Raw genomic sequence first — 102,303 nt, 5'->3', positions numbered from 1 at the left:
TGTAGTAAAAATAAAAATGGCATCACGTCTCATGCAATGGCCAGTGACGGCTCAGTGTTGCCAAGATGCCAATAAATAAATGGGGAATGTCGCTACAACTCTACAGAAATTTTGCAGCATTTCGGTACACACATGTAAACAGGATACAATATTGGTTATAATGTCCGATACGCCTGGTATTTTCTTGTGGCACAAGCGATTGAATTCCGGTACGTGTAGCTATATTTCACTACTGTTGGCAACATGTAGCTTGCGTTGCCGATGACGAGTACACACTTCACAACAAAAGCATACACCATGTGAAAATACAGCACAAATAAATACAAAATGAAATGGAAATAATACTTACGTCCAATTTTATATTCAATGAATACTCACTGAAAAATTTCATCGTCGTAATAATGGCAAAAATAATAGGGCTGTTGGTATTGGTATGGACACTTAAAAAAAAAGTGACTAATAGTGAAAAAAGTGACCGACTTCAAGGCCTGCAATTTGAAGCACAAAGAACTTCAAGAAATATCAGTTTAAAAACACTTAACAAGAATATAATTACAAAGTGTAAAATTTCATACTGGTGGTCCATATTGTGGTAAATTAATTTTTATTTCTATTTTCAATAAATAAAAATGAATTTTCACATCAATGAGAAAACAATTACAAAAAGTATCCAATTGCAACTGCATGTAGGGTGACGAGTCCTTTTTTTTCCTTCCAATTATACATAAGAGGTTAAAAATCAAACTCAAGAATAGCTATATTCGAGATTCAATGAGCAGTTTTTTTACAATAATTATGAATATCAAGATGTTCACATAACATTTCTGAAATATACTATAAACATCAAACATGAGATTAAACCTCATCTGACCTTAACGTCTCATTTCATTGGCCATTCATTTCCTTCTATTACTTCCTAACCTCCAGTTTCAGTTGACAGTTTATTGATATGTGATGTTACAGTCTTAACTTTGCTCGACTTTTTATCTCAAGTAATTTTTATTACCTTTTTCTTTAATAACTTATCTAAGTGTTTTAAATAAAGTTTTTGTCAGTTTGAACATACAAAAAACTTCAACAGTTTGAAATTTTATAAGTTTGAAGAAGAGCTAAGTCCCTCCTTACTTTTCTAGATATTACATCGGCCTATGGCTGGGACTTAACTTTATCGTGGAACCATTATGCATCTGGTCACTCACCGGTCGTCGTTGCTCCTCAAGGCTGTGTTGATTGGTTTCCCACGGATTGACTCCCTGGCTGACTAATACCCTGGCTGACTAATACCCTGGCTTATGAAGCCCGCACCTGATCAAGTTTTGTTTGATTACCACAATAACGTGAACTTTTCCCATTCGCAGATTTTCAAGACTGCTCATCGCCGATTGGCTATTGATTTTCTCCCTCCCTTTTCTGGCCATCCATCCTTGCTTCTACATCACTATCTCTACTCCCTCTCAGCTCTGCTGACGTGCTAATTCGTACTCTTCAGGTGTTCGGAAGGTTACGACTACTCGCAGCACGTGGCAAACACACTTGTTGTCATACTGGGTGTATTATGCTACTGTTAACAAACATTCGTTGGGCAACTAGGTGCCTTTCCCCACCTTGAATCATACTTCTGCATCCATGTTGACTGTTTACAGCTGTACACACCTTAGAATCGTCAGAACTTATAAATTCACACCACCTTGGAATCGCCATGACTTCGAAAAACACATGCAAATTAGAAAATTCTATATTGTGTTTTTCTAAGTTATGACTGCTACCCTTTTATGGTATAGTGATATTTACTGAAATAAACTTATAGCTTATAAAAGTATTCTCAAACTTCTCTACAAAAAACCATGAATAATGAACTTTTTGTATGCATCACTATAACCTCGTGACAAAACAAACAAGTTGTTGCAAAAATTACACACAGAATTTGCCTGTCTTAGGATAAAATTTGTTCAGGAGGCATAGGACTAATAAATTAGTTACCTTTAGACAGTAAAAATTATTTTCTTGCAATGTGACATTTATCATTAACTATATACTTGTGGATTTCTAAAGGTTAGGTGCAATTCCTTGCTTTTTGAATTTAGCCAAAACAAGATGTATTTTCCCTTTTATGATATTGGATATTTGGAAGACATATACCTACTGAAATAAATTCATATCTCAATAAAAATTCCCTTCACTTTCTCATTAGAAGCAATTGAAAACAGACTTATGCATGTCTCTGTGCTTGTGCATTTTTTTATTTTATTTTGCAGAAATACATTTAATATGACCTTTTGTAGTATAATTTTATTCAGATGTAAGAATAATTAAATTAATAAATATTTTAACCATAAAATCATTTTTTTGCAACCAGCCACTGAAAAAAAAAAACTCTCCACTGGCTGTTCCCTTAAAGTTAAGCATGTCTTTTGCTTCCTTTGGCAACAAGAGGTTATATATGCCCTTCTTAAGTATCAATTTGTGAAGAAGCTTTCCACTACTTAAATTAATATTTAATTAACAAATCAGAAATTGTATAACATATTCATAAGAAGTGACTAAATGACCATAATCAATACACTAATGTGTTTTTTAAAGTTTATTAAGACACTGTAAATTTTGCATATACATTAACTAGCAATTCTGAATGATCTGAGTCATTGCTTTCTTTGATTAAATTGGATAATTAGTAGGCCTGTGCGAATATCAGTTTTTTAGTTCAAATCGAATATGAATATCAAATTATTTGCGAATATGAATATGGAGTTTGAATAGTAATAATGAGAAATAGAATCCCACTACAAATTTTTTTTCATGTCATGTAATAACTAGGGCCCCCTGAAAGTGGTAAATAAAATTTTCAGATTTCGTCATTAAAAATTACCAAAAGCGGTGTTAAAATTCACTTTTAAACACAAAAGCGGTGCTAAAATTCACTTAAAAACACAAAAGCGGTGCTAAAATTCACTTAAAAACACAAAAGCGGTGCTAAAAACTAAAAAAAAAAAAAAAAAAAGCGCGTGTTTCCGTAAATATATCAAAAATTATTTAAGTTAAATAATTTTACTTGAACCTACTCATTACTGAATACCCTAAACAAATAGGTTACATATATTTATATGACAATACTTTTGATTTAGACACTGATTATTAGTTCGTTCCCATAAACTAATCTGGAAAACTATTAATCCCTTTAACAAAATCGAGGACGCACCACAACGCCTAAATGCCAAATTGATCACGACGACGACAGCTAGAAAACTGCTGTGTACCACAACGCCAAAAGATGTCATTACAGGGCTGCCACAAAGGTTGGGTTAGGTTAGACTAGGTTAGGCTAGGCTAGGCTAGGTTAGGATAGGCTAGGTTAGGTTAGGTTAGGCTAGGCTAGGCTAGGCTAGGCTAGGCTAGGCTAGGCTAGGCTAGGCTAGGTTAGGTAAGGTAATGTAGGTAAGGTAAGTAAGGTAAGGTTAGGTTTGAGTGTGGTATTTGGGCATTAAGGCACATTTAAGAAACACACACAAATTCATTCAGTAGTTATTTCGGCTTTGTGGTCAATTTTGACATTCGGCGTTATGTTATTTCCGCGTTGTTGTAAGGACCCAACAAAATCTATAAAAACTGTTGGCCAACTAATCATCATCGTCACACCATTCGAAAATTAATGTTTGTTTACATTTTTCCGCTTTTTGGCGCAATTTAATCTGCTTGATACGACGACGCTGTTCCAACTATATGGCAGCGCCCCCGGCTGACGTGATATGGCCACTCACGTAAGGCTGTTACAAACACCGTTCGCCCAATCAACTGCTTGCTTTTGTATTTATCCGGTGTCGCTGTTCCAAGCTGACGTCAGTGCCCCGAGCGGTGTGCGTACACTTTAAAACTTCGCCTGTTTGTCTTATCTATCCAAACATTATGCCGGAAAGGAAAATAAACGCCGTAGTTTTGCGTATTTTTACAGTATATTTTTGGGTTTAACATTATAACGTGAGCGTGTGTAAGCTTTTGTTTGCTTTAGTGCATTTATGATTGTTTGGCGGCCATGTTGCGGTGTTTGTTTACCATTGACGAGACAAGTCTTTTAACCAGTATTTAAATTTCGCGTAAAAACACTGCGATGTCGCGTTTTAATACAAAATTTCGTGTAAAAACGCTGTGTTATGGCGATTTCGCGTAAAAACTGTATTTCAACGGTGATTTCGTGTTTATCGTCGTTTAATCGCGATCGCGAAAAGAACAGGCCCCTAGTAATAACTTCTGGAAAATTAGACAAATAACACAAAAGAGAAAGGTTGGTTAAGTTAAGTCAGCTACAATAATTACATGGAAAATATCTTTCAAAATATTTACATCATGAAATAATTTTGTTTTTTAAATTATGCAGTTAACCTAACTTAACCTAACCAATCAACCTTTTATTTCAGTTCCCATTCGCCATATTTTCTACAACCTGCTACTCTGCATATTGCTCCAGAAAATTTTAAGAACCGCAAAATACTGTGAAATCATTGCAATCTATTTTACGAAAAATTTTTAATTTTTTTTTGATGCTCTATTTCCAAATTGGTGTTGGAATGATTTCATATTTACATAATTAAACCCTAGTTATGCACGAGTTTTTGTAGTCAACTGCCGCCAGGTAAATTGAATTTTAGTTCAGCAATATTAAAATATAGTTTAAAAAACTAAAGAAACATGTTTTTAAAGATTATCAAACTAAAAAGTAAAAAAATTTTTAAAATTTAATTTATGACAATAGTATATAAGCAATACTAGTATAAATGAGAAAAAAGGTATTGCTTATATACTATTGTCATAAATTAAATTTTAAAATTATTTTTTACTTTTTAGTTTGATAATCTTTAAAAGCATGTTTCTTTAGTTTTTTAAACTATATTTATTTTTAACTTTTTAGTTTGATATTCTTTAAAAGCATGTTTTTTTAGTTTTTTAAACTATATTTATGTATAATTATCGTAGGGAAATGAGAGACACTACCTATTACCATCTGAGATAACTATTTGGAGTTGCAACGTCACAAAGAAATGGTAAAGTCTCTCCGAATCATTTACAGTTAGATGTATGGATATAATCTTAGAATTTACCGGGAAAAAAAAAAACATTTTTTTTTTCGGCGTGGCCGGGAGTAGAACCCACGAAAGCTGACGTCACAGAAGTCGCGCGCCTTAGACCGCTCGGCTAACGAACGTAATGAAATTGGTGGGACATTTTACAGTGATGAGCCACTCACTCTTAGTCAAAAGAGTTACAGACGGACAGACAAACAAACATACAGGTGAAGCTAATATAAAGCATGTAAAAACAATTTTTGCCCTTTTCATTTGGAATCTTAAACCATTATGTTTTTTAATATATTTTTTCATTTTTGAGTAGCAACGTCTACTTTGTTATAGATATATGCAGCAAGTAAGCTGCTACTGTAGCACATGGTTTAAATTGATTGTGACATTCATACACCGATGAAACACTGACAATTACTCCTTTTAACGTCCAGCTCAATGGAGTGTCCGTGTTTTGTGGTGTTGTAGTTCATGGTTGTTGACAGCTGTTAGAATGTTATTCAGAGATTGTAATACCTAATGGCTACAGATTTGGAAATAGTTTAAGCAACTTTTATTCAGAGGTAGTAGTAATACAGGTTTTTAACATTATGTTACTAACAAACACAAAAATTTAACTATTCTGTATTATTTTTAAACATGTACCTACTAATTAAAGTAACCAGACACAATATAAATTACTTTATCACCAAATATTACTTTATTTTCTGCTATTGGACCTTACTTATACTTAGTACTACTTAATAACATTTTACTGAGCTAAAGCTACGAATAAATTTTCACAAAATTATTCCATGAAGTATACTAAAAATAAGGGCCACTTGTACATAGGTGACTGCATACAAAAATATTAATTTGGTAAGGCATCACACTCAATTTCGGTAATAGTTTATTCTATCCATATGACACTAAAAGTTATTTTTAAATACATAGAAACACAAAATATGAGTTGTAACTTGTATCAAAAATTAGAGGGTTGATGTTCCACCCTACTGCACACTTGTTTCTTTCAGAGACTTTCTTTAAATGATTAACAGTAAATTTTTTCAGTTTTGTTTTTATAATTAAAATTGGTTTCAGAAGTTTAAAATTTTTCCTTGTAATTCAACTTTGGGGGTCATTGTTTTTTAAAATTATTATTATTATTATTATTATTTAAAAATAAATGGCTATTGTGCACTCACCAGGTTTTCAACCCATTTATGGAATGAAGTGTTGAGGTATGTAGCGGTAAAGATATGGTGCACAGACCATAACTTGTTATTGAAAATGTGTTTGCATTGACTATTAGTATATCAGGTGGTTTTGTGGTAAGTATGTACCCCAAGAGGTGTGTGGCGAGAACTGGAAATTGGCTGGGCAGCAATATAGATAGGTTTTATGACATATTACTCATTACTCAGATGGGATGACTAGCATCAGTGATGCTGGTAGGACTTTTAGTAGATACTGATGAAATTGAAGGAGGGATTTAATATGATTACTAAGATTTTGATACAAATATGAACTAAACTGACACTTTGGTTACCAAAGTTAATTTAAAAAATGTTAAGTAATATCGAGTAAGAGGCTCAGGCTAGTTTATTGTTACTGGGATTAGTACTGTTTGGAAATATAATTGCTTAATTCTTTAGTTATTACAATTTATAAAATTTGTGTATTTCTTATTTACTAAGAAGGCTTTCCTTTGCATTTTGTTCATATGAGGTTCAAATAATAGTTAAAATTAATAAATTATAGTGGTTAATTATGTAATTCACATTTTATGTACTACAACAATTAGAAATTAATTAGGGATTTAATTTCTGGGCACAATAAAGGGGCATATTTTGGGACGTCTTAGTCATTCTCAACTTCTTATTTGCATGTTTGTGTCAAATGGCCACCCAAAAACTGGTGTGATTACCCAGATGTATGAAGGAGAAAGCTTCTAAAAACCATAGTGAGAAATATTGTATTCACAGTGCAAGAATGTATTTTAGAACTAATCGCACTAGTACTCAACTACCACTTTATTCAAAACAGGGTGGTTGTGTGGCAGGTGGACTGCTCGTAATGTTATAACATGACAGGATCATGTTTGTCCCATCTACACCTGCACTCTGTTACAGCAATCATGTTCCTGTCCCTTTTTGGAGTCAGCGCTAAACAACTGCACGAGGTTAGTCTTGCGAAGTGTTACAAATAATCACAATAAATGCGAGTTAATTCTATTCCCGTGTCAGTGTACATCAGTCAGTATTTGTCATCCTTGTTGGCCAACAACAAGGAAACTACCTAGCTCTGCATGTGCTGGCATTCTGAGTATTTGCCTTACAACTTAATTGTAAGCCTGCTGCTTTCCCCCAACCATGTGGTGAATTTACAACTCTCACCACTTGTACCCTAAAGTGACTCTGTGCATAGCCTATTCCTTTGTCATTCATTCCTTTACTTTGTAGAGTGGTTCCCTATCACTTTACTTTCCACGTTCTGAGATCACCCAAGCAACTTCCATTAAAAATTTATCAAATTTCCCACCGTTACAGCCCCCATCAACCACGCTTTAGGCAGCATGGAAAAATGAAATATTTTTTCACTAAGTATGCATTTTTACAACACAAAACACAGAAGTTAAATATTTAGCATAAATATGCAAGGAAGCCAACATAAGACAGCATCCATCCTAAACATATACATATACCTGAAAGAAAATAGTATTGATTTATTTTTCTATAAACTAAAAGTAATTTAAAAACAAGATTTAAAAATAATCATAAAATTTTAATGGGAAAGACATTGGTTTTAAGCAAATAGTTTGTGTTCTGTTTTTTTAGCAGCACATTGTGAATTTATGTGAACAAAAAATTATTAAAATGGTCTATTTGCAAGGTAAAGTAAAAATTATCAAATGTTCATGACATACTGCATACAGCAAACAAAATAAATTATGTAACCTTTTTTTTGTACTAAATTTCATATATTAAATAATAATTTACAATACAAGAATTTTTCCACTACATTAGGACCAACATGGCTTTCCTTAAATGCTATCAGATTTGACAGTAACATAATATAATTATATACAATTAAACTTAAATCACAGCTCTAAGAGACAAAACTAACCTTAAGAATAGAGATTATTATAAAAATATATATTATATTATAATAAGTCAACCAAACTAAGTATTCTTGAACAAAAAAGTCCAAGTTGTATACCAGACAAAGATATCTCAATGTTTTATAACTGAGGCACCGATTTTTGAGGTACATATTGTTTTTCAATTCAAATGAAAATTTATTTACGATCTTGAAATCATACATATAATTGAGAAATTTATTTTATCTAAGAATATCCTATCACAAATGCTTTTCCCTCATCACTTGAAATAAAATGTTAAATATACATCCCAAGTAAAGTCTTACAAATTGCCTCTGCTTTTACACTTAGCTTATAATAAATATTTTATAGGTTATAACAAAACTAATAGTTTATCAAGGCTTGTCAGGATTTACTCATTTCTCAAACTAAAGTCACAAAACTAATATACGAGCAGCTCTGGCCTGTGCGGAAGAACTAACTTTTTATTAAATGTGACCCCTCAAGACATTTCAGTAGCAAACATGATTGCAAGGATTTCCAGCATGGCTTGTACTCGCCACGCCACACCATGGATCAGGTAGTTAAAGACATGTTGATAGATGTGATTTAATTTATTGTTATATATGCTTGGGCATGTCCCAAACATGCTGGTTACAATTTGTGCCCAGAGAATCTGAAGTCAACGTGATTGCTACCAGGAGAATACTATTTGCATTGCTGCCAAATCTGGTCCCAAATTTTCGTCAAAACAACTGACTCATTTATTGGCAGAACGAATATACATTCTGTAGTAACATCTCACTAACATAACACTGACCTGTCAGTGAGCCATAAATAGATGAAAGTGGGGTCAGCTACACCTCTGCTCAAAACTTGACATTCACTTCTTGGACCTGCTACAGCCTGACAAGTTATCTCACCACTCGCAGACCTTTCTTTGTGTGACAAGTGTCATCTCGAAGAATGAGTCTAATTTCATTCTTGTACAATGCGGAATTCTATTCTGCAAGTCCCTATTTCCATTTAAGGAGAGGGAAATGGCATATGAACTTCCACGCACATGAAGGACTCGCATATAACCACTTGGACCTCAAGGCCTGTTGCAAGTCAGCATAATACTCAATGGTGCTGGTAGTCAAATGCACTTCTGGCATTGAATACAAGAAAACAGTCCTGAATGCAAGGGTGACTTAAGTCCAGATTGTCAGACCGAAAATTTATATTTAAGTACCAACTAAATGTATTTACATGTCACGCTCGTTGATTCAAAGACGTGTTAAACTCGGTGATGGTCCACCTAAGCATTTCCACATTCGACTGACAACATGCAGGTTAAGGCCTAAAGCAGTGACAAATGCAATTTACTGATGTGAAGTAACTGAAAACTGAAGGGGATGCAATTAGTTGCAAAATGTGACCTTGTTTGAGGTAGGCATATAGATTTTACGAAAGTAAGAACTTAAACTATCATAACCATAATTGTAAGAGCTACTAAAATCTGACACAAGATCATCTCCTGTAATGAACATCACAATGCAAATATTCTGTAAATACTCAATTGAAAATTTGTTGTGGTTGGTTTTTTTACCCTCAACGTAATACCGATTGTAACAATGATTTGTGAGTTAGCCCCTGGATGTGACAACACCAGCAGAACAGCGAGGTCCTTCTGGTTGCCTACCCCTCAAACATGTTTTATACACAGCGACTCCAAGGCACGTCTGAGGCACAGAAGTGGAGGGGGAACCACGTGACTAGTCACCTGACTATCACCCCTCCTACCTTCCCTGGAGACGGGGAACTAACTCCATGTTTCTGGAGGGTTCTCCCGCGAAGTTGATACCAGCCAAGGGAGCATATAAGGCCAGGTTGCCTAGAGTCTTCGAAGAGCCGGAGAGGAAGCTCTCACCACCGACTACATCATCCTGCTGTAGTGCTGCCCATCACTACGTCATCAAGCAACGTCACTCTGCCCGACAACACAACAACCTGCACATTGGAAAACCTCAGAAATGAGTAAGCTGGACTTTAACTTTTTTAAGTGAGTTTGAACTTAGCCATTCAGCATTGAGGTGCCAGTAGGAGATAGCACCAGAAAAGGTAACTCGTTCGGTTACTCGTCGACGCCACTCACGGAGTGAGTGGGTACTCGCTGAGCGAGTAAATTCTGAAAAACTGCTCAGCTGATTTACAATTTTTGGGTAAGGGCAAGTTGCCACCAAGGTATAAAAATACTCCAGACGACTTTGTTTTGTTTACTTGTCGAGTGAGTACGAGTGGGCAAGTGGAAGGGCACATGTCGTCGGAGACTATAAAGAGGACTTAGTGTGTGTGACTGGGTCAGTGGCTCAAATATTAAGGCAGAGCAATAATCACCTGACTTTGACTTACCAACACTGGACTTTAGTGTTCAACGAAGTGGGAACGACTTAAGTGTGATGAGTCTGAGTCACTGACAGAGTTACGCAATGGGAACAACATGGAGAAATTGGCTGGATAGTAATTCTCCATTACGAGTGCGACAGATCACGAGTGGCGACGAGTTGGAAGAGCGAGGTATGGCTGCTCTTTCGCCCAGCTGTTGAAGTCGTCTTCGGAGGATAGTGTTCTACACCCGGTCCATGCCAGCGAGTCTGTGTTGAGCGTCGTTGGGAAGTAGTGTGCTACACGGCCAGCACCATGAATAAAAGACGACTCGCTGCAGTGAGGGCCTGGAGTGGACCCTCACTTTCAACTATCTCCAAGGTGAGTGTCGTATGAGTCATCACCCGAATAACTGAAGGGCTTAACTTTAGTGTCACTTTCCTTTCACACCGAACACACTTAATATGACAGCTTGACAAACAGTTTGATAAATTGTTTGAACAAGGCTAGATAAGAGCTGTAACGAGTTAATGTTTTCAAGGTCTATTATTTTAGAATTAAGTGAATAGTAATTGTCTAGTAAATATTGTTATAGTAATAATACATAGTTGTTCAGAGCCATTTTTAACGAGTTGCATTGAGGCTCAAATAAGACCATTTGCAGTCATTTGTATTTTTGTAAACAGTGTTGTAATTTAAATTTTTTTTCTGTTGCATATTGTTTCATGTTTACGATTAGAATAGCTTTGATAATTTGTTCATGTTAGTTAATGATAAAGTCGCCTTTTGTTAATTTTGATTTTTTTTTTTGTTTTTAGTTATGCTTACTGGAATACTCCCAGTAACAGAACGCTGCTGTAAAAGTTTTCAAGCATGTATGCTGCTGTAAAAGTTTTCAAGCATGTATGAGTGTGGGTTTGTTGAATTTTAAAATAATTTCAAAAAACATTGTGTGTGTTCCTCACAACACTGTTTTAGTGTTCACTCTAATCAACCATTCCTCTTGTTACCCCTCTTGGGGGGTAACAAATTTTTTATATACATTCATCCATAAATATCACACAATGTTGGAATAGGTATACACAGCTGCATACATTATGTGAAAACAATTAACAAGTAATGATTATTATGCACCCAGGAATGACCTTTAGAAGTAATCTAAAATTTGTGACTTGAGCAGTAAGTAACAGATTTCAGAAATTTTGTAACTCAAGAATCGGGGTCTAAGTTTTTATAGTGACCGGGATACAGTAAACTCTCATTTATCCGGGCCCGGATTATCCATTTTCCAAGTTATCTGTGCTTAGATTTAGTTTAGTTATTAGTTTTTTTATATTCTGAAGATGTAAAAAAAAATGGCATCACTCCGGCACACTTCTTCACTTGGCCGTTCTATATTTTTAACCACCCTGTTACCATGTTAGAAAGCTGTTTGGACGAACCCTTATCTCCCACCTCTTCATCTGTCTCATTTGTCACACTTTATACCCAAAGGAGATGTCCTGACTGCTTCTTCACATCTCCAGTCTTCAGTCTTGTTTGTTTCACGTGTCATTACCCTACTTTATGCCTACCCATTGGCCCGGCTGCATTCGACTGGAAGAAGGGACACCGGAAAAATACAGTGTTGAGTTAACTTTTACTCTTTGGCTGTTGTAAATGACCATGAACTAGCAAAGCACGTGAAGGCAATATTAACGTGTCTATCACGACAGGTTTTATTGATGCCAACAATATTGTTTTATCGTGCTATTTATTTCCCATGCTTGTAACTATACTATTTCATTACGAACACTGCAGCCACTGCTCTGCAAGATGCACACATATTGCTGCATCCATCTTTGATTTATGAAAACTTTCCTGTGTACAGTCTATGAATAAAACGCCTCTGATAATAATGGGCGTATTTAAGTGCTACTTACATATACCTGCAGCGTGGCACAAGTGAGAAGAAAGAATAACTTGCCAACAAGGGGTATAAAAATTAAATATGAGGAAGGAGGGGGAAAAGAAAAGGGTGACTGCCACCTCCCCAGTAGACGGAGAAAGGAAAGACAGAGCCGTATTATTTACTTTCCAATAAGCTGAGACACAGAACAAACAGACTTCACTTGTGCTCAGAATTCTACTGAAGACAAATATATGGTGCAACCAAAATTCGAGGGCAGCCCCTTGTCATGAAACGGATTGTTCAGTTTTTTTTTTACAGGATTTGAATTAACCGGGCATCTGTTGATCCCAATTAGCACGGATAATCGAGAGTTTACTGTACTTACAGTAAATTTTTAGAAAGCAAAAGCCACTAAAGTTACAAATAATTTTCAAGACAATTTCGACCAAACATAATAATAAAAAATTTGAGTGAAAGCAGTACATACAAATTTAAAATGCACAACATAAACAGAGATACATAGTTGTTGAAACACCAACAGTTTTTAAAACAAGCAGCAGAAACTACGCTTCTTGTTCTTCACCTGAAAAGAAAAACCAAAAAGGTATGTAAATTTTGTGAACACTAGTCTTTCAATATAATGAGTTCCAAGCATGGGCATGGATCTGGGGAGGGGAAAGAGCATGAGTCTTAAAACTAAAAATCCCTCAATTATGGCTTGTGTTGGTTAACCCATGTGAAAACCCTTGTCTACAGATTTGCACTCCTGGTTTCAAGGCTGCAAGTCTAAAATAATATTATCTCATTAGCCCTAATCATTATATAAAAAGTATATGTGGTTAACTTTTATAAAATATGAAGCTGACTCAAGACATCATGTAAACACAGCTATATCTTTTATTTCCATGTGCAAAGACCTACTGAAAGAGACATTACTTTTACTATTATAACAGAATGTTCGAACAGGGATGCAATGCCTGATTTTTTTAATAGAACTAACGCTTTTGACTAGGCTTGTGTGGTCCTCTAATTTTTCGGTTCTGGTTTCAGTTTCTTAAAAAAAAAAAAAAAAAAAAAAAAAAACCTGGCCAGAAACCAACATTCAAAATCTTCAGTTTCGATTCCAGATATTTTTTGTATGTTTCTGTACTTCTTACTTAGCATTAATGAAAAGTTTATCTTGCAGGAAAGACAAACACATTCTTTCAAATGTCACCAACATCTTACGAAGTAATACGCACAAAAAATGTATGTCAAGAGAATAATTTATTTGTCAAAATGAATTTGGGGAGAGATGGAAACAAAATACACCATCAATTTTTAGGCCATAATTTGGTTGGGTTGAATTTTATCTCCAATAAAGCATATTAAGCTATTAATATTTTACCTAGTGATCTCCGCTTTAAACAGAGAACAATTTCAATTAATAACGTAAAAATTATTATGTACAAACACTTCTAGTTCATCTCATATATTGGCCATTCATACGTTAAAGGTCAACTACAATATAAAGAAAGCATGCAAATGAGAAATATTGCATTATAAAACAATGTAGGTTCAAACTGTTGATTATAAAGAGCAAATTACATTTGAATTCTAAGAAAAATATGTAAATAAGTGATAAAAATGCTGAACCAGAAAATGAGAATATATGTTTGCCATTAGGATTTTGATGCCAGCATAATTGGGCCTACCTATTTCAAGGTTTGAGGTTAGCTTCAAAACAAAGTAAAGTTTTAGGCTAGTACAAACAGTGTACTCCTATTTTCTGAGTTTTTGAATTTTTTTAATAACCAAATAATGTCCCAGCAAACCATTATATATTGGTCGGTTCAGTTTTACATCAAAGACCTCTCAGTTCTGGTTTTAATCCTATTTATAGCACTTGGTTTTTTACTTTATTAAAACCAGAACTGAGAACCAAAGTCCATGATATAAAACTGAACCGACCAATGAAAACCAGAACCACAAAGACCTACTATTGACAGTTAATGTACAAAGTTTAGATAGGACATAAATGACAACAGTATCATATTTTCCAGATGTCTGTTTCTTTGACTAATTATGCACTAATATTATACATTAATTCATAATCAAATACTAGGAAAATAAAGCAAAAAGTTCAGCAAGGCTCATATATTGGACCTCTTCTATTTCTCAATAACCTAAATTACTTGCCATCCAATTTACATTCATGTACCACTCTAATCGGAATCAGAAACTCTATAAAGTCAGCATAAGATATTAATGAGCTTGCAACACTACAATGAGAGTTAAATTCATGGTTTGCAGCATACAGATTATTTATCCTAAAAAAAAAATTTCATATAGCTTCTCACATAAAATTGAATTCATTTAGGGGTAAATATTATGTATATGAATGATGAAATTAAAGAACTCAAAACACCAAATTCCTTGGGCTGTATGTTGACAAAATCATTTAAACTGAAAAACTATGTTAACCGTATTCTACAAAAACTCAGGTCTGCTTGCTTTGCCTCAATATTGCAATGTTACTGTGTAAAGAGACAACAATAATAGCTTATTTTGCCTATTAATAATCCATAACGTTATTACATTATGTATTGGGAAAATTAGAAAGATTATCAAAAAGTATTTTAAATACAAAAAAACCTGTTAGAATAATATTAACAAGAAACTTTCTGAATCTTATAGCCCTCCTTTTAAAAGCTTTAAATATTACCTCTAAAATGTAAATACATGTACTCATTACCTAATTTGTTTGAAAAAAATATTTGATTTTTTCAAAAAATTAATTTTTTACAAGCAAAATAGGCAACATATAACCCCATTTACATATGCCACTTGTAAACCTAACTAAGCAACAAAAAGGGACTTCTTACTAGCAAGCAACAAACTACCTCAACCTTTTCAAGAAACAAATAAAGACTTCTTAACTGGTTATTATTTCTGTTCTCTCAATGAATATTTGTGTTACACTCAATTAAAAATATACACAATTTTTTGGTAAATTGTGTGCATTGTATTTTTTTAATTTTATTTAAATTTTTAACATGCCCACCGAGAGTCATAAGACTTTAATGGTGGGCACGACACATAAAGACAAATAAATACACAGTAATCACTGCAAAGGTATGGAATCCCACCACCATCATTACCACAGCTGGCAGAACAACCGCAGATGGCCAACATAAGAGGGCAAGCGTACCACACATTAGCAGTGATAACAACAGATACACACAAACGCTAATACAGTAAATAAAGACAAACACCAAAAACACAAAATAACCTAAAGGATTCAAAATAACACACAAATTGTATATTCATAATTGCTAAAAATAACAGTCATTCATTGACTTCAAAACTTAGCACGATAGAAAAAAATTTGAAGTTTGCACTTGCAGTTGTACACTATTAGAATTCAAATAAAGTTTATTATAATAAGCCTGTAAATAATATCATTATTAGTATGAAGAGTGCACAGAGTTGAACGTAGAGGTGGGTTGCAGAGTATCAACTTGCTACTTTGTAACTGATACATGCCTGTATCAAGTACTGCAAACGAGTACACTATTCAAGTATCAAGTACTTTAGTATCAGTTTAGAATTCGCCTGGAACAACACCACTGCCAATGTGCGCAGAACCTGATCGCAGATGACGGACACTTGGGCGGAGCTTGTGAAAGGGGAGAGAGCGGCACGACGAATAAGGAATAAAGAAGGGAAAGAATGTAGGGGAGCCAGATGAATGAGAGTTGGATGCGCTTTCGAAGGTCAACTCTGAATTCGGGCCTTAGGCTTCTCATCACAGTATGCTCAGTGCGCAGTGCGTGCTCCTTGCAAAGATTGAAGACTTCGATTACGAAAGGCGTGGAAAGAGAACACCGATACCTTTTTTCGACTACGAAGAATGTAGAATGAGAAAACTGATACCTTTTTACAAAGAACGGGGAAAGAGAAAACTGATACCTTTTTACACCAGTTGGTGATGACGGCACGGAGGATGTGTAACCTGTAACGAGAATGCTGATACCTTGTTGCTTCCTGGGACCGCTACTGCTGTAGCTGATACAGAAGTATCAGCTACTTGTAACCAGTACATTACTGTATCAGTAACTGGATGTAACAGATACCGAAAATTGTTGTAACAACCCACCTCTAGTTGAACGTAAGCTTGACTGTAAGCGCAATTAAATTGGGAAATTCTCAAGCCCGTATTGTCAAGAATATATAAGCAACTAAATTTAGAAGTACATTAGATTGCGGGTGCGGGTTGTCCGGTTTGCGGATTAATGTACTGTATTTCACTTTAATCGTAAAAACAAAAATAATTTTTGACTTTTTATTTCTGTGCGTGCACAATGGCAACGGCACATGTGTAACAGTGAATACAATGCAATGAATTAGTAATGCAACGAATTAATAATAAGACGACTCAACAAACAATATTTTGCTTTTCCTCAATAGCTATTCGCTTTCTTCATTGCATAATTATTTCCGACGATGCCCAATGTGTTCAGCAAACATTTATATTCTACATCCTGCATGTCAACAGCAGCTCTGGAGAGAAACGTCAGAAGCTTTCAGGGCTATACCTAGTGCCACTAGGATGCGCTAGTGACAAATGCGCTAGTGGCAAATTATGGCAGACTTGCATTTAGTAAACAACAGTGTCAGAAATTACGTTAACAGGTTAAATAATCTTTCTAATAATATAATACATTAAGTTTATGTTTTTAAAATTCTTATTAGAACTGAAATATATCTCATATTTCAATAACATTATTATTTTGTAACTCAGAAATGTTGGTAGTGCCTACATAGGAAAAAAAATGTTATGCCCAAGCCCTATTATGTAAATAATGCAGTACATGAATGTTTTAATTTATTTTAGGTTGTTTAATCTCTAAATCTTATTCAACATTTATTTAAATGTTCTTTAAATGTATTTAGATACATAATATAACTGTAAATAAATTTTAATGAGAGTAGTGTCTTGATTAAAATTGTAGTCAGCAATCACACTCACTTATTTGAAAAATTAATTACTTTGATTAAAATACTCTGTTATGGAAAAAAAGTATGTGACTAGCGCTGTTTTGATTAGCACTCTGTTTTACTGGAATGAATTAGGTCGTTACTTTGAGGGACAGGTGTTACAGTATTTGTCTATGGTCGGGATAAACAAATTTCAGTTTTTTTTTCCACATTGCTTTAACCATGTTTTTCGGTTATTTGTGGACACCTTTGTCAGTCATTACCCTGAATAATCAGGAGACTAATGTATAACAATTATGAACAAAATGTTCATCACTATAGGCCCTATGGTCTACAAGGGGAGTTAAATTTAGTCGTGGGAAATTCATCAAAATAATTGGATAAATTTATTTTGAATTTTTCAATTTCAGTTAGGTTGATGCCATTCCAGATAATACAATAATATTCTAACTTTGATATTACAAGTGCCAAAGAGAGTGAGCTAATCAAGTCTGAATTAGGTGCATAAGAAGTAATAAATATTATAAAAGCTAAAGTTCTTTGAGCAAGAGTGTATAAATAATCAATGTGTTTGTGAAAATATAATTTAGAATCTAGTATGACTCTAATAATCCAGTCAATTTGTTCTCAAAAGGGCCCCCAGCAGGAAAGTTTTGGGGTAGTTTTGATTTCTTCCATGCTTATGTTTTTTGGGGTGCTGAATCCGAATTTGAGGTTTGCTAACAATATTTCGTGACACAACATTAAAAAAAATAATAAAAAAAGGTAAAAAACCTCAATTTTTGGCAGTTTATTGCTTATGACTCGAAAACTATCAACTTTTTGTAAATAACATTTCTATTCAAAATGAAAGTATCTAAAATTTCCTACAATTTTTCTTTTTGATGTTTTTTTCTCCGACTAACCGTTTGAGCTCAAGCTCTAGTTGAACATTGTTGTATATTGGCTGTCTCCGAGAAAACTCCACTTTTTCCACTCCAAAACTCTAAATTATTATTAACTGCTGTCATTAAGTGAATCCCTCCTAGTTTTGAGTTAAATACAATGAAGCCGGGTTTAAATTGTTATGCCATCTCCAGTACTAAAAAGCACTTTTATAATCCTATTTTATTTAAATTCTGTGCAAGTGTAATTCCATCTTGTACATCTTTTTTATTTTTATTTATTCTCTACCGACCTCAACAAAAGATTTTATAACTGCCCCGTCTAGTAATTGCTCTTATTTTATAATGTTATTTTATTATAATTTATTATATTATTTCTCTCTCGTTTATTTCTTTTACGCTTTACATTCGGATCCATTACTCGTCTTTACTGTGAATATACTTCACACGGTTAGTAATGCAGGAAGGGAGATGGAATGTCTCCACTGCAATACACTCCCTTCCCCTCTTGCCCTACTTTCCCTGTAGCCTCTTGCGATTCAGATACAAGATAGGGCTGTAGTCATCAATCCAATTACACTTTTTCAACGAATGACCATCGTGATACATTCAGATGAAGATCTGCGAGAATATTTGCATTACGAACTTAGCCCCTACCCTCTCTCTCTTTTTGATGAGCATGGGATGAGAAAAGGAACAAAATCGAGCTTGTATAAGGCTTTTGCACCGATTGAACAGGCAGATTTGAATAATACAAAATATGTCATCGATGGATAGTTTTTGTTACACCGGGTCAAATGGCACCATGGCCAGACATATGCAGAAATTTGCAACAGTTATGTATCATATGTCAAGTCAAACTACAACTCAAATACCATTGTCATTTTCGATGGCTACCCTGACGAAGCTTGTGAAAGCACCAAGCGCATAGAACGATTGAGAAGAGCACAAAGAAAACAATCTGCTGCAATATCATTTACAGAATCGATGGTGCCCACTGTCTCACAGGAGTGTTTCCTTGCAAATTGGGGAAACAAGAACCGGTTGATTTCAATGTTGATGGAAAAATTTCATGATGCAAAAATGTATTCACAGCAAGCTGTTGAGGATGCTGACATCCTAATTATCACAACAGCTCTTAAGTTGGCCCCGTCAAATGAATATGTAACAGTGGTGGGGGAAGATATAGACCTTTTGGTGATTTTGATTGGCCTGTGTAGCCCAGACATAAAAAACGTTTTCTTTTTGAAACCAGGAAAAGGAAAGGCGTCGCAAGCGCTCTACAATCCTCATCTTGCCACTCACAAAATCCTATCAGACCATATATTGTTCCTGCACACGATGAGTAGTTGTGACACTACCTCTGCTATTTTTAACCAGGGAAAACTGAAATTTCTCAAAGTCCTGCAAAAGAACAATGACCTGCAAGCAATCATTGATGTTTTCAAAAACCCTCATGCACATCAGGACGAGATTGCCGAAGCAGGAAACGTGTTTCTCATCACTCTATATGGGAGAGGCCATGATACAAGCCTGAAAGATTTGAGATACAGGCAATATGTATCTTCATAGTACAAAAATAAAACCAACATTGCCTCACTACCCCCCACCGAAGCTGCTGCACGATAACATTCACTGAGAGTTTACTTACAGGTGCAGCAATGGTTATCCAGTCAAAACACACTCAACGAGCAACAAAGAGATCCTAACGAGTGGGGGTGGAAAAAATCTAGAGGTGGTATCGTGCCAGTTCCAACCACTTCCAACCCTGCTCCAGACTCGATACTTAAGCACATTTCTTGTAAATGTAAAAAAGGCTGCCAACGCAATTGTGGATGCAGGAAGGCAGGTCTTCATTGCTCTCCGATCTGCACATCGTGCGAAGTGCTGTGTGATAACGTCGAGCCCCCGGAAGACAGCACTGACATAGACGAAGAAGAGACTGAAGAAATAGATCGATAACAGACTGAAGAGAGATGCTTACACAATGTGCAAGGTATGTCTAATCTCACAATCTATTTCGTATTCATTCATGTCTCCTTGAGATAGGGTCACAAGTTGTTTTATCACCACCTATTTCATTTTCCAGATGTACAAACCCCGACACTAATGATAGAAAAACCAGAACCTATGTCATAACCCGCCGCCTTCGAAGAACCTCAGCCAGAAACCTCTAAACGACTACGGCACATATGATTTTTGCTCATATAAAGGTAGATATAATATATAAACATTTGTAATAAAATAAAAAATAAGAAATTATGTTTCAAGATTTTTCGTTGGAATTTCAATATTTGTAACCAAAATTGTACAATTTTGGACTTAATTTAATAATTAAAATTATGTAATTTTTGAAAAATTACCTGTATCTACCTTCACATATACTATCAAAGTAAGATATGTACAGATAACTGAAAGGAATTCACTAAATTACAGCTGTTAATAATTAATTAGAGTCTTGGAGTGGAAGAAGTGAGTTCTTGGGGTCACAGCAAAACTACACCAATTTTAAACTAGCGCTTGAGCCCAAACGATTAGTCGGAGAAAAAAAAAACATAAATAAACAAATTGTAGGAAATTTTAGATACTTTCATTTTGAATAGAAAGGTTATTTACAAAAAGTTGATAGTTTTCCAGTCATAAGCAATAAACTGCCAAAAATTGAGGTTTTTTACCTTTTTTATTATTTTTTAAAATGTTGCGTCACAAAATTTTGTTAGCAAACCTCAAATTCGGATTCAGCACCCCATAAAACATAAGAATTAAAAAAATCAAAACTACCCCAAAACTTTTCCGGTAAAAACACAATTTAACTGGACTATAAAGATCCTTTATGAAAGGGGATTTAGGGACTAAAGAATTATCTAATTTGTACTCATATTCAATTGGGTGGTATTTCCTAGTAAATTATATGACCTTGGTTTTATCTTTATTAAATTTGACCAAATTTTGTAAACACCAATTATTGACTTCAGTAATGTCTTCTTGTAATAATAGACAATCATTTAATGTAGAAAAATTTTATCATCAGCAAAAAGTATACCAACAGAGTGGCTGAGTACCTTGGTAATATAGTAAATAAATATATTATAGGGATGAGATGAAAGTGTACCTCCCTTTGGTACACCATAATAAGCATTCGACAGAGATGATTTATGATTATTGATAGAAACATAAAAGCATGTATTCGTAAGGTAACTTGAAAAACAATTAACATAATAATTGTCACATAGGCCAAAATTGGACAATTTATTAAGAAGTAAGGAATGATTTACTGTATCAACTGTGTGTAACCTGACCTAGCAAATCTTTGTGCAACTTATAGAAACAAAAAAATATATAATGAATGCTTATTGAATTCTAAATTAAAATCTCTCAAGTGTCAGTGAAAAGAGTTTAACTGATCATACTGAAAAATAACTTAAGTTTCCAAACATGTATATGATTTTAATAAAGTTACGCTTAATTGCGGCCTCAAGTGAGAGTCAATTGAACAAATAAACATCTCCAAGAAACTGAATTTGATACAATGGGCCGCTGCCGCCAACACACTAGTTTTTAGATTACTCATCTGCCCTTTCCTCTAATAGTCTTGGGGCAATATGGGACGAACACACAATTTTGGGATTATGTGCTTTGAAACAGCTTGATGGAAATAGTTGCTGCTATTTAATTAATCTTAAGCAACTTGTAATTAGTGATGGCCCGATATTCTATATTCAATATCAGAGATTGGTAATATCGGCACATGTTTTAATATCGGATATCGGTAAATACTTGCGATATTTTGATAACCAATGTTTGCTCTCGCCAATAATACTTCTCACATAACCTTAACCGTAATTCCAAGCTTATTTTCCGCAGGCGTAATTTATCTTTCTTCACGTCACCATATTACCTAGTAATTCCAAGCATATTTTCCACTCAAACAATTTCAAGCCTATTTCTTCTTTCTGATACTGCAATGCATCCCGATGGTACAATTCTTCCATGTGTACACAAATCCCAGTCATTATTGCATATTTATTCGTTTCAGATATTCGCAAAAATGTTTTCGCCTGATGAATTTTAGAAGTTCACTATGTGTACATAAATTGAAAACATAAACGGAAATAATTACGATATTTAATTTAATAAGTGGTGTAGCCATAAGTAAACATGAAGAAGAATAAAGTTGCTGCTTGATATAACAGGTATTTTCTTTCCGTGTCGTTTCATGGTCGCCAACTGCTGTTCTATACAAAGACGTTACGTAAGTTTTACAAAAGCTAAAATATAAAACGTGTTTAAGTAGGGCAAGTTGCAGCAAAGGTATTATGTTGACTATATTGAGTGCATTGCCAACAACATAAATAAAGATGTGTGGTTTTATAAACTCTGCAGAAGGTTTCAAAGTTGTAATGAAATTACTTTTCACGTATTTTTAACGTGTTTTCGCACCAATAAATGGAGTGATACACTTGAACAATGGTCACAAAATTTGCTACTTGAAGACCTTTCTTTCTAGCGTGGCGTTTACTGTGATGAAATTTTACAAAGGATACAAAAGTTTGATGTTTTTCGGACAATATTTTTAGTAGATTACAGTTCAGACACTGGACTAAGTACATGCAGTGACTCGGGATTCATACATTATAAGCAAATACACTAGAGACTAATACCGGCCAGCTACAAGATTTCTCAACATTTCTCCACAAAAATCTGAAATTTGTTTCCTTGTAGTTACAATATGATTTTGCATACTGTAGGTAATACCTACACCAGAATATTGCTTTATCTGGCCTTGCTAAACAATTAAATTTTTTAAGACCTTGAATTTAGAGAGCTTATTTGTAGGCCATTATGATAAATTCATTATTAGCTTTCATTTAATGTGAATTGACAATATTTTACAATTAATAAAAATAATATATTCACATAAGTATGTTTTATTAATATTTAACATTTTTCATTATTGTCTCTAACAATACTCCAGAACCACAATTTTATACAATCAGTGTTAGAAATGAGATAGGCCTATTATCGGAATATCTGGTATCGGGTATTGGATCGGTAAATTTGGAAATTTCGGAATCGGTATCGGTATAGGGTTTTTGGATATCGGGCCATCACTACTTGTAATATTGAAAATTGTGTGCCAAGTTGCCAATGAAAACTAGTTTTTAGTTGACCTACACATTATGCACATCAATATACAGGATGTCCATTAAAGAATGTCCCAGTTTCAATGGTATATTGTAACAGTTTAATTTAGACTATTTACAACAAATCATACATCAAATTGAAAGTAAAGTAACCTAGTTTTTCTTACAAATATTTAATATGTGAACCTTTAGTTATACAGCACATATCCAACCTAAAGTCCTATTCTTCGCACACTTTGGTTAACATGCCCAGAGTAATGTAAACAATAGCCTCTTAAATTCTGTGTTTCAACCCTGGAAAATGATTAGATAGCGGCGGAACGTAGACACAATCTTTTATAAAACTAACGCCTACGAAATCAATTATCCTTGGTACTATCTACTTACATCCAGATATCACACCTAATGTTTACCGAAATTATTTTGAAGCCTTGGAAGATAAACTGCTAGTTTGTTGTGATTATATATTGATTCTTGGTGATTTTAATGTGCCTGGCATTGACTGGTCTAATTCTCATCCTGATAACATTATACACTCACATGTCAAATCTAAAGCCATACTTAACTTCACATCCAGCCTTGGTTTATCACAATTTAATTGTACCCAACCAGCTATAAATCTCTTAGATCTGTGTCTTTCTAATCTTCCTCATTGTTTGGTATCACATTCTGTTGATATCCTTATCAAAGAAGATATATTCCATGCCGCTTTAAATATTAACATCACATTAGAAACTTGTCATAATAATATTAATCCCTCTACTGTGTTCAGAAATTACAAAAAAGGGAATTATCTTGGTCTTTACAACTCTATTAATAACTGTGACTGGTCACACTTTTATAGTTCAACGGATGTTAATGATCTTGTGGATCAACTAACAACTTGTATTTCTGAAAAAATTGATACTTATATACCTCTATCTAGTAAAAAAAAAAATCGAAATATCCTCTTTGGTTTTCCAGCAAATTAATACGTGCTCTTAAATCTAAAAAACATTTCCACAAGCTGTACAAAAGAAACAATAATCTACTCTACTACGCGCAGTTCTCTCAGTTTAGAAAATCTGTGAAATCTCTAATTAAGCGCGACAAAATCCATTGGACTCAATCTACAAACAACAATATCAAGAAAAACCCTAAAAGTTTCTGGAGATATGTTAAATTAATGAAAGATGGTTATTACGAACAACTTTCTCTCAAAGTAAATGGTGATATATCGAATGATCCAAACGTGATAACGAATGTGTTTGCTCAGTATTTCTCTAGTGTATATGTAACCCCAAATACTTCTCCCCCAATAACTACATCGGTCATGTCTTTTGAGACTATAGCTGTGCCTAAAATCTCTGAAAGTCTAATACTTTGGGCAATTAAGGACTTAAAATCTACTAAATCCACAGGTCCTGATGGCATTCCCAATTTTATTCTTAAAGGCTGCGCCCAACTTTTAGTACCTCTACTTTATTACATTTTTAACACCAGTCTGAAAACGAATATATTTCCCAATAATTAGAAAATAGCAAAAATGATTCCTATTCATAAAAATGGTTCAAAATTAGCTGTCTCAAACTACAGGCCAATATCATTACTTAATGGGTACTCCAAAATCTTTGAAAAAATGATAGCAAAATGTTTAAATTTTCAACTTTGTAATATTCTCTCCAATAATCAACATGGTTTCAGGTCTGGCATGTCTACTACCACTAATCTTCATACCTTTCTTAATCCTGTATATAATATAGTTACTAATAGGGGTCAGGCCAATGCCTGTTACTTCGACCATTCCTTACTTCTTATTAAATTATCCCATTTAGGTCTTTGTGGAAACTATATCAATTGGTTCTCAAGTTACCTTTCCAACAGAAGTTTTTTTGTATCGATCAACAATCATAGATCTTCTCAGTATAATGCGTGTTCTGGTGTTCCCCAGGGAGGTACTCTTTCACCTCTTCTCTTTAATATATTTATTAACGACATTACACAAGTACTTTGCTACTCTACTGGCATTCTTTTTGCTGATGACCTAAAAATCTATAAAATTATTTATTCCTTAGAGGATTGTGAATTATTACAAGAAGATATTATTAAAGTTAACAATTGGTGTCTAAGAAACTTGGTCAAACTACACAAAGATAAAACCAAGGTCATATCTTTCACTAGGAAATACCATCCAATTAAATATTCATACAAATTAGCGAATTCTATTATCTCTCAAGCCCACTACACAAAGGATCTCGGTATCATTCTTGATTCAAAATTATATTTCCATAAACATGTAGATTACATATATACCTATGCACAAAGAACTCTAGCGCTTATAAAATTTATTACTTCTTATGCAACTGACTCAGACTCACTTATCTCTCTTTACATGGCACTTACAAGATCAAAATTAGAATATGGTTCTGTTATCTGGAATGGCATCAACTTAACAGATACGGAAAAAAATGAAAGTTTTCAAAATAAAGTTATAGATTTAATTATTATGAGGAACCTCCCACGCCCCACTTAGACACCCCTGGTAGACCGTAGGGCCTATCATGATGCCCTTTTTGTTCATAATTGTTACATTCATAAATTCAGATGACCTTATTTTCTTGAAAATACTGCCTTAAGAATTCCTCAATTCAATTCCCACTTATGCTCTACTCTGTGTACTCTTTATACTCATAATGATATTATTTATAGACTTATAACAAACTACAATAATCTATATTTGAATTCCAACAGTGTTTAATTATAAATTCTGATTTATGTCTGTCATATCTATATTATTTTCCTTCAATTGTTCTCTTAACATTTAATATAATGATTTTATCTATATGTTTTATGTGTTATGTGTTATGGTTCTTTAACCTTTGTTAGTGTTTTGTCTGTTTTGTTATTATCACTGCTAGTGTGTGGTACTCTTGCTCTCGTTTGCTGGCCTTCTGTAGATGTTTTCCTCCTATGGTACCGATGGAGGTGGGAGTCCATACACTGGTAGTGATAACTGTGTTCCTGTTATTGCATGTAGTGCCCACCACTAAAGTCTACGACTGTTGGTGGGCATGTGACAAATTCCAAATAAATAAATAAAATAAATAAAGCCTCAAATGAAAAAATTGCATGGCATTATGTCAGGCAAACATGGAGGGCAGCGAAAAAGTGCTCTGTCGCCTCAATCATTATGACCAATCCCACGTTGAGGGATTTCGATATTCAACCTCTCTTGTACAAAGACATTTCAATGGGGAGGGCTGAATTATTACAGTTTCATCACTCTTAGCAAATTGCAGAACACATAATGCTTTACACTCAGGTGTCACCATTTTGCGAAGGTGGCACTACAAGCGAGAAAACAACAAAGCAGTACTTGCACATGCACTTTTATAAAACTGTTTGAGTTACTCATTAATTGTGACCTTGAACCAAAACTTTAAAAATGCTTACAGTTGATACTATTAATATTTATAACTGGGAAATTATTTTTTGGATAAACTGTATATTATGCTATTCATATATTAACTAAATATGAATTGTAAACTAAACAAAACTGTGCACAAAACAAATGAGATGATTAGATACAGTATCTCTTACAATACACATTTATCCTGGCAAAATATTTTATATATTAATATATTACTTTATCGAATGCTAATTTTTTTTATCAAGTGGATATGATTTCTTGAGAAAATTGAAAACACTACAATATTTAGAACTATTTCTAAATTTAAACATTCAAATTTTAGGCTGTATAAAGTATAATATGATAGTGTGAAAGGGTCATCGAATTGTAATACTGAGCCTCAATACCTCTTTGAGACTATAATGATACATTGCCACACAACTTCACAAGTGGAATGTTAAGTGATGATTGGGGAATATACAATATGGGTGTATTTTCAAGTACCAATTTTTTTTGTGTATTTTACTTTTAAGCTTTCAAATCTGGTTTTTGTTTGAAATACTTTCTCACCAATTTTAATTATGAGTAAAAGAAGTTGCAAAGTCATTTGAGCCCAGGGTAGCCCCCAATTGTTTGTGAGTTAGTCACAAACTTTTGAGGCTCATGCTAATTTTTTGACGTGATAACATCTTATAAATCGATGAACACCGGCTGCACGCACAAAAAAGCATGACTCATTGTCACGTTCCCCCTGAGCCGAGCGTGCAAGAACCGGCCAACCACCGTGCGAGAAAATCTTCTATAATATCAAACAGGTTAAGGCGGGCTTTATAACTAATTGTTCGTGATTATATTTAAACAAATTATTTAAATTAAATTTGCAAAATCTGTAAATAATATTTGAAAATTAAAAAGTATACAATTTTTTCATCAAAATTTTCTTATGTTGTTATCACGTAAAATTATTGTCCGTAAACCGACTTTGCGGACAACTCCCTTTTTTTATTTGTATATTTCTATAAAACAATATATTCTAAAAAATTCTTTTGATGAATCTGAAAATAATAGTTATTGTCACTGTTGCTTAATTTTTTTTCAATATTATAATTTTAAATTGTAAAAAAACTTTGTTTTATCTTTAATAATTTACATTTTACATAGATACTATCTACAATAATTGACACAACGGCAACATTCTTTAACAGCTTCTGCATCACATTCATCACTAAGTATCTCCAATGTTATTCAAACTTATACAGAACACACAGTTTAAGATTCATTCAATAACATTACCTTAGTGAAAAATTGATTGTAATATTCCTCAAAATTACAGAAATGTCTATAACATTTGTGCTGTATGAGAACTGAAGTACATTGGCAAACAAAACATTTTTTTCATTATTTCCAATGTCTTTCTAAAAACCCAGGCTTATGCCCTGCCCACATATTAAATTGTTTTAGTAAAGATTTATTATGTGGTTTCATCATGTTCAGTACATTGGTTAGGTGTGCTGATATTATTTATATAACAGCTTTTTATTCCTTTTAAGAAGTAGACCTACGTCTGTCATAGATTTTAAAATAATTATTTACATTATTTCAAGCTTTTCAAGTTATTCTAACAATTAATTTGTCTACTTTATGGCAAATAAGCCCCTTGGCTTTGTTTTTACCTGTCTGGTTGTGAATTTACATTTTTATGTGCTTTCATGTATTTTTTAAGGACTGTTGGTTTTTGCTTTATTCGAAATGGTGTGTTTACATTATTTTCTTTTGTTTTTTTTCTCCCCATGATTCTTTGTCTGAAGGTACGCTGATGCAATAGTTTGGCCTGTTGCGTAATAATTAAAGAGAGACAGAGAGTTCGTAGCCATGAAAAAGGTTCGAGTGTATCTGGCAGCTGTTGCTATGCACCCGTATTGGCTGGTAATTTGTCGAAGTATTTTTGTGATTGGTTAAAAATGATTTCACCAGAATGTGTGAATTTTTAGTGTCATAATTTTGCCGGAAAATGCCTCGCTACGAGGGGTCAGAAATTGTATCCTGCAATGGTTTTGTGTTGGATGTGCTGTGATTGGCTGAGAAGCAGTGCACCTGCAATTTCCTCCGGGTGGGATGCAGATGCACATAGCCTCAAGTAGTCTTTGTCTGAACGAGGTACCGGTAGGTTACAGTCGGGCAAGGGCTCAAAAAACATATAATCACGTAGTTGAAGAAAACATTTTGCAGCTGTGGTCCGGGTACTACAGCATATAATCAACTTTTTTTCATGTTTGTAACTTTTATCTAGAATTTGTTGACCACAATCGTCGGTACAAATCCAATACAAGGATCGAGTGAACTCTGTCTTTGTCCCGAAGGACAGAGTCCTTCAGCCATACCATGAGTTTATGTTCAGGACATAAGTGTGCAAACTGTTTTTTTTTAAATTAATAATCATCCTTCGGTACCTGTGAACAGTAAACTTGTTGGTTCAGAAATCAGTGAAGAGGTTATGTGCAATGTGTTTGTAAATTCTTCATGTACATGTTTATGTGGTCGCAAGATGGCTGCCACAAAGACTTTGAAATTTCTGTGAATCTTAATAAAAAATATGTTAATATCAGTTTGTGTCCAAGAGACATTATTACAGTAACTGATTGACAACAGTAACAATTTCTTTGGAACTAACTTGATTTTTCAGCGTTCAACTTAGTATGTATGTAAGTGTTTATGAATGTCCACAATGTTGGATATAAATTTGTATGCATACACAAAATTGACACAAGCATTTCTGGTCAATTCGTTTATCACTTTTATTTTCATAGTGAACCTTCTATATTAAAAGAAACAATGGGAGTACTAAACAAAAAAAAAGGGGGCTTATCAAATAAGTAGGAAATTTTAATACTGAATTTAGAAAACAGGATGATTTTCTTATTTAATTCATCCACTTAATGTTATTACCCTACATGATACAAAAAACCTTAATCCAAGAAACACATTCAAATTAATTAACACCTTCCCTTTGAAGTAACGCTCTAATCCATTCCATAAAAATTCAATGCCAATCAAAACAGTGCTTATTGAATATGATGTTTTTCCATTAAGAGTGCATGTTAATCAAAATAATTTGTATTCCATACACTGAAGTGTGTGTATTGACAATTCTAATCAAAATCAAGATACTGTTCCTATTAAAACTAAATTACAGTATTAATAATATTCTAAATACATTAAAATTAAAATAAAAAATATTTAATTACTTTTAAAAATAAGCATTCAAAAAAAAAAAAATAATTATAAATACAAAAATGAAAGGGCTTCATCGTGGACATAACCGGCCTTGCCTGGGCCTAAAATTTACTTAATAAACAAGTGCAAACAACATTTCTGAGATACAAAATACCTTTTCAATGAACAAGAGAGTTTTTAAATGTGTTAACATAATTCCAGATACTGATCTTTACTAAATGCATGTCTAACTACAACACTTGAATCACTAACTACATGATTTGCCACCAGCGCTGTGCTGTAGGCATTTGCTTTGAAGATTCTGGCCTTTCTCACCCGAGCTGCTGCTGACATGTGGGACGGTATAATATAAACATCTTCTGAACACAAATGGGTGTCAGGAATATTTCTGCATAGCATGAATCATTGTACCATTTTCATTGGGCTCAAGTAAATAGAAAGTGAAAGAAGCAAGTAGCTATTAAGGAAAGGGTTAAGATACTGTTTTGTCATACTACCAATGCGTTGCATTGTGGTTAATGTTACACAAGTGCTGTTATCATTTTGCACAGACATTAAAAACCATGTAGATGAAAAACAAGTGCTACTTCAAACCATGCCTTAATTCAATGGCATTTTTACTTCAAAACTGGCATTACTTTGAGGAGCAGGTGTATTTGTAGCTTTAAGTTTGCCATTATATAACTACTTTGACTAAAATCTTGTACTTACAAAGTAGCTCAATTGGCAAACATTATCCCAATCTAACAATCCTGCTTGAGCCAAGAAGACTATGGGTAACATACATATGGATGCTTCTTCTGGGAGACCTCTATGGGTCAAGAGAGTATTACACATTGCGGGATTCATCACCTTTCACATTGTGGGGTTCATCACCTTTGCTCTAGAGCTATCCTTCAATCATTAACTATATGTAGGTTTTAAACTGTTGGTGTTGTCCCACAGCTACCCCCACTTAACCTGCTGGGCAGTACACCAATAACTTAACTATACTCTGAGATGCCTTTGTGATAGTAATTTTAGAGCTTTATGCATAACTACCTGAAGTGCAGCTCGAGTTGCAGTTTCAAACACTTCACGTACACCTTCTTTGCTCTTTGCAGAACATTCAAGATAGGCAAAAGCATTTATCTTCTCAGCCATAGCTCGTCCTTCTTCTGTCTTTACTGGCTCTTGCTTCATTTTGCCTAACTCCTTGATTGTGTTTGTGTCATTGCGCAAATCCTAAGAACACACACACATCACTTGCATATAGGCATTTAACGACAATAATTAAAATCACATTTTAAAACATACTTCCCACATTACTAATTTTTAATTAGGATCCTGTTAATTGTTTTTAAATAGTTTGAAAAAAAATGTTAAAGATATTACAAGGAAAATCATAATACTGAAAGATGCCTAACATAAAATTGACAAACAAAAATTACAACTGTTTTCAGAACACTTAATATTCAGCCAAATTTGCCTTAATAGTCAAGTAACCTTGTCACCAATATTATTTTTTTGTCTAATCAATTATTATGTTTAGAAGTTATAAGAAATTTTAATATATATTTAATTTATAATACTGTTAATTTGTTGTTATACTGTGTACAATAAATTGAAAAATATTGTGCTGTGACGATTTTGGGTAGATAGGTTTATGAAATTTTCAATACATTTTTTTAAATTGAAATTAGAATAATCATTCATAATTCTCATTTTCTTTCACTAGTTCCCTACATAATAAGAAAAAGGAGCAAAACAATATTACCTGATACATATTATTTTCAGAATTTTTGACATGGTTGGAGGGGAAGGGATTTATGGTCATGAAACTTTCACACAAGGCTTCGATAATGTACTAAAAAAATCAGGGCTAGTAATGAGAAAGATGAAAAATGTAGGAGGTGGTTCATCTGTAGGTCCCCTGAAACCTCTTCAGCATCCATTGGAATATGAGAAGAAAATAGGCCTATACGAGTCGAAATTGCCACAGAACAACAGCTAAAAATTTCCGAGTTAAATTTGCTTTATAAATATTGAAAAGCAGTAGTTTGGAAACTATTGGGTCTATAGAGACAGTTCTGGGCTCAAACTGTAGACAATTTAGTCTACTTTAAAAATGTATGGCATAGTTATCATCGAAAACTAGTCCTTCAGGATTAAAATAACTAAAAACTGAAGAAAGGTATAAAATTTGGTCTTTTGTTGGACTTTTATTTTCGACATGTTGAGTTCGGCACTGAAGGTAGAAAACTTGGGTTAATCATTTGACCAAAATCATAAACAACTTTGCAAAAAATTCAGAACTACTGGATATGACTCAAAGGTTTGATGTATGTTGTTACTGGACTATTAAGCCATTATAAGCATTTTTCACTTCTCTATTTAACATACATTCAAAATGTGCGTGACAGTTAATTTCAAAAATGATATTACCAGCTTTTGAAAAACTTTTAAGAGTATGTAGATAATTTGATATTTTTTATCAAAATTATTAGCATCAACATACTCAAATTCAAAAAAACATCAAACACTGAAAAGAAAATCAAGACCAATCTGATAATAAATCTAAATGTTACCAAAACATAGAAAAAAAAGTTAAGTGTACTTATGTGAATGTTATACATCAATCCCTCACTTAGCACGACTAATGTGTTCCTAAAAATGTTCGTGTTATCTGAAATCACGTATTCTGAAGCACTGGTCTCCATAAATAGCAAGGCTAATTTTACTTAATGTGTTCCAAAATATGTAGAGAAATATTCTTCACATAATATAAATGTGTAGAATAACACTCAATGATAAATATGTCATACCATTTATCTTTATAAGCTTACCATCAAAGACTTTGTTAGTTATCATCAATTGGCTGGTTGACTTGCCCGCCCAGGTGTGACCAACTCAATCACATACCGCTCTGCGAACTTTCCAAACCATCCTTTACTGGCAATGAAAAAAATATTACTGTTTAGATAATTACATTTTAATTTTTCAAAAATTTAAGTGTTTATTCGTGTATCACTGCTTGGTTCACATCAATCCTGTCAGGCCCGTGATTTTTTTTCATTGCACCATTCATTTAACAACCTTTTCCATGTGAATCATCTGTTCATTTCTGTTTCGGTATCTAATGACAAATATATTCCCAATAGTACAACCAACAGCATCAGACTTATATAAACGTTTGATAGAGTCCTTATTTTGTACGATTGTGTGCACAGTTGACTTGCTTAAAACTAAAGTGCGACCAACATAAGTGTGGCCTTCATGACATTCTGCACGCCGTAATACTTCTAGTTTAGTCTCAAACGCTTGAACATGATGCATTATGCTTTACTTGGAAGTCATGATTCCACTATAATTCCCACTGCAGGTGCTTGCGCATGTACAGTTACTGGCAGAGGAATGGGCAGATGTTGCTTGTGTTTGTGCGAGTTCACTGCCACTGGCTAGACTGAAGTTAATCATGGCCCGGTCTGTACCTGGGCAACAACGGTACGGCACGGAGGCATATGCGCAGATGTAAAAACATTTGGTTCTTTACACTCCGTAGCTGCAACTTAAATTGCCATAGCTGATGTTTGTACACAGCAGATAGCGTAGTCAGACCTGCGCACGCATCTCTTCCCCCCTTGTTTGGCTAACTGTATGCCACGGCACATCTGTTGTTTACCGAAGTTGAAACAGACTTCATGGCATCTTACCAGACTTTTTTTTTGCCTGCGGAGATTTCGCGCTAACTGAAATTTACAGATGTGCTATTCAAGACTGAGGCAGTAAAATTAACATTGCGCTAAATGAATTTACGCAATCTGAAGACGTGCTAAGTGAGGGATTGGTGTACTTCTTTTTGATTTAAGACAATGAACTATTTTGAAATTTACTGTAACAAAAATTAACTAAATAAATACTCAGTATTCAATATAATTATAAACATGTGTACAAAATTAATTATAATTTTTTTATTAAAATAATAATCAAGATAATTTTAACTAATTATTAAATCAACATATATGCTGAATGTTTATAGTAATTTATTAATTTTAATGATTTATTAAATACTAATGTAATAATGTAATAATAAATTATACATACAGGAACATAACCTCACTTATATAAATATACTTTTTTTTATAAATACAACTTCTATCACTAATATTAACAATAAATAAATGTTTTTAATTATATGGACCAGTACTCAATATCAATCACTAAATTTCTGAACGTAACTCGCATGCAGTTCCGCACCTGCCACTGGAATTCGCTACCGGAGCAGATACGTCAACTATGGAACCATCCAATTTGCAGAGCGAAAGGTTAAACTTTATAATAAAATCTCAGATAAAAATGAAAAAGGACTTCAAAAAAATACTAAACCCTGGCTTGGACCTGATTTATGACAAGGAATTTTATTAAAATACTGCCCACCTTGTTAAAATTCATTAAAAAGTTACTACTATATAGTTTCTGTACACATTAGATCACTATTAAGTATTAAAGTATATTATAAAGTTTTATTTATTATCTATGCAAATTCATGAAAATTCATTTCCTAACAAATGTTAATTTAATGTCAAAACTTAAAATAAATACTGCGCTACAAAGTCTGACAGGAGATTGTAAGAAGAATTTATTTTAACTGTTGTAATACCAGTATCCTTAGGTTTTTCAAAACTTGAAATTACTACTATTTTAGTTTACCAAATATATTCCAGGGTTGTTTCACTATCATTAAGTTTCATTTGGCACACCAATATGTTTGGTACCTATGGCCCCTAATTTTTTTGAAAGTGACTATATATATTGGTTTATGGTCATACACGTGGATCCGCCATCTTTCTGTTAAATTTCGTTGCATGGTGCGCGTACATCGTAAAAATTAACTCTCATAATTTTTCCAAAATGCGTCTAAAGAAGTATAACTTCAAAAAATTATCAATTTTCTTTAACTTTCCAAGCCTTTTCGTGGTAATAAGAAAATTTAACGAAATGTACAAAGTAAATAGCTGCTACCAATTTATATTTAATCTTAGCACAATAATGTGTTGTTTCATAAGCCCATTTTTAATATCAGCGTGAAGTATGAATTTAAAAAAAAAACATAGAACATGCTTGGTTTGTTGTGAAACTCCAGTAAAATTATAAAATTTTTTACTTCTATTGGGGACTAGTAATTGTTTCCCAGAATATACTTTGTAAAAGTTAATTTACTGACTTTGTACTAACCAGTACTTACCTTTTTATTCCCTACTAGAATGATTGGAACGTTAGGACAGAAGTGCTTAACTTCCGGGGTCCATTTCTCAGGAATGTTCTCCAAGGAGTCTGGAGAATCAATGGAGAAACACATCAGGATAACATCAGTGTCTGGATATGATAAGGGACGCAAGCGGTCATAATCTTCCTGTCCAGCTGTATCCCACAGAGCCAATTCCACCTGAAGAATAATTAACATTTTACAGACACCAATATTTTATTTACATTTAGTTTACCACTGATCACATTTTGTAACCTCTAACAAATAGGGATGGAATGCATTGCAAGCATAGGGTGACAGTTGGGGAATAAAAAATATTTGTATAACTAACCATTTAGTGAGTAATGTAAAAACTAATCTTAACCTTAAGGGTGTTAAGTTTTTGTCTAATTTTTTTTTCCTATCTGTTTTACTCATTACGTTTATCCACAAAAAAAAATTAATTTGCATTTTATCTGCAAATACATCATTGTAATTAGATATATTATTTAAAATAAATAAAAAATTATGTCGTCCAAAATTTTTTTTGCTTTGTAGATTCTATCTTCTTTTATTTTTAACTTTACAGAATCTGTGAGTTTGACATATATAAAACAAATAAAACATTCAACTTTCAACAATAACAATATCTTAATACAAATTACTAAAAACATATTTACAGTACATTTACATTGTAAACGTCATAGCATACGCTAGCCAAACTATTTATTTTTTCATCAGCAAAAGTTCAGCATACCACAGTATGGCATTTACCTGGAAAGTAGTTGAGATTTGGAACAAAACAGGCTAAAGGCCAAACAAAGAAAAGGTACCTAATGCCTCCCTTAAAACACTTTGGAGACTGTTGATCTGTAACTTTAAATCAATAAATAAAAATGCAATTTCATCTAAAGGCGTGATTGGATTTATTTTGCGTCATAGGTATTTTTTTTTTTTTTGAGATTTAAAACTTTGACTATTTTAACTAAGGAAAAAGAAAACATGACACACCATTGTGAATTGTTACAAAAGGAAACAAACATCATATTGATAATTGAATAACTGAATGATAGGGTTAACTGAATCATAATAATAATAAACAGTCGACCCGTGCGGAATTCCTCAGTGCGCACCAAATCGTTTTGTGCTGCATTCCATTTTTCTTAAAAAATATGGGTGAAATTACATTTTGAAGAAGAATAGAAAAAGTAAACAGGTGTTGGTACAAAAGAAGACATGTAATTGAACACATCAGTACAAATAGCTGTTACACATTTTTTTTTACAGAAGTATTATATCCAAACATACCAATATACACATTTACAAAACCTCTTTAAATACAATGTTAGAAGTGATGTGATCATCGTTCACTTTTTGGTTGTACGTAACTTCAATACTAACTGATGCTATGAGTAGTAAATGTAAGAGGTTATGTTTGTAGGTTATGTTTGTGATACAAAATATAAACAGTAATTTCAAAAGTACTTACTTATAAGAAAAGTCTGACGTGCCAGAAGTTTTGGTTAAGTGGTTTTTTGATGGAATTTTTTGGTTAAGTTGAAGGATCCTTTAAGATTTCTTTATCATAAGTTTGGTTTATTATGGCGGAAGTGCAATTTAAAAAAGAAATATGTAATCGCTGATGTTTCAAGTGGATATCCGATTCCATATTTATCGAATCTGATTCAATATCTATCGAAAAATCGACGCATCCATTAAAGGACCTTTTCTTAGATGTTTTTAAATCTCAAATTTAAGAGAAGCTGTACATTTTTAGACCGTGGGTCTATTTTTCGTCATTAGCCGGCACAATAAGCTTTAAAATGAGGGGTAAATCATGAAATTTGATAAAGGAATAAGGAAGATCTCGCGGACCGACAGAAAAAGCCTTAGGATACAGAGGCCCAGGAAGACCATTAGGCCGCAATCTCGGCTCCAGTTTTTGGGCCCTGTCTGCGAACAAGCCAAATCCAAACAAATTCGACCTGCTTCACAGCCAGCCATTAAATAGGCACAAATGCCCGCAAAAGAAAGGGAACTATCGGGAAAGAGAATGGGTATCGACAACTTACCAAAACAGGGTGTTGCTCCTTGAAATCAGGAGTTGTCTTGCTGAGGTGCCCTCGAAACTCGGAGCGAAACTAGCACGTGGACACGGAAGCACTCATATTTAAAAAAAATAACAAACTATGAAATTCTCTACAATAGAAACACTGACTGACTGACTGATTACAAAAAAATTAACTTCATACAAGTTTTGGGAAAACATCCCTTGATGAGGCGACTAATCTTAATGTAAGAAGTAAAGGCGAATCTTGCTGAGCGCTGGTCTCTCAAAAAACAACCGGCCGAAAATGATGCAGTCGGTCAGAAGTCGTGCCAAGAAGTCCCTGGTATGGCACCTGTGACACTTAATTAAATCCGGCACTTCGCCTTGAAAGAAGGAGATACTTTGGCTTCAGGGCCGAAAAGTACCGAAGACGTCCGAGGGAGGTGTCGAGAAATACGGGCTTCGAGAGCTCGACACTGCTGTTAGCACCCGATTGCAGCGCAATCTACTGTGGAGTGGCCAAAACAGATACGAAGTCGACTCGCACATCTCGAACAAGACTACTTCAAAAGCAAGTGGGCTTATGGAAGAGACTGGTGGAGCTCCCTGGTGGCTTGGAAGAGAAAGACAGGAGAACGTTTGTTGAGTGGGTCACTAAGGGCAGTGGTATTTAGCAAGAACACGAACACCCAGGGGAAGTAAGTGACAACTACGCCACTAGATGTCAGGGGCGGTATGTTCGAAGACCAGTGGCCAGTCCTTGAAAAAGGCTGTTGTTTGCCGAGGTTAAGCACCGGTCATTGCACTGGAGCGTCTTCGAGGAAAAGTCTAAAAGGGAGGGGGGGTGGGGGTGAGGTGGAAATTTGCAGGGGCAGTAGGAAATGAGCTCTATTGAGCCTGGAAACATGCTGGGGCGTTAGGTAAACTGACTCGGAAGCCTGACTGGAAGTGCTCACCTCAGACAAGCTGTGAGAAACGAGCTGCCCTGGGAAGCTGAAGAAAGGCAGAGTTTCAGGAGCTGGGCATGCACCAATGCAGGAAGAAAAATGAGGCTGGATGCTGACAAAGATTAATTGGGAGGGTACAGTGAGCGGAACAAGTTTAAATTCAACCTATAAAATTACTGTTAAGATGATACTTCAGGATTCAAATTTAAAATTGTGCCGAAAAATCATAATTGGCAGCACATATACAAACTTTGTAAAGTTCATTGATCAGAAAAATTTATTTAACTTGTTTGATAATGCTTCTCTTATTTAATCACTTTTAAACCAAAAATTTTAATTGAGTAGTGCTGTAACTTGTGGCATTGCAAATGGTCACACTTGTAACATTTTTCTTCTTTGTTGAATATATTTTATTTTGGAATTAATGCATTTTATTAACTTTTTATTTTGGTTTATTGATGTCTGTAATGCTTTCAAATTGTTTTATTTACATATTTTGGAAAAAGACCTTAAAGTAACTTTACCCATTTCAGCCAGTAGGATACATTAACAAGTAACTCAGGGTGTCCAGAAAATTTGCAATCAAATTTCCTTGACTTTTCTGACTTTCCATGAACAAAATTTAAAAAAAAAAAATTATTTTTTTTAACTATTTTGCAATTTTCTGAAATAAATAACAAAAATACAGCCTTAATATTTACTTTTTTTCTGACAATCAGTAACCAAAAATAAAATAAAAAAATAATATTTTATGTATTTTGCAATTTTCTGAAAGAATAATGAAAATACAGCCTTCACCATCCCTATAGCTGGTCTAAAACTACACAAATATAAATTCAAATAAAAACTTGCTAATGCTACGTTATAGTGAGTATGACTCTGCACTGACACACCAAGTTGAAAAAAATTCTTTCACAGTTTGGGTGCTGGCAGAATGGGGCATGAAATGTTCCCCTCAAATAACTACCATGGCAGATCACAAAGAACCATTATGTATTTCCATGAATTGTCCAGTATTTCAACTAAATTCTCTGACCATTTGCAGCTTCCCTGACTTTCCAGAATGTGGACATCCTGTAATTGAAAATATTCCACAATTTTTATTGTATTTTATTATTTGTGTATCATCATTCATAATGTGTAAGCATTGATGCAGAGATTGCAGAGAGAAACAGGTGATGCCCTGGTGTGAGAAAGAGACAGGAAAGGGTGTTCCCCACAGAGCACTGGAACTCAGGACAAATGTATGTATCATCATGAAGTAAACATGATGTAGGATTAAAAAGAGACAATGTAGGGAGATTGATTATATGTATATAAACATGTTTTCATGTTTTGTAATTTGTGCCCTAATTGGGCCAATTTTTTAAAGAGTATTGTTACAAGCGCAAGCAGGGCCGCGACGCGCGCCGGGTTCGGTGCTGGCTGGCGGCCCCGCATGGTCACTGACGTCATGTGCCATCCATTGACGTAAGACATGCCATGCATGCCTGCCCGGATTACAAGGGTTGTCGCTACCCCCCTCCTCCTCACCGCTCCCCACGTGGCGCCCTGCCCCGGCGCCGGACAGCCTGTGGGAATTCCGCGGGCCATCACGCGAGCTGCCGATGCCATTCTCGACACTTGGGGCGTCGAGTCGGCGCGGGATGACGCGACTGGCCCCAGCCACGCTCGTCACTTCTAGAAGGGCGCCAGGGTCTATATAAGCCTGGACGCCGGCCTCTGCGACAGTGACTCGGTGAAGAGAAGTGCGGCGGCGGCGGCGACGGAGTGGCTTGGCAAATTGGAGTGAGCTTCTCGGCGAAGGGAGTTTGACAACGGCGACGGAGTATGACGAGAGTTCGTCGACGGAGGTCCACGAGGAGTGCTGCGGCGAGAGTTGCGCGAGGTGTGCTGCCCAGAGAGATGTGCGGTGTGTAAGGACTTAGAGGTACTGAGTGCGAGTAAATGATTAGTAGGCATTTTAAGTAAGATTATGTATTAGTGTTGTAAATATTAGCAGTCAATAAAACTGTGCAAAAAAAAAATAATTGGGCTATCCCTATACGAACCCAGTTCTTCCCACTCAATGATTTAAAATCGTAACAATATTTAAAGCTTGTGTGTGATTGGTCATTTGTTGTCACGTGGGCGAGTCCTCAATGAAGAAGTCAGCCATGCCAGTCATTCGTTTGCTAATGGTGCCTTGAAGACATGTTGAGTGGTGGCTCACAAAAAACCATTATGTAAACTTTTAAAGAGTCAATTTAATGTCTGTGATCTGGGCAGAGCCGATTGAAACCTTTTTTGGTCATGTTTATTTAGAATTTTACTGACCACAGTTATCGTAATCTCCTTATACGGTGCAATAGTACCATCTGCAGGAGTCCCAAGGAAACTTGCTTTCCTTGACCGAACTATGAGTAGCAAATTACCACAGGACTTATTTTTGAAACCAAAAATATTTTAACTTTTAGGCATTATAAGACTGTAAAACTGTACATGAATAATGAACTTGGTTATTTGCTCATGTGAAATTTTCGTGTAATAGTTCAGGTAAAGAAATAACAATGTGCTTTGTGGTTCGATGAGTGTCATAATATACATAGTTCCGCACTGGTTGGGATAACAAATGTTTAACCTTAAAGAATGCTAGTTAAATTATTTATGTTAGTTTTTGTGAAAGCTTGATTATGTCAAAGGAAAATGATAAGATTTATATTCCAGGTAATATTAATAATCTGTTTGTAATAAATAAGTTCTGACAGCTGGGGCCCTAATTAAATTGGATCTGTGTATTCTTGTAATTCTTGAAACTATCAAAAGACTATAACAACAATAAAAAGGGTAAGCTTTTAAAAATCTTTTTATTTATTTCTTCAAATACGATCCATTTTCTACTTCCTACTGTGAGAAGTAAGTTTCCTTTTTTAATGTTTCTCCCTTGTGTACCTCTGAGTATACTGCAGTGTCTTTCGCCCACTTAAAGCAGCTTCCAGGGCTTTTATAACAAAATTACTATAAAGCTTCCTCAACTACACAAGGGCAGTAAAAACAGCCACCAAACTTTTTTTTCCTTCTCATTGCAGCTTGCTGTTTCAAAAAAGGCACCAGAAAAGCTGTTCATAAATATGGTATAAATATACTAATTTCAAATATTTTGAATTTCTGTGTGTTTTAATTGTGATTTTTACCCCATGAAGAATTTTTTCATAAATTCACAATCAAAGCATTTAGGGTCGCATTATATTCACAGCATTATTTTATGGTAAATACTGTAGATCTAGTTTGCAAAAATATATATATATTTATTGATATATATACACAAAGATAATGGCTACAAAGTTGAAGTACTAATATTTTCATATAAAAAAAAATGGCAACTGCCACATAATAATTATTTAATTAATTTTCAGAGCTAAAAAACTACACTCCTAAAGTTTATTTTGCACTTTAAGTCATATAAAAATAAATGCATTTTTTGTTCCTTTGCTGACTAAATTTCATAAGTATGAATACAAGCCTGTAATGATGGACAAAGTACGCATTGTTTCCTTCTCAAATATACACACGAGTTGATTACATTAAAATACATAATTTTTTATGAATACCTAAATACTATGTACGAGGTACTGAAGAAAACACAAAAGTAAATTACAAAGTAAACTCTTAATTATCTATGTTAACTGAGCCCTACCCATGCTCGGATAATTGATATCTGTAAAAAGGACCCCAAATAATATGTTTACCACTTAAAAAAAAACACAAACACTTTATAGACCCTCAGAAGATCATATTTGTAGTATCCATCATAAAAACTTAAAATTTTTATGGTAATGGTTGCACCATATATTTGTCTTCAGTAGAATTCTATGAATACAAGTGAAATCTTTGTGAACTGGGTCTCAGTTTATTGGACCGTAAACAATGTGGTCCTGGCACTCTGTCATCATGTTGTCCTTCTCCCCTCTGCTACCTGCCCTACTTTATTACTATGATAGAGGGAGGGGCGGTAGCTGTCCACTCCTCTCCCCCCTCTGACGACATCTTAATCACTGCTCTATTACAATTTGCAAGACATATGTGATTTGGAGGGGAATTTCATGGGGCCTTATAACCACAGCACACTTTTTTACACCATTTATTTCCCTTCCATCTATTGTTTATTTCTTTTTTTTATCCCTATGCAACAAGTTCCTTGTCCTAAAAAAACTAGCACGCACAATGTGCCAGGCTGGAGGAATATATAAGTTGCACTTTAAAAAACCAAATCTTCAAGGCATGCTTTTCACAGAATTAACACAGAAATGTTTCCATAAATCAAAGGTGAATGCTGGAATACGTGATCGACTTGCAGAATAATGGCTGCAATGTTAGTCATGAAATGTTGCAGATAAAAGCATGGGAAATAAATAGCACGTGAAAATGATATTCTGAGGCACAGTTGCATCATAATAACCTGTTGTGATACACACATTAAGACTGCCTAAACGTAACTTGCTAGTTCACTGGAAATTACAACGGCTGAAGAGGGAACGTTAACTCACCACTGCTCAAGATATGATCACGCACGCTAACAAAACAAGCAAACACAAACTTTGGCTAGTTCATTTTTAGATATTCCCATGACCTTTCCTGCAACAAAATGCCAGTGAAGCATGTACCCCCCTTAGACCAAAAATTTGCGGAAGGCAGGATACAAAGAATAGACAGCGAAATAGTGAGTTAGTTATGTATTATTTGGTTCTTATATGACCATAACACAAATATAAGCAGAACATGCCAAACAATATATAAGTATATTAAATTTAACAATTAACAACAGGGTATATCAGGCTTCGCCCCTCTTGTCTAGAAGTACATAACACAATAAAATAACAAGTATACCTATACCCCCCCGGTGCACCACGGGTGTCGCACATGAACTAGATGCTGTTCTATATTACCACCTTTCACCAAATAAATTAGGTGCTCGGTTCAGTTAATCTACTCATTCAAAAATTTTGGCAAAATAATTACTTGTTGCCTCAAACTTTTCCAGTCCAATTCGAAAGTTCATGATCAGGCAGTAAAGAAAAAATATGTATATACGATAAATGATTATAATAGTTCACAGCCAATTTTCTGCCTCACAAAATACCCTATCGAGCACCTGACTACACACCTTTCGAAATTAACTTGATAAATAGCTACATAAAAATTTATAATGTTATAAAAATTGCAACAAAAAATTACAATAAAATCTCATTAAAAAAAAATTTTACCCAGTGCGCATAACTTGCATAAAGGGTACAAAATATTAACAATTTCCCTCCCAAATAGGTAACCACTCAATTCCAGACTTGACGACGTAGTTACTTGCGGCTGTGTCTAATGAAAAAAAAATTGCTTCAAAAAATTACAGTTAAATTCAAACGTTATCTCGAAGGTGAAAAATACCGGCGTAGCGTAGGCCACAAGGTCTACCCAGCGAAGGTCCACAGAAGGTCCGTCTGACGTAATCTAGACGAAGACTAAATTTCAAAACTTACAGTTTATCTGTTGCCATCTGCTTCCGGAGATATCCAATCAAGAAGCCTCAAAATCAAGCATTTACACTTCCTCGCAGACAAGCCTTAACCGGGCTGAAGGAGGATCAGCAGCACGCACTGCACCATTTGACATCCACGACATTAGTGACTAGGCTCACTCTACAAAATTTTAAAATTCTCAATATACTAAAAATAAAATTTTTCTCCTCATTGGTAATAACTGCGTAGAACACTGCTGCACTCGAACATGGTATAACCGACGGAGCAAAACCTGCCGTAACTTAAGTTCTTATATTCCACCAAGGATTTACCGAACTTCCACACTAAGTTACAGCCATGAATTTAATTCCCGCAGCCACTCCATCGGCAGTAAAAAAGGTAACCCACTCAGGCCATGGCTCGTAGCAGACAGACCCTCCCCAGAGAAAACTCGTCAACAACCCCGCGCGCCACAGGTACCAACCTCAACCCACCAAAAGGAAAACACATGACAAACGCAAACACCGAGTACCGAAAATTGCCGATCAGAGCCTCACACGAGCACGAGCGGCTCTAGATCCTGACAATCTGAAACGTGCCCGCGCTCCTAGATCCACACCGGCCAAAACACCAAATCTGAGGGTACGGCTCGCGCCGCCACACGGCTAACGGTAAGTAACACTGCGCCAGTACACAAAAATAACCGCCACCAAATGTGACGTGACACACACGTCACAGCCACCCCTCCTAAAAACACACCCCCCGGGAAAGAAAAACCAAAGGAAACAAAAGCTTCAAATTTGTCAACTACCTCCAATGCTAACTCACCACACCAATACAAACAAGGATGCACAAACCAAAAACTGAAGAGATCAACAAACTACATCAAGGAGCCAAAAGAAAGATCTCATAAGGACAGAGGATGCTAGTGCCTAAAGCAACAACCAAATCCACACAACCTCCTAGGATGGAATATACTTTTTCACCGCTGACAGATGAGCTTTCTTCACAACTCTGCCATCTTCAAGGTCCACAAGATTTACAGTGACTGGGGTCAAGAAACTTTGACTCTATAAGGTCCTTCATATGCCAAACTAAGCTTGCTCGACACAAAATCTACCTTTTTGCTCAACGTAACCTTGCGACAAACCACCAAATCACCAATATTGATATTGCACTCAATGCGTTCTTTGTTGTAGTGTTTACTCATGGTTTGATGAGCCTTCACCAAGGATTTGTCCACCTCGGACCAGATTTCCTCCAACTCTTTTCCGGTGGCTTCAAAACAGGAGGGAGAAATTCCCCATATACTCAATAAGGGATGAGGTAATTCTCTACCAAATAGAACCATGCTAGGTGACTTTCCCGTAGCTCCATGAGGAACTGAATTCAAGGCAACATTTAATAGCGGCAACTCGGTGTCCCAAAACCTTTGGTTTCGATGATGAAAAATGGTCAAAGCTACTTTGACAGTCTTGTTCACCCGTTCGACTAGATTAGGGCAAGGGTAATACGGGCTTGTGTGTACTTGCTTCACACCCCATTTAAAGCACATATCCGACATAGTTTTAGAAGTAAAGTAGGAAGCATTGTCTGAAATTAAGAGTTCTGGACTACCAAATATTTTCCAGGCTTCACGTTCTAGCTTTCCACTAATGGTACTGGCTTTCATATCCCTAAGAGGGAACAGAATGATGAACCTAGAGAACCCATCAACCAACAATAAGATGCAGTTATTTCCGCTACTGGATCGAGGAAGAGGTCCGAAGATGTCTATAAAGACTCTTTGCCATACCCGCTCTGGGATTTGTACAGAATAAGGGCCCATTCTGGAGTTCTGGGGCTGCTTAGCCAACTGACAGTGGGAACACTTTGCCACATACATTTTAATGTCCTCATGCATGCCAGCCCAATAGAATTCCCTACGAATCTTGGCCTCTGTTTTACTAACCCCCATATGGCCTCCCACCGGGGTGTCATGAAAATAGCGCAGAACCATCGCTCTCGCAGCTTTAGGAACCCAAGCAAATCTTCTACCTTGCTTGTTGACAAAATAAAGAATCTGTTTATATATGACAAAATTCTTACAAGTGCCTCCCTCACATTTCTGATGAAGCAAAACCCCTTCAGGATCATCTCTCTGCCACTCACCCAAATTAGTGAAAAACTCTGGAATAGATTGAAGAACTAAACAGGCCCCTATTGTTACTTTTCCTTGTACCTCAGATTCACCCTGACTATGCAATAATAAGACTTCCTCAGTAGGCTCACTCTCCCGCACCTCAAACTCACTTTGGTCATACATGCGCGACAGGGCATCTGCCACGTTATTATCTGCTCCTTTGACATGGACAATCTTAAAACGGAAACGGGTCAATCGCATAATCCACCTTCCTATTTTTCCTAATTGCCTAGGATGGGAGAAAACCCAAGTCAACGCTTGATTATCAGTAAGGAGGTCGAACTCATCATGTTCAATATAACAGGCAAAACGTTCAACTCCAAAAATACAAGCCAAGGCTTCCTTTTCATACGCGCTGTAGGCTTGTTCGTGGTCATTCAGGGTTCTACTCGCGTAGGCAATCAGACGCCGATTTCCCTCATCTCCCTGCAGAAGCACAGCACCTACCACTAGACTACTGGCATCAACTTGCACAGTGAATCTCTCATTGAAATTGGGCAAAGCTAAAACAGGGGGATGGGAGATGGCCCATTTCAAGTCTGCAAAGGCAACTCGTTGTTCCTCACCCCAGTGAAAAATGCAGTTTTTCTTCTTAAGAGCGTTTAAGGGAGCACAGCGCTCAGCATAATTTGGCACAAATTTTGAGAAGTAACCCATCATTCCCAAAAAACGCATCACCCCCTTTACGTTTTTGGGTTCAGGAAAATTCACTATTGGGGAGATTTTCTCGGGATCCATAATCAACTTCCCTTCACACACCAGAAACCCTAAGAATTTGATTTGGTCACTGGCCCACACAATCTTTCCAGGATTCACTGTGAGACCTGCCCAACGAAGTTTCTCCAAAACTAATTTGATGTGTTCCAAGTGTCCTTCAAAGGACTCAGAATAAATGAGGATATAATCCAGGAAGGATACCACAAATTTGAATTGAAAATCTTCCAACAGGGAACTTAGAATACACGACAAACATTGTCCTCCAAAATTCACCCCGAAAGGCACGCGCTCCCACTGGTAGTGTCCCCAAGGAGTCACGAAACCTGTGTACATCTTGCTGGATTCATCTAGTACACACTGATGAAAGGCGGAATTTAAATCCAGCACAGTAAAGAATTTGGCTTGACTCAGATACTGAAACAGAGTTTCGATATTAGGCATCCGAAATGGGTCTACTTTTACTTTCTGGTTCAGTTGGCAATAATCTAATACAAGTCTAAATTTTCCGGGCTCCTTCTTTTTCACCAAGAAAGCTGGCGAAGCATACGGGGAAAGAGTGTGCTTTATCACTCCTTGCTGTTCCAGCTCCTTTATACAGGGTGGCCACTCTATTATTAAAACCAAATTCCAGACTTTTTCCAGATTTTTCCAGGTTTTCTTAAGATTTTCCAGGTTTAAAAAAATTGACATATATGTGGCAAAAAAATATATTTTGAAATAGTTTTTCAATTGTTTTGATTAATGTTGTTTACCGACATCAAGGACACTATAACAATAATCACTTTAAGAATTTATTAAAACCAAGAATACTCACCAATCAGTGAACAAATTACAAAAACATTTTGAAGTATTTTGAAGTGTTCTTGATATAAAGTGTTATTTTATTTAAATAAAAATCGCTGATACAAAAATTCTCACTTTTCCACACACATGAACCATTTAAAGTTTTTTTATTTCTTCATCAATGAGGGCTGCCTCTTTTAAGGCATCATTCATTATTTTCGCCTTTTTTGCCTCCAGTTCCCTTAGATTTTTTTGAGCTTCTCTTTTCTTGTCCCTTTCACTTTTTTCAGCCTCTACCTTCTTTCTTTTACTCTCCAGATGCTCCTTATAACGCGCACAAGAATTCCTTGCATAGTGGATAAGCGATTTAGTAATTTGCACATGTTGCACACCCTTAGAATTCATGACAGCATCATACACAATTATTTGTGCAATAAGACTATCCTCAGTTTGATTTTCAACCAGACAATCCGAATTTACGGAAAAACCACGTTCCAAAGCAGCATTTCCATGGGAAAGAATAAGCAAATGCTTGATAAATAGTAGTAAACTTGGAAATGATTTGCCAGATTCCACCATAACCTGCACGTAGAACAAATCTAGACGCTGATTCTGGCGATGATAAGACTTCATGGCTTCTCCCACGGAAGCTATCTGGATAAATTCTTGGTATTCTTGCAGAATCTTGTCAGCGGTGGACCCCGGGATCTGTTGCTTTTCAACTAGAAGTTCCAAGCATGCTTTAATTCTTTTCTCAGCAAGGTTTGGTTTACTACGTATCAACTCAGGGTTGATACAGGAGATTTGTCTAGTAAGACTATATGCAAGTGGAGAACGCTGCAGAACCTTTTGAAGGAAGCCAACATAAAATGATCTACAGTCATTTTTAAATTGTAGCACAACCTTCTCAGCAAGCTGACCTCGTACCTTCTTCAGAGCATCTGTAGCTGCAAAACCAATGTCCACCTGATTTGCCAGCAGAAGGTTTTCATTTTTCGACAAGTCAATGTTTGTAATTGATTGAGCACTTTCGATAACCTCTTTTCTAACAACTCTCTTAAGCACAGTGGTTGTGAGTGCCTGAAGTTCTTGATGCAAGAATGGTGCCATTGGGTCATCACTCTGAAATTCTCGTAGAAAGGGTTCTACAAGTGATGCTCCAGCAGTGAAAAAGGCCAGTTTGGCACCCATCATCTCATCCTTTACAGCACTACAAATAATCTTGAAATTTTGGGATTCTTTAAGAGCAGGAAAACTTCGTTTGAAGTGTGAATCTTTAGGTTTCACTTTGTCCTTTATTTGCTTTTCGATGGCTTCAACATAAGTCTTCATATGTGGCAGTAGTTCATAAGCTCTTTCAGCAACTTTCTTATTTTCCACCCATCTCACACAGCAAAATTTAAGGGGGAATACAGTGCAACCTGTGCAAGATGAGAAATCTGCTCTCCGCAGAGGAACATCCTTGAAGTGATAATAAAGCGCTCTTAAGAACCCGACTACACACCATCCTGTCACTTTTATTCCTTCTTTAAACCCACCATGTACAACATGAAGCCCACAGCTGCCAATGTTGATTAGGTCAAAACCTTCACGACCTATTTCTTCACGCAATTCAGTAACTAGATCCTTAGATAGCTTCCAGTTCACAGAGGGCCCATCCATGGACACTTGAATAATTTTTCTCAAATTTTCATGTCCTAAAACATTCTTGAGTCCCTTCAATAGATCTTGGGCTCGAGTAGAGCTTAGGAAAACTGACGTGAAATACCTAGACTGCACCATGTTGAGTTCTTCATCCCAGAAGCGGACATGTATATCCATTTGTTCACGCTGAACAACCTTGTTTAGGCTTTCATCAAAACCAATAACAATTTCAGATGATTTTTTTACCAGCTCCTTCAATTCTTTTTCAAAATATGGAGCTATGCCATGGTTAATTAGATAACCAATCTTCGAACGCTGCAACTCCATTTTTTGAGTGACCGCACAGTCAGGAAACATGAGTTTCATGACTGATACACTTTCAGCTGCTTTACGAAGTGATGTGTGACCAACAATAGTGTGAAGAGCCCACAAAATTTCCGCCCTCGTAATATGTTCCCCCAAAAGGAACCTTTGAAGAACATTTCGATTTGGAGTCTCGCTGGTATCGATAGTTGATACCAAGTTATCTACAGATGACTTGGTATCGATAGTTGATACCAAGTTATCTACAGATGACTTCTGATCAGGATCGACATGATTCGCTTGTTCATGTCGTGCAGCAATACCTGAAACAATGGAACATGCACACTGTTGTCTGCTCCCTACCTTGGGGAAGGAATAAAATCAATAAATATGCAATAAATGTCTGCGCATAAACCTATTTTACAGTATCGCATACTAGAGTTTAATCCCACCTCGTCTACTCTATTTTGCGATACCAGTCTTCTATTTTGCTAATTATTCTCCTCTGTGTTACTTTTACGCAGTTTGTAGCTTTGTACAAACTGTTATATTTCACGATTCCAACAAGTTGCCACGTTCACAAAAATATTTTCCTTAAAAAAACTGTATCGGAAAATAGAGTATAACCCATCCGCTCAACTCTATTTTCTGATACAACTTTTTCTGTATCAAAGAAAATGTAGCAATAGACGTGGTTTCGAGAAATATAACGTGCAAACTTAGTCTAAAAACATTCAAACTGCATATAAGACACACATAGAACAAGAATAATTAGCAAACAAATACTGGTACAGCAGGTACTATCCGACACCGTTTTAATTTTTACGAGCAAAACTATACCTTCAATGTCCTTACACTAAAACATACGGCACTTACATGGCTGACCTAATCGCAAATGTTCTAGAACGCCACAGCATAACAATTATCTGATAATTATTTTTCATTTTATTTTTTATTGGTATTATGTATTATTTATAAGCATTATTTTTATGCAGCTGACTTAACCCAACCAACCTATCACTTTGTTTTCCATACCTTCTAGAACACGATACAAAATACTTTCGTATATTAAAATAACGTTTTTACATTTAGCTAATTTTTTTTATGTAGCTGACCTAACCTAACCAACCTTTCACTTCTTTTTCAGTACCATTCAGAAAATGATACAAAATACTTTCGGGTAATCAAACAACTATTTTTTCCGTAGCAAATTTTTAATTTAATTTTTCTTTGTGTAGCTGACCTAATCTAACCAACCTTTCACTTTCTTTTCAACATCTGAAAAATGTCTTCGGGTGATGCATTTTACATTTAAATATATTTCCTACTTACCTAACCTTGCATAGTCATATTGTCTTTCCCTACAATGTGCCCCGGCTGTTATTCAGCTACCAAACATTTGCCGGCATTTCTATGTTACACTGTTGCCACACCTTTGCTTATTTTTTTTTTCAAAATCAATTATCGCATGTGGCTACCAACACTGCCGCATTTTTATTTACTTTCATACCTACCTTCATCGAATGTGTCATGATAGTTCCCCTACTTCCGGAATCGAATTTTAGAGTTGACCCTATTCTGCTCGCAACCATTTATTCATTATTAAATTATTCATTTTTGATTGGGGGACATGATTTGACTCGCGATATACTCGATTCCGCGATCAATCGGGGCGCGATGTGCCGGGCGTTTACTGTACAACGTGAAACTATAGGCTGTATTTCAAATAAATTGTAAGCAAATGCACACACTCGGCACTCTCATTAAATCTATAGAGTTCAATAGACTCTTCAAGCATTTATTTAACACAAAACAAAAATATTAATAAAACACTAGTAACTGTAACTTACCTTTGCTGCAAGACGGAACAGCTTCATGGTGTTGACCAGGATGAGTGGAAAAAAATGCAGTAACGTACATATTTCTATCTTGGCATGACTTCGCATTTTGGTGAAATTTCGATTTGGCGTGGCTTAAAAAGGCACCTTTGCCCATAGTATCTAACTTAAAACTTTTCGCACAGATCTTGCACTTTGCGCTACCTTTGTCTTTAGGGTCCTCGGTGGCCCACGGAAACTCCACCTCATAGCGACAGGAATATCTCGTTGACATGATCCTAACCTCCCTCCTGCATTCACTGCTACAAGATACTCATGCTTCCAAAAACTACAAACAAAAAATTATTCACGTTCGTGTTCCGCTAAACAATCGACGCACCATCGCCATCTTCTAAACCCTCCTCATACCTCACAAACGAAAAAACTGCGCAATATGCCAATAAGAATATAAGAACGCATATAATTTTGTCATTGGTTCCTACGACCGATCATTGCAACCAACTGCTGAATTCAAACTCATGTACTACCATTGTATTACCCACGCATTCGTGGAGCGTATTACTGTTAGAAACGATGTTTATGGTGGTAGACCTGGGTAAAGTATTTTTTTTTTTTTTCGTTAGTCATTTAGAACAAGTACAGGTACGAAAACACGAACGTCTTCAAATACGTAAAATGAATGTTTTGACTTCCCGTTAAGTCGTAAAACACATAGATATAGTAAATAAACAGCTGAAAAATTAATTAAATTCGAAACTAAAGCCGACGCAGTTTCTTGCAAGTCAGACGCTGCGTGTAAAAGCGGGGCACACAAACGAACTTTTCCCTAATGACTAGTAAAATTCAAGATTATTTCCAGATTTTTCCCGGGTCCTTTCCAATTCCAGACTTTTTCCAGGTTTCCCGGTTTTTCCCGGGTCGGTGGCCACCCTGTTTATAATTCCCCTAAAGGCATGAAGTTTGGGAGGGGAACACTGATATGTACGGCATTTTATGGGTTCTTCATCACTCACTTTTATTTTATAGGGCAATAGTTCACATTTACCCAAACGTTTGGTAACAACATCTCCAAAATCATCAATGAGTTCCTGTAATACCTTTTCCTGTTCCACATTTAATCCTTTCTCTCTTGCCTCAATACCAGAGTATGCTTTCACCCCATGCTTTAATTTCTTAGCTAGAGGAATTAAAACCTTTTTGTCGAAACCAAAAATTAACCTATGCCCTGAGCAATCCACAAGAGCTCGCGATTCCTCAAGAAAGTTTAGCCCCAGCAACATATCACACAGAAGGCCAGGCAGAATCCAGAACTTTCTACTCCATGAAAACTTTCCTATTTTAAAATGTATTAACACATTAACCTTCACCTGAACACAACCACCATCTGCTACCTGTAAGCGGAAACCTTCTTCAACCATGATTTTATTTTTCAACTCTGGCATCTCCTTGACAACCTGGCTCACAAATTTCTGACTAACAAAACAATTGGTTGCCCCCGTATCAATCATGGCTTGTATAGTGATGTCACCAATATTCACATCAACCCAAAGGCTGCTTGTTTTCTTCCCTCCAGACCCATGCTTTATAATCGCAACATGCTGCTCATCCACCACACTAACATTGGCTGCCTCCGAACTGCTCCTTTTATCCCTATTATTTCTGCACTCCCTAGCAAAATGTCCATTCTTCCCACAATTATAACATTTACGCCCTATCGCACTATCACCCCTACATTTAGGAGCTATATGCCCCACTTTGCCACACTTGAAACAGACCACTGTTTTCCCACTATTTCCTGCCGGTTCTGAAACTTCCTTGACACCCAAACCAACTTCGCTTGATTTTCCATGAGACACTTGCACAAAATACTTTTGACAAGCATACATAAGATTGTCAACCTGCATAGCCCAGGAATTTTACTCAATCTTAGTAGTTGGCAAGGTCAAAAAGGCACATTGTTGTCTCATGGCGGGGGCCATGTTTTCCAAGACCAACGAGATAAATTCTTTATCGGAAAATTCCATCCCCAACGCATAAGCCGCCTCTCCAACATCTTGCACAAACTCTACCATCCTTTCCTTGGGCCTTTGAAAACGTTTAACAACATTGTTTATTAAATCCTCCTTTTCACGTGTGGGACAAAGCACCGCCCAGAGCTGCTTCTTCACAGTAACCCAACTATCACCATTTTCTAGACCGGCCAGGAAAACCTCCAATGCCACCCCTGAGACTCGACATAACAACCCTTGAATGAGGTCCATATCTGACCGTAACAGTAGACTTCTTTTAACCCTGTCCACAGCAACGATAAAACTCAACAATTCACAAGGTTCAAAAGATTTCAACATTGGCACATTATGCAGCGTAGACAACGCTAATCGACTTTTGAAATCAGTACTTTCCACAGTGCCCCCCACACTGCATGACCCTCCTGCACATCCCCTTTATTTCCTTTTAAGTACGCAACAAACCGTTTCCTTAAGGTATCAATATCTTCAGTCTCTTCAACTGTGAGACCAGCAGCAATTAAGTTTGTTTTCAAGTCTGGTTTTGATAGTTTCTGAACCCACGCCGTCGGCATTATAAATGGTGATTTGTCACAACGATACAACCACCCAAGATCAACCGCAACTAACACCACTGCTCTCGCTGTAGCAGAGTGGCGCAGCCTGTACCCCCCTTAGACCAAAAATTTGCGGAAGGCAGGATACAAAGAATAGACAGCGAAATAGTGAGTTAGTTATGTATTATTTGGTTCTTTATATGACCATAAAACAAATATAAGCAGAACATGCCAAACAATATATAAGTATATTAAATTTAACAATTAACAACAGGGTATATCAGGCTTCGCCCCTCTTGTCTAGAAGTACATAACACAATAAAATAACAAGTATACCTATACCCCCCCGGTGCACCACGGGTGTCGCACATGAACTAGATGCTGTTCTATATTACCACCTTTCACCAAATAAATTAGGTGCTCGGTTCAGTTAATCTACTCATTCAAAAATTTTGGCAAAATAATTACTTGTTGCCTCAAACTTTTCCAGTCCAATTCGAAAGTTCATGATCAGGCAGTAAAGAAAAAATATGTATATACGATAAATGATTATAATAGTTCACAGCCAATTTTCTGCCTCACAAAATACCCTATCGAGCACCTGACTACACACCTTTCGAAATTAACTTGATAAATAGCTACATAAAAATTTATAATGTTATAAAAATTGCAACAAAAAATTACAATAAAATCTCATTAAAAAAAAATTTTACCCAGTGCGCATAACTTGCATAAAGGGTACAAAATATTAACAATTTCCCTCCCAAATAGGTAACCACTCAATTCCAGACTTGACGACGTAGTTACTTGCGGCTGTGTCTAATGAAAAAAAAATTGCTTCAAAAAATTACAGTTAAATTCAAACGTTATCTCGAAGGTGAAAAATACCGGCGTAGCGTAGGCCACAAGGTCTACCCAGCGAAGGTCCACAGAAGGTCCGTCTGACGTAATCTAGACGAAGACTAAATTTCAAAACTTACAGTTTATCTGTTGCCATCTGCTTCCGGAGATATCCAATCAAGAAGCCTCAAAATCAAGCATTTACACTTCCTCGCAGACAAGCCTTAACCGGGCTGAAGGAGGATCAGCAGCACGCACTGCACCATTTGACATCCACGACATTAGTGACTAGGCTCACTCTACAAAATTTTAAAATTCTCAATATACTAAAAATAAAATTTTTCTCCTCATTGGTAATAACTGCGTAGAACACTGCTGCACTCGAACATGGTATAACCGACGGAGCAAAACCTGCCGTAACTTAAGTTCTTATATTCCACCAAGGATTTACCGAACTTCCACACTAAGTTACAGCCATGAATTTAATTCCCGCAGCCACTCCATCGGCAGTAAAAAAGGTAACCCACTCAGGCCATGGCTCGTAGCAGACAGACCCTCCCCAGAGAAAACTCGTCAACAACCCCGCGCGCCACAGGTACCAACCTCAACCCACCAAAAGGAAAACACATGACAAACGCAAACACCGAGTACCGAAAATTGCCGATCAGAGCCTCACACGAGCACGAGCGGCTCTAGATCCTGACAATCTGAAACGTGCCCGCGCTCCTAGATCCACACCGGCCAAAACACCAAATCTGAGGGTACGGCTCGCGCCGCCACACGGCTAACGGTAAGTAACACTGCGCCAGTACACAAAAATAACCGCCACCAAATGTGACGTGACACACACGTCACAAGCAGTCAACCACATGAACTTGCCAAGCACCCGCCAGACAGACAGGCGGGTGATAGGCAGGCAAGCGAATGATAGGCGTACGTGGCATGAAACAAACAAGACAGTGAAGCAGCAGTTGGACACCCCTCTAAGGTTTAAAGTGTGACAAATGTGACAGCAGATGGGGTAGGGGACTAGAAGTGTCAGACTAACAGCTTTATGGCACAGTGACAGGGTGGTTAAAAATTGAGGCGGAAGAAGTGCGCCACGGAGCAATGCCATCGTTTTTTATGACAATTTCAGAAAATAACAAAATTAATAACTAAACTAAATTTTAGCACCAATAATCCCAAAAAAGGATAATCTGAGCCCAGATAATTGAAAGAGTACCATATTTACAAATTTCTTAATTTTCACAATTATATTTATTGTGTAAAACCAGGTAAAGTAATTATGTGGTCTTTGAACAGATTTTTATTCCAGAGATACAAAAGTTTTCACCTTTAAAGTTTTAAAAATACTAACAAAATAACACATTATTTTACCTTTAATTTCACACAACACTATAAGATAGACAAGGGACTTGATATAAGTAAATATAAAAAGTACTACACTTACCTGTTTGCCATCGACCTCAATGTCTGCCACATAATTTTCAAAAACAGTTGGAACATACACTTCAGGGAACTGATCTTTGCTGAATACTATCAACAGACAGGTTTTTCCACATGCTCCATCTCCGACGATCACCAACTTTTTCCGAATGGCAGCCACAGTTTCCTGAAAATGAATTTTGTTCTCAAAACTAAGCTTGTAATTACACACACACCTGAATAAAATAAGGGATGAAAAAATAAAAACAAAATAAGAAGCAAGAATATTATATTACAAAACAATTCCTTGCAAACTGACCCCACATACATTTTTTTTAAGGCAAGAACTATCAGTGAAAACAGATTTTCATTCAATATTATTCATAAACCCACTGTAACAAAAACAGATGCCTGTGATCCAAATTAAATTATAAAATGACAAATCCATATGCTGACGACAGTCTCGCCAGGTCCTAAATGTTCGCAGTTGCACTGTGCTAAAGACACTGGTACACAAATCCTTGTTCTCTGACCTAAGGTTATGAAGGAGTCAGGGCAGAAGTTGAAGCAATGGATATATGGGTTAGCTTATTACTTCCAGAGCCACAGATCTGGCAGCCCCATATTGGAACCAACCACTTCAATCCCATCCCTCAAATAGTGGCACTATTTAGCAAATGCTGCCTGGTAAATTGATAGACAAGAGCAGAAGCTGAGCATAGACATAGAGGCCTGAACTACAAGGCTATGGTACCTCCCCTATAAGGGCAAGGAGAAGTACCTAGCTGTTTCATTATTCTGGTTTTGATATTACCCATGGAATATTTCATCTCAGCATAAACAATCCTGACACTGCTGATTCTGCTAGTATGTTATTTACAGTACATTGAATAAAAAAAAGAAGTACAAATACATTTTGAAATATAAGGCAAAAACTGTCAAAACTATATCAATAAGCTAGAAAGGATATGTCTTAAGTTAAATTGCACTAAGCAAATTTATTAAATTATGAAATATTGCAATACAACTTCCTTGAAATAACAAACACTAAATCAAAAAGATACAGTTTTTTTTTATATTTTTTTATTTGGACAATACTCATAGATACTGACAGAGTAGAACATTAGCGTAAAACAATGTTAACAAAAATAATTTTTCAGCTTAAATTACCTTGCTACTCGAATGACGGATGGCACACAAAAATTCGTCACACATCGGCTAGCTGCAACAAAGCAACATAAAGTAAAATTAGTTTTTAAAAAACACTGTAAATGTAGCACTAATGGTGCAGGTATTATTACATGAAGTCGGTTGAAAATACTGAAATTATTTAGGTATGATCAAATAAGATCAGGGCAAAAATTATAAGTTATTTAATATATTTCACTATTTAGAAATATTAAAAAAAAACTATAATAGAAAAATTTTTTGCTACATATCTTTAAGACCTATGATAAAAAGGGTTTTGAAAGTATCACCACCATACCATTTTTCTACAAGAATTATTTATTTCATATCTATAGGAAATAAAAAATTGATTAACATTTTGTTATTCTATTTGAGAAAATATAACACTTCCTTGCAACATAAGAATGTGTCTGTCTAGTTGCTATCCACACAGTTGGTGACTTAATTCAATTATTTATTTATTTTAGTTTTATGATTCCTCTGCGATGGACAAACTATAAAAGTCAAGGAAATTGGAAAGGAATGACATCATTTGCCTAGGGTGATTTCAGAAAACCACGGATGAGGATAAACCACTGATTTTCCAAACAAGAGGCAAATGTTAAGATATTCGGCAGCAACATTACCGAGACATCCCAAAACCAAGGTCATATCTCAGATAAAGTCTCCTACCAAGTTATCCATTCCTGAGGGTGGATCATCTAAACTCACTCACTAGTTTTCAAGTAAAGACCCTTAAACCACTCTGCTCTCAGCAATGTTCCTTAAATCCCTATTGCTTTTCTTCTGCAATAAAACAATTACGATTGCTTTTTAGTGAAGCCTTTCAAGGCAGATGGACCTCCAAAAGAGAATAAGCAGCCAAGATTACATCTAAAAAAAAATATTATTGTTTTTCTTGTATCATGAGTGTTTTTAGATGTCTGGCTGTCTGGATAACAGTGGCTGACCATCCAGATGACTAAATGAAAAGAGGTTGACTGTCTGGATGACAGTGTCAGTATCACTCTCTTATTGATAAATAATTAGTCATTTAAAGTAAGTTTTTCTGTTTGTTATTTAATTAGCATATTGCCATTCTGTTTTGGACTTTTATTTAAGCTGTGTGGCTGGCACTAAAATAAATTTAAAAAAAAAACACTTAAAAAATGTTGGCTATTCCCAGCTTCTTTGAGTTTTGCACCTGCTTTCTTTGATATGTCATCACACCAACTCTCACTCATGGGATAGTCTGCAACCTATGCATGGAATGGTGAAATCATGTGGCAGTAGAAGTTAGTCATCAAGACATGACATAGGATGAACACTGTATTATAGTAGGCCAGTTACTGCTTTTGAATTACAAGTGCAGATGTAATAGGGCTGTGCTATGCTTTGAAAATGACACTCCTCCATTACTAGACTGTAACCTCCACAGCATGTACATACCCATTGGTTCCAACATCGAACCACTGTGACATCTGAATTGCACACTGCTTCATGCAAACCCAAAATGTGAACCTTTTCAAACTCAAGTGCTGGCAATACTATCTATAAGGCATCTATAAGATATAGTCTGTTTGATGACTTTTCTTCACTGGATTGCCTGACTTCGCACATACCTGAAATATTGCTATGATCATGGTCTTGGTAGCTTTTATAGATAATGTTTTTAATAACCACACAAAATCTGGGTGAACGCCATTTTTTTAAGTTAGTTTAATTTGACTTGTTTAAATGTCACACATTAGTATTCTCAATTATACAAAAGTCACTACTTTCATAGGAAGGAATACATTCTATCTATCCCTTTCAGGCATTATTGGGCAAATTTAAAATAACTTTATTTCATAGTTATCATAAAATAATGCATGTCTATCCTTTGGTTGGAGCATATGCAAGCTCAAAATATGTATTTGTTGTTATATTCTCACTTATACAAAAGGGTCACTACTTTCATAGGAAGGAATACATTCTATCTATCCCTTTCAGGCATTATTGGGCAAATTTGAAATAATTGTATTCCATAGTTATCATTAAATAATGCATGTCTATCCTTTGGTTGGAGCATATGTAAGCTCAAAATATGTATATGTTATTATATTATTTCATGATTTGTAAATAAAATGTTGAAAATTATTTCAGTGAACTGAATTCTAGTGTTTATACTATTAGTTCCTCATGTAGGCAGAAAACTTGAACCAACTGAAAACAATGATTGGAATGTATGAGATAATGTAATTCTATCAAGTTTTGTGTTATTAACTAGTATTATGCACTTTCCGATTACACAGCACTGCAGTCAGAACAATAGTAAGCAAAATAATATTTCTGCTGTCATTTTATGCATTTAATTAATTTAATTAAATTTGTAAAATGCCCACCAACACCTGTGGGCTTAAGTAATGGGCACAACATTAAAACATAAACAATGACATTCATGACATACATAACTATATGGACATAACAACGTAAAATAACAGAATAACATTAAACATGAATGGTCATTGCAATGTATGGATACCCACCCCGCGTCGGTACAGAAAGCAGTCAAGCAACTACCTGAGGTAAGTAGCCACACAGAAGGAGTGACCCCGGTTACTGGCAAAACAGTTACACATATATAAAATAAAATCTAAACACAACAATAACACAATTATAAAGATGATAATCCTTTGATCACAACAGAAAAGGTTTTTATTATACAATATTAAAAAATAAATAAAATTAATAATAAATAACAGTATAAATATTATGACAAAGTAAAAGATAGATAGATGTGAATTGTTTAAATATTACAAATGAAACACAGAAAATATCTTTCAATAAAAAGATTTCATATCAAATTTGTTATAGTTATTGACAAGTCTGTAAATAAGATCGTTGTTTAGCACAAGGTAGATTTCAGACGGCTATTGAATTGAGAGATTCTCAATCCCGTATTTTCGAACATGTAGTGACATTTTATTTTCGAACAGTAGCAATCATTTACAAATAAAGCATCTAGGTAATTTCTTCGTTCTGAGAGGAAAATCGAAGGAGTTAAAGTAATATTTCTTGAGTTGATTAGATCAATAATTTTATTTTGAATTGAACCAAGTTTGTTGCTTATCAGTCAATAAATATTGTTCAAGACTATGAAGCCATAATATAATTTTTATCTAATCAGAGCAAAGTAAAGAGAGAATGGAATCACAATTATTCGCAAAAAAAAAAGTAATATTTTTAATTATAGCAAGAATTTTACATGTTTGTGAAAAAATAATTTAGAATCTAAGTAAATACCAAATCTTTGATGAAATATGTTGTAGAGATAAAGTTATTTTCTAAAGTGTAATCAAATTTAATATGGAGATGTTTTCTGGAAAAGGATATCATCTTGGTTTTTGTATTATTAAGTTTAACCAGATTATATTTACATCATTTATTAATGGAATTAATGTCATTTTGTAATAACAAGCAGTCATTTAGAGTGGTAATTTTGCTATAAATTTTTAGATCTGCAAATAGTGAGCCTGTTGAGTGATTAAGGGCCATTATTACATCGTTGATGAAAATATTAAAAAGCAGAGGTGACAGCGTACCTCCCTGTAGAACACCATAACTGGCATTAAGCAACAAGGAATTTTGATTAATTGATACAAAAAATTTCTATTTTCGAGATGGCTGGAGAACCAATTAATATAATTTTCACATAGACAGATGCTCGATAATTTAATAAGTAGTAAAGAATGGTTTACAGTAACAAAAGCTTTTGCTAGGTCGAAATAGCAAGCATCGGCCTGACCCCTATTTGTTACTATATTGTAGATAGGGTTGATAAAGGTAATAAAATTAGTAGAGGTAGACATACCAGATCTTAAATCATGCTGATTATTAGATAGTTTAATACTAATTTGAAAATTAAGAATTTGGAATATAATTTTTTCAAACACCTATGAAAAACCATTAAGTAAGGATGTTGGTCGATAATTAGCAACATCGAATTTGCTTCCAGATTTATAAATTGGAATAACCTTGGCAGTTTTCCAGTTGCTGGGATACACTTGCAATTTCAAACTACTGTTAAATGTGTGTTGTGATATTGGCGCTAGCAATTGAGAGCAACCCTTGTGACTAAAATTGGATATACCGTCTGGACCAGTTGATTTGGAAGTTTTAAGGGCCTTTATACCCCAGAGTACCAGGCTTTCAGAAATGAATGTTATAGGGATAGTCCCAAGGCATAGAACAGAGACAGGTACCTGGCACATCTTTCATGATTTTAACGTATATCCAAAAATTTTTAGGGTTCTGCTTGATGTTGTTATTGATTATTTGAGTCTATTGATTTTTATCATGTTTGATTAGAACTCAGTCCAATAGTGATTTTTAATTGAATTGTAGAGATGAGATAATTAACTTGTTTGTAATTACAAAACTCAGTATACGAATTATTCTTGTGCGAGAAACTGTCGATTAAAACAATAATGTTTAAAGCATGATGGTACAGGTCTTCTTTAATGAACACATTGTTCGCAAAAGTTACATAACATGGAAAAATATTAGAGAAGTTGAGATCTAGAAGATTCTTGGATGGTTGGTTATTATTTCACTGTTTTAGCCTTAAGACTAATTGTAAAATTAAGTAAATGCTGAGCCTTAACATGAGGATGAACAATATTATCAGATGAGTTGTTCGCCCAGTCAACACCAGGAAAGTTATTGTCCCCATGTATCAATAAATCATCAGAACAGGTTATAAGTTTATCTTGTAAGACCTTACAGTATTCACAGTAGTATCAGGAGGCAAGTAAATTTCCAAGAATTAAAAATTTTGAAGGTGAGGTTTTAATTCTTATCCACATGACTTCAACTAGAGCAGTTGAATATATGTATGTATAGGTTTAGCTGATATGAATTAATTTTTGTTAATAGCTATTAATGCTCCATCATGTCTTTTCTTGTTAGTTAGTTGTTGATTCATGTCATTTCTAAATATAATATACTGATCCGTAAAATAATGAGATTACACTGTATTTATTTAACCATGTTTCGATAAGACAAATGACATCTAATTGTGAAATAATAAGATTTTCATAAAATTCATTTGATTTATTTAGAAGTCCTCTGGCATTTTGATATGAGATTACTAAGTCTTTAACGCTATACTGCACTGGATTATAGTAATGATGCTCCTCCTGGCATCGGGTTAGAAGATGATGCAGATGCGCTGGCCGTGGGGGTACAAGATGAAATGTTACTGACAATTGCCGTATCCGCAAGGGTGGATTTGTTGTTGGCAATTTGCTCAGGATGAATTTCCCATAGAAGGGGCTAATAAGACAGCCGCTAGGCCAGATAACTATGTTGTTAATATGGCTGAAGTCATCTTCAGGGACAGACATGGAAGGATGCATAGGTAATTTTTTTTGTTCACATTTTTTGTCACTTTCACTTTTGATAGGTTTAGTTCATTGGAAAGATAATCAACAATTTCCTGTTCCAGTACGGAGGGTTCAAAGCGTGTGACGAACAAAGCTTTTGACTTCTGATAGGTAGGTTTAGATATGGTTTTAAGAGAGGATGTGTTACAAATACTAATTTCATTGATTTTTTTTCTTCCAAACTTGGTCATGTTTGGTATCAGCATTGCCGTTAGTGTGGGACTTGTGCACATACTGCAGAATGGTAAAGCCTTCTTGGTTGTCAGGTTGGCTGTTGGTGGTGTTGTTGGGATTCATGACACGCGATTCATGCTGTGTCGGAAGTAGGTCACGAGTCATGTTGCTCTGACTAGACGCACCCGGTGCTTCAGCGTGACTCGATAACTTACTGTTGCCATCACCCGGGGTTTTGAACTCGATACCCGGGGTGAGCCTAGTAGTTGCTGGTGTGTGTGTTGAGGTGTTTGTTCTCCGGGAGGGCGCCAGGCTAGTCTTAAGCGTCTAGCCGTTGTTGTGGTGGGTCGTCGGCCCCAGCGTGCACTACTAAGCTCCTAGGCTATATGGTGGCTGAACACAATGAACACACGCACGTTTTTGAACGGATGGGAAACGCGGGGAACGGCACGTCCGTCCTAGTTGATGACCCGTTGTCGACTGCCGTTGACCGCGGCCGGCCTAGGAGGGGGGGCGGCAGCGTCAGCCTGCATAGGCTAGGCTAGGGGTGCGGTATCACAGCGGGGTAAGGTACTGGCGGGGTGGAGACCGGGCTTCACTGTCACAGGCGGTACGACGTCAAACGCCCCCCCCTGGAGAAGCCCGGTCTTTCCCTGCAAACGGTACCCCGCAGCATGGTTGCACCCCTAGCATTGGCAGCAGGTCCAGGCTGGAGGCACTTGGAGTGGCAGCAGCTGGTAGGGCCCGCGCTCTGCTCACAGGTCATCCCGCTGTGTGAACACGGGGGCTTCTTCAGCATACCGGGCGCCCCGGATTGTTCCCAGGTGATAGTCTGCGAGGTATCTCGGTGGCCGTCTGACCCGTTGGGGCCGTCCGGTCAGGTTGTCATGTTGGCGGAGGTCTGTTTGGGTAGCCGACGTGGTCTCTTCACTTTCTGGAATCCCGGGTGCTGCCAGACCACTCGAGTTCTGGTTGGTTCGGTCCTCCTCTGGTTCCATTGCGAGTGGTGACAGCGCGTGGTCGCTGCTCCTATCAGGTGTGGTGTCTGCGCCTGTGAACAGCCTTGTTCTCATTTTTCGATGCATTTGTCGCTGTGGGGTCATTGGCTCATTGAGGCCATTATCATCCAGGTGACACGGGTGCTGGGATGGCCGGCGGGGCTGTTCGTTAGCCTCGTCGTTCGGCTCGATCACATGGACAGTGAATTGGGCATCCTCCAGGGATGCCAGGTGGCCCCAGGCACCCCGGGTCAGTGACACAGGTGCATCGGGTTCAGTCTCGTACGGTTCGGTCACGACCGGTGGTGTACTTGGTGCCTCGTCTGCATCGAATGTTGTTTCATCCGCCGAGACATCAGTGATAATTACTCGTGGTAATCGTTTGCGTCTGAACCGTCGGCGTGAGACTTGCCCACCGTTCTGGTCCTTGTCCCCCTCACCCTCAGGGGTGGTCGGATCGTCCAGTTCTCTCCTGGGTGCTGGGTGTTCTGGTGGAGTCAGTGTTACAGGCGATTCTGGGAGCCTGTCTCCCGGGAGTTTGGCAAGGCGCAGGTCATCACGATGAATCTTCTTCACCCGCCGTCCACCTAGGCGCACGAGGTATGTGGTCTGGCCCAGGCGTCTCTGTACTGTGTAGGGGCCTCCCCAGCGGGGGGCCAATCCTGCGCAGTAATTACGTGGTGTGGCCGACAGGGGATGGACACGCACAAACACTTGGTCTCCTGCTTGTACGGTGGGTGGCATGTGGTTCGTCGTTGGTGTTATTTCCATCGCGTAGACTTTTTGCCGTTGGCGTGCTTCTTCATGTGTGGCTGTGCGGCGGCGGTCTCGCTCTTCCGGTCCTTCTGTCGGGTGTGGTACTCCATGCGTGGCCCATTCACCGGGCAGGGGTAGATTGTGTCCCTGAACCATCTCGGCGGGTGTTCTACCAGTTGCCGCATTCACCCGACGGCGCGTGCAGAACAGGGCATCTGAAATGTGCCTGTCCCACTGCGCATGGTCTGAGCTGAGGCGTATGCGCATCTGTGCCTTCAGCTCCTGGTTGCGGCGTTCGGTGGGGTTTGCCCGCGGGTGGTATGCAGGTGTGGTGTGGTGCTGTATTTGGTGGTCGTCGCACCAGGTCCTCCACTGTCGGCCCAAGAACTGGCTGCCATTGTCGGAGAGGGCTGACTGCGGGTAGCCCCAGCGCGGCAAGAACTCTTGTGCCAGGATCTTGGTGATGGTGGCGGCTCGCACATTTCGACAGGGATAGGCCTCCGTCCACCGGGTGAACAGGTCAGTTACTACAAGCAAGAACCTGTTCCCCCTCGGTGTTCGTGGATATGGGCCCATCACATCCAGTGCTATTGTCTGGAAGGCTGTGGTGGGTTCCCGTGGCCGCTGCTGCTCCTCCCCATCTCGCCGTCTTGCCTTCCGTGATTGACAGACTTGACATTCGCGCACGTACTCGCGTATATCGCTGGCGACTCCGGGCCAGTGGTAATATTGGCAAACAGCCCGCTTCGTCTGATCGGTGCCGGGATGGCCGGCTAGGTCGTGGTCATGGTAGAACCGTAGTACAGCTTCCCGGGCTTCAGGTGGTACGTACGTCTTCCAGTCCACTTGGTGTCCAGGTGTACGGCACCACACTGTCCCGTCTCGTACACACCAGGTGTCATGTTCTCCCATCGTCGCCTGTTGGCGCCGTCGATTGGCCTCTGGTGACGTCCCTTGGGCTTCCAAAACTCGGCGGTGGACGTCGGCTGCTGTACTCGGTGGTACGTTGTCTTCCTGGGCATCGGCTGTAATCCGCGTGCATGTTGCATCTGGTTGGGCTTGCCTGTTTTGGTGGCTGGGTGGCAGCATATACTCCCAGTCTTCATGGTCGGCTAGCTCGCTGTTCTCGTCTGGCTCGCGAGACAGAAGGTCGGGCAGCTGGTTGTCTGTTCCAGGGACATGTTCGACTTCAAAGTCAAAAGATTGCAGGAACAATGCCCACCGGATCAGCTTGCCCTTCCTTCCCTGCATGGTGTGCAGCCAGGTCAGGCACCTGTTGTCGGTGCGGAGCGTGAATGGTTTTCCTTCCAGGTGCGGGCGGTACTTCTTCACAGCCCACACGACAGCCAGGCACTCCTGCTCGTTACTGTGGTAACGACACTCTGCCGAGCCGAACTTCGCACTCGCATAGTCGATGACTTGTCGGTCTCCATTTTGGTCCAGATGGAACAGCACAGCTCCCACTCCTAGGGCACTGGCATCGGTTTGCAGGTACAGGCGGCGCTCTGGGTCCACCCGTGCCAATGTGTGGCAGCTCGTGAATGCGGCCTTGATGTGGTCAAAGGCATTTTGTGCGATCGCATCCCACCTGTAGCGCAACTGTGGTGATAAAAGGTCTGTGAGTGGAACAATGATACTTGAAAAGTTGGGTATATAGCTCCTTAACCAGTTAACGAGTCCCACGAAACGTTGTAGCTGTTTGCGGGTCTTCGGCACCTCAGCCTCCGCGATTTTCTGCAGGTGGACTGGTTGTGGGCTGTTGCCTGCCGCATCCACCAAGTGCCCTAAGAACTCGACTTTGAGCGCCCCGACATGACACTTGGCTGGGGCTGCTGTTAGGTGATGTGTCGCGAGCCGCTCTAGGACGAGGGCAAGGTGGCGGATGTGGTCCTCCCATGTCTCGGAAAACACAATGACATCATCGAGGTAGGCTATGGCAATCTGTCCCACATACCCCTCTAGCACCCGCGTCATCATCTCCTGGAAGGTGGCTGGTGCGCACTTTAAGCCGAATGGCATGGCCCTGAATTGGAAGCGCCGCCCATCTGGTGTTGTAAAAGCAGTTTTACCTCGGTCCCCAGGCCGTATGGGCACCTGCCAATAGCCAGCCTTGAGGTCAAGCGTGCTGAACACTTTGGCTCGTCCTAAGCCTGCGATGGCGGCCTCGACACTGATCTGGGGCGGAGGTGAGCTGATGGTGATGGCATTCAGGGGCCGGAAGTCCACACAAAAACGCAGCGAGCCGTCCTTTTTCGGGGCCAACACCACACATGAATTATAATGGCTATTGGAGGGCTCGATGACGCCATCCCGTAACATTTCTGATACCTGCTCTCTGATGGCGCTCTGCTCTCGGAAGCCATATCCCCTGGGTGGTTCATGAATGGGTTGATCATGCATGGTTGGGATCCGATGCTCTGCCACTGTGGTGCGTTGCAGGGGGTTGGCAAGTGCAAACACATCCTGCCTCTCTTGCAGCACCTTTTCCACAGCTGCCTGATACTGCGGGGGTACATCGTGACGCAGTTGCGCCAGTGTAAGCGGTTCGCCAGGTGGTTCGGGTGCGAGCCCCGTGGCATACACTGTGTATCGCTCCCGGGTTCCCACGTGGACTCGTGCAGCCTTCAGCTCCACCACAGCATCATGCTCTGCCAGCCAGGGCTGTCCTAATACGAGGTCTTCATGCAGGTCCTCCACAACAAGGGCAAGAACTGTGGTCGACATTTCCCGAAGGTTTACCTGGAGTTCGGCTTGGCCCACTGTCATCCCTGGCCGTGTAGTGGTCGCGAGGCGCAGCTCGGCACGGTAGGGTTGGAGTGCTCCCGGGGGTACCAGGCTTGGGGCGACAAACACATGGCTCGCGCCTGTGTCGACCAGTGCCGCCGTCGGCTGGCCATTCACCTCCACCGGGATGCGCAGCAGGTGGTCGCGTGGCCGGAACAGTTGGCCCAGCGTTGGTGTGGTACCTGGCATCATCCTGATAGGTGGTGGTGCAGGTGGCATTGAGGGAATTGGTCCTGTGGCCAGTGATGCCGTTGGTAAGGATGGTGCCAGTAGCACTGCTGGTGGTGTGGCTGGTGGTGCCAAGAGTGAGGTTGCAGCAGGTGGTGCCCTGGCTGAGGTCATGGCAGGTGGTGCCGAGAAGGGAGTTGCGGCAGGTGGTGCCGAGGAAGGAGTTGCGGCAGGTGGTGCCGAGGAGGGAGTTGCGGCAGGTGGTGCCGAGGAGGGAGTTGCGGCAGGTGGTGCCGAGGAGGGAGTTGCGGCAGGTGGTGCCAAGGAGGGAGTTGCGGCAGGTGGTGCCGAGGAGGGAGTTGCGGCAGGTGGTGCCGAGGAGGGAGTTGCGGCAGGTGGTGCCGAGGAGGGAGTTGCGGCAGGTGGTGCCGAGGAGGGAGTTGCGGCAGGTGGTGCCGAGGAGGGAGTTGCGGCAGGTGGTGCCGAGAAGGTTGTGGCAGATGGCGCCATTCTCGCGGGGGGTGGGCCCCTCAGTCCCGCACCCCCGGTGGTCCATTTCCCGACTGCGGCACTGTCTGCTGCTGGCGTAGTGGTGGGGGAAGTGGGCATTCACTGTGCCAGTGATATGCCCCAGTGGCGCAACCCCGTTGGCACTGAGGTGGCCGCTCATGGTTGCGTTGCGATTGGTTGTCCCGGCGGCCTGGCTGCGTGGTGATCTGGCGTGACGCCAGTGCATCCTCGATGGCCCGCTGCCGCCTGGGTGATGATTGAGGCTCACTCGGCCTGGCTTGGTGGTTGGTCACTGGTGCGCCCGGTAACGCTAGGCTGTGGTACCCCCGGTCTGTCATTGATGGGTTTCGGCGCCACACTATCTGTAGGTTTCTTTCAATGGCCACTGCCTGTTGCACATAGTCTTCTACCGAGGTGTGTCGGTAGCAGCGGAGGAAGGGCTGAAGCTCATCACGCAGCAGGGTGGTGACAGTCGGCAGTGCTGCCATTGGTTCTGTGTTCGGCATGATCCGCCGAAACAGCTGCAGTTTGTGGGCGACAAACTGCTCCACTGGTTCCCCGTCTCGCTGCTGCCTCCCGTAGAATTGGGAGGTACACTGTACTACCGCCTCTCCTGTGTCAAAACGCTGCATGAACTTGGTGGTGAACTCCGGCCACAGCATTCCGAACTGGCCCCAGAGGCTACATCAGTGACGTGCCACGCCCCGCAGCTGCTCACTCGCACGTTCTGCCCATTCGTCAGATGGTATTCCCGCCCTCGCTAGGCGCACCTCGCATTGCCGTAGAAACTCGCCCGGGTTCTCCTGCGGCAGTCCACTGAACTCCGGTAGTGTTGCTCTACCCGTGTTCGTCACCATTCGCGGTGCCCCCCATGTGGCGCTCAGGTCGGTCAGTGATGTGTGTTCCCGTGCCTGCCTTGGTTTCTGCTCGCGCTGTGCGCAGTTTGCACACTCTGTTGTTTCTAATTTATCTGATGGGTTTCCCGTGGCGGTGTGCGTGATTGGTGCTGTGGTCACTAGGGCAGGCGGCGCAGTTGGTGGTAGCCCCGCTTCATCCTTCCCTGGCCACACAGGATTCCATTGCATTTCCCATGTGGACTTTACTGTTTCCTGCTTGATCGGGAATTTTAAGGTGTCGGGTGCGCATCGGCATGTGTTATGCCATGGTAGTGTCCCTGTTAATAGGTCCATGCCCTTAGGTAGGTAGCAGTTTGCACAGACTGTGGTTGAAATGTGTGGTAACATTTTACCAGTGAGCAATTGTGTTGTTGATGTCACTGGTAGGTGTCAGTTAATTTGGTGTAGCTAATATAATTTAGAAGGATTCGGTCGCGTAACAATTTTTACCAATATAAAATAAATTCACACACAATGTCCGGTGCTGTTTGGTGTAGTCGTGGTGCGGAATCGTGCGCGCGCACTGGAGGGAGGGGTGGCGCGGTAGGCCGCTCCCGGACGACCGCACAAAGAGTAGAGCGATAACTTCGGCTGGTGGGAGAAGCAGGGTGGGCCGTAACGGAGTTCTCGGGGTGCGGGGGGGAGGGGTGTGGGCCGCTGCCCGGACGGTCGCACAAAGAGAAGAGCGTTAGCTCCGGCTGGTGGAAGGGGGAGGTCGGTCTCGCTCCTTTGGAATGTCCAGAAGTGAAAGGGAGGGGAGCCCTTTGTCCGCTGTCCTGGTCGCGCCTGTCTGTCTAACCCCAATTCCTTCACACGCACGAGATGGCCGTTTCACGCGCACTGGTTTCCTTGGTGTTGGCGGATCGCGGAAAAACACTGGAATTATTAATTTTTGTCACACGCATGGGCGCCAAATGCCATCACCCGGGGTTTTGAACTCGATACCCGGGGTGAGCCTAGTAGTTGCTGGTGTGTCTGTTGAGGTGTTTGTTCTCCGGGAGGGCGCCAGGCTAGTCTTAAGCGTCTAGCCGTTGTTGTGGTGGGTCGTCGGCCCCAGCGTGCACTACTAAGCTCCTAGGCTATATGGTGGCTGAACACAATGAACACACGCACGTTTTTGAACGGATGGGAAACGCGGGGAACGGCACGTCCGTCCTAGTTGATGACCCGTTGTCGACTGCCGTTGACCGCGGCCGGCCTAGGAGGGGGGCGGCAGCGTCAGCCTGCATAGGCTAGGCTAGGGGTGCGGTATCACAGCGGGGTAAGGTACTGGCGGGGTGGAGACCGGGCTTCACTGTCACAGGCGGTACGACGTCACTGTTAAGAGTACTTTTTTACTGCTTGACTAAAAGATTTTTCGTACTTCCTCTTGGTGTTCAGGTTTTGCTTGATCTGGGATAATTCTTGTTTGATATCATAGTCTTCTGCTCTATAAAAGCTATGAGAAAAATTTTTAGAACTTGATTTTCATTCTTTAAATCATTGTCTTTTTCACAAAGTAATGTCACAACGCTGATTAATTCTCCCATGCTTTGGCATTCAGGTCCGGAAACTTAATGTACGGAGTATTCATGGTTTTCATCTGTTTTTGAAGACTTTTTTTTGACGTTGACCTAAACATGATCGGGTAAATGTCTCTCAATAGCTCAAGCTCAAAGTAAAAACAATATTAAAGGTTGCCAATAACCCCCAAAAATCAAGCTGATTATATAACGATGAATTAATGATTTACACTACATGATTACAATAGAGTAACACATAAATTGCAGAGCAGGTGCGAAACACGTCCAATGGCTAGGAACTCACGGCCGCACTTACTATAAATATTTACTTAGCTTTCTAGATGAACACAACTACGTCATAGCAGACATAAACGAGTCCCCTGCTCTCCCCCGAGCCCAGGACATAACAGATATTATAGTACCTACCATTTTGACACCAACTCATACTTCACCTTTATGCACACAGTTCCAATGCACTACTACAATACATTTGGTGTATATTTATTTGACATAACTCATAATTTTGCATGGACATGGTGACTAAGTTTTTGACGTGACGTCTAATAAATCGATGAACGCCGCCTGCACGCACGAAAAAGTGTCCCGTTATGCACATTGTCCCATTACGCTGTGTCCCGTTATGCTCATTGTACGCTTGTGTCACATTATTTTCTCGTTCACTCGATTGGAACAACCATCGATTTGACTTTTTCGAGGCACATTAAACTTGAAACACTCCCATTCGTTTCCCACTTTTCCTATCATCGTCCTATCCTTAAGAGATTAACACAGATTAGAAAAAGTTAGATAGCAAACATGTATAAAAGTTAGTTAAAATAATCTGTTCGTTAAAGTAATAAACATATTTGAATTAATGAGTGCAAATAAAAGTAAATTTATCAATTAAATTGTAGATTTCATTTCACTCCTTCTTTGTATCTATACAAAATAGTGATAATTCAATAAAAATGATTCAATTTTATTCATAAAAGTATACAATCATTTCATCAATGTTTTTTTATGACGTCACGTTAAACTATCGTCCGTAAACCGACTTTACAGACAACCAATTTTTTATTACACTGAAAGTCTTTAATCTGGCACATTAAGGACTACGGCCATGCTCTGGATTAGCGATTTTGCCAGATTATTGAACCTTGATATAGTTTTAATGGAATACCAAAGAAAAATTAATACAGCCCAATGGTGTACAAAACATTTTGTAATAGATACTATATAGAAAGAAAAAATACAGATAGGCGTTCTTCGAAAAATCATTACAGAAATGTACCCGTGAAATGTAAGCCAATATAAAACAGAAACACTTTTGAAAAAACCAATCATGATAAACTGAGTGAACTAAAAGAGCAAGCAGTGCAGTAATGAAACCTGGCAGCCAACATCAACAGCTGGGATACACCAGGAAAACTCTGAATGAGAGTGGTTCGACTGGTGCTGGATTACAGAATGTGCCGAACGATGGAACGCTCGATTAAAGACTTTTCACTGTAAAAGTCACAGTATGTTCATGTTGAGATAAGTGCACATTTCTATTTGTAAACTCTTTCTTACATGATCATAAAACTACCATTTTAAGGGAGTTTTAAGTATAATGTTAATTCTTTTTATAGTACTAATAAACTATTTATCTCTCAACTGCTGGATCAGAAATGGTGCATACAGTGTAGACTTTTTGACTCATCGCTCAGATAACCGGTATTTGATTCAGCCACGATAATAAAACCCAAGCCAAAAGGTTACTCTGAACCCAGAGCAAACAACGGTGTATAAGCCCATCCCTTCATTTAAAGATGTACTCAAAATCTGTAAACCACATTTGCAAAAATACACAGAAAATAGATATGATTTTTTTTCTCTTGCACATCCCCAATCATCTACTTAGATGGCTCGTGAGGATAGTACCTACACATTGGCTGCTTCCCAAATAATGATTGCCTTGTCACAGCTTGTTTTTCTGTGTTATGTTTTTAATGGTCTTATTTTATTTTTTTGTCTGGTGATGACGAATGCTGTGCTATTGAAAATGTGATAGACATGGTGTACAGACTGCTGGGGTGGTGTGTTCTCCTGGCGTGGGTTCTTGACTGGTTGCATTACGTTATTCTAGCTTCTAGGTTTGGGTTTTGAGGCGATGGATGTGTTGGTGCTGAGGCAAGATTTATATTTTAAATGCCTGAAAATTTGAGGGCGGAGGACCCCCGTGAAGACACCAGCCATGTAGATGTGAAAGTTAAGTACAGTAAACTCTTGATTATTAGTGTTAATTGGGGCTTACAATGCCTAGATAACTAAAATCCTGTAAAAATCATGGATAATCCATTTTATGGTAAGGGCTGCCCTCAAATTTTGGTCTCAACATAAATATTTGTCTTCACTAGAATTGTGAGCACAAGTGAACTATTTGAATACCGTCTCACAGCTTATTGGAACATAAACAATAAGGCAGTGTTGACATGCAGTATTTCTCCATCTGTTAGAGAGGCGGCAGTCACAAACTTTTCCCCCCCCCCTCCCTCTTCTTTTTTCCTGTATCTAATTCTTCTACCCCTTGGCGGCAAGTTACAATGTCTTCTCAGTTCACTAGCATTTAATAAAACTAGCATGCAGACAAACTTTTGCCAGGCTGGAGAAATAAAGTAGCACTTTAATACATCAATTCTCGAGGTGTGCTTTTTCACAAACCTAACACAGGTAAATTTCCATATATCAAAGTTGGATGCAGCAATACATGCACATCTTGTGTAGCCATGGCTGCAGTGTTTGCCATAAAATTTTGTAGTTACAAGCATAGGAAATAAATTATAAGCGTCATGAAAACCTGTCATAATACACACGTGAAGATTGCTTTCAAGTACATTGCTAGTTCACAGCAATTTACAACGGCGAAGAGGGATATTAACTCAACACTGCTCAAGATAAGATTGCACAAACTGTGCACGCACAAATTCCGGTGTCCATTCCTACAGCCGAATGCCAACCAATCATGTCACTTGCCAGGCACCTGCCGGGCTGATGGGCGGATGAAAGTTGTATAAAGGCACGTGAAACAAACAAGATGGAACCTGGATATGGGTACAGTGTGGCAAATGTGACAGCTGAGGGAGTGGGAGATAGGAAGTGTTGGACCAAACAGCTTCCTGACATGTAACAGGGTGGTTAAAAATATAGAATAGCCAAGTGAAAATGTTTGCTGGGGTTATGTCATCTTTTTTTTTTAACAGAATCAGAATATAATGAACTAATAATTTAACCCAATTTAAATACGGATAACCCAAAAACTGAATAATCTGGGTTCATTGAGAGTTTACTGTATTTTTTTTTTCCTTTTGAGGTGTCATTAGTTTTTTTTTTTTTAAGTTAAGTTTAGGTAGCCGTGAAAAGAATTAGCTTCCTCCCAAACTATCTCCCTTCTTTATCCTTCCTACTCTTCATTCTCTCTCTTTCACTCTCTGTATCCCCCCCTCTATTTTTCTCTCTTTTCCTCTTGCTTCCTCATTCTTTTCCCCTCTATCATAAAGTTAAATTTGTTAATCATGCAATTATATTCTACTTTTGGAATTTTTTGGGTTAATTTGAAGTTTTTATATTGTTTGATTAGCAAGATGGCCACTTACGGTGTTTAATGAAAGACAAGCAATTAAGTTTTGATATTAAAGTAACTGATAGGGTTCTTTTTTAAGAGGTAAGTAGACCTCGAGAAAAGATTTAAATGATAATTTTTTTATTATACAACAAAAGGCTTTCCTTTTATTTTGAGAAAAGAATCAAAAAATGTTTTTGAATCAATAGTTGTTACCAGCTAAACACAGAAAATGACTTAGTTAGTGACCAGAATGCAATTAGCCAGACAAAAATATTAATAACAAATTTTTCTTTATAAATATCAGATAAAATCAAATACTGTAGTAGAATAAAATAAAAAAGTCAATGAAAATCTATGAGAAGTCATGTTCTGAATTCCTGGTGGCGTGAACTGGTCCTAGGGTTGTAAATAATAATATCACTTGTACAAGATTTTTAAGTATTTATTTTCTCGTTCACAGCTATTTAATGGGTAAATGATAATCAATAATTTCAGTAAAAGTATGTAGAATGTTGGCTGCAACAATTTGCAACCTAAAAAGCATGTCAAAGTCATTTTTTAGATTCCTGAAGGAAAAAACAGGGAAATAGAAATTCTGTTTTTCCTTATGATATTTTTAAAATCAGTACTTAATCGTGACGAATCCAGTTTACAGTTGCATATTCATTTATTGAAATACTAATTGACAAGGAAAAGGGACATCACACACAAATTTTATTCTAAACATTAGGCGGTGCTTGGTGTGCAAACATTTTAGTGAAAATAGCAAGTCATAAATGCTCTTGCATTGAAATAATTCCATTCCTAAACTGTGTGTACATTGAAACAAATAAAAAATTTTAATGATAAAATTTACAAAGTTCCTAAAAAAAAAAAAACACTAAAAATAGATGTAGCAAGGACTGCTCTGTGTAAAAACTACTTTGTTTTTAGCAACAATTAGAGCGCAATCAGCTCCGAAGAATTCTAGAAAGTTTTTTATGAAATGAGATAGGATGGAAAAATCATGTCAACATGAAGGGAAACACACAAGAGATGCATTTAAAAGCATAGCTAAGTTTGCAAATGACATTAATGAGCAGCTTGTTGTGCAAATCCTATTTCACATCTTTCATCATAACAAGAGTGTATATTTTATTTTTAGATTTTCTTAATATTCTCACTATCCTGACAATTTAAATTGTTCCTCAGTTTCCTATACTGTACTAGTAAAATCTTTGAAAAGCTGTCATAGGAATAAACAATACTGGCATCAATAAAATCTAAAGACAAAGAAACCAGCCAACAACTGTAAAAACACATGACAAGATGTAGTTCAAGAATACCTAAAACTTATAGCAATGAATCATAAAATGTAATGGTGACTTAAAACATGTTATTTTATACCAGTGCTATCACTAGGATCAATAAATGTTGCTACATAAAGATGCATCTGTGAATCTGGCAGTTTGACAACACTATTTTGTCAAGTGTGGTTTTCCTGGAGAAATGCTGCTATATATAACCATCATGCTGCAAGGGAATAGTGTTTTCAGTTGTAATGAAGCAGTTTATAGGTAGGTGACAGCTCAGCATGAATTTCGAAGAATAGTGTTCAGGATATACAGCAACTTTCAGTCCACCTCATGCCATAAAAAAGGGTTGACACTTGAATAACAATCTAAAAAAAAAGGTGTTACGATTAAAACAGTACATACACCATAAAATACTGTGGAAGTGAGAGAGGCCGTTGAACGAAGTCCAAGCCGCTCTGTGCATCGCCATTCTGAATCACTCTCGGGCTGTCTGAACCCCACATTTTATGGATTTAGCACCACCATCTCCACCTTCACCCCTACAAAAACCAAATTATGAATGCATTACAAAACCATGACTATAAAAACAGAGTTAACTCATTTCTGCCAAGCATATTTTTGCAGTTGATTAATAACACTTAAGAATTTTAAAACAACTGCTGATGAACAACAATGTTAATTTTTATTTATCTCAAAACTTCACAGAAGGACATGCCGTTATTCCAGAGTCACAAAATGTTGCATGGTATCTTCATTTAATATTATCAAACATTTCTTCAATGAAGATGGTAGAGTAAAAGCACACGTGGGGAAAATTCTTGGCTCCTGAGTTTGTTCATTATCCAATAAATGAAGTAGACACTCATTTTCCAACAACATGGCTTTATAAGCCAAGGTGAGTTTTAATGGTGGTTGTGAGGATTTTTTTTCCTACTATGTTAGCTTTACCTCAATCTGCCGTATGTATATATATATCTGTGGCTTGGTTCTAAAAGGGCCAATGTCAAAAATAACTGTTCCGAGATATTAAGCTCTGAATATATGGTTTATTCTTAAAATATTAATGGCAAAGAAACTATGCACACCAATGTTATGATACTTCCCCAATACAAACTAGAGTCCATGACGAGTATAGTACACCAAGTCCAACTTCTCTAGACACATTAAACAAAAAAAAATTAATGACACTGGCCCTTATTTCGTTCAAAATGTATTAAAATTGCTGACATTGGCCTTGAAAAAGCACACAAAATACATAATTAAAACATTTAACTACTATTTATACATATTAATTAGATGAAATCATTTCAGTTCTTATCAATTTAAGAGGACTCTTGAACATAATCAGTCAATGCACATTAACATATGAATAATTTCACTAATTAATATTCTTCTCCTCCATGTATATTCTCTCACATTATGCTCAGTAAAAAACAGAAATAAATACATGTATTACATTGTAGCCCAATAAAACAACAAACAAAATAAGCACATCCATTGTATCCACAGGGTTTTGGTTAGTATTAAACAGGTTTAACTTTCACTTTATACAGTGTCTGCTTTATCTTCTTCACTGTCATCCGGGAGATACCCACCGGTAATCTCAGAGGATGGTGTGAGTCCCTTTAGGAATGACTCATAAAATTGACGACTGTTGGGATGAATGTAAGGTAAGAGAGACTTCAAATCATTTACCTTTTCTACCGGAAGTGGTAATGGCATACTTGAAATAGGACTTAAGGTTGGAAGCGAATTCCTTTTCTTGTGCCTTCGTGACAGATCCTTGAATTGTTCATCATCTTGGAAAGAATATTTGAACTTGATTGTATCAGAACATAACATGAAGAATCATATCTCATCCACTTTATTCTCAACCAAGAAATTTTTTCTCCTTCGGTATCAACCTTCCGGTGAACATAATGATTGCTAAGCAATTCCTTGAAGTTCAATAAGTCTTTCTGCTCCAGTTCAACAACTGTTATGGGTGGACGTCGTCGTACCATTGGAGTTAGGTTTGCCCAGTCTCTTGGAAGTTCTACATTTACTGTTGTGTTTTTCTTTGTTTTCTCAATTTTAGCATGTATCGTATCAGCCTCCATATGAGTATGGCCAGGCTCTAGGAATTTATTATTGATTATCAGTGTTCTACCTTGAATGTTTACAGTTTTCACATGAGTCAGTAACATTACGGCCACGTAAATGTTGCGATTTTGGCCAGGACAGGAATCGCTATACATATTCACTTCTTCAATTGCATCAGGTATACTCTGCAGATACTTGTATAAACAGGATGAAATTTCCTGACCACCTCTTGCTGCAATGGTTTCATCCCAGATTAAACAAGTACCGGTAGCAGCAGATTTCTGGCGACCTGTCTCACATATTTTTAAGTTAAATGTCCAGAGTTGTCGTTTATAAAATGCTACTCCACTCACTAAAAGTGGGTTAGGGAGGCATTTCTGAAGATCAAATGACATTGTTATGCACTTACTGTTACTTTTACTTAGCAATTTGTCTTTCCTTTTTTCTTCATACAACATAGAAAAACGTAACTACACTAGAACCTCGATAATCCGAGCTGGATGGGACCGGGGCCAACTCGGATTATCAGAACCTCGGATTATTGGAAATACGAATAAAAACACGCAAAATCAATTTCTAATACATATGTCGATGTTTTAATAAAAATAAAATACAAACATATTGAAAGGCAGATTAGAAATATATACATAACTATTATTTTTTAAAATAATCTATTATTGTTTTTTGTTTTTTTAATGCTCCTCGCTTCTCAGCTGCTCGTGTGCTCCACTTCTTAAAAAACATTACGTCATTTGGCGTGACGTCATCTTGCTGCTCCACGTATTCGAGTGCCTTTTCTAAGCGTAGAAACCCATCTGCATGGCTAATTTTTTTGTTGGTTTCTTCTTCCCCTTGTTCGTCTTTTTCGGTGTCCTCATCCCGGTTGTTGACCATTTCAATAATTTTCTCATCTGTCAATTCTTCAATTTCATCACTGTCTAACCACTTCTTAACCTCTTCAGCACTGGATTCCATTTCGCAGCCAGGGATTGCCACCATTAAATTCAATAGAGTCATATTATCACAGTCATCTTCAACTGTTTCTTCTTCTTCACTTTGTGAAACTCTCGGTTTTATAAGTTTTGACCAGGATTTCTGTATAGTTTCCTGTTTAATTTCTGACCACGCATCAACTAACCAATAGATAACGTCTTTTATATTAACTGTTTTTAGCATATCTACTAATGAAATTTCTTCTTCTTGCAAAATATATGTCAGAAGCATGCGTCTGTACTTTTTCTTTATTGTCGCAATGACGCCTTGGTCCATAGGTTGAATAAGGCTAGTCACATTTGGGGGCAGGAAAACAGTTTTAATTTCATCACTTGAAAGCTCTTCTACGTTTGGATGGGATGGAGCGTTGTCAATAACCAACAGTGCTTTTCTCGGTAATTGTCGTTCTTTTAAAAAAGTTTCTACTGAAGGAACAAATTCCTCGAAGAACCAATTTTTAAAAATGGTCGTATTCATCCACGAGTTCTTTTGATTTTTGTATGCGACGGGTAGTGCGTTCATATTTACATTTTTAAAAGCTCTAGGTTTTTTTGATTTTCCTATCACCAAGGGACGAAGCTTATGTGTCCCAGAGGCATTGGAACATGGCATAACAGTAATTCGTTCCTTGCTCTTTTTATGCCCAGGAGCGGAAATCTCGTCTTTGGATGCTAGACTCTTGTCAGGTAGCATTTTAAAATTTAACCCAGTCTCGTCACAGTTATATAATTGATCATGTGTGTAGCCCCCTTCTTCGATCATGCTTTGAAATTTTTGAACATAGTTTTCAGCACCAGCAGCATCAGCTGAAAGCTTTTCTCCTGTGATATGCAATTGCCGCACACCGTATCTTTTTTTCCATTTATCCAGCCATCCTTTACTGGCATTAAAATTGCTTTCACCTTCTTGTAATTTATTACGAAAATACTGCGCTTTTTCTTGTAATATAGGCCCAGAAAGAGGGACACCTTTTTGCCGCTGTGCTAAAAACCATGAAAACAAAGCTTCACTTGTTTTTTCGTACTCACTTTTTTTCATACCAGATCTGGATGTTGTAGCCTGAGAAAGATTTTTTTGAGTTTGCCATAATTCCAATTTCTGTCTGTTGCGCCTCCAGTCACCCACAGTAACAGCACTCACTCCTAAATCACGCGCAATTGTTTTTAGCGGCTCACCTTTATCAACCCGCGTCAGCGCTTCTAATTTATCACTTAATGATATTTCAGTATGTTTTCTTTTACTCATACTGGTTCATAATAGAACTGGGACGTAACTACATAGATGTGCTCACGGCGAAGAACTTATGGGAACTAAAAATTGCCCTCTGGAGGGAACGCGGGGAAGTGACGAGGGGGCGGAGGATCTAGGCCGACGGAGAAAAGGGGTTTCCCCCAATGTTCTAAAAATAGATGCTTGCGACTTCTGCAGGGGTGGGCGGCTACCTGCTATGTACAGTCACTTACCCAACTCACCCCATCAGGCCTTCCTCCTCAACGTAGCCCTGGCCGTCCCTACGTGTATGTGTGTTTGCAAAATTCATATTTTTTTCTTTCTCATAACCCCCGAAACTGACTCTGATTATTGGGAACTCGGATTATCGGAGCTCGGATTATCGAGACCCTAGTGTATATACTATTATTTTTTTGAGTCAAAAATAATTATTTTTTAATAATTTTATTTATAAACAATACATGTTTGCCTACAAACATTTCAATCAACCAGTGATTCGTATGTTTAACGTATTATTGGCTGAAATGTGTATAAAAATATTTGATTGACATATACATTGTGTATAGGTTATGTAGCACCTATTTCATTTTAAATGGCTTTATGTTTGTAAACATCATACCTGTATTATATTGTTGTGCTTTCGCCATTTCAACCATCATCTTCCCTCTTGAACACTTTTTTGTAACAAGGCTTCCAATTCCAATGTAGAGAGTTTTCATCATGCCATCTTAACTGAGTGCATAGAACAATATAAACAGTCTGCTTTCAACAATTATCTATATCGATAACTGTCAAACGTTGCTCACATACTAATTATTTTTAATTTTCGTGATTATGTCAACATGTTATTTCCAGCAACAGCGTATAAACATAAAGTAAATATCAATATATGATGGGTCACAATTGCCAATGTAATGCAAACTAAGCCAAATATCACAGTACTGTTATTGCTATAATGGCCAATGTTGACATTGGCCATTGCTTATTTGGCGCTTCAAAAGACCACTGTCAACATTGGCCCTTGTAGCACATAATGAAGAATTAATTATTGTTGTGACTTTGGCCCCATCATAACCTGTATCTGCCACATGGTAAGTTACAGACATTGGCCTTTATAGCACAATATGCACCACGTTTGAAAATGCACATTGGACTTAATAACTCATTTTTTGTAAAATTGGCCCCTTTAGAACCAAGCCACAGATATATATATGTGTGTGTGTGTGTGTGTGTGTGTGCACGTGTGTGTGTGTGCGTGCGTGTGTGTGTATATTTTCTTTTTTTGCATAAGTTTTCTTTCTCAGGGACATTATGAAATCCTATGCCTTCAGTTATCCAACCAGCATCTCACATTGTTTGAGAGTTGAAACATCAACCTAGTAAGATGACCAACACAATCCTTGGGACATCCTGCAGATTAATGGCTCTGAAATATAGTATGTTCAGAAAAAATTAGCCCTTTTCCCCCACAGTATTTTAAGCAAAAATAACCACTGGTCACAGTATTTTAAGTAAAAATAACAATTGTCCTTAGTATTGGTAAATTTTTTATTTACATTTTGGCTAGCCTATACATGTTACCAACCAGTTTATTTGGCACTTGTTATATTATTAGTTTTCAGCTGCTTCCTGTATCAATAATTAACCAATAAAAATATTATTTTAATTTTTGCATATTCAAATTAATTTATTTTGGTAAAAACAAACTCAGTCCATAGCCCAGAAAGTTATAAGCATAATTGTGTAACTATATATTTGCATATCAATGTTGATCAAAACATCAAAGAAGAGTAAATAAGTGCTATTTGTGTTACATTACAGTTCATATCATTTAAGTACCAATGAGTGGAGGGGGGACATTTTTTTCTTCTCTTGAAAAATTTCACTTTTGAACTACTGTTGTTTTTGCCAAAAGCTAGTCAATTTTTTTCCGTATTCTCTTTAAAACTATAAAGCTGTCCGATAATCTGGCAACAATTGCTTATGCTGCAAGGCTGTGGTCTCCAACATGCCAGATATTTCACTGTTAGTACTACTGCAAATTGACTTTATGAAGTTCGTTTAAAAAACCAGCAAGAAGCTTATCTGATTAACTTAATTTCATCAGTACCAACTAAGCAATAGTGAAGAAGACTGGATGGAGCAGACTTTAATAAATATAAACATCTCCCTCCTTTGAATAAGTGTATTTATTTCAACTAGATCTATGGTAGTTTGTAAAGCTGTGTTTGTCAACATGCATACCGTAACCAATGACAGAGTATGCAGACTATGAAAGTTGCTCATAAAGGAAGTTCATTAAAATACATGAGAGGACAGAAAAACCTCAGGAAATACAAAACCATACACAGTGATTAATACTGTAGTGGACAAAATTTCTTAATTTCCTGTCAAGACATCATGGTACACAACAAATAGAATAACTTACATGAAACACTGAACCCTTGATATTAAAAATCCCAATGTAGTGTAATGTATGGTTTTTAAATTTAAAAAAGACTACTTGAGAGGTTAAATCAGAATATATGGCAGCAAGTGCATACATGCAGTGCATTTGAGGAAATCAATAATAAATTAAAACTAGGTTCCTAAAAACAATAGTTCGTCAAGTTGCAGTAGATGAAAAAATAGTTCATCTGTGATGCTCAAAAGAAATTTTATAAGATGAAAGAGAGAGAAGATATTATAAACCAAAATGACCTCGTAGCAAGTATTGCACTAGATTACATGCAAAATGTACAAGTTAACAAAATATTTGTCCAGGAATTGTTCTATTTGAGACAGCTGACCATCAGTGTATTATGCATTCATAAAATGAAAATAAAAAAAAAATTAAAAAGACAGCAATGTGATATTTCAAGATTCTCATGAAAAAAGTATAGGTGGGAAAAGACCCATGGATATTTATTCCTACCGCGTCATTATGACATCAGTGTGGTAAAAGGAAAGTTGAAACATTCAAATTATAAACTAGAATTATTTTATACAGATTTATTGGTGATTCATGAAAATACAAATGAAGTGCCTTATTTTTTACACAGTTTCCTTCAACAGATATACATTTTCTCCATTGGATAGGAAGATTTTTGATCCATTCATGAAAAAAATAACATGGTTGGCCCAGTAGCCAATTGCGCACATACTGTTCGACCGCAGCATTATCTTTATATCTTTCTCCTCCTAATGCCTCCTTCAGTGGGGACCAAACATATGGTCGTCACATGGGGGCAAGTCTGGACTGTATGGTGGGTGTTCAAGAGGTTATGATTGTAATTTAGTGAGTTTATCATGAGTTAGAGGTGCTGTATGTGGCAGCATGTTGTTGTAAGGAGGACATTGCAAATTGGTTGTCCGCGTAGTTTGTTGCGATAAGCAGTCATGCAGCAGCTGGCAGTAGTAGGCCAAATTCACTGTCCATCTCTCATGTAGGAAGTCAATCAGCAGTGCACCTTCTGAATCCCAAAACACAGTAGCCAAAATTTTTCCAGCTGACAGCCGAGACTTGGCTTTGATTGATCCAACTATCCTCCATTCCATACTCTTCCTTTTGTTCTCTGGGGGTATGGTGATGGACCCATGTTTCGTTACAGACCACAATACAGTCGAGAAAAGCCTCCCCTTTTTGTTCAAACAATTTAGAAGTCTCTGGACAGATGCATTGCCATACATTCTTTTGTACCTTGCTGAGAAGACCCACCTTACCCTTATTTTTCGGTATCAAAGTGTGTTCAATATGATGGTATGAACACTTCCAACACTTATACACACCTCTTATGCAATCTCGGTAACAGTAATACGGTGATCACCTTCCACAAGCTCATGCACGACCTGAATATTGTCTTCATTGATGCTGGTACCGGATGCCGTTTATGGCTTTGTTTTTCCACTTTATCATGACCATTTCAAAACTTCTGGGCCAAATTGAACACTTGAGTTTAATACACAGTAGCAACACTAAACTGTACTTGGAGTATCTTCAAAATTTCACTCTATTTCACACCTTTGTTGGCGATAAAATTAATAAAACGTGTTGCACAACTCACACTGGTACTTTTTGTTCACTCATAGCGATACTCAAATGACGGACATGAGTGTGAGGGCCGTGTGCATGCCTATCTCCTCTCCATTCTCCCGCTGATTCCCGGTGCGCTGCACCACTCACATCACTCCTTGAGTCAAATGAACAAAATTCCAGTTTATATTTGAATGACCCTCATATATAAGTACACTGTAAAAGAGTGTGTTTAAAACTGTTTAAAAAAAACCAGAGGCATTCATTTTACAAAGAAAGTACTTTGTTAAAACTAATAACTTGCTTTTTAATGTGACTAGTTTGATGCACTTTCTTTACAAGTCAGAAAACCCAAGAGTTGTTACGGCAAATAATTTCACTGATGGTATTGTTGAGCACAACTTGAAGCTAAGGCTTGGAGAGACTACACCACCTGATTTACATAATCTCAAGGCATCATCAAAGCAGGTCTTTGCTGAAGTGGCGAAGGTCGTGAGTTTGAGCCCAACACCCTGGCATGATTCAAATTTATGATCACTGAATCGGTAGCCAAGTGGTTCAGAGCCCACTATAATCTTGGAAGTCCTCTAAGCATAACTTAAACTTTACGAAACAAACAAAACATATTATCAAGGATGTGTTTCCATTCAAAACAAATGGAGGACTTTAAAAAACTGGAGCAAATCAAGGCTGCCACTCAGTAAGAGTGTGTAGCAAAATTGAGAAAAATGAATATTCCCAAGTTTAAGCAGTAGTAAATAGGTACCATAAATATACTACTGGAAATGCTATTTTTAGTACTAGGCAGATATGAACACTCATTTTGGAGGGAAAGGACCAAAGAACCAAAACCAGAGAGCTACAATGTGTCTTCTGATTTCTTCAATTACTGTAAGCAGTGTAACTGCACAGTAACTAACCCACTTCATATTGATGGATCAAGGTGGTGCAGTGATAAGACACTGGACTTGCATTCTGGAGAACCCAAGTGTGAACCAAGTCCCAGCAATCCTGAATTCAGATAGTTATCAATGGTTTTCTGAAAGCACTCCTGAAAAATGCTGGATGGTTACTTATTATAGAACATGGCCAGTTGCCGTTCCAATATCCCTGTTCTGAGTAGTGACCTCAATGTCAACGAGGCATTAAGTTTAAATAATGAAGCTTAGGATTGACAGGAGTCAATTTTCTGAAATACAGTACAATTACTAGGAGCAGTACTAGCAATGTTAATGGACAGAACAAGTGGTAATTTGTATGAATAAAACATGAGAAGTGGCAAGACATTTTGGTTTCATTAATTACGTTTCCTCCCTGTTTCATTTCTATAGTTAAAACTTAGAACAGCCACATTTATAATTATTTTTGCTGTCTATTAGAAAAAGGAAGCATGGGAAGCAGGTTCCCTAACCCTCTCTTTAATTGTGCCCTGATATGCCCTTAATAAATTTCAATTTTAATTAACACAAGAAACATAATTCACCACACTGACAATTAAAAGTAATGACTAGAGACCTGCAAAATTTGCGGATTTATTCGGTGATAGGCTAGAATTCAAACACATATACCTCTTAGATAATTTTGCTATTGGCTTACTGTTCATCTGGACGAATCTCAACCAGTTATAAACCCTTAACCAAAGAAGGATCGAATCACAGACAAACCAGCTGAGACGACTTACAAGTCGGCAGCCAATGAACTTGTGTTGGTTATTTGCCCGAGTGTACAGGGGTGTGCAGTCTATCCTGAAGGCCATCGAAACCGCGAATTTTGCAGGTCTCTGGTAATGACCTGACATTGATTAGAAAAAAATTATCATGTACAGACTGATTTTAATGCATAAGGCATCACTAGCTTATTGTTTGTTGTAACCAAATGGTCAGCAAATATACTTGTAACTACCAAGAGCTAAACTAAATTATTTATACATTTTTACATTCCAGACACCAATCATGATTAATCACTGTTAAAAAAAGTCATCTTCAACAATTTGTGAGACATATAAGTGTTATAAAATATCTCTTTTTATTTTAGGAATAAAATTAATTGTTTCTATATTATCTCCTTGTAGTTAAAATGCCCTTAGGTAAAGTTTATAAAAATTGATTAACAATCTTACTACCTATATTAATATTTACAATCATTTCTTACTTAATACCACCATTCTATGCTATTATATTGTGCCCACAAAATCATACTACGATTTTCAAACCAATTAACTCCTTCCACAAGATACTCTAGTACGGATTCAAAGTTTGTTATCTGGAAGTTTTTTTTGTGAAGGTAAACATAGTCACTTACATTGCACTGCCACAACCAATTTTAGTTCAGCATGCCAATACAAAAAAAAAGCCTTCTGATGAATGGTTCACATTCTTCCAAGAGTCTAACATAAGGTTTATTCAACAAATACTTTATTTTCAAAAACCATTCAGGTATAAAATATCAAATGGCCAAAGTCACAAACAACATAAAAGCACCATATGAATACAGTAGGAATCCAAATACATTAAACATTATTACGGTTTTGCTAGAAGGTATAGAACATACTGATACACCATCCAAGATTACAAGAAATTTCATGTAGTATTACATGTATAGTATGTAAGAGATGTGTTTCAAGGTGAATAAAAGCTCACCCTCCATTTACTCTCAATCAGCAAAGACTAGGTGCAAACTACATAACACAGTATCTTAATACATTTAAATACGAAGACTCTTTAAAACTGATTACATGGACAAAAATTTACGTTGATTACATTATGTGTTTCGGTTTTACAAAAAGATTAAATGCTTATTTTCTATTTCAACAATATTAACCCTTGATTCATGGTTACGTAACACTATAAATATAACTCTCTAAAAGTTGTATTAACAGTTCAAGCTATATCACATACATGAATTATAGCAAATTTCTTGCCCTGCAAATCTGCAAGCTTAACTATGTCTGTGTACAGTTGCATGTTTTTGCTACAAAATTAGCCTTTTTCTGCACCATGCTTTACAAACTATCACAGAATAAACAGCAAATAATCAAAGTTACATTACTATAGATGCTTATGCAATACTCTATGTAAATTAAATGTTCCATATTAATCCCTACAATCAACAATATCAGACAAAGTAACATTAGCTGCTAAGTATAAAAAAAACTAGCTAACCAACCTACATGCAGCAAATCTAGATGATAAACAGGGGTGTACCACGACTGCAATTTTAGACTCTGATTAACATTAGCAAATACAAATCATGCTCAAGTATCATTGCTAAAGAATATTCCCTTGCCAGATTACATTACCGCCGCTACTTGCATGACAAACAATCCGAGCTCATGTCCAACATCTAATATTCTCTCTTCCCATATTCAACAATTTATAGGGTTATAAATATAGAGGAAAAGTATTACGTTCTGACAGTAATTTGCTGTTCCGAAATTCCATCTAAGCAAGCTATCAACCCAAATTAGCAAACGTATTAACAGGCGATACCCCAGATTACACATAGTCCAAAACAAGAATTTCTAAGGTCAGTCAGAAAATCAATTTAGAATAAACTAAATTATCACCTGAAAGGTTCAAACCAAAGTTGAGCTCTCCCTACATGCTGCTTTGCTAGGTGTTACTTGAAGAAGAACTTACAAGGCTGATGGCCACACACAAAATACAGCTCCAATATACGTGCGCATGAACAGAGGGGAAGGGATTCCAGATAAGGGGGGGAAGAGAAACATGACCCTGTGGAGGAGAAAGGAACAGTCTGGATATGGTAGTAACATCATATTGCGGCAGTATTTTTAAATGACCGAATAATTCCCCCTCACTGCCTGTTTATGTAGACATGATTCAGAAGAAGTGGCAGGAAACTGAATATCATCCAGACATCATCAGAGCTAAAATGGAGCAAATACTGAAGTGTACTCAATTAATTTTAACACTTTATTCTTTTCTAAATGTTTTAAGCCACCACGTATGTGTTATCCATTAGACTTATATTTTTAATTTTTTTTAAATTGTAAAATGCCTATTTAAGGCAAGAATGTCTTGATAGGTAGGTACAAAGATAAAAATACAATTACAATAAAAAATAATTAACACAGAACTACTTAAGAACAACACACACAGGTATAAAGACATGAAATCAAAACAAAAGTAAACATAATTGGACAACACTGAAAACAAAACAGGACACAACCTACAACACTGTAAAACATAAATATTACACAAAAAATCACAAAAAAAAGCCATTCTGCAGTTTAGCAGCTTATGGTAAATAAAGCCATTAGTAATTTAAGTATCAAGTTGATTTTAGCTATAGTAAGTAATAATAAGTAAATAACAGGTCATATTATTAATGTAGCTCACTTAACCTAGAACTAATCCTTAACATTAGTAATAATTTGCCTTACATACAAGAAGCAGTTCATCTGCAGAATTAAAAAGACTATAATTAAAATTTTTTATCTATATATTATTTAGGGTATCATAAAAAAAACCAAGATCCAAAAATTTTTGTACATTTTGCAATAACAAATTTTATTTTTGTATCTCAAACTAGCATATAATACCACACTTTTGACTTTACTGAGAATATAAAAGGTAAGATTTTATTTGACTTTGGGTCAATACATATCAAGTATCCCAGCACAGGTTTTCTTGACCATTTCAGAAAAAAATAATTTTGTGTGTGTGACATCCCTAGCATATTATAAGTTCAAAACCCTAATAACATAAAAATATCATGCTTGGTTTATCAATGGTTGCTAGATTTACATGATTGGGTGCTGCAGTTTTGACGTTTGCAAGCCTTTGGGGGACTACAATAAATTTTTATTGGCTGCTTCCAGAATTATGAATTAAATAGCACTGTACTGAGCATGCTCTGAAGTAACTTTATTTGTAGTAAAAAATGTTTCTTTTATTTTTTTATTTATGAAAATTGGGTACAAATATAGTCACAATTTGGGTCAAAAATACGAGAAACAGTGGTGTGTAGTGAAAGGAAGGCTTCAAGTCTCAGAGTTGAAATTCACACAGGGAATTCCTCTTTACCAGTAAGTAGTCTTTGTATACCAAAAATGAAACTCGAGAAATATTTCCTTTCGTTCCTATGAGCTCGTCAACTTCTCACTTTTTGCATTTTTTACTAATTATATAACTAAATATCTCTGGTGGGCAAACTGATAAAAATTTGGGATTATGCTAGAATGAAGTCCTATATGATAGTAAACTGCTGTAAAAATTTAGACTTTGAGACTGCACTGTGAGTGCAGAAAAAAATATTTTAATGTGTGAAATTTTGCCTTTAATACTCTTGGGTTATGTTACTATCCACCCATTAAAAAAAACATCAATTATCCTAACCAATTTCAGTTAAATAATTAAAATTCATATTTTCAGCACTTTTAGAATATTACAATTATAATGCACTATTAATCTGTACAACAAGGAGCACTGCATTTTAATTAGTATTCGTGTTATCTTTGGATATTTTGTGTTATTGCTATTGTTTACAGATCAGTATGGAGGGTATCTGTTCAATAGGAATTTTTACTTCAGAACAATGTCACAAGAATGTTTATGGTAATGTGCCTATGAAAATGAAATTGATAAGTGAGTTCAGTGAGGAAGATAAAAATCTGTTGCAGTTGAGCATGAATAAGGATATTTTGACAGTTTGTAAATATCATGAAATCAAGTTACTATACAAATATATTCATATTGTCGGTTGTGTTTGTTGTGACCCGATGCAAGTTCACAAGAAGGTGATATCAAAAGGACTCAGGGGCCTTTCCATGCGAAAGTGAGCCTTACCATGAAAATTTCAAAAATATTTGTATGGCTTCTTAGACTTGTTTTCAATGAATATAATAATTAAATTGTATGAATATGACAAACTACAGTTGATTTAATATAATTGGCAATAATTATTGTGTTACAAAGTTTACATATGTATTGGCATGAAAAGTAGTAAATATAACATTGTTTTGTTGGCAGGATTTACTATCCATCCATGTTGTTTTGCCCTTTTCTACAGGCATTTAAAAATGATCTAGAGTTTTGGCTTTTATATGCAGCAACAATATCCAGTACAAGGTAATCCAATTTCATTTTATAAGTATTTGTATTATTGTGTGTGTCAGTGTCACACCCGTAACATAAAACAAACAAATTTTTAGTCACAGATCAAAGTAAATAAAAAATTGTTAAATATCCATTCTAAAAGTAAGGTTAAGTATTGTCAAATCAAGTCTTTCAAGTTGGTGTACTAGAAAGTGATGTAATTTTTAATTTACCAATGGCCAAAAATTGGTCACACCCGTAACACTTATTGCATAGCCGGCCCTAGAGTTAATATAGGGTGTCATAACCTTACAAAATTATGTTCATGTGAGTTGAAAGCACTCATTACATAATTAGTTTACATATATAACAAGGAAATAAGAAAATCACATTAAATATTAATTTTTTTAATGCACATTTATACAAACATGTACATAAATGTTCTAATACAGAGGAAAGGAAGTAATGTTAAATATTTTCATGAATTATCACACACAATGATCAGAATATTATAATGCTAATAATGTGTTTGCAGGTTTGATATTTTAAAATAATCCTATGTATTAAATTCAGAGATGAAATCTCAATTGTGTTACCCGTACATAGATGCATTGTTATTTTAAATGTTTTGTGTGCATCAGAACTATGATTTTCCCAATGTTATCCAACATACATGATGTGAATTAATTAAAACTCTGGAGATCTAGCAGTTAATATAATTAGTTAATATACTGTTTATAGAATTTAGCATATATGATGAGTAGGCCTACCAAATATTGAGAGGACATTGAAATGGAATACATTTTTTTTCAGATAACATGGAACAAATCAAAAGTGCAACGAGGGTTCACACGTGGAGACAGAAACTACGAGAAGATCCAGAAAAATTACATGCACATTTGTTAAGAGAAAGGGAAAGAGATAAGATTAGAAGGGAAAAACAAAAGGAAGCAACATCTGTGAGTAAAAGGAAGTTAAAATTGAAAAGACTCAAAGATGCAGAAAGGCAACGAAGCTGTAGACAAATGAGAAAAGAGAAACAAAAACATAATGATAGTGCAAGAAAGTACAGATGATGGAGTTAAATGTGCAGAAGGCAGAATTTCAACACCTGTAAACACAGAAAATTTGAAACCGGGAACATATGTTTTAGTGCAGTTTGCAACACAGGGGAAAAAACATTCCTCTTAATCATCAGTACGTGGGTATCTGTCAAAGTAATGTTGATGAACAAAGTGAGTTAAAAGTAATGTTTTTAAAGAAATGTGCTGGGGAAAACACTTTCAGAATGAATGAAGAAGACACCTCATATGTGTCTGTGCAGCAAATTATAGGCATTCTTCCAGATCCTTGCTTAAAAGCAGTGGGGAACAGAATTGTTTACATTTTCCCACCAGCAACGACCATTAGTGTGCAAGCATAGTTTATATATATGTCAAAAATGTATGTGAAATGTGTGTTTGTATATGTTTATCCTACACAAATGATAGGCTAAATCATAATATTAGAAAGTTTAATGCTTGCAGTGTCATGTAGAATGTAGGATTGCCAGAGCAGATGTTTATAAATATGTATTTTATAGTTAAAATTGTAAAAATTTAATGTCTTCATTTTGAAGAAAATCACCAGTTGTTAAACTCAGATACATACATGACTGTCTTATTAAATTAAAGCATAGTTGCCCTGTATATTTTTACAATAAAGATATGTATTTTTGTGAATTTTTTGTGGACTAGGTCACACCCGTAACAAACAGCGTCACACTCGTAACTAAGTTAGAAAATTTGTTTTTCAGGAACTGTGCTTCCTACCATTATATTTTTTGGCTCTGTGTAAAGGGTTTCAAGTAAAGTACTTGCAATCAGAATTGTTTTTTGTTTACCTGGCACTAGTTCACAGAGATTTTATAGACAATTGCTTGCCACGTATAACATGTCCGAAATTTGTCACACCCGTAACGCTTATTGACTGCACTACAACATCATAACCAAAATAAATATTTTAATTTTGTTAATGGAACAAAATAGAAGATTTTTGGAAGAACTATATCCTTCCATTTTAAAAAGAGGTACATTAAATTTTGTAAATAAAACTAATATAAAGCTTTTAGATAATCATGCAAATGTCACACCCGTGCGTATGGAAATGCCCTCAGGGAAATTAAGTTGAAGCATACTTTTCAAGATGTAAGTTTTAGGTTATGTCATGTGCCTGGAAAATCTCTGTGCCCAACATGCTACAGTAAGATATTTGTTACTAAACAAAATGCAAATGATGAGGAAGAGGGTGATGAATTTTTTAACATCACAGAAGTTGCAGAGAAATTAGACTCTGCTTTCAATATTTGCTTCTAATATCAGAAAACTTAGTTCTGACAAAAGGAATCTAGCAATCTGTTCAAAAGCACAGTGAGTATCAGAAGAAGTAAAGAAGAAGTTGAGATTATGTTTTGTAGAAAATGATACAGTTATACAAGATAAGGACAGTTGTCAAGTATCTTCATCATCTGAATATAATGAGTTAATAGAAAAATTGAAAGCTAAAACTCTTACAGCTAACAAAGAAGACACAGTAAGAATCATCAGTCTTCTTCCTACCTCCTGGTATCGCGAGAAAATAATGAACGAATTTCAAGTTACAGAGAGTATTGTGAAAACAACAAGAAAGTTAGTGAAAGAACAAGGAATTTTACCTCACCTAGGAAAAAAGAAAGGTGTTGGAATTATTGATGACTGCAAAAGAAGTGGAAAGGTTTTATGAAGATGATGAGAACAGTAGTATTTGTTCTGAAAAAAAAAATACTTTGTAGCTGTGAAAATCAATGGAGAAAAACAAACAAAAAAGACTCCTTTTGAACAACCTAAATGAACTGTATCTACAGTTTAAGAATGAATATCCAGCATTGAAAATAGGTAGGTCTAAATTTTGTGAGCTGACACCAAAGTGGTGAATTTTAGCGGGTTCGTCAGGTACACACACAGTATATGTGTGTCTTTACCATCAAAATGTTAAACTAATGATTGATGGAGCCCGACTGAATGTAGACTATAAAGAATTGCTCAATATGATAGTGTGTGATTCAAAGAACTACTCGTGTATAATGGGTGAATGCCAACAATGCCCAGGAAAAGAAGTTTTCCTAGAGTTGTTTGCTGAGCTTGAAGAAAGTGATTCTTTGCCTGACAATATTGTCTACAAACCGTAGGTTACTGTTGATAGAGCAGAAATGGTCACAACTGTGAAGCCAAGAGATGAATTCATGGAAGATCTGGCAGGAAAGTTAGTTTCTTTGAAAAAACATCATTATATTAGCAAAACTTAATCTCAGTTCTTGAAAGAAAGGTAGATGAATTTGACTGAATACAAGTGCCTGGTCTTAGCTGATTTTGCTGAAAATTACTCGTTTGTAATTAAGATGAAATCCAATCTGCTCATTGGGCAAAAACCCAGGCCACTCTACATCCATTTGTCTATTACTACAAGAACGGAGAAAATATTCAAAACAAAAGTGTTTGCATTATCAGTGCCAGTTTGGAACATAACACATTGGCAGTTCACACATTTCAAGATCATCTTTTGAAACATATTACTGAAACTAAACCTGCAATCAACAAAATTCTCTATTTTTCTGATGATGCTTCCAGCTAATACAAGAACAAAAAGAATTTAATGAATGTCTGCAATCATAAAAATATTTTGACCTGCAATGTGAATGGAACTTTTTTGGTTCTTCACACGGTAAGAATGCCTGTGATGGAGTTGGTGGCACTACGAAACGACAAGTTTCACGAGCAAGTCTTCAAAGAACAGCAAATAACCAGATACTTACTCCTCAAGAAATGTTTAAGTACTGCAGCACTCAAATAACAGGTATTTCTTACATACATGTGAAAAGCAGAGATCTACAATCATGCCACAATGCTGGAACAGGGATATGAAAGTACTGCAAGCGAGTTACTGTAATAAGAAGCATCCATAGGTTTGTGCCTGTAAATGAGAGCACTGTAAGGTGTTATGTTACCTCAAATGCAGACAATTTTGAAGAACTTTCAAGTCAGCAAAAAAACTCCCTTGAATGTGGACATAACAGATATAGTTGCATGTATCTACGATGGATAATGGTGTATGGCTGAAATTTATGACATCGCCAATGAAAATATGGATATCCATGTAGAATTTTACCATCCAGCAGGACCCAGTACATCATTCAAGAAACATGTTAATGATTCTACCTGGGTGCCATTTAACAGAGTTCTGAGGAAACTTACACCACAGGAACTTACAACATCCACGGGATGTACACACATTTGTAACATTCTTTGTGATAAAATTTCTGTGTTGCTAAACAGTCATGCTTGCTAATCTTTGGTAAGTTTTAAACACTTAAGATTATAAAGTACATGTATTGTAAATATGTGATATGAAACATAGTGTATCTTGTATGCATGCATGTTATAATTGTTTAATGTGCATAATTGCCACATTTCAAACTTGTTTTATATGCACTCACAAATAAATCTCAAAGTCCAAATTTTTACAGGAGTTTACTATCATATAGGACTTCATTCTAGCATAATCCCAAATTTTTATCAGTTTGCCCACCAGAGATATTTAGTTTTAAAATTAGTAAAAAATGCAAAAAGTGAGAAGTTGACGAGCTCATAGAAACGAAAGGAAATATTTCTCAGGTTTCAATTTTGGTATACAAAGACTACTGGTAAAGAGGAATTCCCTGTGTGAATTTCAACTCTGAGACTTGAAGCCTTCCTTTCACTACACACCACTGTTTCTCATATTTTTGACCCAAAGTATGACTATATTTGTACCCAATTTTCATAAATAAAAAATAAAAGAAACATTTTTTACTACAAATAAAGTTACTTCAGAGCATGCTCAGTACAGTGCTATTTAATTCATAATTCTGGAAGCAGCCAATATATATTTATTGGAGGGCCTGCAAACGTCAAAACTGCCGAACCCAATCATGTAAATCTAGCAACCATTGATAAACCAAGCATGATATTTTTATGTTATTAGGGTTTTGAACTTATAATATGCTAGGGATGTCACACACACAATTTTTTTTTTCTGATATGGTCAAGCAACCTGAAAAATTAAAATTGGGACATTTCATTTGAATTTACCCCTTTACAAGTTTAAAATTTTATATAGATAATTTGGTTTCACAAAATGATAATACCAGATAAGTAAAACTTTGTGCTAAAATCTATTCTAAAACCCTTTAAAAATCTCATTTCTCTCTATTATTTCCTGTTTTCCTGTAACTATGCTGTTAAAGGGCATTGCAATATACGCAGTAGTTTATAGATATCGTTTTTTAGGACTGTTTACATACGTACAGTATTAGCATGTTTAACTTCCTAAGTAAGGTGAAAAATGTAATTTAGGCTACTAGGTTAGGTGAAACATTCAATTCCCACCAAAGTTAGTTTTACACTTGAGGTGAAGTCAGCTACATTAACATGATACTGAAATTGTGCACAAACCCAAATTGCCAAAAATTGTGTTTTATATTTTGACTAGAGTCTACAAAACTTGGTGCTTGAGAACAAAACTGAAGTTGACAAAAACAGGTAATTTAGCAAGTTAAAAATCAGTAAATATTGATCGAAAAACTATTTCATTTTTTGTAATTTTTATGTTACAAAGATTCTAATAATTTTTTAATTCAATATTTGTCTCTTTTATTAATGGTATTACCACACAAATTCACTGGACTTCAATGCAGATTGCACAAATAAGTATTTCAGAACTGAGTAAAAGTTTCAAAATGTAGTTTATGGGGAAAATTAACGAACACCTGTAGCACTCAAAAACAATATCTACAAATATTTTGTTTCAAGGGAAAAGCTGCACTTGTTGGAGTTATCCTTCAAAATATACTCAAATGGTAAGAATTGTAGTTTGCTATACAATTAAAAACTTTATATATTTCCAGATTGTATTCTAAAATTCCAAAACACTCCTGTGCACAGAGAGATGCCCACATTATAATTTACAGTAAATTTTGAAAGTAGCTTTTAGTAGGAAATAGGTGGGATGAATAAACAAAATAATATTAAACCATATCTAGAATTAATACTATGTTATTAGTAAAGGGAAATAAAATATTACAATTCAGGTAAATATTAAACCAAGGGACGTTTCTGAAAAAAACATATTTTAATAGTTCTATGAAACTGCACTGAGATATTTCAACTGGTTTACATTATGGTTTAGTTAGGTTAGGTTAGCAACACTTAAAATACTGCAAAAATTTGTAAACAGTTGGTTTGGTTACAGTATGTCAGCTCCATTAATTATGTATTACCTATTCATTATTTATTAAACTAATTTTATAAATGGCACTCACCACACTCAACAATTCTTTCCTATTGCGATAATCAGCACCAAACACAACAATTCTTTCTTATTGCAATAATCAGCAACATGTGCGAAAATCTAAACTCAGAAAATATATTAATAAAATTTCACACAATCACCACTACTAAATTAAATTATTATTGAATAACTCAACTTCGCAACGACTTATAACCAATATCATAAACATTTAAAACAATACCGGGACTAACTCGCTGGTCACCATGGACACTTCAAGACTCATCGGAACATTACTGGTAACGGATCATTTACCAATCTCCTTGCCTTATCCCTCCCCCTCCAGTCTGTCAACTCTCTTTGGCTTTCTCCCGCTTTGCGAGCGGGTGCTATCTCTGCGCTTGCGCAGGCCTGACCTCTGATTGCCTAGCAGTTAAGCCCTTGCTGCGTGGGGCTCCAGCGCATTAGTTTTGTTTTAGTGTTAGCACTCAAATGTTCCTGTTTCAGTGTGCGTGGTGAGTGGTCGATCATGGGTCCGGAGTCTTGTGGTTTCAGGTGGCAATGCCTTTAATCAACTCCCATGATTTTTCATTTTTATCCTAATTTCATTGGTTGCCACCGAGTAAAGAGTTGTTTTACCTTAGTATCTTGATAAGGTCTGCTCGTTAAATTTAACTTTGTATTTACCCCCCCCCCCCTCCCCCCACCAAAAAAAATTTCAGGTGTCCTATGATTGGCACCAATAGCTCTAATGTTTAGATATTCCCATTCGTGTTTTATGGTAGTGTGCCCTATAACAATTTGTAAATTGCATAGCGAAGAATTCAGCATTTGCAGTTTGGTGTCCTGACTTGACCATGCAGTGCACTTGTCACTTTATAGTGTGTGTGTGGCATTTTATCTATTTGATAAATTGGGTGTTAAGGGTGCACTTGCCTTCTGGGTAATCTATTTATTCAATGTTAATTTCTTGTAATGTTTGTTTTTGATCACTTATTTTTTTATTGGGTTGTGACCACACTCACGTGTTCTTGTAGTTTAATCTTTATATTCAATTGTGCTCAAGCACTTTCTATTATTTTGGGTCATGTGTTTTGGTGCCCCCCAATTAGTTTTGCACTCAAATTTGGAATCACAACTTATAATAATGCCTGTAGATGCTCTAGCATACTTTGCATAGCATTTTTTTTTCCGTAGCATGTTATAACATGGTATGTTTGTTAAATGGTAACATCACATAATTTTTTCATTGTGTACTTCGTGTGGTTTGATCTTTAATAGTTGTTAAATATTCTGTACCATTGAAGTTTTTGGATGTTATTAAATTGTTATTAAATTGTTTAACACGCAATGAAATTTTGGTAATTTTTCTGTATCACGTATTCAAGTTTATCCCTGGTTCCTGATAGCATGATCCTGTCCTACGAATGATCCTCTTGTACATGATGCTTGCTGTTTTAATTTAGTACGTCAAAAGATCCTGGCCAAAGAATAATATCACAATATAAATAAATTATGTCAGGTTTGGTGCAATATTTTTTTTTGCATTCAACATCCCAAAATAATTCATTCTTATAGCATAAATCTTTTTGTCCAGGATCTTTCGATTTACGAAATTAAAACAGCAAGCATCATGTTCTAAAGGATCAATGTATACAGGACCATACCATCACGATCATGAGATCAACTTGGATTCGTGATACCGAACTTTTACCAAAACTTCTAATGATTTTCTTTTCTTTTTTTTAAGTTATAGGGCTACTTCTTTAGGCATATCATGAAACGATGAAAGTGAATTTTTATGATACACGCGCACCACGCAACAAAATTTTTGCAGGATGAAAAAGAGTTTAGGCCCTACCTACAAATTAAAAATATGTACGTCCTTTTAAATCTTATACTTTAGTGAATGATAGTGAATACTGACTGATCCATATAATTTGAAACATTTCTTTATTGTGAATTTTAGTGATTGAAATTGTGAACATACCTAAACTTTTTCAAGTGTATTTATATGAGTGAGGTTATGTTTTCGTATGTATAACGATGTCAGGTTGCTTGTAAGCTTACATTGTCACTGGCAGGGTGTGTCTGTGGAAGATTTAGCAGTCTCCTGGTCATTTTCATGGGAGTGTTTGTGAGGTTGTGTTTCCATGTGTATAATTTATTTGCATTATAAATGATAAATTATTACATTATTATTTATAAATAAAGATTATTTTACTAAAGTAAATAATTAATTCTAGCACATTCTTATATTAATATTGAATACTGAGTATTTATTTAAATTTTTTAATTTGATTAAAATTATAATTTACCAACCATATTTATATTAGGTACCTTTTATTATTTTATTTGTATTAATTATTTGCATGCATTATTAAAGTTAGTTTTTACTATGCCAAGAAAGTATAACTTCTACATGCATACATAAGTACATGCGCCCATTCTTTTTTACACCTAACTACTGCTCTAGTATCCCTATCAAAAGAGAGTTATAATAAGTGTAAAAGTTGATTGCCTTTCAGTCACAGCTGTTTTAAGTCCATGCGTATTATGTAACTTGCACCAAGACTGGTTATACTAAATGCATGTTTCAAAACAACATGCAAACATTTTGTTGCAAGTAGCCTATTCAACATGACAGAAATTATATAGCCTACTTCCATGACAATTCTATCTAAAAATCATTCTGTCTCAGGAAATGAACTAGTACAATTATACAAATGCCGTTTTACAGAAAAATTAGAAATATTCATGATGTAAATAAAAATTTAATTCTGGATTTTATTTGCTATTTTCCAGATGCAGCCATCTCATAGACAATTAACCCAATTCCCTTTTTGGTAGTTTTTCCATATCACATATCCGAGTTTATCCCTCGATCCTGATGGCATGATAATGTGGTATATGATGCTTGCCGTTTTAATTTGGTACGTCAAAAGATCCTGGCCAGAGAAAAATATCACAATACAAACAAATTAGCCTATGTCAAGTCTTGTGTAAATTTTTCCTTTTGTATACTAGCTACGATCATAATTTTTGCTATGTTAAAAGTTTTTGTTATGTCCAGGATCTTTAAAAGTACCAAATTAAAACAGTGTGCATCATATTTCACACAAACATCTAGACAGGATCATGCCAATAGAATCAAGGTTACAACTTTGAAACATGACAATGGACTTTTACAGTTTAAGTTAGTTACTTTTAAGTAAGTCTTGTAGCATCGTTTAAATGATAAGGGTAAAATTCTTACATCACTGCTTTTCTGTAACAAAAATAATACAATTCCGAAAATGGTGTTTTTTAGTACTACTGGCCTTCCTTGTTTAGCAATGAAAAAAAAGTTGATAAATTCCCACTGGTTTCTGAGATATTACAGTTTATATTAGAATACATGTGTATTGACGCGGCCGCTACCATGTTTTGCTTTAAATGCATTGTCGATCCTGTGATTCTTTAATGATAAGAAAGTGCGTATATTTATTGTATTTGGGTTCTGTGATGCAGTGGAAGATAAAACAAAAATTTAAAAAAAAAAAAAATTGTCTCTACTATGCATCCAAACCCAAGTGTCAACCCTTGACAGGGATGTTTTTTTAGCAGTATGGAGAGGCAGAGTGCTGACTTGTGACGTGCTGTAATATTAACTATTTACATTATTAATTTAATCCCTGTATAGACAAACGTATTCCAAAATATTCACACACAAACCCACACAGGAAACCCAAAATTCACAACAGTTCATTACAAGGCTGTGTTCGTGCATGTTTGGATTATTTTTTTCCCGTAAGTTTTTTCTCTCTCTGTTTACCTAAAATCAACACGTTGAGCATTTTAATTTTAAATTCCATTTACAGGGTATTAGGTTAGAAGTTTAAAGCTGATTGGTTAAAACATTTCTGAAAAATTAAAATCACAAAAGTTAAAAGTTTATCACATCAAGGTTTGGTGTAAATGTTACAAGTTTGTGATGATATGAGAACAGTCGGTTAAGTAAGGTTAGCTACATTTACAAATTTAAAACAGTGGATTGTTGGTTCAATTAGTACAGCTACATTATTTTATTTTATAGTATTTGTAATGTAGATAACCTAACCTAACAAACCGTTTACACAATTTCACAGTATTTTAACTGTAGTTAAGTTAACCTAACCTAATCAACCATCTACACTTTATTAAAGTACCTATTTTTATGTAGAGTGACAATTCACTAATTTCTCGATCACTAAAGTCTATAAAGGACAATATCAGTACCCTTCCCACACTTTAATATCCTATAGGCTATTATGTGCTACCGAAGTTGCACGAGCAAGTAGCAAACTTCAGAAATGTTTGGGTCTCGAAAAGGACTGATGTGAATCTTAGGTTTCCTAAGTTGCTATGCTAAAGAACAATTATGGCGACCGCATCACTGCACAGACTATCTAATGTAACCTATAAATGGAAATTTCTCCAAGACCAGTTGGAATTTGCACACACTGTTTAAAGGTACAAAAATAATTGGTATTAATGAAATACACCAGTTTTAAATTTTTTTTTATTAGAGAAAAGCCTCGACGGAAGAATTTTTGTTTTTAATGTACCTAACCTAACCACATGTTAAAATGGTAAATGCTAAAATGACATTGATATAGGCCTATTGGAATATATATTCCATAAATAGCTCCATACGTAATTAATGTTATTAATGCAGCTAAAATAAACTAACCATCTTTTCACTTATCTGTTATTCACCTTTTTCCCAGAAGCTGATTATCTGCAGAATTACGTGTGTACATTGGTGAGAATCTTTAAGTCAGTATACTTTTTATACTTATTAATTAAAATTAATGTATGTTATGAACTATCACACCAACTTCGTATTGCGTAGATAAAACTAGCATTGTGTAGGACTATCAATACATTATTTACGATTTATTTTCTAGAGATTTGCAACGTGCAACTGCTTAACAATAAACAAAACATAGGAATTATAACAAAACTATTCGCAATTTACCTTGAATGGAACTTCAGATATTAAGTCCTTGTCCACGAAAGTGTTAAAAGTTTTGAGGAAAAAAGTTTCTGAATAATCGGCAATCTACAGATGTCACAGAATAAATACCGCGCTTCAAATCGATTTGTATTCAAGCGTGATCGAAATGTAAACAAATATCCTTTTAACTACGCATCTACTATACATTGACCACTTTCCGTTTTCTTGCTTAAGGCCCAGTCACACTGTCAAATTTTTGCTTCTAACACCTCTCTATGTGTTGTGTCAAATAAAGTGGGAGGGTAACAAAGTACCTGATTGCTGATTGCTGTACCTGATTTTATTATTAAGACTTGTATTGATTATATAGTACACCCATTGTTATAACTTTATAATGAATCTTTTATGCAAGGTTATTTTCCTACTTTATGGAAGTGTTCGAAAGTTATTCCCTTGCATAAAAAAGATCCACGTGACGCCTGTCAAAATTATAGGCCTATATCTCTTCTGTCCTCATTCTCAAAAATATTAGCATTATTAATGTTTAATAGATTAAAGTCATTTATTGAGAAATATAAAATTTTAGTGGACAGTCAACATGGATTCAGGTGTGGTTAATCGACGATAACTGCACTTTATGATGCCGTCACCCGACCTCTGTGAAAAGTCCGGGGATACCTGACGGGCGCTACCGGCGTCGCGATGCTGCTGTTGTCCGGAGGGGCTCCAGGCTAGCGGACTGCTAGGCCGTTGTTGGGTCGTGGGTACTCTGCCCCCACGTGCCCCGCCAGGTACATGGCTTGAATATAACCTGAATGGTTCTCCCTTGACTGTGAAGGCCGCTCGGCCGTGTGGAGGACGGGAGACTACGGAAAATTATTGTACACGAGTTGTTAAGAATTACCATTAATTTAGTCCCGCTACAAAAACTCTCACCAACACTTGGCGATGTCTAGCGGTTACACAATTAACACAAGAAAAACACAACACTACGCGACACTAATGGTTACCGCGGCAGTCTTGCGGGACGTGGGTCGATGCTCTCTGGAGACGGCCAGCGCCGAAGGTTAATGGAAGCAGGGGGGGGCTCTATGAGAGAGCTCCTAAGTTCGGAGAAACACTTACGTGAGTGCAGCCGGCAGGCATATGCACGGCGTCCTTAATTAAAAATACTTTCGCTGGTGTCGGCCAGTACCGTACGTTCCGTGATACGATACGTAGCGCAGTATCACACTGAAGACGGTCGGGATAGGCCCAGTTCCGCAAAATACACGCCGAGTTGACGTGGG

General features: G+C 36.7%; 1 protein-coding gene across 2 annotated transcripts; it reads right to left on the bottom strand.

The window, feature by feature from the left end:
* Positions 1-11,185: 11,185 nt before the first annotated feature.
* LOC134529482 (ras-like GTP-binding protein Rho1) lies at positions 11,186-101,208 on the bottom strand. Of its 2 annotated transcripts, XM_063363617.1 has the most exons (7): positions 101,036-101,197; positions 75,724-75,860; positions 57,212-57,263; positions 56,067-56,228; positions 35,258-35,458; positions 31,075-31,257; positions 11,186-12,986 (listed from the first exon to the last, which is right to left on the bottom strand). In XM_063363617.1, the coding sequence occupies exons 3-7, from the start codon at positions 57,254-57,256 to the stop codon at positions 12,948-12,950; spliced, it is 630 nt and encodes a 209-aa protein (XP_063219687.1). In that variant the 5' UTR covers positions 57,257-57,263; positions 75,724-75,860; positions 101,036-101,197; the 3' UTR covers positions 11,186-12,947. The 2 variants fall into 2 exon arrangements, with proteins under 2 accessions (XP_063219687.1, XP_063219686.1); XM_063363616.1 differs by lacking the exon at positions 75,724-75,860 and having other exon boundaries at positions 101,036-101,208.
* Between the last annotated feature and the right edge of the window lie 1,095 nt (positions 101,209-102,303).

This window comes from Bacillus rossius, chromosome 2, assembly GCF_032445375.1.
Source record: "Bacillus rossius redtenbacheri isolate Brsri chromosome 2, Brsri_v3, whole genome shotgun sequence".
NCBI classification, from domain to species: Eukaryota; Metazoa; Arthropoda; class Insecta; order Phasmatodea; family Bacillidae; genus Bacillus; species Bacillus rossius.
This window is presented reverse-complemented; position numbering and strand designations above follow the sequence as displayed.

Coding starts and splice junctions, on each gene's coding strand:
- LOC134529482 (XM_063363616.1), bottom strand. CDS start 57,256: ATGTGTGACGAATTTTTGTGTGCCATCCGTCATTCGAGTAGCAAG. Junction 56,229..57,211: donor TCCGTCATTCGAGTAGCAAG/GTAATTTAAGCT, acceptor ATTCATTTTCAG/GAAACTGTGGCTGCCATTCG. Junction 31,258..35,257: donor TTCTAGTAGGGAATAAAAAG/GTAAGTACTGGT, acceptor GTGTGTTCTTAG/GATTTGCGCAATGACACAAA.